Below are 144,179 nucleotides of genomic sequence, written 5' to 3'. Positions count from 1 at the left end.
CCAGCCCTGGACTCAGGAGGACCTGAGTTCAAATGCAGTTTCAGAAACTTTGGCCAAGTCATTTAACCCTGTTTGCTTTCAGATTAAAAAAAATTTTTTTTCAAGAAATTACTTAAATGAAAACATAGATTCAATCATCAGGAATAAATAGATTGGGAAGGTCAGCTAAAGCAGAATCTAAATGGATCTTGATAAACTAGAATTATAAACCAACTTTCATAAAACGAACTTGGGGGGTAAGGGGAAAGGAGGATGGAGAGGATCCTCCATCTGATGGAAGTGGAAACAGAAGGAAATCAGTTGAGAATTATAGTTTTGGAATTATCTAAGGGTATTGAAAAGTGACTTGCCAATGGTTCACAGGTTGTGTGTTTGAAACATGAAACTTGAACCCAAGTTATTCTGACTACAAGGCTGTCTCTTTGTTCAGCATACCATGCAACCTCTCAAAACTTAAGATATATAAATACATACACATATACACATATACATATATGTATACATATGTAAATTGTCACAAATGAGTTAAGAGAATTAACTGTCCAAGTATAGGATGGGTGAATAATAACAAGAAGACTTGCTGTGGGGAAAAAAAAAAAAAACAAACCCTGAGTATTACAAGATCCATTAGTCATTGATGTGATATAACAGTCTTGGTCTTAGTCTGCATTAACAGAAGCATAGTCGCTAGAATTAGGTGGGTCATACTCCCACTGGACTTTGCTCTAGTCAGATCATATCTGGAGCATTATGTTCATTCTGAGTACCAAATTTCAGGAAAGACACTGACAAGCCAGAACTGAACCTGAATCCATGGGTTTCCCAAAGCTCTGAAAGATCCTGTAGTCTATCGGTCCAGCAATAAGCCATCTATGGTCTGGGGACCAGTTTTACTCAAATTAAATGGGCTTATTACCAGGATGGATTCAGCATGATGATTTTTCATTCATAGCAATTATTTTGGATTACATAATTGTTTTGGACCATAAAGGAGTGCCAACTGTGTCTGTGGGCATAATATGCACAATAACAAAATCATGTATTTTTTTTTTTACTTTCAAGAAGAATAGATGAGCTCAAGTGTTTCCAAAGCAATGAAACAAGGAAGATGAGGAAATTCAATACTATATAACTTGGAAAGATAATTGAACTACCTAGGGATATTTAGCACAGAGAAGAAATGACTTACAAGAAATATATCTTTACATATTTCCAGTACCATTATTATTGCAAAAGGATTAGACTTGTTATTGGTTGTGGGGTATGGGCAAGTTTTTTATTTGTTCTGTTTGGGGGCTTTCAGGGGGCTTTCTAGACTGCCCCAGAATAGAGAAGTTGAAGCAGAAGGAAGTTTGTGAAAGCAGATTGATAGTTGATAAAATGGAAAACTTTTTAGCAATTAGAAATGTTCAAAAATGGAATTGGCTATTTCAGTATATGGTGAGTTCCACAATCAGTAGAAACTTCCAAGAGAATGCTGGATTTCTCAGGAATGGTGTAGAGCAGTGTTATCAAACTTAAATAGAAACAAATCCCCACACATCACATACTGACCTATAATACCACAAATTGACATTGCCAGTGCTGTATTGTACTTTTATTTATTTTGTTAAATATTTCCCAATTGCACTTTTTTTTTTTGTAGGTTACAAGTGATCAGCTAGCAGGGATTTTGTCATCTCTATGTAAAACAAATTCTTATTGAGATATAACTTGATCCAGATAATTGAGGTTCCATTCACCTCTGAGATTCTTTAATTTTATAATTCCAAATCAGACAAAAGAAAGTCAAATGATGGATCAAAGAACTTGTTGCTCACAGTGACTGAGAACACATGTAGTATTTTTAAACATGGCAGGCAGAACCAAGTGCCTTCATCCTTGCTATGAATTATTATGGTAGTAGGGTTCAATTTATTTTTGTATCCATTTTAAAAAGTTATAATTGGGCCAAAGATGGTAATGGATAGAAATCTATCATATTTTGCCTCCATTTGTCAAGGAAGGTTATAGTATACTTATTCTCAATCTGACAGGAAAGTCTGTGGAGCATATCTTCAAGAACATGCCTTCTACTCATTTTTTTCTCCTTACCCTTTCTATCTTGCTTCTAGACTTAAATTCATCAATTTTCTCACAAAGTACATTCTTGATAATCTTCTATCATCTCCCATTCTATGGATCAAAGCAGATCCTATTATTGGTCTCTTTCGATCATGAATTCTATTTCACAAAATCTTACTAATATTTTCAAAGTCATATTTACTTCCTAAAATTTGTTCTACTTATTGTACACATATTTATGTTTGTGTATATATGTATAGATATATATGTAAATATGTGTATATGTATATTTATGGATATGTGTGTTTGTAATATGTAGTTGGTATTTAATAGCAACTAACTCTAATTGTCCTATGGAGACTCAGGACTTTTTTTTTTTTTTTTTTGCTGAGGCAATTGGGGTTAAGTGACTTGCCCAGGGTCATACAGCTAGAAACTGTTAAGTATCTGGGGTCACATTTGAACTCAGGTCCTCCTGACTTCAGTGCTGGTCCACTGTACCATCTAGCTGCCCCTAGCAACTAACTCTAGAATAGCAACTGTCTATGGTTCTGATTCCTTTGGGGGTAAGGGAACTGCCAGTTAAGTGCTACAAATTCCATGAGTTCTCAAAATATAGACATGTCTTTATAGTCACTGTTCACAATTAATCACAATTGCAGCTTTGACTTTTTAGAATTCCCCGAGAAGACTATTGATAAAGACCAAGAGAGGAACTCAAAATCTTACTGTTTATTCCTTGGTAACTCATCCAGCCCAAATCAGAGGATTTATTTATAATGGTTCAAGGAAGATATTGCAATTGATTGACTTCTCAACAAAATTGAATTTCCATGGAACTCTGACTTTCTACTTCTTCAAATGACAGGATCTACTCATACTTATATTATAATCATTGTACTCTGAGCCTTTCTGTCTTACCAATACCAAGGGATTTTTCTAAATCTTTATCCTTCCTAATCTTTCCACAATGTTTGATACTGTTAACCATCTTCTTCTGCTGAATACTCTCTCTTGGTTCTATAATATTATTCTCTATAGGTTCTTTATTTTCCTGTATGACTGCTTCTTTCAGCCTCCTTTAGTAAATTTTTATTTGACATTCCATCCCCTTCCTGGGGACATAACCCCAATACTTTGTCTTGGATTCTCTTTCCCTTGGAAACTAAGTGGTAGAATGGATAAAGTGGAGTTAGGAAGATGAGTTCAGAACTGACCTTAAAATATTTACTGAGCAGCTAGATGGTATAATGGATAGAGTATCATGCCTGGAATCCACAAGTCTTATCTCTCTGAATTCAAATCTGGCCTCAAACACTTAAATAACCTCTGTCTAATCTCAGTTTCCTTAACTATAAAATGAGGATAATAATAACATCTACTTCCCAGGGTTGTTATGTGGATCAGATGTAAAAATATCTGTAATATCTGTTGATCAGTGATAACAAAGTTTTCAGAGACATACCAGACCACTCCTCAACTCCACCTCCAGTCATACAATTAGCATATCAGTGACATAAAGCATCTGGTCTCTCTAACTTTTTCCTGTAAATTTATCTTCTTGCTCCTTGTTCTTTGATAACTTCTTTTGGAACTTAGCTTGCTTTAATTGATGTTATAATTATATAAAAAAAAAAAAAGTTTCTGTATTGTGCTTAGCATAATGCCTGGTACACAGTAGGGATTTAACAAATGCTTGTTTCTCCCCCTTAAAGATATCTCCAACTCCCAAGGGTTCAGCTACTCTATGCAAATGACTCTATTCAGTCAATCAACAATCATTGTATTTGTTTATTAAGTACTTACTATGTGCTAGGCACAGTACTTACGTCTAAATTTCTACAAATAAAAGTAATAGCAACCTCAAATTTCATATTAGCACTCAAGGTAAATCCCACAGAAAATAAAAAAAGGTTTTCAAAGAATCATAGGAGGTCACAAAAAGATATCTTTCTTCTTCACGGACTCTATGATCTAGCAATATAGGCCTGCTTATTCCACACAAATGACAATATTTCTCCATTCTAGACTGCCTTCCCACAGAGAAGATTGCCTCTCCTCTGTCCGGATGATTACCTAATTCACAAGTATGGGTGACTCTGGCCCAGCTGGGATATGACGCCAGTTTTTTTGTTTGTTTGTTTGTTTGTTTGTTTGTTTTAGGCAGTATGATTTGTTCTTATATCAAGTTAGAAGGAGTGAGAGAGTAGGTAGGTGATTGGGTTTGGGAAATCATGGCAGACTCTTTCTTAGTTATATTCTAGACTCTAGGAAGACAGCATATTCCATGATTTGATATATTAGGTATATATATATATATATATATATATATATACCTAACAACAATAGCAACAATAATGCATAGATATACATAGATAAAATACTGGGAGGAAGGTGTTTATGTACATATATATATGAGTATATATATGTGTGTGTGTATGCTCCTTGATATCAGGAACTACATTGCTTTTGTCTTTATATTCCCACTATTTAACACAGTATTGGCCTTTAATAAATGTTTGTGGAATGGCTGGTTGGTTGTTTGGCTGATGATAGATTGAGTGAAAGAAGAAAAGGGAGTAACATATGGGAGGGGTGTCCACCTGTTGATATAGGCTTCTATGTTGTCAGTCAGTTGACTGAAGAGCAGGACTGAGGTAAGCATGGTCTTCATGTCATTTAAGCTACCTGATGCTTTTATTACATATAAAAAAGTATTTTTTTGGAAGAAATGGAGAAAGCTTGGAATATAGGAAGGCATAAAATATAGCCATTAACATACATGGATCTATATATATTCCCTACTGGTCTCAATGAGCTCCCAGAAAATTCTATCTTCTTTTTCAAATGCCATTTCCCATACTGAGCAAAGAGATATTATTGGTATACATGATAGAGGGTTGCTCAGACCAATTCAGCATTTGAGATAAGATCCCGAAATAGATAAGGATATCCAAGGACACCAAGGAAAAACTATCAATCCCTGCTCAAGTATATCTTAAAATATCCAAATTCATAAATTATTGAAGAATAGCATAGTTATTGTCCCCAACATAAATTGATATTCACATAGGCCATACCACATAGGGCAGACCATCTTCTATTTGTCACCTTTCCATATCTTGAGCAAATTGTATCACTAGATGACCCTAGAGGTTAAATTTAGTGAATATCAATCGCAATACCAACTGTTCCATGAAGTTAAATAGGGGATACTAGTCTGCAAATGCAATGCATTCAGAATTCTATAGTCATGGCAGAATTCTATAATCTGGATTGCCACCTGTATTGATCTGGCCAACAAATTTGACCTATTGGAGTTAAGGCCCCCAGAATAAGATTGATCACATCATCATATAAGCTATAGTGGAGCAACTTCTCTGCTGCAAGCATAATAAAAATATCACAATAGTCCCCAACTTTAGGAATGAGGGTGGAGGGATGTAAGAAGGAGGTAGGTATTCTACTTCAAGATCCAACTTGGGGTTATGGCTGGATATGAGCTAAATGTCACCTTTTCCAAGTCCTGTGTAAGAGTTGAATTGTGTCCATTACCCAGAATTACTGGGAATAGTGATTTATAATCAGAGTGAGTATTTCATAATATTTTCCCATGCAAACTCCACAGAAATTTACTTTCTAGAGTCACTTCACTGTTCCAGGTCAAAGTAAAGGTTCATCAATAATTTCAATTACTATTAGGGCAGCACAGATTTTTATCAAATGCTCTTGCTGGACTAAAATTGAGTCTACAAATATCATAAAAGAGCCCATGTCAATCACAGAGAGGACATACTATATTCATGGCTCTGACAGTTCATTCTTATATGTCAGAAATAAATAGGCTGTGGTATATGATGTAAAGTATGGTGAGTTTGTGATATCTGGGAATTACTCTTTGCCAAATGTTTGACAATGAAGGCAAATAGATCTGTTCATGGGTGGCTCCTTACCTGGGTATACCTCTCTTCCTGTGTGGTAGAGACATGATGCACTCTTAGACTACATTGACTCCTTCTTCCTCACTGTTCAACAGGCTCTTGGCACACTCCACTATAGTGTTGGCCTGAGCAAAGACAAGAAAACACATACACATTGCTGCAATAGTATAGGAAGGTTGAGAACCAAATCCAACTAGGATCATTCAGGATTAAGTATAGGGCCATTTCATCCAAAACTCAGTCCATTAGGACAAAGGTATTTTAGTTCTAAATCCTGACTTAGGATCCTCTAGCAAATCCAGTGGAAATGCCCATTACCTGACCACCTCAATTCTAAAAAAGAAAGCATTTCCTTGGAGTCCTAAAAATCCCTTTACAGATTTTCAATAGAGGGAATTTTCTATTAAGTAAACAGCAATATGTAGTTAGTTTGTTTAACTTGTGGAAATGTACCAAAAGCCACCTTGACCCAGGCTATGTGGCGTCCCCAAGAGTGGAAGTTCATAAATAACTAGTACTAGGCTAGGAAACCTGGAGGTTCTTTACTCACCTGGTATAACAATCCTGGAGTTCACAATGCTGCTACTGGGTATGGTCTCCTCCAGGTATATAGTGAGTTGCTTTTGTAGTGACTCTGAGGTCTTTGGAGCCCTCTGCTGGGGATAAAGATAATTTATATTTTAGCAAACAGCTTTCCCATTGTCCTTAAGCCGTGGGCTTGGGGAGTAGGGTTTATATACCCATCAGATATTTGTATTCTCCAATCCACTATTCAAGAGAGTAAAGCAACAACTGGCCTAAGGAAAAGCCCTGGATCTGGGGGATGGGGCTGATTCCAAACTGGAAGTATAAATCAGAAACCAGACTAGAGATTTTCAGGAACACAAAAGTCCATATGATGGAGGCTGAACCAGTAAACAAGGGATTTAGGAAAGAGTTAGATGAGTGGAGGCTGGAAAACATATTTGAAATTATATAGAAATAAAGAAGCATGCTACCAGAGGCACAGACCCCTGGTTGCTTTTCTGATGTGTTTTGCCTTTCTGAGACTTTTAAAGATTTTTGCCTTTTAGGGATGTAACATAGCTCCCACATTTCTCCATGGATGATCTATGGATATGCTTGGCATATACTCTGAATCAGTCATATCAATGAAAATGTTGACCCAAAAAACTTTTTTTCCCCTAAGTTACCATCTTTTATTTGACAGATTCATAAAACTGGATTCTTGAAATTTTGAAATATTAATATGGTTTGATCCTAATTTTCTACTGAGCATTCAGTACAGTATAAGCTCTATTAGCAATATATTCTATTACCAGAAATTGATGAGCCAATTTTGCTGGGAGGGTTTTATGTATCTTTTTTCTACTTCTCATGCTATCCAAAAATTGGCTTTTAGGGCTTGGTATAGTGGGGGGAAAGTGCTTGCCTCCATTTTAAGTTTATGGATTTAAATGCTGGTTCGGCCATTTTACTGTATTTGTAGCTTTGGATAAAATACTCTAATCTCTTTTCATCTCAGTTTCCCCATCTGTAAAATAAAGAACCTCTAAGGTTGCATCTAACTCTAAATCTACAATCCTGTTCTTGTACAAACTATCACTAACATGAAATAGAAAATTAAAAGCTGGGACTTCTGGCCAAGATGGTGGAGAAGACACACACATCTACTTAAACTCTGTGTTTTCTCTCAGAATTTATTTCATGAAAAGCCTCAGAATTAGTGCTTGACTGAAAAAAAAAATCCACAATTACCAAGAGAAGACATCCTTGCAATTCGCCAGAAAAGGTCTGTTTTTGCTCGAGAGCAGGGACAGTTTTAGATCAGGCACAAGCTGAGGGCAGGCAGCAGCAGCAAGAACATGGCAGGCAGCTCACAGCTGAGCAGATCAGAGGGGTGTGGGATGTGATCTCAGCCATCTCTATAGGGAGAGCTTTACTACAATATTGGATACTTTGCCCTGGCAGCAAGCCAGTAGACAAGCAGAAAAGCTAAAAACACAGGGGGTGAAGACTATAACCCCAAAAAGCTAGGGTCTCTCGGGACCTGGTCACACCCACCCACAGTGTCTCAGCATGCTCTCAGAGTCTCAGAGCGCAGGCACAGCACAGCCATTGCTGTCCTGCTAGTACTTTGCTGCTCCCTGCAGTCTGTAGAGGAAACTCGATAACACCATCCAACCCAAAAAAAAAAAAAAATTGCATTTATTTTTTGCTAGTTTGTCTTCTTTTATTCTTCTTTGACAAAATGAGCAAAAAATTTAAATGAACCTTAACCATTGATAGCTTCTATATGGATAGAAAACAGACTTTAAATCCTGGGGAGACTAAAAACAGACTGTCTCCAGATGAATCCCCAAAGGGGGTTATGATCTGCTCCTTAACACAAAAGATTCTCATAGAAGAAATTAAAAAGGCTCTCACATGAGAGTTAGAAGAAAAATGGGAAAAGGAAAGGGAAGCTTGGCAAGAGAGTCTGGATAAGTCACCCCACTCATTTAAAGGTAGAGCGGATAAAGAAATCAAATCCTTGAAAAACAGAATTAGTGAACTGGAAAAAGAAAATAGCTCTCTAAAAAATAAAGTTGGCGATATGGGAAAAAATTCCATAGAACAAAACAACTCATTTAAAAACTCAATTGGACAATTAGAAAAAGGTATAAAAAAAGTGAGTGAAGAAAATACTTCATTGAAAATCAGAATCGAACAAAGGGAATTGAATGACTGAAGGAGGCACCAAGAATCAGTCAAGCAAAACCAAAAAAAAAAATGAAACAATGGAAAAAAATATCAAATACCTTCATGGGAAAACAACAGACCTGGAAAATAGATCTAGGAGAAACAATCTGAGAATTATTGGACTCCTTGAAAAATATGATGAAAAAAAAGAGCCTAGACACTATTTTCCAGGAAATTGTCAAAGAGAACTGCCCAGAAGTTATAGAAACAGAGGGTAAAATAGAAATTGAAAAAATTCATTGATCACCTACTGAAAGAGACCCTAAAATCAAAACACCAAGAAATATAGTGGCCAAAGTCCAGAACTATCAGATGAAGGAAAAAATACTGTAAGCTGCTAGAAAAAAATCAATTCAAATATAGAGGAGCCACAATAAGGATTACTCAAGACCTACCAGCGTCCACATTAAAGGATCGAAGGGCCTGGAATATGATATTCCGAAAGGTTAAGGAACTTGGTATGCAACCAAAAATAACTTACCCAACCAAAATGAGCATCTTTTTCCAGGGAAGAAGATGGACATTCAACGAAATAAGCGAATTTCAAGTATTTTTGATGAAATAAACAGAACTTAAAAAATTTGATCTACAAATAAAGAACTCAAGAGAAATCTAAAAAGGTAAAAAGAAATCTTGGGAACTATATTTCTGCTATAAAGATAAATAAAGAGTACATGTATACCTTGTTCTAGAAACTAGAGGTGGAAAGGAAATTGTACCAGGAAAAGGATAAAGTAGGGGTACTACATCTCATGAAGAGGCAAAGGAAACCTATTATATCTGAGAGAAAGAATGGAGGGGATGAACATAGTGTGTATCTTAATGCCATTAGAATTGACTTAAAGAGAAAAATTTTAGGCATATTTGATTTATGGTGAAACTTTTCCCACCTCATTGAAAAGTGGGAAGGGAATGATGACCAGTTCTGATGGATCAGGCCATCCTCAGCAACGAGATCAACCAAATCATTTCTAATGGAGCAGTAATGAACTGAACTAGCTATACCCAGAAAAAGAACTCTGGGAGATGACTAAAACCATTACATTGAATTCCCAATCCCTATATTTATGCACACCTGCATCTTGATTTCTTCACAAGCTAATTGTAACAATTCAGAGTCTGATTCTTTTTGTACAGCAAAATAATGTTTTGGTCAGTATACTTATTATGTATCTAAGTTATATTTAATATATTTAACATCTACTGGTCATCCTGCCATTTAGGGAGGGTGGGGGGTAAGAGGTGAAAAATTGGAACAAGAGGTTTGGCAATTGTTAATGCTGTAAAGTTACCCATGTATATATCCTGTAAATAAAAGGCTATTAAATAAAAAAAAAAAGAAAGAAAAGTGGGAAGGGAAAAGTGAAAAGGGAAGAAATAAGCTAAGTGGAAGGGAATACAGAAATTGTGAGGAAAAGGAGTAAGATAGGGGGAGGAACTTTAAGGTGCAGGGAGGTATACTAAAAAGGGAGAGCTGTGAGAAGCAAGTGGTGCTCACAAGTTTAATACTGGAAAGTGGGGTAAGGAGGAAGGAAGGGAAAAAAGCATAAGCAGGGTTAACAAGATGACAAGTAATACAGAATTGGTAATTTTAACCATAAATGTAAATGGGGTAAATTCCCCCATTAAGAGGAAGCAGTTAGCAGAATGAATTAAAAGCCAGAATCCTACAATATGTTGTTTACAGGAAACACACCTGAAGCAGGGAGATACATACAGAGTAAAAGTAAAAGGTTGGAGCAGAATTTACTATGCTTGAGGTGAAGTCAAAAAAAGCCATCCTGATCTCAGATCAAGTAAAAGCAAAAATTGATCTAATTAAAAGAGATTAGGGAAGGGCATTATATCTTACTAAAGGGTAGCATAGATAATGAAGCAATATCAATATAAAAATATGTACCAAGGGTGGCATTTAAATTTTAAAAGAGAAATTAAGAGAGCTACAAAAGAAATAGACAGCAAACTATAATAGTGGAGATCTCAACCTTGATTTAGAATTAATAAATCAAACCACAAAATAAATAAGAAAGAAGTCAAAGAGGTAAATAGAATATGAAAGTTGAATGATAGATCTCGAGAAATTAAATGGAGACAGAAAGAGTATACTTTCTCAGCAATTTATGGAACCTTTCCAAAATTGACCATATATTAGGACATAAAACCCCAAACTCAAAATGCAAAGGGCAGAAATAGTAAATGATCCTTTTCGACCAATGCATTGAAAATTACATTCAATAAAAAGCCAGGGGAAAATAGACCAAAAAATAATTGGAAACTAAATAATCTCATACTAAAGAATGATTGGATAAAACAGCAAATCATAGACATAATTAATTACTTCACCCAAGAAAACGAAAATAAAGAGATGTCATACCAAAATCTGTGGGATGCAGCCAAAATGGTAATAAGGGGAAATTTCATATCTCTAGAGGCCTACTTTCATAAAATAGAGAAAGAAAAGGTGAATGAATTGGGCTTACAACTAAAAATGCTAGAAAAGGAACAAATTAAAAACCCCCAGTCAAACACTAAACTTGAAATTCTACAAATAAAAGGAGAGATCAATAAAATTGAAAGTTAAAAAAAACTATTGAATTAATTAATAAAAGAGTTGGTTCTATGAATAAATTAACAAAATAGACAAACCCTTAGTAAATCTGATTAACAGAAGGAAAGAGGAAAATCAAATTGTTAGTCTTAAAAATGAAAAGGGAGAACTCCCAAATGAAGAGGAAATTAAAATAATTAGAGTTACTTTTCAACTTTATGCCAATAAATTTGAAACTTAAATGAAATGAAAGAATACCTTCAAAAATATAGGCCCAATTAAAAGAGGAAGAAGTAAATATCCTAAAAGTCCCTTCTTAGAAAAAGAAAAGAACAAGCTATTAACCAACTCCCAAGAAAAAACCCCAGGACCGATGGATTTAATGGAATTCTAAAACATTTAAAGAACAATTAACCCTATGTATATAAACTATTTGAAAAAAGGGATTGAAGGAGTCCTATAAAAATTCCTTTTATGACAAGACATGGTACTGATACCTAAACCAGAAGGCTGAAAACAGGAAAAGAAAATTATAGACCAACTCCTAATGAATTTAATGTTAAAAATCTTAAATAAAATATTAAAAAGATTACAGAAAATCATCCCCAGGATAATACACTATGACCAAGAGGTTTCTACCAGGAACCAGGGATTAATATTGGGAAAATATTACATTATTATATATCAATAATCAACCTAAAAAACCTTTATCAATAGATGAAAAAATTTGATAAAATCCAACATCCATTCCTAATAAAAGCATTTTAAAAGGAATAAAGGATTTTCCTTATAATAGTCAAAGATATATTTAAAAACCATCAGTAACATCATAAAATGGGGAAAACTAGAACCTTTCCCAGTAAGATATGGAGGAAGAAGGTTGCCCATATCACCATTTTATTCAATATTGTATTGAAATTAGCCTTGGCAATAAGATTCAAGAAAGAGATTAAAGGAATTAGAGTAGGCAATGAGGGAAACCAAACCATCACTTTGAGATGATATGATGGTATATTAGAGAACCCTTAGAGATTCTATAAAAAGCTATTAGAAATAATTCATAACTTTAGCAAAGGAGGATACAAAATAACCCATAAATTCTCGATTTTATACATCAAAACAAGAGATACAAAGAGAAATTCATCAAAATAACTGTCAAAGATAAAAAAATTTTAAGAACTATCTACCAAAGGGAAAGTCAGGAATTATATGAAAAATTACAAAAACTTTCCACAAATAAAGTCGATTTTAACTGAAAATTTTAATGTTTGGATAGGCCGAGAAAATATAATAAAGATGAAAATAATCCCTATTTATTTAGTACTATACCAATCAGACTCTCAAGAAAATATTTTAATGATCTAGAAAAAATAACAACAAAATTCATATGGAAGAACAAAAAGTCGAAAATCTCAAGGGAATTAGTGAAAAAAAAATCAAATGAAGGTGTCCTAGCTGTACCTGATCTAAAACTATATTATAAAGCAGCAGTCACCAAAACCATTTGGTATTGGCTAAGAAATAGATTAGTTGATCAGTGGAATAGGTTAGGCTCACAAGACAAAATAGTCAACTATAGCAACCTAGTGTTTGACACACCCAAAGATCCTAACTTTTGGGATAAGAATTCATTATTTGACAAAAACTGCTGCAATAACTGGAAATTAATATGGCAGAAATTAGGCATGGACCCACACGTAACACTGTATACCAAGATAAGATCAAAATGGGTCCATGATTTAGAAATAAAGAACGAGATTATAAATAAATTAGAGGAACATAGGATAGTTTATCTCTCAGTCTTGTGGAGGAGGAAGAAATTTGTGACCAGAGATGAACTAGAGACCATTATTGATCACAAAATAGAAAATTTTGATTACATCAAATTAAAAAGCCTTTGTACAAACAAAACTAATACAAACAAGATTAGAAGGGAAGCAACAAACTGGGAAAACATCTTTATAGTTAAAGGTTCTGATAAAGGCCTCATTTCCAAAATATATGGAGAATTGACTCTAATTTATAAGAACTCAAACCATTCTTCAATTGATAAATGGTCAAAGGATATGAACAGACAATTTTCAGATGATGAAATTGAAACTATTTCTACTCATGAAAGAGTGTTCCAAATCACTATTGATCAGAGAAATGCAAATTAAGACAACTCTGAGATACCACTACACACCTGTCAGATTGGCTAAGATGACAGGAAAAAATGATGAATGTTGGAGGGGATGGGGGAAAACTGACAACTGAAACATTGTCAGAGGAGTTGTAAATGAACCCAACCATTCTGGAGAGCAATCTGGAATTATGCCCAAAAAGTTATCCAACTGTGCATACCCTTTGATCCAGCAGTGCTACTACTAGGCTTATACCCCAAAGAGATACTAAAGAAGGGAAAGGGACCTGTATGTGCCAAAATGCTTGTGGCAGCTCTGTTTGTAGTGTCTAGAAACTGGAAAATGAATGGATGCCAATCAATTGGAGAATGGTTGGGTAAATTGTGGTATATGAATGTTATGGAATATTATTGTTCTGTAAGAAATGACCAGCAGGATGAATACAGAGAGGCTTGGGGAGACTTACATGGACTGATGCTAAGAGAAATGAGAAGAACCAAGAGATCATTATATACTTCAACAATGATACTGTATGAGGATGTATTCTGATGGAAGTGGATTTCTTTGACAAAGAGAAGATCTAACTGAGTTTCAATTGATCAAGGATGGACAGAAGCAGAAAGAACACTGGGAAATGAATGTAAAGTGTTTGCATTTTTGTTTGCCTTCCCGGGTTATTTTTAACCTTCTGAATCCAATTCTTCCTGTGCAACAAGAGAACTGTTTGGTTCTGCACACATATACTGTATCTAGGGTATACTGTGACATATTTAACATGTATAGGACTGCTTGCCATCTGGGGAAGGGGATGGAGAGAAGGAGGGAAAAAAATGGAACAGAAATGAGTGCAAGGAATAATGTTGTAAAAAATTACCCTGGAATGGGTTCTATCAATAAAAAGTTATAAGTATTTTTTTAAAAAATGAAAAGGAAGAACTTGCCACTAATGAAGAGGAATTCAGAGCAATAATTAGGAGTTATTTTGCCCAACTTTATGCCAATAAATTCAATAACTTAAATTAAATGGAAGAATACCTTCAAAAATATAGCTTGCCCAGATTAACAGATGAAGAAGTAAATATCCTAAACAATCCCATTTTAGAAAAAAGAAATAAAACAAACTATTAACCAACTCCCTAAGAAAAAAATCCCCAGGACCAGATGGATTTACATGTGAATTCTACCAAACATTTAAAGAACAATTAACTCTAATGCTATATAAACTAAATGAAAAAATAGGGATTGAAGGAGTCCTATAAAATTCCTTTTATGACACAGACATGGTACTGATACCTAAACCAGGTAGGTTGAAAACAGAGAAAGAAAATTATAGACCAATCTCCCTAATGAATATTAATGCTAAAATCTTAAATAAAATATTAGCAAAAAGATTACCGAAAATCATCCCCAAGATAATACACTATGATCAAGTAGGTTTTATAGTAGGAATGCAAGGCTGGTTCAATATTAGGAAAACTATTAGCATAATTGGCTCTATCAATAACCAAATTAACAAAAACCATATGATCATCTCAATAGATGCAGAAAAAGCATTTGATAAAAATCTAACATCTATTCCTAAAAACACTTGAGAGGATAGGAATAAATGGACTTTTCCTTAAAATAGTCAGGAGCATATATTTAAAACCGTCAGTAAGCATCATATACAATGGGGAAAAACTGGAATCTTTCCCAGTAAGATCAGGAGTGAAACAAGGTTGCCCACTATTATTATTCAATATTGTATTAGAAACTCTAACCCCGGCAATAAGAGTCAAGAAAGAGATTAGAGGAAAATTAAAAGCTGTTCCACCTATGAACATGAATTCTTAGTACTTTAGTTTCTTTTATAAAAACTTTTTTTTTTTTGGTATTAACATGCTGAAGTAAAAAATAAGTTTTCAAATACTGCCACTGGAAAATGGCAATGTAAACTGAGCAATAGAGGTTCAAATAGCCTATTTGCTGGCTTCTTAAAATTTTTCCACTCGTGATACCTTTTGGCCCAAGAAAGATTTGAGCAATTCTAGGTATTTAGGTGTACAAAATAGATATACAAATCAAACAGTTACTAATAACAAATCACAAATTCATGACCCCACCCTTGTTCAGTTATGAGATTTCATATGGGGTCACAACCCACAGTTTAAGAAGCTTTGCTGAGACATACACCAGAGTAATTAATAGAACAGGAAAAAAAAAACTCTTAATATTTAGTTCAATGTGCTTTCCACAAGTCTATGTTCTCTCTAAAAAATCTTAATGTACTTTATGTTTCTCATGCAGCCCACATCTTTCGTATGTACATTGGAATTCTAAATCATGTCAGTCCTCTCACATGTAAAACATCTGATCTTCAGATCTCAGTCCTCCAGCTGCTCCGAACTTTGGCTGGTAACTGTAACAGTACATACAGCAGCTCTTTTTGGTGCAATTCTGAATAATTCTCCTGGAAATCTCTCCATGGACTAAATACTAAGTTTAAAGCTCTAATCCCCAGAGCACAGTTCAGAGCGAATATATTCATCTGTAAAAAGCATGTATTGTAATTATTGCAGGTTTTGTTCTTCCAAGTGCCTTGTTCAACTAGAGCAAACATATTTCAATGGTGCCCTCAGCTAATCCCAGGCTGGGATAATGTGTTTAGTCAGCTGCCAATGAAAGCAAGCATCTCACCTTGGTGAAGTAATTGAACACTAAATTGTTTTAAATGTTCTATGCAAAGTAGGGCATTTTGGACGTGTGGGGCCAGGTATGGTTCTAATAAAGGATGCTTGCTGCTTCCAAGAGGCTTGCTTACAAATTTGATATATGTTCTCATGTTCCACAGCAAGACTTTTCAATCTTAGAAATGACACTAGAACATTCCCTATATCTCAAGTGACAGTGGCATTATAATTTTTTTTTTCAAACAGTGAGTTGAGCCCTCTATAAAGATTCCATGATTATACCAAGATGCCTGCATGAGGAGCAAAGCTGCACAATTTTAAATATCTCTTTGATGATGAAAGCAGCTGTTATCTCTATCAATCAATCAACACACATTTCAAAAGCATCTATTATGCTGAAAGCACTGTGGTAGGCACTGGAAATAGACAAAAAAAATTAAAAATCCCTCCCCTCACAGGGACGACATTCTGTTTGTAAGACAGCATGACCAAATATAAATAATAAAAGTCAATCTCCTCTCTTCCTTACCCCATCCGGGCTACCTTACCAACTCTTTATACCTAATTTTACAAGTTAGGCCCCCATGGATACTATGTTTTTAGAGGTATAATTATCTAGTGTCACTTTTCTAAAACTAAAGCTTATAAGTCACAATTAGCCAGTAGAAACGATTTGTTCATAGGAAAGACATTCACCAAGGTGGCACAGTTAAAAAAAATAACTAAAAAACATTCCCCCTTAAAAATCTGGGGCATAATTTCCCACAAATACACATAACATTTAGGAGGAAAGTTGTAAAGTAGTGAAAAACAAATATAAGGAACATCAGTGACCAAGATAACACAACTGTGATACTACATGGCACTAGTGTTCTTTCTCACTGATGCTTAAAGTTTCCTGATGTAAAAATATGCAAAGGAAAAAGAAAATTATTACAAAGTAATCAAGGCTGGGTTAGGAGAAGCAATAGCAGCTGTGGGGCTCAGAAAAGGCTTCATGTAAAAGGTGAGGCTTAAAATGAGCTTTGAAGAAAACTACTGATTAAAAAAGATGGGAGATAAGAAGGATTACATTCCAGGCATGTCTGAGCAAAGGCATGGAAATGGGGGATGTTGTGTTTGAAGAACAGTGAGAAGTCCAGATTGTCTGGCTCATGGAGTGATGATTGGAAGTAATATATAACAAGACAGGAAGGGTAAGCTAAATAAATAGAGGGAGATACATTCTTTCACCTACTGGTCCTTTTTTCCTGAAAACTTGCCTTCATTTCCAACTATCAATATCCAATACAATGTCAGAAGGAAATGATACATGCAGTTTTAAAAATAAATTTCATTCTAAGGATGTGTTTTGTGTGCTTTAGTGTGAAGAAAAATCACTGCCTTTAAAATACTGATCCAACCCATTAGTTCAGTCCTAAGGCTCCACAAAGAAAGAGAAGAAGAAAAATGCTTTCCTGTTGTATATATCTAGAATGTGAAAAAGAGAGGCACAATCATCAAAAAAAAAGTCATGAAAGGCATAAATCTAAGTATCATATGGTTTCATAGCCCAGTTTAGAAATGGAAACTCTGAACAAAATAGCCAGAAGAGATCAAATAGTCAAATCCCCTCACTTTTTTAATTGGGAAACTGAGGTTCAAAAATGATACTATGACTTGTTCAAGCTTACAGAAGTAGTTCATTTTAATAGTCACAAGTTGTTGAATTGTTCAGAGAAAGTTTTTTTAAAAGTGCCCCAGAAATTCTCCATCCTTCAGCACATCACCCAAAGAAATGAAGTAATGTCAGTTAATATGTGTAGTTTTGATTCTAAGTATAACCTTTTAATTTCTTAGTGAATTGAGTTCTTAGTGAATCAGCATCTCCTATAAATTCTATAAAGGGAGATGTAGTACTCTGCATGCCAATGAATGTTTTCATTTAAAAACTTATGGGAAGCATACAGTGGTAAAATGGAAGGTAGTTAAAATAGTTAGGGCTCCTTGGAGAAAGGAGAACATCTGCATCTTTTCCTATATCAACTGTACAAAAAAAATGAAAGGTTAGAATACTGGAAACATGATTTCTGGATCTACTCAGTTTTGATTTTCTTTATTCTTATCCTTCTTCTTCAAAAAGAAGTAAATTGTCTTTTAATGCATTTATAACATATACAGGTAAAATCAAGAAATAAAGGCATATAGTGCTAAAAGGATTCAAGGATCCTTTTGTTTTAAATCTGAAAGCTACAGGAAAAAGAGATGATATAAGTTTGATAGTGAAGTCTGATGAGTGAATTTTTCAGTAGAATTCCAAGACTAGAGTAATACAAGTTGACAATCTCTTTTTAATCCTACAAAATAATAAATGCCCAAAAAAGAGGAAGAGGAGGAGGAAGAGGAAGGAAGCAGGAGGAGGAAAGAGGAAGGAGAAGAAAGAAAAAGAGGAAGAGAAAGAGAGAAGAGAAGGAAAAGGAGGAGAGAAGATTTGACAAAGAAAACACAAAGATGGCTGATAGAGTGGAAAGGACCAGGATCTGGGTTCAAATTCCAATGTAAACATATGAGAGAAGCAAATTATAGTTGTATGTGAAACCAAAATTCACATGTGTTTAAATTTCTGTGATTCAACATCAGATTCTACTTTCAGATGTGTGTCATATATTACTGAGTGACTTTATAAGCTGTATTCCTGATCATGACAATCCCTAGGATCTTCTGAAGAATGTAATTTTGATGGAAAGCAATGATTTTAAAGTTTGCTTTTGTCATGACTAATAGAATTAATAAAGCTTCACAGGGACTCTATAAACAATTTACTTACACGGTATTTTGGCATAGTTAAAAGGTCTGTGGTTTTTGTTAGTGAGAAAAATGGGAATTCCTTCTGCTACCAGCACATTGGACAAACATCCAAGGAGTTGAGGCATATAGAAATTAATTGATTTACTTATGGTCACACAGTCAGAATCAGAGGAAGTATTTGAACCTAGATCTTTCTGATTATACTCTTAGCATTCTCTTCATCATGAACACTGTCTCTATATTTTGTTATGTTTCTAATAAAAGTTGTAAAAAAAAAAAAAAAAAAAAAAAAGGCACCAACCAGAGGAAATGTCCTCATCTGGAAATTCCTCATATAAATGAAACCACAGGTCCAGTTCCTAACCCTATCCATAATATTTGTTAAACAAACTAAAGTTAGGCAATAACCAATCTCATTCATAATAGATATTTCTCTTGGCTTTGAAGGCAACCAAGCATAAATAAAAAGTTAATACGTATCACTAAGGGAAATACAAGTATTTACCTAAAAAGCTTCTTCAATAGAAAGTTGCACAAACAAATACGTTTGTCTTTATAGTCTCTATGACACAGCTATAAAATAGGTGCAAAGTACAACCTAGATTTAAAAATATTCAATTACTTAATTCTACAGTTACTATTCTTCCATTGTAGTACTCACTACCTGTGCTTCTTTGTGCTCTTCTTGGTTGTACAAATTAATTCAAGAAGGATCTGTGATTTTGTTAACATAAAGAACTCCTGGGGGGGAGGCGGGTAATATCCTTCACTACTAGCCTATAATTTCTATTATCCTTCTTAGGGATTTTAATGATTTGTCCAAATAAATATCAGAGGAAAGATTTGAATTACTGGCTTCTCTGATGAGGACATGCCATGATGAATGGTCTTGTGCCAGTATCTCCCATGCCATACAATCAATTTTAAGTTTCTTAAGAGAGACTTTGAGAATGTTTTTGTATCACTTTTTCTGACCATTCTTGTGAATGCTTGTCCTGTGTGAATTCTCCATAAAAATAGTCCTTTGGACAAATATACATGTCACATTCAAACAATATGGCTAGTACTCTCTACAATAGAGTGGGAATACTTGGCAAGTTAGTGTCTGATACCTTACCCTGCCAAGTGATTGTCAGAATCATCCTAAGATAATTCAAATGGAAGCGATTCAGTTTCTTGGCAAAGTGCTTAGCAAGACTGCCAGATTTCACAGGCAAAAAAATAAGTTCTAAATGTATGTTTAAAAACAAGTTTATAGATTCTAGATCACAGCTAGATGGCAGAGTGGATAGAGCACTGCTCTTGTAATCAAATAAACCTCAGTTTCAATATGGCCTCAGTTGCTTACTATATGACCCTGGGCAAGTCACTTAACTCTGTCTCAGTTTCCTTATATGTAAACTGAGCTGGAGAAGGAAATATCAAACCACTTCAATAACTTTGCTATGAAAACCCCAAATGGAGTCACAAAGTAAAACAACTCAATAACAACAACAAACTCTAGTTAAGAGCTCTTGATTTATGACCCCATGAGCCTATCATTTTGAACTCATCACCTAACTTCTCTTAGCTTAAGCTGATTCATCTCTAAAATGAAGGAATAGAGTTAGATGTTCTCTGAGGTCCCTTCAAACTTGAAATCTACCATGGCTCAATAAATGTTTGCTTCTGACATTTTTTTTTAACATTTCTAAGTATGACCAACTATCTAACTTGGGATTATACTGGCCCCTTCTAAAAATATTCCTTTTTTAATGGGGCAATAAATTGAGTTAGAGACAGAGACATTGTTTTTTTTGTCTGCTTCAGAAGATGTGTCAATTAAGCTGTCTGCCTCTTAGCTGATTATTGTACCTGGGAAGAAAGTGTCCTTACTCTGTTATGGAGTCTTTTGCATGATAATTCATGGTCATTAGTTTAGAAACACAGCATCATCATGAAACTTTTTTTGTTAACAAAGCTCATAAAGGTTTACAAATCACTTTATATGTCATTTCATTTCAGCTTTACAACAATCCTATAAAATAGGTACTGTTACTATCTCCATTCCTCAGATGAAGAAACTAAAACTGAAAAGTTAAAGAGGTTAAAGCTAAGAAAATTTCTGAGGCAGATTTTAAACTCAGGTCTTCTTTACTAGACGCCTAATATTTTATCTACTATGCCACCTAGCTGTATACTATATAATTAGTAATTGCTGTTGTTGGCTAAAGTTAAAATAAAAAAGAAACAAAAGCACAAAACAATTATAACATACTTTCTAAGGATATGCTTAAACAATATATCAAAAAGTAACTTAGGTTATCTTTCTCAGCTCCCAAACTTTTATTTAAACATCAGACACATAGTTTCTCTCAATTTGAAAACATAACAAACAAGATGAAACTATAAATAAATGAACATTTATTTTAAAATTTGAACATGATATAAAGTTTTCCAACAGACAACTCAGCATAGTAGATAAAGGTAAGATCTTGTTGTTAGGAAGAACTGAGTCCATGTCTTCTCTCTGATAGCATACTAGTTGTGTGACAATGGGCAAATCACTTTGTGTCTCAATGTCTCAGGCAACTCTTATTATAAACTTTTAAAAAAAAGTATTGATCTGTGTCAGTGGATAGACTCTCCATAATGGAAGTTTCTGTACCAAAGAAATCACAGCCTGGAATCACACACACACACACACACACACACACACGTCTATATGTATATATGTATGTATGTATACATAGAGAGAGACAGACAGACAGAGACAGAGACAGAAAGACAGAGACAGAGAGACAGAGAGTCCTCCAGATAGGCAATTAGGCAATGTTAAGCATATAGTCTAATTATAGATTCTATTTTCTTTTTGAATTTCTAGTAGCATCAGAGCTACTTTATGCCTATATGATACCTTTAAAATATTTAAAACTTGTGACTATCCCTAAAGATGGTGATATTTAATAAATGACTTGAAAAAAATGCCTACATATGGTGATTTCCAATTTATTGAAATTTTTTTCTATCAAGAAGATGTTATTAGTCCAATTTACCATAAAGCATTCAATTCTAGTTCTCAAATTTTTTGAAAGATATGGTAGGGAATTAGATTAAACCAGTAAACTTCAAAAGACTACTCAGAATTGGTTCTCTAAAGTGTTAGCTGCTTTTCAAACCATTCCTCACCCAGCCAACTAACTTTGAACTTTACACAAGTCATAATAAAATGAATAAAAAGGAAAAAGAAATTAACTGACAAAAGGACTTTGTGTAATTCTATTCAAACATTTATCCATCTAGCAAGTTTAAATGCTTTCAGTGACTTGTAAAAAGCCTTTTGTTAAATTTCCAATTCTTGAGCTCGCAATCATGACTCCATACAAGTCTCAAAATTTTAAACCAATATGCCATCTGTTGATATGACTCTGAAAATAATGTTACATTGTGTAGAATCTGGCATTCATATGCATGAATGCAGGAAAATTAGGGCTTTTGCATTCATATTTAATGTACAATGGAGTTGTTGGGTTTGTTTTGGTTTTGGTTTTGGTATAGATTTTTGAGCATTTTCATAATGTATTTTGTTTAATATGTTACAAAATCCTTACTCCAAGACAATCATATCCAACTAAAAGATGGAATAGAAGTCAGTTGAAAAAAAATCCTTATCTTTATTAGCACATACCCCAAATGCAAACAAAGCAGAGTTCATTTTGCTAGCCTCCAAAGCCAAGGGTCATCATTTTACAGCCAATATTATTCCATTTAAGGGTGATCAGCTCTTTGTAAAAAAAAAAATAAACAAACAAAAAAAAAAAAAAAACAAGAACCATTTCTTCCAATTCTGTGTTCATAACACAATAAAATAGTTATTTACTCGATCAGAACTCCACTACACCCAGATTCCTCAGACATTCATTTCAGTGTAGCAGAAAGCAAAGTTACCCATACCCTAATGAAGGTCCAATCACTCTTTGGAAGTTTTCATGAAGTTAAGCAGTTTGAATGATTAGTTTGCACTCTAAAACCAAGAACAAGATTCAAAATATTTTAACTGTGAGTACAAAATCTAGTATACTGGAGAGAGTTACAAGATTCATGTTCAAACTCTCACCGTGCTCTATAAATAGCATGGAATTATGAAATTGTAGGCAAGATGTTTAACCACTCCGGGCCTTAATTTCCATATTTGTAAAATTAGGAATGACCTTCAAGGTTCCTTTTTACTCTAAATCTTTGATGCCAATTTACAACTCCATGTTTAGAAGAATCCAACTCATAGTCCCTCTGTCAATCAAGCAACAAATATTTATTACACATCTCTGATGAAGTAGACATTGGTTTCACTGATTTTCTTCAAATCCCAGTTAAGACCCCTTCTACAAGAAGGTTTCACAAATCCCCTAATTCTAGTCTCTCTCTTTGTTGATAATTCAAGTTTATTCTGCATATATCTTCATTATATGTAGTTATCTATATATGGTCTCCCCCATTAGACTATTAGCTACTTGAAAGCATAATCTGTCTTTGACCTTTCTCTCTTTATTGCTGGGGATACAAAAATAAATGTGAAATAGTCCCTGCCTTCAAGAAGGTTACAATCTGGTTGAGGCAAACAGCACAGAGATGTCTAAATGTACTACAAACTCCAACACCTCCTCCTTACCTCACATTCTCAAGTTGAGTCCTTGAGGATATGGCTCCTCATAGTCCAAAGACACACAAGTCCATACTCCTAAAACTAAACTCACAAACTCCCATTTTAATATGTTCCCCTTTGATAGTCAACAAATAATTCACAATTAGCTTATAACAAAAGCATTTGCTAAGAAGGCATTATAAGAACATAAATCTGAGACATTCTCCTATAATCACACACAGTATTAGTGGAAAGAGCAAGCACACGCTTAAAACATACTACTAGAGTAGCATATACCTGGAGACAAATGTGGCCAAGACCCTCATACTCCCAATACTGAAAAACCCCAATATCATTTCTCTTCTTGGTGGTATCAGACTGTTTTCCTTGAGTTAGGCAGATATTGAATTTTTTCACTTATAATGTAGTACAGTCTGTTCATGCTCACATTATTTTTTCAATAATATTTGAGTATTATTATTGAGTATATTTTGAGTATTTTGATTATAATATTGAGTATATTTTGAGTATAATATTGAGTATTATTTAATTTTTAGACCCTTTATTATTCCATGACTCAGAACCTTATAATACCACTACAAGAATATGATTTTAAAATATCAGCCTTTATTTCTGGAAGAACTTTAGGATAGTCAACAACAACAAAAAAAAGTTATTATTAAGCACTTTTAAAATTACAGACATTTATAAACTTTGAGAATGAAAAAAAAAAAGTTTCTGCCTTCAAGGTGATCACATTTTAATGAGAAAAATAATGCAAAGCATTTAACCTGTAATATGTTTACAACATAAATTAAAAGTAATCTCAGTGTTTTGAGGTTCTAATAGTGGAAAGGTCTGTTTGGACAATGTAATTTCCTAAAAGCAATCTAAATTTAGCCTCTCTTCTGTTCAATTTTTGGCACAACTCATTGTCAATTTGCAATGTTTGTGCCATATACATGTGCAGACAAACTATGGGTTGCCCATATAGGTAACTATATCATAGTCTGGACATTAAGCATTTCTTATATTAATCTTCCTCATATTGATTATTTAGGTCAGGTTCAAGGCACTTCAATAAGCAGTTAAATACCTACTATGCGTTTTCAAGAACAAAGGAGAAACAACAATTTCTGGGAGTAGAGCTGCCCCACTGGGGACCCAACTGGAACTGGTCAGTTGAGCAAGCCAGTCCTCTCTCTCTCTCTCTTTTTTTCTCTCTCTCTCTCCCCCCACCCCCCACTTTTTTTTTTCAGAACAAAAGACAAACAACAACATGTGCTGTAACCACTGGGGATACAAAGACAAAAATGAAATAGCCTCTTCCTTGAAGTAGCTTACAGTCTTGTTATTGAATCATTTCAGTCATGTCTAACTCTTTGTGACTCCATTTGGGGTTTTCTTGGCAAAGTTATGGGAGTGCCTTGCTATTTCCCTTCTCCAGCTCATTTTATAGATGAGGAAACTGTGGCAAACAGGTTAAGTGACTTGCCTAGCATCACACAGCTAGTGTCTGAGGCTGCATTTGAACTCAATTCTATCTGACTGCCAGCCTAATGCTCAATGCACTGCACCACCTAGCTGCCCTACTAAGAAAAAGAACATACACAGATAAGGATTCTGGAGGAGGGGAGAGAGAGAGAGAGAGAGAGGTTATGGGAGGAAAGGCAGTGAAAACTGAATTCTTTTAAATGGTTATGGATTGTATTTAAATAGAATGTCTAGAGGACCTTATTTTCTAGGGGTAATCTTTCTTCATTTAGGCTCTAGACTTGATCTCTTCCATGAAAGTGGTAGCTACATTTTTAAAGCATAGTCTTATTGGATGTTAACAATAAGAGGATCATCTAAGTTATATTTTGCGACATATTTTAGATAATCCCTTATGATTTTGACATAACATTTGACATAAAATAAAGAAGATACTTCATTGAACACTTACTGGTACAGCAACTTTATTTTTAAAAACAAAATAATAACGAATATGGAAACATTAATAGGGGACTATTTCAGTATCATAGGAATTAACAATCCTAATGCTTATCCCTAAAAATTGTACAATATTTGTAAAAGCTGATTATATTCTAAAGCATTAAGAAACTTTTAAATCAATCTATAAAAGCAGAACTTGTAAGCACTACTTTTAAAGGCTACCACACAATTAGAATAGTAAAGTAGCAAATGAAAGAAAACTAAAAAAGTGATTTGCTTAAAAAAAACTGGATCAAAAATCAAATTATTAAAACCACTTAGAAATATATTCAAGATGGTAACAAGAATAATGTAAGCTATAAAAATTTGAGATATGACTAAAACTATAAATGTATTCCCCTGAATTGTTATATTCACAGAAGAATGTTATAGAAATCTATAGTTAAATCACTATTAATTAGAGAAATGCAAATTAAAACAACTCTGAGATACCACCTCATATCTATCAGATTGGCTAAAATGACAGGAAAAATAACAAGAAATATTGGAGGGGATGTGTGAAAACTGAAACATTAATACATCATTGGTGGAGTTGTGAACTAATCAGCTATTTTGGAGAGCAATTTGGAATTATGCCCAAAGAGCAACTAAACTGTGCATATCCTTTGATTTAGCAGTGTCACTACTGGGTCTGTATCCCAAAGAGATCACAAAAGAGGACAAAGGACCCACATGTGCAAAAATGTTTCTAGTAGTTCTTTTTGTGGTGGTGATGAATGGAAATTGAGTGGATGCTTAAAAATTGGGGAATAACTGACTAAGTTATGGCATATAAATGTAACAGAATACTACCATTCTATAAGAAATGATGAGTAAGCTGATTTCAGAAAAGCCTGGAAAGACTTACATGAACTCATGCTGAGTGAAATAAGCAGAATCAGGAGAATGCTGAACACAACGTTGTATGATGGCCAATTATAATAGACTTAGTTCTTCTTGACAATATATTGATTCAAGACAATTCCAGTAGACTTAAGAGAGAAAATGCTATTTGTATCCAGAAAGAGAATCATGGAGACTAAATACAGATCAATGCCTACTATTTTCACCTTTTTGATTTGTTTGCTTGCTTTTTCCTTCTCATAGTTTTACTCTTTTGCCTGTTTTTCTTTCCCAACATGACTAGTATGGAAATCTGTTCAAAAAATGATTGTACATCTATAAACGATATCAGATTGCTTGCTGTCTTGGGGAGGGGAAGAAACTTGAAACTCAAAATCTTATAAAAATAAATGTTCAAAATGTCTTACATGTAATTGGGGAAAAAATAAAATACTATTTAAAAAGATGAAGAAAATCATAAGAAAAATAATTTTTTAAATTGCAAATCAACAAATTAATGTCAAAAAGTATAAAAGAAATTATACAAAGATCAAATGAATAAGAGTTGAAAGAAAAAAGTAATTGAAAAAACTCCAATGAAAAACTGTTTTAAGAAGAGCAATAAAAATCAGTAAATTATCAGCTAATTTAACAACAACAAAAAAAGACAAAGGAAAAGCAAACTGCTAAAACTTAAAAATAAAAGGGAGAAATCAAAATAATTAGTAAAGAAATAAAGATAATTATTAGAGAATAGTACATATAGCTATAGGTCAACAAAACAGAATGATAATGCCTATAAAATGTTAAATACTCCAAATTGAAAAAATAAGAAATGGCAAATATAAATGTATACATATATATGTGTGTGTGTGTGTATATATATATATATATATATATATGTATGTATGTATATATCAAACAAGTATATTTAATGTCTCTAATGAATTGCCATTTTAAAACAAACACATATCCCCCACACACACACACAGAGCCAGAAGAACCCTGAAGTGAATTTTATCAAACATTTAAAGAACAAATGCTTCCAGAGGTTTATAGTTTCCAAAAATAGGGTAAGATGGCACTCTACTCATTTTTTTCTGTGAGATATATAATTTTCTGATACTAAAAGCAGAGAAGTGAGGTAGGATCATAAGAGGAAGAGAAAATAGACTTCAAATCATTCCTTCTTAAAAAAAAAAAAATTGGAACAAGGCAGCTAGGTGGCACAGTGGATAGAGCACCAGTCCTGAGTTCAAATTTGGCCTCAGACACTTACGTGACCCTGGGCAAGTCACTTAACCCCAATTGCCTCAGCCAAAAAATAAATAAATAAATAAGAAGAAATGGAGAAGTTGGAAATGTGCAATTTGCATATATTTTCAGATGTGCTCTTAGTTTCTTAGTTTTGCTTAGTTGTTTGACTTTGTTATAAGAGAACTCTGATAGAATGAGGATAATCTGTAAATATCACTAATGTAAAAAAATACATTAATACAACTTTTTTTAAAAAGAGAAATAGATTTTGGAGGAAACACAGAAGTAATTCAAGAAATTGAGAGATTAATAGAGGAAGTTATCAGTTCTGTTTCTGATAAATCATATTTGAGACATTGACTGGAGACCCATGAGAAAATGTTTTCCAGGTTAAACTATCCCCAGTTATTTCAGAACCACCTTTCATCATCCTCATTGTCTTCTCTTGGACTTTCTTTTTATCATTTCCACCAAGTGAGATTTAAGATTTTCTCTTGAGATATTCCAGGGAGATGAATCTTGGAAAACCTCCTTCATTTTGTATTGACTAGCGTATATTCTCACATGTATATTTTCTCTGATTTCTGTTTTGTTATCATCTTGGATAAATATTTATTTGTTATAGAACTGATATTTGGTGGGAAGGAAGTCAAGCTTTGGTATATAGAGCAGAATATTCCTTCCTGTTAAAAAATAGAGATCAGAAGCTTAGCTTGAATCTAAAAATAAGTTCCTCCAGGCTAACAATGTTTAAAGGAGCAAATACATATCATTTTAGCTCCATATCTCTTCACTAATATTAATAGCAAAAAGGCTTGCCTCTACTTTCCCTCCTAACCTTACTCAAAGTATCCCTTGGGAAAGAGTTGGGGAAGACTGGAGATATTTATTCTTGCCTTCCTGTGAACTATATCTAGACAGATCCATATGGACACACAGAACCCAGGTGAGCAAAAATAATAGTTCCTCAAAGTCACCATATATCATTGTAAGGGGGAGGAATGCCCAGAAGAAGTCACAAAAATTTACCCATGTTCAATATTTTATTCTACACATTATCTTCCCTTTTCTTTCCCTAAGACTGGTTACATTATGTTTTTATATTTATCTTGTGGTTAACCAAAACCCCCATTTCAAAATGTAATGCTGTCAGGTTAAGTCATTCTATGTTTGAATGATTTTTTTTAAACTAAAATAAACTGTTAAATGTATGTTATTGGTCTCAGTGCAACATTTCTGCTGAGACAATATAATTTTGAATGTTGATTTTCTGATCCAACTATTATCTAAATTTTCTCAGTTTTGTGTAATCTGCAAATCTGATAAGTTTGACGTCATCAAAGTCACTGATGAAAATGTTAAACTGGAAAGTGTCAACTGGAAAAGGAATCAACATTTCTCAACAGTTTGACATATATATTAATCAACATTAAAATATAATTGTTCAATTAAAAAATCATCTTACTATATTGTATCATTCACATTTCTCCACTTAGGCCACATGGATATCATGAGATTATTCTGTAAATATATTACTTGCTCCATCTGTTCTAAAAGCGATTATGTTGAAGAGGAATGCAAGCCACTAAAAAAGAGTTACTGATTGTATAGTGATGAATAATGTAACTATAACCAAAATAGAAAGAAAGAAAGACTGGAAGCATTTATTCTTTGTAAATTAATGTGAAGACCGCATATTTTAAAATCAGCTGGAGTCAGGAATTCAGATTAGGGGAAAATCGTCAATCTTTATTCTCAATGAAGAAAGATCGGAAGTGGAAGAGAATGGGCAATAGCAATGTGTGCAGCTGAGTCAAGAAGCTAGCTAGACCAGCAGCCACATGACCAGCAGCTACAAGCATGGAACCCAGGCCCAATCTTTTCCAGCCTCTCTTCCTGTCTCTGCCTCCACCCACCAAAATCATCATTTCCTATATAGCATATCAGGACTTGCACAGAGAGTGGGTGGGGGTCATTCTTTATCCAGCATGTATATTAATAGAGTATAGTCCAATTACTATTTAGCCTCACATGCTTGGGACCTCAGTGCATCAACTCAAGCCTCAGCCCATTACATCTCCCGCTTTCTTTTGTTTTAGAACACAGGTGGTCATGCCATCCCTGACTTCTCAGGGAGGTCAGAGCCCCCAGGGGAAGTGATCACACCCTCCCTGACTTCTCAGGGAAGGAGGTGAAAGCACCAAAAAGGAGGTGATCACGACCCCCCTGACTTCTCAGGAAGGGAGGTGAAAGCACTAAAAAGGAGATGATCATGCCCTCCTTGATATCTCAGGAAGGGAGATGAAAAGCACCAAAGGGAAGTGGGGGTTGTGGGTTTGGGTGAAGGGTCTTTATACCAAACCTATCAACATGGGGATATTACACAAGCACATAACAATAAGCAGAGGCTATTAGGGCTGACCCTCCCCTCATCAGTCAAGCTCCATGGGTTAACAAATAATTTCATAATAGTGGAATAAAAACAATATAACCCAACATTTTGGAAAAATCACCAGAAGTCCTAGAAAAGGGGATATGTAAACAACAGTCACATATATGCCTTCTTCGCAAAGAAAGCCCAAAACCAATCTATTGTCCATTCCACATTCAGGGAATCCAATATCCCCTAGTTTTAAGTCCTCAAAATCTTTTTTATGTTAAGAATCCAATATTCCGTGATTTAAACCTTAAATCTTACCCTTTCTCAAGAATCAAAATCCCTAGGTTTCAATCCTTGTCTCAGAAAATCCAATGATTCCTGAGGGTTTTTCAATCCTACAACAATCTTATCATGTCTCAGAAATCCAATGATTCCTGAGGATTTTCAAATCCAAAACCCTTTGATGTCCATAGTCAAAAGCATAACCCAAACCTCCAATGGTAGCACAATCAGCAAAGAACCACCCAATATTTCTTGGTCCCCCTTTGTTTAAGGGTTTTGTCTTCTCGATGGAAAAACGGGCCCTTAACCCATCTATTCCTTCTCCACCTGTGAGATAACCCCTCTCCCCAACATTAGCCTATCTGGTCCCTTCCATTCACCACTTTCTGGGTCTCTACATCACCTGGCAATTATCTAAAGATAGTGGAGCTACTTGCACTGGACATGACCTTCCGTGGGTTATAAAACCTTCTGCCGGAGCCAGTCATCTTTTCAAAAATCAAGAAGTTAATAGTATAAAGGTTTAGATTTAGAAGTTCTCTAGGGTTACCTGTGGCTCCCCCTTTCTTTTGTTTTGGAGGACATCTTTATCTTGTTTCTCCTTCCATTTTGCCTGTCCTTGAGGATTGGGTATCAGTTTTAAAAATCTTATACTGTGTAAAAAAGGGTGTCAAAATGTTTTGATATAAGCAGGACCATTGTCTGTTTTATTCTTGTGGCACACCATAATGGCAAATCTTGTTTGAGGAATTCAGTGACCCTGGGCTGTCTTTTACTTGGTATTGCAAAGTGGATCCCAAAAGGTTCTCCAAAAGATGAAAGACAATGACCAAAAGATTTTAATGGGTCCATCCATTTGCCAGATTTCATTGAAATCTCAATATCAACCCGAGGTTTCCACCATGAGGTTCTTCCTGAGGCGTGAGAATGCAAAAAGGGAAGGCAAGCTGTACAGGCTTTTACTATGCTCCTAGCTTTCTCTTGTTATTCCAAATTTAAACATAAAGTTCAGCAGCCTATGATATTTAAATGAGATTCCTGGGTTTTGGGAATAAAGGGTATTGACCAACATAGTTAGAAGGCACTGCCTTTTTGTTGCCATCAAAAAATGGAACCTGGAATTCCCACTATGGAGTAGACATGAAATATAGATCTTACCTGAATGCTTTCTCACTTGCTCTTGAAGTTTCTTAAGAGTGAAAAAAGGGAAATTTTATTTCTTTGGCATTCTTTGTACCCACCTACTGAATAGGCTGAAATAAGTAAGAGCTAGCATGATCCCTACAATTTCTGCTGAGTGGACTGAAAGGGTTCTGACTACCCTCATAGTTAGATCTAATACACAGCCAAAATTATGTTTGGATGCATCCATGAAGATAGTTGGTCCTTTAAGAGGGAACTTTAGAAACTTTTAAGAATTCATCACCAATTATGTAATAGTCTGGTTATCAATGGAGACCCACAATAAAATTTGGAGCCATTAATAAAATTTTACTTGGATGGTCTCCCAAACACAATTAATTTGTATTGGTATAAAAGGTTTTTTGTCAGGTCTTGTCCCAGATAATTGTACTGCTTGCTTGTGGCCTTTAATAAAATTCAACAAGCACTGGAGGGAGTAAGGCTTTTGTTCTGGTTGTGCCGGGAGGTTCACCCCTCTATCACACTGTCTCCTTGATGAAGGGGATGCCGGGTGCCTCTTGTGTGGAAACGATATTTTTAGGGTTTTTGAGTGACTCTTTTCAACCATTGATAAAGCCACAACTTCTCTCAAAGTCTTGAGCTTCTTTTTTAAGCTGGGTGGGAATTTAAGTACTGTCTCCCCTTAAAATGTCATATAACGGTTGTAACTGATAGGTAGTCAAGCCTAACACTGGTCGCATCCATTGAATATCTCCTATCAATTTCTGAAAATCATTCAATGTGTTTATCTTCTCTGTTCTTAAGGACAGTTTTTGAACTGTAAGCACCTTAGCATATACTTCATACCCTAAATATTGAAAAGGAACATGTCTTTGAATTTTTTCTGGTGCTATGTATAATTTGTAATTCCTTAGTGTTTCTATGGTCTTTTGTAGACTTGCTTCTAATATTTGTTCCTCAGGTGCACATCTCAATATATCATCCATTTAATGTAATAGCATAACTTTTGGAAATGCTTTTCTTACTGGAGCAAGAACAGCAGCAACATAACATTTGACACATAGTAGGGCTGTTTTTCATTCCCTGTGGCAAAACTGTCCATTCATATCTTTTATAAGGCTCAGCTAAGTTAACGCTGGGCACTGAAAAGGTAAATCTTTTCATATCCTCCTTATCAGAGGGATAGAATGAAACAATCCTTAATATCTATGACCCAAAGGCCATTCTCTAGGCAAGCTGAGTGGAGATGGAAGTCCAGGCTGAAGAGCTCCATAGTTTCCATCTGTTCATTCACCTTTCTTAAATCTGTTAACATCCTCCATTTCAGATTTCTTTTTACAACAAACACTGAGAATTCAAGGACTTAGAGAAGGTTGTAAGTGTCCTTGGTCAAGCTGCTCCTGTACTATATCTAATAAGGCCTGAATTTTATTGTTACTTAAGGGCCACTGTTCTATCCACACTGGTGTATCAGTTTTCCATTGGATAGGAACAGGTGAAAGTGTTATCAGGTCTTCAACAGCAGCCCTGCTTAAAAAACCGAAGTACTCATTTTTAACCCTAATTGCTGTAAAACGTCTCTTCCCCACAGATTGATGGGGATTTTTTCAACTATAAAAGGAGTAAAAACTCCTGTTTTGCCTTCAAAAGTCCATCTCATAGGGGCAGCGCTAACTTTAGCTGCTATTGATCCTCCTATGCCAGACATGTAGGTATCTGCTTTAATCTTTGGCCAGTGACTGGGCCAATTGGCACCTCTAATGACTATGCGATCTGCACCTGTGTCTATCAATCCTTCTAATGGTAGGCCATTTATATAGATTGTGAGCATAGGTCGGTCAATTGTTACAGCTGCTGTCCAGTATATTGCTGGATTTTGTAATCTGGAATCAGAATCTGGGTGACTATCATCAGGCTGCTTATTAGGATTCTGTATGAGTAAACCTGATGCTACTATTTCTCCTGGGTGATAAGTCACATGTTGTCTGCCTGTACTGGTGACTGGGATATTATCTACACATTCCCCAGTTTCCCACATCAGTGTGTGGATGAACATTGTTTTGTACATATTCTCAGGAGGTAAAATGGTCAAGCCTACTGTGCCTGGAGGCAAGGGATCCATAGGCTGGAGAGGAACAGATTTCACCTCTCCAGGAGGTATCTCAGTTGTCTCAGCTGCATACAACTCTATTCTCCCTAATTGTAATCCTTTTCTCCCATCAGGTTGCTTCCTGGCTGATTGATTGTGTAATTCCTTTCTCCCATCATATGGCTTCCTGGCTGATTGATCATATTGGGGTATTGGACTTCTAGGCACTCTCTTGGTGCACCATTGGCTGCCATCATGCCCCAAGTGTTTTTTGTCTGGGGCCCTGGGACTGGGCCCCTCATCCCGTTTCCCTGAACCTGTCTACATTCTGAGGCCCAATGGAAACCTCTGTTGCATTTTGGACATGGGGTACAGGGTCTTGTTCTCCCACCCTGTTTTCTCACTCTGCCTCTATACCAACATTGAGCTTTCAGATGCCCTACTTTACCACACTGAAAGCATTGACGAGTCTCTCTGGAAGTCCCCTGCCAGAAGGGACCCTGTCTTCCCATGTTGGGATCTTGGGAAGTCTGCATCATAGTCTGGCTATAAAAGGCATTTGTGCCCACTGTGGCATAGCATCTTATGAACTCCTCTAAAGGAGCATCCTTGCGCAGTCCTAGTATAATTCTTCTGCAGACCTCATTAGCATTTTCCTTAGCAAGTTGCCTTATTAAAACATCTGTTGATACATTTTCCCCATTAGTTCTTGTGATAGCACTCTGTAAATGTCCCACAAAGTCAGCAAAGGGTTCATTTGGCCCCTGTGTTATTTTTGTGAAGGCCTCACCTTTGTCATTTTTATTGTGAATCAAAGCCCATGCTTTAATAGCATTAGCAGTAATTTGCTCATATGCTGCTATGTAATAATTAATCTGTACTGTGACGTCTGCATAGGGACCTACACCTGTTAGTAGGTCATAGGTGATCGCAGCATGAAATGCATTTTGACTATTTTGTTGGGCCTGTATCCTACAAAGCTCACTATATTCAGAAAGCCACAAGTAGTTTTGTCCAGGTTCTAGGCATACCCTTGCTATAGATTTCCAGCCATTAGGGGTCAAGATTTCAAAAGTCAAATTCTGCAATAGCATCTTAACATAAGCTGATGTAGCCCCATAAAGAGTGCAAGCCTTTTTCAGGTCTTTGAGGATTTCTATGTTAAAAGGAGCATATCTTCGACTTTCTTGACCTGAGGAATTAAATGTTGTATTACGGGAAAAATATGGGTTTGAAGTTCTGCTACATCTATGCCTTTTTCTTTGGCCTTCATTAAGCCCTGTTGCAATCTAGTCATAGGAGTAGTTGGATGCTGAGGGGGAGGTGCTGGTGCTGTCACTGCCCCCTCCCCCACTGCCCCTCCTCCCTCCATCCCTGAGGGTGGAGTTGATGGAGGAGAGTCAATCACCTGCTCCTGAGGTGGGACTGAAGCTACCTCCTGAGATGGAAAGTCACCACACCCTTGCTCACTTAAGTCTCCATGCCCTGTGGGGATATGGTCATTAATCTCTTCATTGTCTTCCTTTTTAATATCAGGCTTCCCCATTTGGCTACTCCTAGCAGGTTTTCTTTTTCTTCTAGGAATAGGATTTCTTAGTGCTAACTGAATTATTTGTATAAATAGAATGCCTCAATGGAAATTGAATGAGGACCATTTTCACTGTAATATGCGGACATCTCTTGTCCAATCAGGCACCAGTTATCTCAAGAGATCTGCTCCTCCTCTACGAACCAACGGGAGATGCGGTTTAATGTACCCAGAAGTCTAGCTACCTATTCCCAAGTTATAAGTAGCCCTTGTCCTTCTATCAGCTTAAGCATGCTTTCTATAGCACCACTAGTGGGTGGAGTTGAAGGGGTTGAAGGGGTTGGGGGTGGGGATGGAGAGTCTTTAGCTAGCATTTGTCCCATTTCAGCCAAAAAAAGATTACTAGTTTAGTTTTTAAGAAAATAAGTTCCCTGTTTGTCTATTAACAATACTCACCCAAGTTCCTGGTCACCAGAGACTTTTTCAGTGAAGGTAGGGTTCTTGGTTGCCACACTTGGGCGCCAAATGTGAAGACCACGTATTTTAAAATCAGCCGGAGTCAGGAATTCAGGTTAGGGGAAAATTGTCAATCTTTATTCTTAGTGAAGAAAGATTGGAGGTGGAAGAGAATGGGCAATAGCAATGTGTGCAGCTGAATCAAGAAGCTAGCTAGACCAGCAGCCACACGACCAGCAGCTATGAGCATAGAACCCAGGCCCAATCTTTTCCAGCCTCTCTTCCTGTCTCTCTGCCTCCACCCACCAAAATCATCATTTCCTATACAACACATGAGGACTTGCACAGAGAGTGGGCAGGGGCCATTCTTTATCCAAGCATGTATATTAATAGAGTATAGTCCAATTACTATTTAGCCTCACGTGCTTGGGACCTCAGTGCATCAACTCAAGCCTCAGCCCATTACAAATTAATTCTGGCTACCACAGCTTACTCTCTTGAAGAGACAGCCTGATAATATGAAAATAATGCTAGAATTGGAGGAAAAGTATCTGATTGAAATCTTATTTCTGTTACTTGCTAGTTGTATGCAAATCATTTCACATGTCTATGTCTCAATTTCTTCATCTTTAAAATAAGGAAAGATGTATACCATATTATTTCCAAGGATCCTCCCAATGCCAAATCTATGATTCTTTCCTGAGTGATCACAATTTATCAATTGATCAATAAGGATTTATTATATGATTATTATGACAGTTACTATGCTATGTTTTGGGAATACAAACACAAAGAATGGGACATTTCCCACTTTCAGGGAGTTTACATTCTAACAGAAGACTCAACAAGAACATATATAAGTAAATTGGGGGGAGGGGAAGAAAGTGAATAGGAGGAAAGCTTGTCACTTAAGAGATAGGGGAAGGCACTTGAAGTTATAAAAATCAAGAAAGGCGTTATGTGGAAGATGTTGCTTAAGCTTTATCTTGAAGGAAAAGAATAATCCTGTTAAAAAAAAAAAAAGTGTGCATCCCTAACACAGGAAATAATTAGTGGAATGGCATAAAGATTCTCTTGATGAGAAACAGGGAGAAGACCAGTTTGACTGGATCATACAGTAAGGGAAAGGGACTAATACAACATGAAACTGGAAATATATTTCAGAGTTAAGTTGTGCAGTGTTTTAAAAGCTGAAGATGTGTTTATATTTGATCGTAGAGATAATAGGGAACCAACTGAGTATATTGCAAAAGGGAAAGACATGGTTAGATCTATGTTTAAGGAAAATCATCTTGGCAATTGTGTAGAAGATGGACTGCAGTGTTCCATTGATTTAGTTACTACTTCCACAATTTTGGTGGGTATTGATATTGAAGACTAGAGAGAGTGGGGATATTGAGAGGTAATGGAAAAGGATTAGATCAAAACACAAGCAGAAAAGTTACTTCATCATAAGAAAATGGAGAGAAGGAGAAAGTAATGAGGGATGATTTCAAGCATGTAAGATGAGGAAAAGGAAAAAAGAAGATCTTGTCAAATGGCTTCAGGATTTTTTTTTCCAAAGGACATGAGACAAAGTCCTCAGCAGAATTTGAGGGTGGAATAAGAGAGTTGATGAGCGAAAAGAAGGCATAAAATAACTAATGTGGTGAGTGGATTGTGAATCAATTAGGAATGAGTAGTACCTTTCTATGCTTCAATTCCTTTATCTATAAATCAAGAGTTGACTTTCTAGCCAGTTTTTGAGTTTTCAATCTATAATGTTATAACATTTTGATTGCCTTCCTGAAGTGAGTGCCCAATTGAAATTACCTAGTTTAAATTTCTTATTAAATCTTTTGTTGAATTTCTTGCATTTTGAAATGTTATCATAATTAAGGATTATTTTGGTTTTCAATTTGCCACAGCTTATTCTTTTCATTCCTCTTTCTTGACATTACTATAGATGATATTTCTGAGTTGTTTCAAATAATAATAATAATAATAATGTACTTCTTTGCTCCAAAATTGAAATTTATATTTTATTTATCCTTTTTCTGCATTTGTTGAAATGATCAAATTCATTTTAATTTTTAATATAATTATATGAATGGTTTCCTAATAGTGAATGATCATCACATTTGTAGTTTAAGTCCAAATTAGGCATAATGAATAATTTTTCATCTTATTATAGTCTACTTAGCAGTATTTTTGCATCAATGTTCATTAATATAATTATTCTATAGTTCTCTTTCTTTGTCTTATACTTCCTAGGTTGAGTAGCAAGACAAAATTTGTTCTACAGAAAGAATAAGATAGAGTATGATTATACTTTATTTTTAAAATAAATTTATATAGTGTAGGGATTATTTGTCCTATAAATATTTTTGTGGAATTTACATATGAATCTGGCCTTTGTGGATTTTGTTTGCTTGTTTGGTTTTTTTTTAATTTTGTGGCTATTCATAAATGATCTGCTCAATTTCTTGTCCTGAAATTTGTTTATTTACATGATTTTTCTATTTTATCAATATTCACCTAATTTATTTAAATGTTCAAGTTTGCTGACATATAGCTAGGTTTTTACTTTACAAAGAATAGTCAGCATGAGATTCTTCATCTCCTTTCATAAAACCCTTATAAATTTTAAATCATCCTCTTCTTTACTCCTATCAGTGGGGGAAAAAAAGGCATCATTCTCCTTGCCAAGGCCAATCTCTTTATTTATTCTCTACATCCCTTTTTCTCTATGAATTTTACCCATTGAGCATATTCTTTCTGTATCTCCCTTTTCTTTCTCTATCCTAGATTTTCTTCTTTCTCTCTCATGTGTCAGCAGTTACTAATTATTATCAATTTTGCCTATGGACCACAACATCCTTCGCAGATAATCTCTTTTCTTTATTCATATGATGACAATCATTTTTTCACCTGTAGCCTATAATAGCTTCTAATCAATCTACCATCTTACAGGTAGACTTCTAACCTATCAGCTGCCAAAAACAATCTACCAAAGGTATAGCTCTATTGTGCTGTAAGAAATAATAAAAGGGATGGGTTCAGAAAAAAACTTAGGAAGATATATGAGTTTATGAAAAATGAGCAAAAATAGGAGAATATTCCACACAGTAATAGTAATATTACAATAATAATAAACTGTGAAAGCCTTGGCTACTCTGATGAATATGATGATTCATGGTAATTCCTAAAGTTTCATTTTTTAAAAACTCTATCCACCTCCAGAGAGAGAATTGATGAATTATGAGCACAGATTGAAACATATTTTGTTCTCTATTTTTCTTGCTTTGTTTTCATCAATAAGGTTAATGTGAAAATGTTTTGTTTGACTCCATATGCATATTTGTTATTATATTTCTTGCCTTCTCAATGGGATGGGGAGAGGGAAGAGGGAGGGAGAGAATTTGGATCTGAAAATAAAAATTAAAAGTTTAAAAAAAAACTTCTAAGTACTGATCTGGTAAGAAGCAAATAAAAATTTCTGAGTGGTTGTTTGTGAATTCTAAGAGTTTTTAACCTGAGGTCCATAAACTTGGTGATTGTGTTGCTGTTTTTAATTTTAATATCTGTCTTTTTTTTTCTTTCTTTTTATGAGTTAGAGTTAAGTGACTTGCCTAGGGTCATATAACTACTAAGAATAACTTCTTCTCTTTCTTTTTAAAAACTTTTTATTTTCAAAACATAGGCATAGTTTTCAACATTCACCCTTTCAAACCCTTATGTTTCAAATTTTTTTCTCCTTCCCTTTTCCCACCCCTCCCCTAGATGGCAAGTAATCCAATATATGTTAAACATGTGCAATTCTTCTGTACTATGTTCTCTTGGTTCTACTCACTTCACTTAACATCAGTTCATGTAAGTAACTCCAGACCTTTCTAAAATCATCCTACTGATTGTTTCTTATAGAACAATAATATTCCATAACATTCATGTAACATAACTTACTTAAACATTCTTCAACTGATGGGCATCCACTCAGTTTCCAGTTCCTTGCCACTACAAAAAGGACTGCCACATACAATTTTGCGCATGTGTATTCTTTTCCCCATTTTTATGATCTTTTGGGGATACAGACCCAGGAGAGACACTGCTGGATCAAAAGGTATGCACAGTTTGATAACTCTTTGGGCATAGTTCCATATTGCTCTCCAGAATGGTTGGATCAATTCAAAATACCACCAATAATGTATTAGTGTCCTAGTTTGCTCACATCCCCTCCAGCATTCATCATTATCTTTTCCTGTCATCTTAGCCAATCTGACAGGTATGTAGTGGTACTTCAGAGTTGTCTTACTTTTCATTTCTCTGATCAATAGTGATTTAGAGCACCTTTTCATATGACTAGAAATAGTTTTAATTTCTTCATCTGAAAATTATCTGTTCATATCTTTGACCATTTTTCTATTGGAGAATGGCTTGTATTCTTATAAATTTGAATCAATTCTCTATATATTTTAGAAATGAGGCCTTTATCAGAACACTTGAAGGTTAAAAAATTTTTTTTTCCCAGTTTATTGCTTCTCTTCTAATCTTGTCTGTCTTTGGTTTTGTTTATACAAAAACTTTTTAACTTACTGTAATCAAAAGTATCCATTTTGTATCCCATAATGTACTCTAGTTTTTCTTTGGCCACAAATTCCTTCCTTCTCCACAGATCTGAGAGGTAGACTATCCTTTGTTCTTCTAATTTGCTTATAGTATCACTCTTTATGTCTAAATCATGAACCCATTTCAATTTTATCTTGGTATGGGGTGTTAAGTGTGGGTCAAGACCTAGTTTCTATCATACTAATTTCAAATTTTCCCAGCAATTTTTGTCAAATAGTGAGTTCTTATTCCCAAAGCTGGGGTCTTTGGGTTTATCAAACACTAGATTGCTATAGTCATTCACTATTATGTCTTGTGAACTTAACCTGTTCTTCTGATTGATTAATCTAATTCTTAGCCAGTATCAAATGATTTTGATGACTGCTGCTTTATAATACAGATTTAGGTCTGGTACAGTTAGACCAACTTCATTTACATTTTTTCATTAATTCCCTTGAAATTCTTGACCTTTTGTTTTTCCAGATGAATTTTGTTAATTTTCTAGCGCTGTAAAATAATTTCTTGGGAGTTTGATTGGTATTACACTGAATAAGTAGATTAATTTAGGTATAATTGTCATTTTTATTATATTAGCTAGGCCTACCCATGATTACTTGATATTCTTCCAGTTGATTAGATCTGACTTTAATTTGTAATGAAAGTGTTTTGTAATGGTGTTCATATACTTTCTGACTTTGTCTTGGCAGGTACACTCCCAAATGTTTTGTATTATTTATTTATTTTAAATGGAAGTTCTCTTTGTATCTCTTGCTGCAGAATTTTCTTGGTAGCATTCAGAAATGCTGATGATTTTTGTGGATTTATTTTGAATCCTGCAACTGCTAAAGTTGTGAGTTGTTTCTAGTAGTTTTTTAGTTGATGTTCCAGGATTCTCTAAGTATACCATCAAATCATCTACAAAGAGTGATTGTTTGGCTTCCTCATTATCTACTCTAATTCCTTTAATTTCTTTTTTTTTTCTTTTACTACTAAAGCTAAAATTTCTAATACAATATTAAATAGTAATAGTGATAGTGGGCAACCTTGTTTCACCCCTGATCTAATTGGAAATGGTTCTAGTTTATCTCCATTACATATGATGCTTACTTATGGTTTTAAGTAGATACTACTAGTCATTTTAAGGAAAACTTCATTTATTCCTATACTCTCTAGCGTTTTTAATAGGAATGGATGTTGGAATTTGTCAAATGCTTTTTTCTGCATTTATTGAGATAATCATATGATTTCTCTTAGTTTGGCTATTGATATAGTGGATTATGCTAATAATTTTCCTAATATTGAAGCATCACTACATTCCCAGTATAAATCCTACTTGGTCATAGTGTATTATTCTGGAGATGACTTTCTGTAATCTCTTTGTTAATATTTTATTTAAGGTTTTGGTATCAATATTCACTAGGGAAATTGGTCTATAATTTTCTTTCTCTATTTTGACTCTACCTAGCTTAAGTATCAGCATTATATCTGTGTCATAAAAGGAATTTGGTAGGACTCCTATTTTTCCTAATAATTTGCATATATTGGAATTAATTGTTCTTTAAATGTTTGGTAGAATTCATAAGTAAATCCATCTGATGCTGGAGATTTTTTCTTAATGACTTGTTCTATTTCTTTTTCTAAAATGGGACTATTTAAGTAATTTATTCTCTCCTCTGTTAATTTGGGCAATCTATATTTTTGTAAGTATTCATCCATTTCACTTAGATTATCAAATTTATTGGCATAGTAGGGCAAAATAGTTCCTATTTCTCTAATTTCCTCTTCATTGGTGGGAAGTTCACCCTTTTCATTTTTGATACTAACAATTTGATTTTCTTTTTTTTCTAATCAAATTAAGTAAAACTTTATCTATTTTTTTGGTTTTTAAGTTTTGTTTATTAGTTCAGTAGCTTTCTTGTTTTCTGTTTTATTAATCTCCCCTTTCATTTTTAGAATTGAAAATTTGGTATTTAATTGGAATTTTTAATTTGTTCTTTTTTCTAGCTTTTTTATTTGTATGCCCAATTCATGATATCTTTATTTCATTCAAATAAGCATCTAGAGATATAAAATTTCCTCTAAGAACTGCATTGGCTGCATCCCATAAATTTTGGTATGTTGTCTCATTATTATCATTCTCTTAGATCAAAATATAGATTGTGTCTATGATCTGTTGTTTCACCCTCTCATTCATTAAGTTTCAATTAATTTTTGGTCTATTTTTCCCTGGTCATTTATTACATGTAATTTTTATTGCATCATAATCTGAAAAAGATGCATTTACTATTTCTGCCTTTCTGCATTTGATTTTGAGGGTTTTTTTATGTCCTAATACATGGTCAATTTTTGTATAGGTTCCATGTGCCACTAAAAAAAATATTTCTTTCTGTCTCTATTCAGTTTTCTCCAAAGATCTATCATACCTAACTTTTCTAAAATTCTATTTAACTTCTTAACGTCTTTCTTATTTATTTTGTAGTTTGATAAATCTAGTTCTGATAGAACAAGGCTGAGATCCCTCACTAGTATAGTTTTACTGTCTATTTTTTCTTGCAGCTCTCTTAACTTTTCCTCTAGGAATTTGGATGCTATACCACTTGATGCATATATGTTTAGTATTAATATTGTTTTATTATTTATGCTACCCTTTAGCAAGATATAGTTTCCTTCCTTATCTCTTTTAATTAGATCTATTTTTACTTTTGCTTTTTCTGAGAATCAGAATTGCTACCCCAGACTTTTTTTTTTTTTTTTACTTCAGCTGAACTATAGTAGATTCTGCTCCAACCTTTTATTTTTATTCTGTATGTATCACTCTGCTTTAAATGTGTTTCTTATAAACAACATATTGGAGTATTCTGGCTTTTAATCCAGTCTGTTTTATGGGAGAATTCAATTCATTCACATTCCTGTTTCAATATTACATATAAACTCCTCAGCTTACCTTTCAGTCCTTTCACTATCTTACTTGTAGTTATCTTTTCAGAGCCATTTCATATTATCATGAACTTTATATCCTATTCCAATTGATCAGCACTCTTTTCAAAACTCAACACTTAATCTCCTGTACATATTATTGGGTTCCTCCTACATAAACTGCTGACCATTTTCTCTTGCTTGGCCTTGTCACTGGGACTGGGCAACTTTATTAAACTTCTTCTATTAAAATATGGACTAGTCTAGCAGTATGGTGTCTTGGGCTCAGTCAGGGCATAGCCAAGATGGCAGAGTAAAGGCTGAAACCCAGCTAAACTCTCCAAACTCTTTTAAAATAAAAGACCAAACTCTTTTAAAATAAAACTTCCAAATGAATTTTCAGGTGGTAGAGTTAAGAAAAGATCCAAGTGAGACATTTTTGTGGCTCAAAACAACTTGAAAGATTGGCAGGCAGGGGAGATGGGAGTTGACAGAGCATAGTCAATGGCACTAGCAGGGGGCTCTGGATGCTGCCCTGAAATGGAAGCAGCAACAACTTTAGGAACTCTTATTCCAGAGACAATAAAGGAGTTGGACAACTATTCAGAAAGAAATTACAGGGGATTCTTTACTGGCACTGAGTGCAGGACCCAACTGCAGCTCCAGATTGCAGTTCCAGGGTGAAACTTTTAGGGTTGCAGCTTTGGGGAAGCAAGGGATCTGGTTGTAATGTTCTTCTCTAAAATATAATGTTCTCTGGGATCAGGTTTCTCGGGGGGCTTCTGGAGGCAGCCTTCATTTCAGTTCAGAGTAATCACCCCGAATGCAGCCAGGAGTTAAAGTCCAAATCCTTTATTGTCTCCTTCCTTGGGCCCAGTTAGCTTTCTTAAAAGCCTATCTCTCTCCTTGGTTCCAAGAGCTCCTGCTGCTAATGCTTTGCCTCTGCCAGCTTCAGCCTCCAGCCAGCACAAAGGTGGAAGATGGAATGAATCTGTCACCACCTCCAAGAGTGAGCTTGTCTCTTAGTGGGCTTGTCCTTTAATGGGCTCCTCCTTATATATGCTCTCTTAAAGGTGTGAATCTTGTGGAACTCTAATAAGTACTAAGTACAACTAGAGAACTGTTAAGTACCATGCTAAATTAGATAATTATTGTCTCTATTGATTCTAGTGACTTAGCACCTTGTAAGAATCCTAACATCTGGTCATAGGTTCAAGTAGAGAAGAACATTTGTGGCCCCTCACAAGAAAGCAGGGGGCCCGGGTAGGGCCAATAGGAACATTAGCACTTTTCTGCAAGGGACTTTTCCTTTGTAAAAACCAGAGCATAGGTCAGAAGAGCAGTAACCATCTATGTACTTGAATCATACCTCTTTGGAAATACCAAAAACTTATAAACCTTCACTTTGAACTAGTTCTGAAAACAGCAGCACAAAAATCCTGAAGCTTAGGACAGTGTCCCTTCTATCTTGAGAACAAAACTAACTTTAATATAAGTTAAAAGTCATGAAGTAGATTGGAAAAAAATAAACATCAAAAAAGAACCTGACCATAAAAATCTACTATGGTGAAAGAAAATCAAGATATAGACTTAGAAGACATTGATGTCAAAACAGCTAAAAGCCAAGAGTCAAAGGATAAAGTATAGGGAAAATTATCTCACATCAAAGAGGCACATAAGGAAGAGCTTTTTTAGTGGAGGGCAAATACAGGTGGTGCAGGTGATGGACAACAATAGAATCTCACTCTTTTTGGAATTAGTTCAGAGATAAAAATATACGTATTAGGGAAATACATCTTCCCCAACAGGGAAGAAGGTGGAAGCTGAGAAAAGGGAGGGAAGATAAAGAGAGAGTGTGGTCAGAAGCAAGATAGACTTTTTTTTAAAGCTTTTTATTTTTCAAACCATATGTGTGGACAATTCTTCAACATTAGCCCTTGAAAAATATTGTGTTCCAATCCCCCCCTTTCTCCATGTCCTTCTCTAGATGGCAAGTAGTCATATTTATGCAACTGTCATGTTGCACATTCCAATTGTTCCAATTGTTTCAGTGATGAAGAGAGCCATCTATACCCAGAGAGAGGACTGTGGGAACAACATAGCATTCTCACTCTTTTGAACAAGAGATAAAGTGAAGCAAAATAAAATGCATGGAAACAACAAAAAGAGTGTTGCTCTCTTCATCACTGAAACAATTGGAACTGGTTTGAATCATCTCATTGTTGAAGAGAGCCACATCTGTCAAAATTGATCATCATATAATCATTGTTGCTGTGTACAATAATCTCCTGATTCTGCTCACTTCACTTAGCATCAGTTCATGTGAGTCTCTCCAAGCCTTTTTGAAATCATCTTACTTATTGTTTCTTATAGAACAATACTCCATAACATTCATATATCATAATTTATTCAGTCATTCTCCAACTGATGGGCATCCACTCAGTTTCCAGTTTCTTGCCACTACAAAAAGAGCTACCACAAACATTTTTGAATATGTAGGTCCCTTTTCTTTCTTTAAGATTTCTTAATATAGGCCCAGTAGAAACACTGCTGGATCAAAGGGTATGCACAGTTTGATAACTTTTTGAGCATAGTTCCAAATGAAGCAAGACAGACTTTTGAGGAATGACTGAGTGAGAAACACAGACTCAGAGACACACAAAGACATACACACAGAAAGACAGAGAGGCAGAGAGAGACAAAGAGACAGAAAGAGATGGGAGAGAGGAAGAAAGAGAGATAGACAGAGACAAAGAGAGATGAAGAGAGACAGACAGAGAGAAAGCTGGCTCTAAACAATTGGAGAAATATTGTTTGAGGATAAGAATAACAATTCTACATAAGTTAATTTATTTATTAATTATTACCTGTACCAACTGGAAAAAATAGCAAAGTTTATTTGGAAGAGCTATGGGTAAAAAAAAATATATAAAGGGGTGACGGGATGGAAATGAGAAGAAAAACAGCATTTAGCAGTGCTGAATTTCAAACTATATTATGAAAGCAGCAATTATCTGGTACTAAGAAACAGTGGTGGATTAGTGCAATAAATTAGGTACATAATATGCAATAGCAAATGACCATAGTAATCTATTGTTTAATAAACCCAGAGAATTGAAATTTGAAGTAAGAAATCATCATTGACAAAAATTTCTGGAAAAACTGGAAAGATATTTGGCAGAAACTAAGCTTGGATGAACATTTTGCACCATATACAAAGATAAGGTCAAAGACTCAAGACTTAAGACTTAAGAGGTGATTTCACAAGCAAATTGAGAAGCATGGAAAATTGTATCAGAGAAGAATTTATTACCAAACAAGAGATAAAGAGTATCGCAAAATGTTTAATGGATTATTTTGATTATATTTAATTTAAAAGATTTTGCACAAAATTGTGAGGGATGTAGAAGACCCTTACCCAAAAAGGACTACTCAGATCATTTAGTAAAAAAGCAGAGAAGTTGTTTATTGAAAACCTCTGGAGGATGAGCCATCCCATCATGATATCAGAAAGAGAAAGCTCATGGTAGAAGGGCTAAAGAAGTTAAAGATACATAGCTTTTATACAAGAGATTACATCACAAGTAAGAGAGCATTGAGAAGGGGCGGGGGGGAGGCATCTTATTGGTTGTTGCTATTTGGAGAGATTGGAATGGAAGATTTCTGTTTACCTAAAATCTCCTGATTTCTAGGAAACAGAAAATCAGGCCTTCAGGCTTAATCAAGCAGACAGTTGTCCAGCTAATAAACTAAATATCGATAAATGTCAAATATTGATAAATGTCATCAGCTCAGGTTAAGTAAATCTGTTTATAGCTGGCCAAGGCTCAAGTAAATATGAGCCTGCACATATTATACAGGTCATAAAGGAAACACAGAAATAATGAAAATAAAATACAGAAAAAGAATTCATACATTCCTGTAAGTTCTTCACCTTATCTCTATTCCATACAAAACCAATGCAACCAAGATTAGAAGTAAAAGCAGGAAACTGAGGGAGAGGGAAATTTTATAGCAAATTTCTCTGAAAAAGGCCTTATTTATTAAATATATGATGAATTGAATGAAATGTATTAAAATGAATCATCCCCCAGTTGATAAATGATCAAAGGATATGAAGAGTTTTCTAATGAAAAAAAATGAAGATCTGTATAGTGATATAAGATATTCTTAAATTATTATTGACAGAAGAAATGCAAATTAAAACAACTAATACCATCATATTTATCAGATTAGCATTTGACAGAAAAGGAAAATGACAAATATTGAAGGCAATGTGCAAAAATGAAGACAATGTTGCAATGCTGGTGAAATTGTGAACTGGTCCAAACATTCTGGAGAACAATTTGGTATGCCCAAACAGCAATAAAACTGTATATATCGTTTGATCCATTAATATCCTTACTAGGTCTTTATCCCAAAAAGATCCAAGGAAAAGTACCTATAAGTATAAAAATATGTATAACAGCTTTTTTTTATAGTGGCAAAGAGGTGGAAATTGAGGGGATACCCCTCAATAGGAAAATGGCTGAGCAGATTGTGTTATATGATTGTAATGGGATTTTGTTGTTAGTCATTTTTCAGGTGTCTCTGAATCCACTTGGCCCCCTTTGGGACTTTATTGACAAGACAGTAGAGTAGTTTCCATTTATTTCTCTAGCTCATTTTATAGATGAGGAAACCGGGGCAAATTTGGTTAAGGGACTTGCCTAAGGTAACATAGCTAATAGTCTGAGCCCAGATTTGAACTCTTGAAGGACCTGAGATTTGAATTTAATGCAGGTCTGGCACTCTCTACCTTGTCCCACCTACCTGCTCTTGTGATGGAATACTCTTGTGCCATAAGAAATAATGAGCAGAATGATTAAAAAAAAAAAAAAAACTGGAAGGATGTGGTGTTTTTCTTCTTTAATATATAAATGGTTCTCTCAGAGCAGGTTTCTTGGGGAGGTTTTCTGAAGGCAGCCTTAGTTTCAGTTAAAATCAATAATCACCCAAAATGCAGCCAGCTGACAAAATGCAAATGTTTATTTCTAATCTCTTTAACTTTTTCAGTTAGCTTTTCTTAGAGGCCTCTCTCTCTCCTTGGTTCTAAGAGCTCTTGCAGTTGTCCTTTGACTCTGTTTTCTTCAGTCTCCAGCCAGCACAAAGATGGAAGATGGAATGAATCTCCCTTGCTTCCGAGAGAGGGCTTCTCTTTGAACTGACTTGACACTCCCCTCTCAATCTTTTCAGTTGAACTCTCAACTGTGCCTCTGTCCACCTTCTTATATATGATCTCCCAAAGGTTGACTCCTCCCCTCCGAGGAAGGGATTAAGGGGTATGAATTCACAAAGTTACAAAATTAACTTTTGTGAATCTCCCATACTTGTGAACTCCAATGAGTTACTTAAATCTTGATTATATGAGCTCTCTAAAGGTGTGAACACAAGCATTGTATCAATTCCATTGAGTTAATACTAGGGTTCTAACATTTCCCTTGAGTTATCACCTTGTTTCAAGTTGAATTAACACAAGAATTACAACATCTCTCCTCTTCTTTTGATTTAGAACATAGGTGGTCATAATCTCCCTGACTTCTCAAGGAGGTAAGAACCCCAAAAAGAAGGTGATCATGCCTTCCCTGATTGCTGAGTTAACACTAGGATTCCAACAGGAGGACTTATTTGAACTCATGCAAAGTGAAGTGAGCAGAATCAGGAGATCACTGTGTACAGTAACAGCAATATTGTATGATGATAAACTAACTGTTAATGACTTGGCTATTCTTAGCATTACCATGGTCTAAGACAGTTTCAAAAGACTTATGATGAAAAAAAAAAAGACTTACAAGAAAGAACTGGTAAAGTCTAAGTAAAGATTGAATCATTTTTAACTTTATTTTTCTTGTTTTTTTTTTTTTAAAAACATAGCTAATATGAAAATGTGTTTTCCATGATTTCAAGTGTATAATTAATATCACATTTCTTGCCTTCTCAATACATGGGGGAGGTGTGGGAAGGAGGGAAAGTTCAGAACTCAAAAAAAAAATTTAGGCAGATAAAATTAAATATTTTTAAATAGAAAAAAAATTGCTTAAAAGATCATTTTTGTGTAAGAATTCCTTGATAAATGATTCTCACTACTGCATTTAGAATTATAACTCCTCCACTAGTCTTAAAGATAATCTTTCATGCAAGATAGTTTTGTAACTTTCTATTACACTGGTACCAACCTTCCTTTCAAAGTTACTTGCTTTCTTAGTCATAAAGATTAGGCTAATTCAATGCTCTCTTCTCATTAACGGGGAAAAGAATTATAAGGATGGACAGATATGCAATTGCAGCTACACAATTGTCAAGGGATAAGAAATCTTAGGAGCAGATAGGAGCTTCATGTTAGCAATATAGTTATGTTTTTGTGTTTTTGTAGTAATAAGGAAATGTTCTCTATTTTTGTTTTATTTTTAATATTAAAGTCACATAACTATTTTGAATTTATCATTAGTGTAATATGTTGCTTTAAGACTAATTTTTGCCAGATCGCTTTTCCTTTTTCCCATTAGTTCATTCTTAATTTGTTTTCAAATTTATCAAATAGGGCATAGTTTTATTATCATTTTCTCCTAATTTGTTCCTGTGATCCAAGTTCTTCATTTTTAATCAATACCAAAGAGTTTTAATGACTGCTAATTTATACTATAGCTTGAAATCTGGAAGTATTATTATTCTTTCATTTTACATCTCCCCACCATTATTTCCCTTGATATTCTAGATCTTCTGTTCTTCCAATTTATTTTATTATTTTTAATCAAGCTTTATAAAATGTAAAATAAAAATTGTAATATAACATTAAAGCACTTAATTAGCTTTGGTGTTATTGTTATTTTTATTATATGGGCATGGCTGAGCCTTGAGCATTGAATATTCCCTTAGCCATTTAAAGTCATTATAACTTTATGAGATACTTTGTAATTAAATCTATATAAGCAGTTTATTTGTTTTGGCATATATACCCCCAAATATCAAATGTATCTTGAAATTATTTTGAATGGGATTTCTCTTTCCATCATCACATCGTCTGTTTTGTTAATATTACAAAGTATTGGGTCTTTTAAGGTTTATTTTGTAGTCTGAAACTTTGCTGAAGCTAATGTCTCAATTAGTATGTTTTTTTTTTAATTCTCTAAGTAAACCATTGTCAGCAGCAATTAAAATAATTTAAGCTAATTGTTGTCTTTACATCTTTAATTTGATATTTTTTCTTGCTATTATTAACATTTGATGAACTACTTCATATAATCATACAAAAATAGTCGTTCTTGTTTTACTCTTGTAATTATTGGGAAATCTTCTTGGACATCTCCACTGCATATGTTTACTTCTAGTTTTAGTCAGAAAACTTTTTTAATTTTAGAAAGATCTATCCTTGCCTATACAAGGTCTTGCAAAAGTCAGTGTAGTTCTGGGCTTTTTTAGTTTCTTATAAGCAAAAGATCGCAGAGTTTCATTTCTATCTAATCTCATTATTGTATTAATTTTGTAATCCATTCACATTTAAAGCTATGAGAGCTGTTTCTAATTTCTTTTTTTGGAATTGGAATCTTTGGTTTCTCTTCTTCCTTTGCTAATACCTTCTCCTGATTATTTTTTATTAGCCCACTTTAAAGCAAACCTATTCATAACAAGACTCTTCCTTTCTCTCCCCTGTTTCCTAACCTCTCCCCTCTCCCCTGGCCACTTGTCAACAACATTCCTTTGAAGGAAGTAGTCTCCTTGTGCACCAACTTTCAATAATTAAGGTGTTCCATCTCCCATTATTGAATATCTTTATTTCTCCATGGGACTGTTATTTAATGGCACTCTCTCCACAATTAATTCAAGATTTCTCTATTTCCCCTTCTCAACTCCGCCCCTTTAACCACCTTGCCAATCCTTTCTCTAGGTGAGACTTACAGGGCTTATTTTCCTATTATTTACCATGCACTTTTTAGGGAATACAACACATTTAACTCTATCCTGTATTTCCTTTCTAACATTTTGTCTCACAAAATACACCAATTTACCTGGAGGGCAGATTATAGGGTTTAATCATTTCAGATCTGGTTCTCTTCAAGTTCTTTCATCTTTATCATCTTGAGTACTTTTTAAAAAGATTAACTACATAAGTACTTTTTTCCCTTTCTAAACTTTTTTCTTTGAAGAGTCTCCAGAAAGGGATAATTTTATTTCTTTGTTTCCCTTTGTAGTTTTATTATTTTGTGTGTGTTTCTGTGGTTAGGGATACTTGTACACATATCAATAGTCTTTTTTTTTTTTTGTAAGAATACTCCAAGTGCCCATATTATTTTGGTTTGCATCTTAAGCTCCTTTTACTCACAATTACTGGTTGATCGTGTGTTAATTGAATTTCCTTTATTTCATATCTAAACTTTGCTCACACAATATGCTATCAATGAAATTATTAAATTTACTCACTGTTTCTCAGAAATTGAAACACAGGGTTAGTTCTCACTTTTATTTCCCTGTATGCAAACTGTGGGTTGTGGGTTATTTTAATTGGTGATTTATTTTTTTTATTTTCAGACCTTCTAGGCAGCATTTTTGTATTCCTTTTTTTACATTCTATCATGTTTTTTGACTTCTCATGTTCCTCTACGAGTCCTATGATCTTGAAGATGCCTTTACATATACTATCTTTGAGATCCATGTGGTTTGCCTAGAAATTGTATGCTTTTATCATTAGTTTTTGCTTTTTCTTCTTCCACATTATCTCATTTCAATGTATCTGTATTCCCAATATGTTGTTTTCTAGTTTCTTTGGAAAGATTTGCCATTGTAGATTCAAGTTTTTCTATTCACTTCTTATTTTATCTGCTGTATAGAAAATAAATCTTACCATTTATTTTCATCTAAATTTTTCTCTCAAAGTTCAGATTTGTCTCGTAAACCATTTTGAAGAATATTGCTATGGTTTCATGCTTACTTGGGAATCTACAATATTGTTTTGTTAGATATTTGTTCTATTTCCTTTGTATTTTAGAAATTTTCCAATCTTAAATGTTTTGGTAGTTTTTTTTTCCTTTTAAGTATAAGTATCTTTTCTATTGATTTATCCCTTCGGCTCTAAGTTCTTAATAGAATCCCTTTCCTTCAAGGTACTCTATAGACCTACTTACTAGACCTCTTTCCCAGAAATCTCCATTCATCAGTTCTTTAATTGGGTTGCATTCGTTCTGTTTTCCATAGGTTTGGGGATATTCTCAATAAAGTTTCTACCACCTTGGGATTCCTTGATATGAAAGTATTATAGGCTAGGCAAAGCTACCCATCTGAAGCACAAAGTGGTTCTACCCTTTATTTTCCCTTTCTCCATAGGTGGATGGGCAGAATTGAGATCTGCTGCTTATTGCAAAACAATGCTGGGGGTAAAGGTATGGGTGGTATATGCAAGCAAAGACTGTAGCAATTGGAAAAGTGCTGAGTTGGTCTCAGATCCCAAGCTAGTGAATAAGGTTATGTCCCTTGACAGATCAGGATAGTTGGTTATGGACAATTATTTCTCTCCCAGCTTGACTCCTGATTCAGGATTCCTTCAAATTCAGTCTTTTCATCCTGAAGAGTCCTCTATCCCTGAAAGAGATCCCTTTGTTCTGACTAATGAATTCATCTCTGGAATTTCCTTTTGGGTGAATGCCCAAGTTAGTCATTTTTAGTCTTTCAGAACTTTCCTAGGTCCACCCCTGATTCATGTCTGCCTTTAAATTTCTCTTTTAGGTAGTATCTTCCTCTATTTGAATATAATCTTACTGAAGGAAGAAAAAGTCTCAAGTCTTTGATCTAGGATTTATCACAGACCTGGTGTAATGGCAAATACTTCATAAAATATCTATCATCTATTGCCACTGTAGAGACTTCCTTAATCAATGCAATCTTTCCACAATTTATAATCTTAGATAATTTTCTGAATCACTGATTGGCCCAGAGATTTAAGTTCTTAAAAATCAGCTTGTGTCATAGTTAGGACTCAAACTTAGGTCTTCCAGACTCCACTGCTAGCTTCCTGTCTACTGTACTATACTGCTTCTCATAAACTGCATAATTTCTATTCCAAGATGAATAAGGACTCTTAACAAGATAGAGGATTTAAATTTTGTTAAGCTCATTTCATCTCCTTTAACTAGAAGGAAATTCTGCATTTTGCAACACAATTGGCAACTAGGTTTGACATACAACATGCTTTTTAAAGCTCATATTATTCTTTACAAGATGAACTAGTTTTTCTTGTAGCAACATTCTTCTCACTCCAACCCCAAAATCCATAAAGAAAATCTCCCGTTTTACATTACCTGTTTTGCTTTCTGCTATGGGGAAGTGATGCTTTAACTTAACCCTGTCCTCCTATATCTGCTCATCTGCCAAAAACTTATGGAATTTTGTAAAAGAAATGTTGACAACCTCTTTCACACTAGCACATATGGCAACCCCAAATCTTCAACCTTTTCACACAGGAAAGAAGCAATAATTTATCTACTTCTGTACTTAAGCTGCTTACTTCCTTTTATCTGTGTGTTCATGTTAACTCATCAAGCTTTCATGGACTCCTGATTCTACCACATAATGAAAAAATGTGTGTTCACACTAAAATATATTCAGACTTTTTAGGTTTCAAGTATATATCTTACTAGGATAAATTCCACTAAGAGGAAACAGAATTTATTTGACCCTTTATAATTTATCTCTAAACATAGAAAATGATAGTTTAAATAGGTAATTATCTGCAAAACTATCTTATCATTTTTAATACATTGTGGATTATCAATTTATAAATATACTTAAAATTTCCCAGAGAATAAACTTAATAAAAATACTCATCACATTGGTGTGAATCAAGATTTAACTTTTTATTGAACTTCTGCTTTACATATTTGCTGTGTATTCTGTGTGTTTGAGGATAGATTTATTTTTTTTTTTTTTTGGTTTTGGTATTAGCAGAACATGAAATCATTAGTGAGTTGCAGCCACATTTCTTTCCAAAACAAGTTAATTCCATCAAAGTGTGTTAGTTAGTCCATTCTTCCACATATGTATAAGACTTTTGTATTTTTTCTTTTTTACTCCACCCAGAATCTAACTAAGATGGCAAAACTTTTAAAATTAAACCTATTCAAATACAGACAAAGAAAACTGTCTACTGTAAGGCTAACACCTTTTTTTTTTGTTTTTAATATAAATTTGTTCGGATGAACCAGGCACAGAAATAGTTTGTATGCACAATACTGCAAAGCCATTTATCAATCCTCTTCCAAACTAGTCATTTTATACATTCATAATTCAAACATTCATTCTGGAAATTTTCAGCACACAGAGAAACTGATTTCTTTCAATCAGTCTTCAAAAAGATCTAAAAGTTAGCGGGGCTCTAAACTGCAATGTAGAACTGTAATTATTTTAACTTTAACTATACGATATTATTTTTCCTTCTTCCTTTCCACTATATATTCAAAGGCTGAGATCATATTGAAGAAAAAACTACTTCAGTGGAATCTAGAACACTCTCAACTACACAGACGAGTGCTATGATGAAGCATTAGTATCTAAAACCTCAGATTCATTACTTAATGTATATCCCGTTAGGTGTCTATCATCAAACTATCATCAATAGTAGATTGAGAAAACAATAGTTAGGGTCCCTGTTTCAATCATATCAATTTTGTTGTAACAATAAGCATACCAAGAAACATTTGGCAAATTTTTCTAAACTATTAACCACAAATTCTCAAATTACCTCTTTTAATCTGTCACTTTTTATATTTTCATCACTTATCCTTCTCCTTACTTGCATATTTAACTTAAAGTAAATAATTCTACTTAAACTTAATGTGGTTAAATGTTTATCATATCTTTTTTTAAAATTACTAAAAACACAATTCTGAAATCTCCTTTTGATTATACATTATACTTAAAATCACTGCTATGGACAAATGAAATTCTTCTTTTATTCCAGAATGAGCTGTTGATGTTATGAAAATTCTTTCCCTCAGCCTATTTTCTACTATAAAGATTAAGAATATGAAGTAGACATATCTAATCTGTAGTAGATTAGTAACCATGCTTGTTCCACATAGGTATGGCAATAGGTCCCTGAGGTGCCCTTTCAACAACGACAAACTCATCAGGATTGCCATATGCCTCATAGTGGATCAACAAGTCTTGTATTGCACGTTCCTCAACCTAAAGAGGGGAAACAAAGAAAAAATTAAATTCTTAAGTTAAAAAGTGTAGAAATCAAGTAGAAAGAACTACTGCCAACTCTGTAATGATCACTTTTTTAAACAATGGAGTCAGAATAAAGACAAATTTTTAAGGGTATAGGCTTTTTGAAGACAGGCTCTATCTAGTTTCTCTTTTACACATTTCCTTGCATATAATAATCATTTGGTGAATTAAGTTGAAAGTATTTTCATTAGAGAAAAAGAAAAAACTTATTATTATTTAAAGTTTCTAAGTGAGATATATATATATATATATGTATGTATGTATGTGTGTGTATATATATATATATATATATATATATATATATATATATATCAAATGTCCTTCCATGAATATTAATATTAGGGGATACAGTTTTGTTTTTAATGTTTTTAACACTTTAATTTGGCATTCAAATCTGAGGGAATGCTTCTACTTACAAAATAATAATTTCCTGAAGAATTAATGGAAAGCTTTGATTTGTTCTATTACCTGGATCAGAGCCAATGGTTTTTCTCGAATTCTGTTAAGAGCTGCCTCTTGTTGTAGCTCTTCCTCCACAATAGCTGCAAAAGTAACAGGAGCATTCACAGGAGGGGCAGTCAGTGATGAGGACAGCCAAGGACTGCAAGAGAAAAACTGTTGTGAATTTTCATTTATCATATCAAAATATGTTCTTCGGGGACAGGCAACTTCATCCAAGTCTTAGAGTCAGAGATCTAACTGCAAGTCTTCTATTTGACACATACTGGTTGTGTGACCCTGGAGTATTCACTTAATCATGCAGTACATTTAAGCACTCTAAGACTATTAGCTACAAAGAAGGTGTTAGTAAATTTACACTGGAAGAGGGAGCTCCATATCCAGCATTCCCCAATACCAATGAAATTACTGGTCATAATGTTACTACAAACTACTAATAATAATAATAGTAATGATAATAAATGCAATAGCAGCTAACATTTATATCTAAAGTTTTACAGAGCTGGGCCTAAGTCCAGCGCGAATTTAGGGTTCAAATCTGGCTTCAGACACTTATGAGTTGTGTGATCCTGGGCAAGTCACTTAACCCTGTTTACTTCAGTTTCTCATCTGTAAGATAAGTTGAAGAAGGAAATGACAAATTCCTCCAGTATCTTTACCAATAAAATCCCAAATGCAGTCATAAAGACTCAGACACAACTGAAAAACAACTGAAGCAAGGTTGAAAAGCAAACAGGTCCAATCTCTAACCTTATGTAATATACTGCTCTTTATCAGGGTTTTATTAATACTAATACTTTTAAATATTTTCACGAAATAAACAAGCTGGAACATTTTTTTTTTAACTGCTTCAAAAGTGATGAGGTAGGAGACAGAAAAGACTATGGGGCAACATGGATTATAAGGCTATCAGCCAGAAAAGAAAACTAAAGAGAAATCATGAAATGGAGAGTATTAAAACATACTTTGTCCTTTCTATGGTTAGTTAGCATCACAAGTTTGGAGGATCTAAGAAACAGAAACAGTTAACTCAACCTTACTTGGAACTCTCTATTAGAGGCAAATCTGAAGTATGGTCACCTTCAGGTCCTGAGTTATTTCGTGTTGAATATCTACAAAACAAATACCAAAAGCAGGAATATATATATATATATATATCAGAAATTCTATGTCAATGAGAAAGGGAACAAATCACTAAAATAACCTCCAGAAAATCAAACATCTATAGAATCAGAAAATTATATAATACCACCCTCTCATTTTATAAAGAAACTAAGGCCGAAAAAGTCATATGAAATGACATGTCTAACATATATAAATAAAGTTAGTGGTGGCAGAGCTATGACAACTACCAGTGAAATGTGCTTTATATTATACAACTTTGCCTTCTCATTGAAATTTGATTGAGAAAGCCAACAAAAGAAAACATACTTTCTTATTACCTTTATATGTAAAGATATCACTGAAGGTTCTACAAAAAAACAGTTATTAAACTCTTAAAGCACTGAAAGAAATTGATAATCATAATTTTTTTTGCTAGTACTACTTATATGCATAGTAATGTGATACATTTTCTATTTCGTTGTCTCATCATGTCATAAAGATGACACTAAGTTCTTAGCTTCATAGATTAACAGTCCTGAAAGAGACTTTGGAGGTCATTTGGCCCAACTCCTTCATTTTACAGATGAGAAAATTAAAGTGCCAAAAGGTTAGTAGTAAGTAGTAGAGAGTCTTCTGTCTCCCAATGTAATGTTTTTTTAATTGCAGCAAACTGTTTCCAAGATAATAACCAAAGAAATGAAAGCAATAGCAAATCTTCTATTAATGATAATGATGCTAATAAAATTAATGGAGAGTATTTATATAGCACTTTAAGGTTTGCAAAGCTCTTTACATAAATTATTTCATTTCATCCTCAAAATGATCTTGTGAAGTAGGAGTTATCTTCCTTTTGCAGAGGAAACTGAACCAGATAATATTTAAGTTACATACTCAAGGATATAACTACTAAACGTCTGGGACTGGTTTTGAGTCTTCTCAACTTTAAGTCCAGTCCTCCATTCACTCTGGTTTTGTTCATGTTTCCTAAGTTCTCCATATAGTATGGTTCTGATAGTATTCAATTTCCTATATGTTGTTGTTGTTTAGTTGAGTCCAATTCTTTCTGATCCCATTTGAGATTTTCTTGTCAAAGATACTAGGATGATTTGCCGTTGTATAGATTGGGGAAACTGAGGCAAACAGAGTTAAGTGACTTGCCCAGGGTCACATAACTAGTAAGTCTTTTCAAGTCCAGGCCTGGCACCCTATTGACTGTACCACCTAGTTGAACCATTCAAAATAGCATAGTCTAAATTAGGATAGCGCCCCCCCCCCCCCCCATCCTATTTACTTTTTAGGCATGCTCTGGCATGTCCATGTCCCTAGTGAGATACAGTGAATCAAAATTATTCCATTCTCCAGAAATGATCTGACCAATGGAAAGGTAGAAGGGACTGCAACTTCCCTTGCTCTCGATACTATTTCTATTAATGTAGTATATACACACATATGCATGTAGCTAGATCACATTCTGGACCTAGTGAACAGTCAACTAAAACTTGAAGTCATTTTTTGTTTTTAAAATAAAATACTGTTGGGTCACTTTCCCACCATATTGCCAACTATTGCCACTGGCTGATCAGTTAATCTGCCAAAATAGTCTGTCACTCTCTAAGGGATACCAGAATGTTACCAAACCAATTATAATTACCAAAAAAGGCAATACAAACAATTACAAATTAACCAATAGGATGTGTACTACTGTAAAAGCCATTTGGTTAGTTGACACACTTTCAACATTTGGAAGAGATGAACAACAAGGAAATCACAAATAATTTTCCAAGACACAAACCTACCATAAGCTATACACTATTTTTAATCGTCTAAAATTTATTCATAGATATTAAAGATTCTCAATCTACAATTACATAATTTTTTAAATGCACTTTCAACCAAAACTTTAAATTGTTTTATTGTTACTTAACAATAAATATTATTCTTCCACTAAACTGCTATGTTGCCTTACAAAAATGCCCCAGTGTTGTTAAAGGCTAATACAAGTGGAATACAAGCTTTACTTTATAGGAACAAGTCCTATTAAACCAAAAGGAAATCGAAAGGACAAGCCTTGAAGAATTTTTTTTCCAACTATGTAAACTTTGGAAATTGTCCACTCCTGCACACTTTGAAATCAACATTTATTAAATCTTGAATCTTTTAAAAATGTTCAAGTAATTTATTATTACTTTATTATTATTTTATATTTATAAGTATTTATTAATCATTACATTTAGAGAAGCTAATGCTAACAAAAACAGTTTTCACAAACACTGATAATCTCCTTAAAGTTCTAGTCTTTTAAAAATAAAAGTCAAAAAAAGAGTTTAATAGTCAAAATTTTAAAGTACATAACCTGCTTTTTCTTCAAATTGATTCACACTATAATAAAACTTGTGGCCTAGATTTTTAGAAATTAATGATTAACTATACACAAACAAATTATAAGTGGAAGAATCAAATAATTTTTTCCCCTTTTTCCTCACTAAGTGGTTTCCATTGCTAATTAGAAATTCAAAAACCATTTTTCCCAAAAGACTTTAAAAATGAATGTCAAGACAAGGGAGGAAAAAGCCTACTTAAGTTAGCAACTACTTTGAGGCAGACATGCACAACTGTTTTTACTAAAAGTTTAAGCTTGACTCCACGTTATATTTATTAAAAAATTAAGATCTATACCACCATCTACCAAGTAGATTTTAGAATCTTAACATAAATGTCAGATAGAAAAATTTGTGCAAAAGAGAATGCTGAAGATTTTAAAATATTTATCAACTAAAAATTTGTAAGAATAAATGAAAATTGCAGATTCATCTAAAATACATAAGAACACTATGATATTCTTAAAACTTTATTAGTACTGAAAAAATCATGTTTTCTACAACAAGATCAGAAATTCAGGTCATTTGTGGAATTTCCTGATTTTTTTTTCTAAAATGGAAAAAAATGAATTATTATTTGTTATGTTATCTCATTTCCAACTAATTATCCACTATTTCCCTACTTAAACCTTTTATATTTCAGCTTGAATGATTTACTCATTGTCAACCAAATATGCTATAAACATATAAACAGATTTATTTTTTTATGCTTTTGCTTTTTTGATGACCTGGAATACTTTCCAGTCTCTTTTCCATTTCTTGAAGTCCTTCCCTTTCTTTTCAGGTCAAATGAACTAATTACCTATAAACTACTCATCTGGCAGCACTTATCACATGATCTTTGTGCTGTTTTTTTGTACTGCTGTCACATAATGTAAGCTTTCTAATCATTTTTTAATTTATGTTTTTAAGTATTATATTGATATCTAACTTGTTAAATTTGTTTTCCTTCCCTAAATAGACAAAGTGCTTTTAGAGCAGGGATCCTTGATTATACTTTTTGGTACCCTTTAAAAGGTTCTAGCACAATATTCTTCATAGGGCAATTCTTCAAAAAATCAATCAGTTTTCTTTAGACCCATTTATGTCAATATGTTGTATCTCAGTTAAGTCTGACTTTTCATGACCTGATGTGGAGTTTTCTTGGCAAAGATATTTGAGTGATTTATCATTTCCTTCTCCAGCTCATTTTATAGATGAGAAAACTGAGGCAAACTGAATTAAATGACTTGCCAAGGGTCATACAACCAGTGTCAAAGGCCAGATTTGAACTTAGGAAAAAGAGTTTTCCTAACTCTAAGCCTGGCACTCTTATCTATCCTCAACCACCTACCTGCCACTTATGTCACTATATTTGACAAGATAAACAAAACAAAATAATCCAACCTGTATGCTCCTCCTACTATTCCTGCATCTGTGTATACCATGTAATTTATTTAAAACAGCTCAACCACTGAATATCCAATAGATATAGATATAGACATAGATAGATATATCTATATCTATTATATATATAGATATATCTATCTATGTCTATATCTATATATATAATATTGTATTAGGTTTACTACAACAGCACAGAGTGCAAATTTATTTTCTAATATCACAGAATACAAATGTATTTTCTAAAGTTAAAAAAGCTATCAAATAAGTATTCACATAAAAGTAACAATAATTAATAGTCTTAATGCTATAGTATACTCTAGTAACCAATTTTAGAAGTATTTTGTCCCAATACCATTTAAACTAAAATTCTTAGATGTAATGCTATTTATTAAATTAAGAAAACTTCCAATGACAGTACTTAAAATTATGTAATAGTTAAATCAAAGAAAATATAAATAGTAATTTATATACATTAAAATCTGTTCTGAGAAATCCAAGTATTCACTCTATTTTTTAAAAAACATATGAAAACTTATTTCTTATAGCAGCAATACAATTCTAACATTTTTAATGCTTTTTACCATGAATTTTTTGGTGTGTAAACAATACACACAAACAATTTTCCTTGCACTGGATGGGCACAAGACTACTCAGTTTTCAAATGCAATATGACTGATGTAAAAAACTTGTGGTAAAACATGAGTAAGGATGGGAGAGGTGAGGAGATCCAAAAGAAATTAACCCATAATATTTAAAATCTTAAAGAATTAAAGGTTTTTTAATTTTGTTTTGTTTTGTTGACTAAAGGAGAGGGAAACTAGGAGCACTTTTCACAGAGAAGTCATGTATTTACTCATTTGATTGTACCATGACAACTAAATAGCTATTATGTTCATTTATAACCTTAAGAGTTCTCCATTAAAAAAAAAAAAAAATCTAAGTCATATGGAAGAAAGTAATCTGGGAAATTTGTACAAGATTAAATATATTACAGAGGAAGAAAAATTTTGCTTCCCCAGAAATCTTAAAAAAAGTAAAATAGAATTCTGGTGGTATGAGTGGAGATCCTTCTAGATGCAGGGGACATAGTGGACACAACTTCAAATCCCACCTTTGACATCTATCTAATCTTCAAGTCACTTGACTTCTCTGGGCCTCAATTTTCTCATTTATAAAGATCTAGTTGGACTCTAAGGTCAAATGAGCACTAATTCACTAATTATGGCTTAAGATATTTTAGTGAATCTTATCAGCAATCAGGCACTAGGGATACAAAGACAAAAATGAAACTGTCTATCTCACAAAGGCAATGAAGAGACAACATGTACAACGTATACACATAAGTATATACAAATAAATTGTTTTAAAGGAAATCTGGAAGTTCTAAGAAGAAGGATGAAATTCCTTTGAAGCACTGCAGACACCCTGCATGAAAGCCCTTATGTGCATAGTTGATAATTATGTCCATCTCATGCTGTTGAGAAACTTTTTTTAAACAGTGACTTGAACTTATTAAGAAAATGTGGGCATTTATTAGATTCTAGATACATCTAAGGACCTTAGAGTCCAAGTAGATCTTTTTTTTTCCTTAAATAATTGGGGGTAAGTGACTTGCTCAGGATCACACAGCCAGGAAGTGTTAAGTGTCTAAGGCCACATTTGAACTCGGGTCCTCCTGACTTCAGAGCTGGTACTCTATCCACTGCACCACTTAGCTGCCTGCTAAGTAGATCTTAATAAATGAGAAAACTGAGACTCAGAGAAGTCATGTGATTTGATTAAGGTTATATAGATGTCAGAGATGGGAAAAGATATCTGAATGAGAAAAAGCAAGACCAGTTTAACTGAAAAACAAGGTAAGAAAGACGGAGTAATGCACAATAAGGCTGAAAAGGTTATGTTAGACCCACATTTTAAATGTCAAATGGAGGAGTTTACATTTTGTTTGTTAGATAACCAATAAAACCAAGTTTTGTTGTAATCAGGCAGGTGAGCTTTGACTAATCACTTCTCTAAGATTTCATTTTCTCATCTGTAAAATGAATAGGTTGGAAGAGATGTTGCCTAAAGTCCCTTCTTCTAGTTTGAAATATTATAAATATGATTAACAATGGCTTTCTAAAATATCTTTCATTTGTTATAAATGTTACTTACATGTCAGAGCAAAGCTGTGTTCTATTGTATTCTAATATGGAAAAATTTTTCTAACAAGACTATATATATTTGACTATAGGTAAATTATCCTTCTGCATGTGAAACTTCATCCATGAAATATCAGGAAATGAAATTCAACAGTGAGAATGAGGAGAAGAAAGAAAACACTCAAGGACTGACAAAATTTTCTTAAAAATGAACATGAAAATGGCTCCTCTTCCTCCTAAATATGACATTTTCAAAACACAAAGATATGAAAGCTCTTGAAAACATTGCAGAACACAGGCAAATAGAATTCTGGAGTGAAAATTATAAATCATTATTCTATATTACCTTACAGATTTTAAAGCTTGAGAATCTTCAATTCCTTTAAAGCAAACTTTTTTGACATGATTTGTTGGAGTGTGATTTGTAACAGATTTTTTTTCTTCCAGTAAAAGATCCCAGAATGACTTGGATGAAGCAGAATTGAGAGAAGATGTCCTATGATAGAAGGTATATCAACATGTTGAGTTATTTTTTTAAAAACTACTTCAATGAAAACACAGGAGAATATGTTTCAGCAATATATAGAATGTGAAAATTCATAATGGTAATATTGACCTTTCATAATTATGTGCTTTTAAAAAGTGATTCAGTGATTCCAGCCCGCTCCTCCCCCCGCCCCCCCAAGGCAATTAGGGTTAAGTGACTTGACCAGAGTGACACAGTTAGGAAGGGTTAAGTGTCTAAGATCAGATGTGAACTCAGGTCTTTTTAACTTCAGGGCTAGTACTCTATCCACTGCGCCATCTAGCTGTCCCTGATTCAGTGATTTTTGTATTAAATGATGAATTCAAAGGAATCTCATAACTTCTAAAAAGTCAGCTGGCGAGTCATTAAGTATTAAACATCTACTATATTCTAGGTATTGTGCTAAGCACTGAGGTCACAAAGAAATGGAAAAAAAAATTCAGACATCATCTTTAGGGATACAAAAGGATTAGGAGACTTAAATGTAAAGAAACTTTAAAGCAATGGGAAAATCTCCAGCAAGACTGGATTCAAAATTCCAGTACAATTCTGTGTTTGGAAGAAGGGGGGGGAAAGTTTTTATGACTAAAGACAGGAACAAATGGATATAAGCAAAAAGAGCCTAAGACTAAAGTATATGTATTCTGATAAATTAATTTACCACAGTGAAGATATGAAGATGCTTACATATACATACACATATATATATATAATATATATATACACACATGTGAATATATTAATATAAACACACAAACACACATATCCTATATCTCCTTTCATTATTTCCTTTGATTCCCCTAGGTTTTTTTATTTCTCAAAATATATATTTATTAATAAAATTCTATAAAGTACCCATTGGTATATCATTAAAATTGTAAATTGAGTTTGGTAGTATAATGTTCCAAAGTTTTTAAAGTAACAGTATTCCATGGTGAAGATATGATAATGAGCATAATTTGAGAGTTTGGGGGCTGACCCCTACATAGATTACTGACTAAGTGATGTTTACAATGATGACTTTAAGTCATCAAGAGTCAATTTATATTCAGTATGAAGAAATCAGCTATATATGCCTTAGAAAATTTTCATCAGAAACAATTATAATTTAGAAAACTCTACTATTAAAAAACTCTACTATAAAAAAAAAAAGAATTCCACATAGCCAGTTGTATTGTAGCTGCCAGCATTTATCAAATAACAACTAAAAAATCAGCATTTATTTATCTAATGAGTATTTTATTTTGTCAACAAGTTTTTGAAAAATTTTGAATTCACAAACATACAGTATTTAAACAAAAAAAAAAACTTATTCTACCCAAAAAGAAAGTGACCATATATTTATAAGAAAATCTGAAGTGATGGAACAAACTATTTACAACCAATTTATCCTCTCATTCCCCCAGACCTAAATTATGGAAGTTCTGTACTGTTCTACACATATATTGGGCTGATTTTTTTATTACTATCCACCTTCTCTACTCTCCCTATATTTGTTAACACCATCTATCTTATTGTTCTTACTGAAAAAACCCTTGCAACAAAGGATGTCCCTAAAATCATAGTGCAGTTTTCTGTAAGCTTAAAGGGACAATAAGGCTTTAGGGACACTTCATATAGTCAAAAATACAAATGCAAAATTATTCTATTTTACTGATTTCAGTTTTTTTTTTGAACTAGAGTTTTTCTTTAGAAAATAGAATAAAAAGTTAACTAAATAAAGGGCATCAATTTAACATAAATCATCAAAATGTGAAATCCATAGTCTGAAGAAATCAGCCACTATGGATTAAAGGTAAACTCATAAATTACTTGGAGAACTTGACATAAGAAGTTCTCTGTAGTACCAATTCCTCTTTGATTAATTTTATGATTAAGTGAAAGTGAGGCATGAATTTTCACCTAATCACAACATAATCACCAAACCACAGTCCCACCTAAGAGACAATATAAAAGATGCAAAGATAAGAAAAATAACAAAAAGTATAATATCTATGGTTGTCTTGACTGCATTATTTTAATTTAAGTCCACACAATTAATAAATAAAGTCTTTTAAAAATATATGGGATTTTAGGTCTTTGAAGGAAAAATAAACAGTTCCATAACAAGTAGTAGCAAGCAGGTTTTCCTAAATAGAGAGAATAAAACCAAGGAAAATTCACTGTTTAAACAGTGAAAAATTGATTTGTCTGAAAGGCTTAGAACTAAATTTGTCAACTGATACAAAACTGTATTTAGTTCTTTAAGATATTCATAATTTGAAATCTTTCTTTGTAATCTGGGACAGACTGATCAATAGCTCTAAAGCTAAGAATAGATAATAGCTCACAGTTTTCAAAATCTTTAAGGTATATATTACATATATTATCTTACTTGATTCTCAAAACAACTCTGGTAGATAGGCAGTATTATTGGTATTATTTATAGATGAGATATGAAGTATTTTGAAGAGCCTACATAGATGATATTTTTTGAGTAGCATGTAAGGGAGGGAGGAGGATATTTAGTGATTGTTTAAGACTGATAAGACATTGTTTAAGTGAAAGCAAAATGATTAATGAAAAAGAGAATGCTGTACCTGAAATAAAATGGAGGATGATATGCAGTTTATAAAAACTTCTCTATCCCACTTTTAAAATCTTTTTTTTCCTATCAAAAAAAAAAAAAAAGCCAACAAGCCTTACAAAATTATTTCTCACCTGAGATATCGAAAATCTGTCTTGATTTTCTATTAATGAGTTGAAGGGTACAAGAGCAGATAGGACACTAAGTAGGCAACCAGATATCCTAGCTTTGGAGGTAGGGGGAGTTCTTATCCCTCAAAAAAAAAAAAAAAAAAAAAAAAGGAAGAGTAGCCAAAAAGTCAAGTTGGACTTGATCAAAGAGAAGCATGTGTGCCAATTCTGGCAATCTAGGTCTGACCTTAAAAATTATAGGTACATAGAACCATATATTTCCAATTTGTTCCTTTAAATACCATAGTGCTTATTCTTGCTACTGTTTCAACTACCTTTTTCTTTGCTATTAAAAAGAAGGAAGCAACTGCTAACCAGTCTGTGAATCAGAAAATTTTATTTTTGAACATGTAAGTCTTCCTCTGTCTTTCTCTTTCTACTATGAAATATGGGTATTTTAGTTAACAATGTGAAATTATTATTTGTCTTAAAGCCTCTGTATTAAAAACAAACTAAAAACTCCAAAGAAAATGTAGACCATCATTCCAATGAACATGTTGGGGGCAAAAGGATCAATGAAAAGTTCATCTGATATAAATTTTATCTGCCTTCAAAGAACCTAGCTTTATTTTTTTGTTATCCTTAGATCTTTAACAGGCAAAAAACAAACAAACAAAAACAAAAAACTAGAGGTTTCTTTTGGCAGAAAAATCTAAGTATGGTGTAAACTATACTGTGTCTTTAGTTAACCAGAAATAAGTGCCAGTAGTTTCTACCCTTTTGGCAGATATCAATGCCAGTAAAGCTGCTGAATTTCCAAGACAAGTATCTCATTTCCATGAAATACAAAAACTTCATAACTGTGTGCATTAAAGCACTCTACAGCCAAATTTCTTCTAAACAGTATTTTGGGAACTTGTGGCCAATGATCAGAACTCCCCCATTCTTCCAAAATCCAGATTTTAAGTCCAGTTTTTGCAAGGAACTTAATGGGAGTATTTTAGTCATTTTATTTGCAAAATCTAATCATGTTAACCAATTAGACTTAATTGCTGTTTGACAGACCACCTACTTTGAAGAGTACATGAGCTGTGAGACCTCTAACATGACTTTCTTTGGTGTAAGAGAGATGGCCAAATGACCATCTTTTTATTAATATAATAATGAAAAGATTAAATTATCTAGCAATTATGTCTCTTGAATCCTTTTAAACTTCATAGACAAAAACATAGTAGTATATTAAATTTATACATCCTTCTGAATCTGATAAAGCTACTAACATTAAGGTAATTAAATCCCATTGTTGGATGTTAATGCAACTTGCCCCAAACCACTTTTTCAGTTTATTATAAATTATTCCTCTTCAGAAACCCTTTAGTTCAATCTAACGGGGTTTTTTGCTATGCTTCACCCATGACATATCATCTCCCATATATCTGAAACTTTGTAAAGGCTGTCCCCCATTCCATATCTGGAATGCCTCTTCTTCTCCAACTCTTAGAATCTCTCATTTTTTTCAAAGGCTAGCTCAAATAATTGCTTTGGGGGCCTTCTTAATCCCTTCAGTCGGTTATGGTTCCCTTCATCTCTATTACTTTAAAATCTATTTCATTTATGCTTAAAATATATGCATGCTGTCTCTTCCTTTGGAATAAAGGAACTGTTTCTTTTTGTCTTAATTTCCCTTGTGCCAAGCACAATGGTTACTACACAGTAGGTTCTTACTAAGTGTTTACTACTAATCGGAGTCCAGCTCCTATCTTAAAACTAGTAGTTTTTAAATCTCATTCGGCAAAATTTTTAAAAATAAACATAAAATTAGTCCTTTATTTATTTTTTGAAAATATAAAATATAGAGGATGAATTTCAATCTCAGTGAACACATTAACAAATGAAACAACTAAAGTATATAACTTTTAAAAATACTATTTATATAAATGGAATGAGAAAACTATCTTGGAAAAAAGATACATAGACATGCTTATTTTAATGAAAATGTAATGTTCTTTTACATACCAGGCATTTCCTGGTTTTGTGGCTTTTGCAGATATAGAAGGAGTGGTCATGACTGTAGTTTCCACACTATTCATTCCTGGGTTGTTCTCCTTGGCAGCCATGGCAATCATTTTTCTTTGCTTTTGAGAAAGTTTAATCCCATGAGAAGTGGTTTTGCTACAAATTAAATCAAACACCATGAAAAAAATGTTATTTCTGATATCTAAAAGAGACTGGACATGATCACTAGAATTCTAATCTACTCGGGCAATATTTTACTGATACAAAATTAAAATGCTGAAGATAAAAATATTCCATAGGATTAAAAATAACTATATAGGATCTTTATTACTAATGCTTCTATACCTTTAAATATGAAAGTGATTTGCAATTCACAAATCAATGAATCTTTCATATCTCTAAACTAATCAAAATGCCATTTTAAAGGAAAAGTATGTTATATTTATTAGGCTACAGATTAAAACTATTACCTTAACTCTCTTACGACAAATGAAAGCAGCCATCAGTAAATCATCTTATGTATGCAATAAATTAAAATGAACTATAAAATAAAGATCAGGAAAAGGAAAATTAGCTTTTTTGTTTCTTACTAACTTTTCTTCCTTCAAGCAGAACTGTATTTTGATATAAATCATTAAAAATTTCATTTTCTACACTATCAAGCATATTAAAGAAAATGACTTGTTAGTGAACCAAATGACTAAATAAAAAAGGCTAAATATCATAGAATAACTAGATGTAGATTAATATCATGACCACATTTAAAAAAAAAAAACTTTGATTTTCTTTAAGAGACAGCTTTGAAAAGTGAATAAAGTTCTGGGCTTGCAGTCAGGAAAGTCTGGTTTTAAATTCTGCCTGACCCATGCTTGATGAAACCAGAAAAGTCACTTGACCTCCTTGGGCTTCAGCAAACCTTTAAGGATTTATCATTTAAGTCACAGATCTGCCCAAATTAACAAATTTCCATATCCTACATGAATGAAATAAGAGATCGCATACAGTTGAATTACAGTTAAATGAGACATGAAAACTACTAGTCCAATCCTTTTTTTGTGCTTTGGCACAATAGTGATTAATCAATGATATTAAACTTGTCATAATACCCTTTTCTCCTTACAGAATAAAAGATTTTAAAAATTCAAAATACCTCTACTTACAAAATATACATAAACTATAAAAATTTATTTATCACTAAGTAAATCTAAAACACTGCCTTTTCCATGACATTTTTTTCCTTTCTTACATTGTTTCCCAACTGACCTTGAATTTGTCTTTGGTGTAGTTCCACACTTTTGCATATTTTCTTCAATTTCCATGATAGTTCTAAGATCCATGGCTGGAGGGCTGACCGGGCTGAATGATATGAAAAAGGTTACCTTTCAAGACATTCATTTTCACTTACATTCCGGTTTCTAACCTTCACAGAAATTGTCTAAATCATATATAAGATTGGTAATCAGATATATAATTTATGTCTACTTCCTCAATTATGGGAAACCTCAAATAGAATGTTTCAGGATAAAACCTTTCTTTATATATGTATATATAAATAACACAAGAAAAATACTTTTCAAAGTCATTACCATGTTAAATGACATAATTAAAATGTAACTCTTATTTTTTAAATAGCAGTTAAGGAAAGGAAAGATTGCTAAGTTTTCTTGGTCAAATGGCATGCCACACAGGAATCCACATTAAATTTTTATTGGTTAAGATAAAAGAGGACCTTGAAGAACATTTCTTTTCTTTTTCATTTTAAGTTTTAATAAGCAGAAATTATTTATATTAATGCAAAACTGAACTCTTAAAAAAAGAAATTAGAATATTCTCTCAATGGTAGTCAAAATATTAGAGAGGGTTGCTAGATAATAGAAAATTACTTGAATTCTTCAGAATTTGGGACCTAAGAGAAAATCCCATAAATATATATGTGCATATCCCATATAGAGAGAGACAGAGACAGAGACAGATTCTAGCATTGTAACTTAACTATTACATTTTTTTAAATTTGGCTTTTCCTCTTGTTTAAAAAAAAAAAAGCCTAATTGTTGGTATCAACTGATAGTCCTATAAGAACCATACAAAAGCTACATGTTATCAGGAGAGCAGTGTAACATAGGAGAAAGTGTCCTAGACTTAGAATGAGAAGAATTGGGTTCAAATCTGAACAACTGGATCCAAAATTCCAAGTATATCATACAGGAAAAGTCATTTAACTTCTTTGTGCCTATTTCCTCATCTGCAAAATGGGGATGATAATACTTGTAGTACCTAACATACAAAATTAGAAGGAATCTATTTTGTAAACTTTCAAATAGTTCATAAATGTAAGGAGGAATGATTATTATTTGTCTTTAGAAAAACATTTACATTTAATTCCAATAAATATTTATTTCATAGATAAGAAATACTGTTATCTATGACACAGTGAATTTCAAGGCTCGAATCCTTGAAACATAAAGAATTCCTGTCTCAATCTTGCTTGCCTTACTTAGAGACTTGAAGACAAACTATTATGAAGATTTTATTAAATTCTGGCATTAAATTGTTTCTGGAATTAAAATGTTTCTAAATATTTATTGTCTATATAGTGTGCATAATCTATTAATTTCTCAAAACTATAAAAGTATTTTAAGAGTTAATCAACAGCCTAACTTTGTGCTTATACCAAAGCTCCTTTATTCTGTCATTATGTTCTTTTTTCAAATCCACAAATATGGCTGAAATCACAATTATTTTACAAGGACACCACAGAAAAATGTGCAATCAGCTTCTCAAAAGCTTCATTAATTTGGTGAATAAGGACAAGTAGGCTTTAAAAATACTACAAAATCTGATGGAGAAACATTTTTAATCTTTAGACACCAACCTCTTAATTCCAAAATTAAAATGAAATAATCAAAACCCATATACAAATGATGATGCCAAATTCCAATTTATTTAAACAAACCCATTTTAATAAAGTGACAATTTTTATTGATTTTTATAAGATTTCAAAACAAATATTTCTGTATTACCTTTCATTTTTAAAGATTTAAATTTTTTATTAATATTATATTACCTGTGTGTGCTTCAAAGACAATAATATTCCTTTGCTATATAAAGACTCTATAACAAATGTATGATTATTATTATTAGAGCTCCTTAACCTGGAATTAGTGAATTTAATATTTTAAGAACTATATTCTAATATGCTTGGTTCCTTTTGCAAACCTATGTATTTTATGCATTTAAAAACATAATTTTGAGAAGGGGAAAATAGGGCTTACAAAACTATCAAAGGTTTCCAAGACACAAAAAAAGTTCAAAAACAATTTATCTAGACAACTATGAATGAAAATATAAAAGGTACTATTTTTTTGTTTTACGTAACTGTAACAAAACATTACTGTGCTATAAGAAATGACAAGCATGATGAAAACAGAGAATCCCAGAAATACTCAAAAGAACTTAGTAAAAGGAAATAAACAGAGCCAGAGGAAAAATGAAAAGAAAGAACAATTACAACAACAACAAAATCAAAATGCATTTTTAAAATTATAAAGAAAAAGCTTTGTCCCAAAGAAAATATATAAGACGCTCTCTTTGTTCCTTTGTAAAAGTGAGGATCTATAGGTATGAACATTGAATATACTGCTAAATTTTTTAATGTATTGACTAGTTTTGTATATTTTTTCTTTTTCTATTTTTCATTTTTCTTTCAAAAAAAATTTTGCTATAATGGTTTCTCTCTGGGAAGAAAAATTTCTCATGGAAAAAATCAAAATGATGTAAAAATAAAAGATCAACAAAATAATACAAGTTTGTATGTGTATTCATGCAGATCTATTTCTTTATATATACAAACTGTAAGTGGAGATAACACAAAATCTAATAATGCACTTAGTGATTTAAGATACACTATAAAGGCTGTTCCTCTGTGCCCTCTCTAAACTTTCCTTCTTTAGGAAGAACTATGGCTACATTCTAAAGATTGATGATGACAGCTAATCTGGGAAACAGGACAGCCTAGAAAAGGGGAGAATAAAAGAAAAAAAAGAAAAGAAAAGAAAAGGAGGAAAAAAATAAAGAAGAATTTTAAGTACTGCCAACAGGTAAATGGCCAATAGTACCTAAATGTGAATTCAAAGATGAAAAGGACCTATATAAAGTTGTCCTGGAAGACAGACTTTAATAAGTGCATAAAGAAGGCAAAAAACAATTATAAAGTGGAACATTAAGGACTAATAACTGAATGATAGTGAGAGAGAGGTAGTAGGGTACCTGTAAGAATCAGAGGATTGAAAGAAAGGAAAAAGTGTTAAAAATTACATCATTAAGCAAATGTTTAAAACCATAAGTTAATGTACAGGGGCCATTCTATAATTCTTTATCAGGATTTAACCTACATAGGTGAATTCACAGTTTCATTATATATTATAAATAGATTAAGTGAAATACATATATATGAAAGGATGTATACACACCTATATGCATGTGTCTATGTTAGACACACATACACACACACACACACACACACACACACACACCAGTGTGTTTAAAAATGTATTTGGATGTTAAGCTGAACTCACTCACTAGCATTATATAGTGTCAATAAATACCAAAAGATACTTAACTGCTTTCACTCTGTGGCTGGACCTCCATGGTACATAATGAAATCATAATGTGAAAAAGTCTCAGAGATAACCATACAACCATACATTCCAGAGACTTACTGTACATAAGGGAATAAACAATCTTAGAGACTGACAATACTAGAAAAATTCCTATTAACTTGTACCTGCCAATAATTAAACACATATCAAAAGCATCCTACCTGAAAGAACTGGCAACCCAATTAGAAGAGCTTGCACAGTTGATTTGATTACTGGGAATGGACTGTGGAACAGACATTTTAAGTGCTGGTAATTCTTCATATGGTTTTACATATTCACTAGCATGCACAGGATATGCACCATTAACATAGGTTTTAATTTTCATCACCTAAATTTAAAAAAAATTAACAAGTAAAATCTCTTTAAAATGTTCATTATATCTTCTAGAAAATCTAGTTGATTTAACCTGTTTAAGACATTCAACTATATCTCAAATCTAGTTAGCACATTATTTTTCACCATTATTCCATACCAATGGGTATGCTTGCATGTAAAATTCCTTTCAATCTAAGCACTAAATATGAAACTGATTATATGAAGACTATTAAGATAAATTCTGGAAACAAGCATAGAACTAAATATGGATGATTTTAGCATTAAGAAAATATAAACTGCTATGTATAAATTTGCTAATAATATTTACTAATTAAGACCCTAATATTATATAACACTGATACTCCAACACAATTCTATACACCTGCATATCAAATTCGCTATGACTTTGAAGGGATTTTAATTTATATGACAATCTTATGATGCTCTCAACTGTCCTCCCCACCCTGCGGCAATTGGGGTTAAGTGACTTGCCAAGGTTCACAAAATTAGGACATGTCTGAGGCCAAATTTGAACTCAGGTGCTCCTGACTTTAAGACTGGTGCTCTATCCACTGCACCACCTAGTTGCTCCTCAACTTATTATTAAACCCCAGAAGTATTCCTACCTCTGTAGGAATTCAAGCCCATTCCAGAAATTAATCATGGAGACAATTATAATCCAAAGCTACCCTAAGAGCTCAATTTTGTGCCCAAAGTCTCTTTGTGTTGAATTTTGCTTCTATATCCTTATTTTTGTAACAAATGTGCCACTTGGAAAAATGTCCAAATCTGGTTAATTTTTCTTAAAGTAAAATGTTAACTGAGTTATGAATTATTTTTTCTTCCAAAATAGTTTAAAAAATTGCTAGTTACTTAGTACAAAAATTTAAATCAATGTTTTATTTTGAAATATGGAGTTAATTTTATATAGTAGATGACATAGCCTAAAAACAATTAATTGAAAATAATGCAAATGCAGCAATAGTTTAAAAGTTTAAGGAAAATATACATAAAACCATATAAACCATTCTTTCTATCAGTTACAATTTTAGTTAAGAGTTGGTTTTAAAGCTATTAGGATAATAAATAACTAAAAGACAGCTAAGTTCATTTTATAGCAATATAATACAAAACCAAAAAATCTCCAAATCTGTAGACAATTAGAAACAAACCTCAATCTTATCTGGATGAATTCCTGTTGTGAAATCAGGAGACTGCAAGTCTCTAGGACTACCTATTCCAGCATAGCTTCCTTCAGAATCTGATGTCAGTAGTTCTGGAAGAGATTCTGCAGAGTTGGTTTTATCCAATTTTACCAAGCCTGTGGTTTAAAATTTAAAAACACATTTTTAAAAAGATAAAAATGCATAAAATTATGTTACAAATAAAGTATTTATATGGGAATTTCTATCTGACATACAATTAACAATCTTTAACCCAAATTAGTTATAATAAAATTCATACACTTCCCTGAATTTTAGTGATACATGAAATTTAGACTTCAGGACTTGAAATGCCTTGCTCTGGAATCATATAAGAAAAATCAACTTTTTTTCATCAGTTACTATTTCCCTTAGAAACATCTTATTTTATGTAACGTTCTTGCTAGTTCAGAACAAATGTTATGACAATATTCAGGAAAGTTTATCACTGACCACATGACAATGAGTTTTATGGGCAGAATTACTCTCGAATACTGTCTACTAAATCACTGAGGGGTTATGATAGAGTTAGGAGAAAGAATATTAACAATTAAAAAAATCACAGATATTTAAAATATTAAAGAAGCAAAACTTAATACACTCATCACATTGACAGGAAATAATGAAATCTTCTATCTACACTAGCTTAAGACTCACCCATGGCAACCTTAAAAGCATCACTGCTATAATTTGAACCATGTTGCAACATCTCTGCTCCTATATGTCCAAAAAACACATAATAAAAGCATTATAATTTTTAAATCTATTGAATTTTTAAAATTATTTCTTTCAACAATTTTGAAAGTTGCTCTACAGAAAAGGCACTATGTTTTATTAAAAACATTTTATTCCACAATAATGATCAGAATTTAAAAGGAATGTGGTTAAAAAAAAAAAAAAAAAAAAGATTTGGCACTCACCTGTGGAAGGTGAGCTCTGAATAATGTCTGAAAGGTTATAACCCCCAGAGCTGTCTGAACGTTTTCGTGGCTTCTTTTTGGCTTTTGTCTTGGCCTTTTTGAAGAAAGCTTCTCTATAAAAAAAACAAGCATTAAATGTCTTCTAAATTGAGAAATCTAGAGTAGGTATGACCATTATGATTCCACAGTTCTACAAACATAATGTATTTAATTTAGGTAAATGCGAAATATACACAAATTTAGGCCAAAAAAATTTAGGCAAATGAGAAATACACATATGACTCTGGGCTAATTATTTTGTATCATAGTTATCCTATTTGCAAAATGACAAAAATAATAGACATTTAGTATAAACCTGAGAAAATACATACAAAAACATTTAGCAAAACTAAAAACACAACACAGATGCAAGATGTATTCCCTCACTTTTATATGGAAAGTTAAATAATGCTGTTTAGAATAACTGTATCATGAATACAACAAATAATTAATCATTAATCCTATATACTATAGGACTGCTTGCCATCTGGGGGAAGGGGTGAAGGGAGGGAGGGGAAAAGTCAGAACAGAAGTGAGTGCAAGGGATAATGTTGTAAAAAAAATTAACCAGGCATGGGATCTGTCAATAAAAAAGTTTAAAAAAAAAAAAAAAAAGAAAAAAGAAAAGAAACATATATTCTACAAAAAAAGAAATGAAAAGTACAATCAAGGCAACTGCTGGAAGACTATTAACCCTAAAACTGGAATGAAGCAACTGATGTGAACAAATATATATCATAGAAATCTGTACTAGAATACAAAGGGAAAAGTCTAAAAAAATGGACAAAATCAAAAACAACCTCTTCGTAATCCCCAAAATATACCTGAAAAAAACATCAGCAACTATTTTTTTCTCATATCTATTTTCTAGGATTTATGCATTGAAAATACCCTAGAAAATAGGCTTTCATAAATTATTCTCTATGTCAGTTTCTACATCAGACTACATATTTACATTAACACAAAGAAATACAGAAATAGAAAATATTGCTGCTAATTTACTAAATATTGGTTTTTAAAAGTTGATTCTAATTATCAAATATGAAATGAAGCATAAAGTCATATGTATAATTAGTCTTATAGTTAAACAACGAGCTTTTATTTAGCACAAACTATATGCCAGTGCTAAGTCTCAGACATACAAAGATAGACAAAAATGCAAAAACAGCCATACCCTCAGGGTGCTCATATGATAATGGGAGAGACAACCTACAAATAAATAGGTACATGTATGACAGATCTAGAAGACAGATAAATCACCAAAGAAACCAAGTTCTATGGAGGGAAAAAAAAAAAAAGACAAAAATAATAAAACTCACTGGTAATTGTGTTCCATGTTCATTTCTCCTTTTAAAAAAACATCAACATCTTCTGCCTCCAAGTAGCTGATATCTGGACCATCTTGATATGGTGTTATTACCCTTCTATCCATTGCTGGTATCTGTAGCATAACAGAAATATCACAGAACTCTTTTACAAAGATCTTTTACCTTTCTAGAGACTGATCTTTAAGTCTTATCAAATTATACTTATTTATTATATGAACTGAAATTAATAGGAAAATTCTGGAATGACACAAGTAGTCTGTTTTTAATCATAATTTAACTAATCATGTTATAAATTCGGAGACCTAACATTTCAAGATAAAAGAATGAAACTTCAACTTTCCTGATATATTTATTCTCTAGTCTGTGTAAAATAATGTTTTTAGCTAATGCTTAGATTTAGTCAAATCTTAATCTTTTCACTTGATTTTTATAACAAAAGATAATCTCTAAAACTTTTGAAGTCCACTCATTTAAAAATCAGAGTACAATTTATTTTTAGTCCTTTAATATTATACCTTTACCATTTCTTTAGATATAGTCAGCTGAGGATCTAATTGGGGGGGGGGAGGGGTACTGTCAGTGAAAAATCCTTCATTTCTTCATATAAAAATGTCCTAAGTATGGGGATTATTTAGAAAAATAATCCATTTCAAAACTCACTGATGTTTGTTTTAGTTATTGATATTTTTGCTCATCTTCACTACAACATAAACCTTACCATTTTTCTGTAGAATACAGAAAGATCCTTCAAAACATCATCACTTAAAACATCCAGTGTCCTATAAAATAAAATGGACAATTTATCTTAAGATTTATTTAATATGACATCCTTCTGGTCATGCCAAAAAAAAAAAAAAAATCTAAGGAACTTATTCTTATGGAGGCAATGATCCTGAATCAAAAATAAGATAGCTCATACTCCATAGTTGAAAACTACTTTATCTGCTATAATTCATTTGAAAGTTAAGAACTAGAAAGTTATCAAATATGACTTTAATATAATAATATACTTTAATGTCATTTTTAAAATTCCATTCACATCTAGGTGAAACAAAATATGACAATGAAATATTAAAGAAACAGAGGCTAAATATTAAAGAAATAAACAGAACGACATGACTACACAGAAACCAAACAGGAACAAAAATTCTGACTATTCTTTTTTTTTTTTCCTGATGCCATCTTACACAAGTACAGTTACGGTGTCTCTCAGTTTCCACCTCCCAGTTGAAGTTAATTGATCAGTACTCTATAAGTTGGAACTAACACATCTGAGGATCCAGTGCTATTATCATGAACTCATGCAAATTTTCATTTAAAAATTAATAATAAAACATAGAGGGAAACCAGTTTAAAGATAATTATGATAAAGAGAATATATCAATAATTATAACTATATTTTAAAATGCAATGCAGAGAAATGCTATTTAACATGGTAATGACTATAAAATTTAAATGCCTAAACAAGTAAAGCATAAGAATGCATGTGTATATGCGCAAACACACACACACACACACACACACACACACACACACACATATTTGGATTAAAATATCATAGGTAACACAGGTAAAAATTGATGTTGGTTGACGATGGTAAAAGTGTTGGCTCTAGAATAATAAGGGATGGATTCAAGGAATGGCTTTGATACCAAAGGATCATTGACTACAAATTTAGAAAAGTTATTTAATTTTTCTCAATTTTGTATTTATAAAATTAGGATTATAGAAAAAAAAGTCATCTCAAAATTCCATAGTCATTCCTTCCCTACCACCTCCCCCTTAACACACAAATACTGCTAGGGACTTACACCTGATATTAACTTCCATTTACACTGTATATATCTCATATGTATAGTTTTTTGAATTTTGTCTCCTCTACTACATTTTGAAAGACAGAATTTGTGTCTTCCCTTATAATACTCAGCTTTTAACACATTCCCTAGCACATATTAAGCTCTCAATAAATTTTTGTTGATGTTGATTTTCTCAGTGTCCCAATTATCTCATGAAGAATATATGTTGTAAATGATTTTTCTAATCTGTACCAGTAGAAGTGCCCATTCCAGAAATTCCATATGCTAATGAAATCACAGATTTAGACTCAAGAAAAAAAAAAAGCTAACTACAACTTGTACTATAAGCTTAATCAAGTGGTTGTGATGCTCTATATGATAAATCATATGAAAAGGCTTTCTATAGCATCTTAAACATCAATTATTATTATTACTTTTAACGCCCAATTTAATTAAGTCAATTTTTAAAATTTCTCTATTAATATTTTTATCATTATATAAAATATCTATGTGACAAATTACAGAATTCATTTAAACCCACCTTGCTTCAAGTAAAGCTGCCATATTTAGTCCTATAAACTGTAAACAAGACAATTTCAACTGTTCAGCATTATACATTGCTGCAAACTCCAATGTCATAGCAGCATTCTTTAGAGTAACTGCAAAGGAAGATAGTTATTAAAATTAGATAAACTGTCATTTCAGGGAACAAAATGTATTTAATTCAAAGGATTTCAGATGCTGAGCTCTGAACTATTAAGATATAGGTCAAGTTTCCTTTCAAAGACAACAAGTAGTTTTCACCTACTTTGCCACAGATTCAAGAAACATATAAACTAAGATATTTAATTATAAGGGGAAAATGAATAAATAAGAAAACTATAAGATGAGAAAAATAATCAGAATATTAACAAGACATTTCAAGAAAAGTACAGAAAAATTCTGAAAATATTTTTGCTACCAAATATGTCAGGATAATTTTAAGCTTCAATTAGAAAACTTTAATTTTCACATGAATGTTAACAGTAATGTTGCTTAATGTCTGATATGTAGTTTCCTAAAATCTGCCAAAAAATTCCTAAGTAAAAAAAAATTAAAGGAATTTTTAACAAATAGTTTTAAATTATTTAACTTCACAAGATCACATGAAAATTATATTCTTAAACTAATAAACTCTATTCCTACTTACTAATAAGGATGAATATTAAAACAAAAGCACTCCTCTTTCCTCTCCACAATTAGTCAATGAATGGACCATGGTTCTTCAATGGAGAAGGATTATCTTGGAAATTTTTAAATTGGCTACATTCACAATCTAGTTCTAACAATTTTTAATATAGTTCAAACTGAATTATGCTTTTTAAGTGGCAACATCTGTTACCTCAAAGGGAATGCAGACTTAAAAGTATTACTACAAATTTAAAGTATTACCTATTTCTCAGAGTTGACCTAATTCTCCCCATTTCACCCAAAGTAACTTACAATTGTTTTTTCTGTTGTTGTTCTACACACAAACACACACATACACACACACACAAACACTTTTTAGGCAAGAAGAATAATAGTGTCTTACAACTAGAAAACAACATAATTAGCCACATAAAACAGCTTTATATGGAATAGTAAGTCAACAAATGGGAATTATGCTTAAATATTTGTAACTTTTTTTTTTTCAAACTTATTTTAATAAGAAGCAGTTCACAATAGGAAAATATATTGGCTCTGTGATGACTTTTTAGCAAGGTATATACATTATATTAGGATAAAGCTTATTTTTTACATTATTGTATATTTTGTTAATAAACTTAATACACACACACTCACACACACAATATTTGACTGTTATCCTAGAAAAGATTTTTTTTTTGTTACCAGCTGTTTTCCTTAAGGATCTTTCCATAGAATCACTGATTATGATCATACCAATTTATAGAATTTGAAAAAATGTTCCTAGGGTATCTTGACCCAACCTTTTTAAATAATAAGTATGACTAGAACTATCCCAGTAGCCAATTCTATAATGTAATGTAGTATATGTGCAAAATTTATACATCATATGTATACATACACAAAAACACATTTGCACAAACATAAAAATACATAGTGATATTCATTTCATGGGTTTATTTTAAATTTAGAATTGGAAGGGTCCTTAGAAGTAATCTAGTTGAATGCTTTCTTTTACTGGATGAAGTAACTGAAGTCCTGCCACATAGTAAACATTTGATAAAAGCTTATCAATTGTTACTTCCTCAAGTTCATAAAAGAGTCAACAAGCTAAGCAAAATGTAGTAGTTCTTCATATAGGGACAAAATCAACATTTGGTACAATTTTGAACAGACCAATCAATAATTCCCTCAAATCCAGACCACAGCAGGTCTAGGTTTCAATTATGAAAAATCTTTTTGTCAAATATTTGATAAAGTTCTGAAATTCAAGTTATATAGGAAATAAATATAAAGAGGATCAGATGGCATTTTCTCAATAGATAAATGGTTAAAAGATGAATAAAAGTCTCAAAAAATTGGAAACAATTAGATGAAATATTGTTTCAAATCATTAAGAGAACTACAAATTTTAAGTTTCAAAAACTATTAAGATAAAAAACAGAAATAGTTAATGCTGAATTAGCTGTATAATAAAACTTTCCACATACTGTGAACTGTCCTAACCATTTAAAAAAATATATTTTAATGTAAGTAAATCTGAGAGTTTATAAACATAAGTAAATTATATTGAGATTAAAAATTTGCTGGAAGCTAATACATTGTGTGTCTTAAAATATAAACTCCTAGAGGAGAGAGACTATACACACACACACACACACATACACATACACACACACACACTCCATGTGCAATTAACTATTTAAATTTTTTCTCAATTTGAAATTCTGGCTAAATGACTTTAATTATAAATATATATTATGAAAATTTCAACAATATATTCATCTACAGTATATAATGTATAATATAGCACGATAATTTTAAATTTTAAAAAAATTGGAAGAACTCAAATTACCTGTGTGTGTGTGTGTGTGTGTGTGTTTCTGTGTGTGCACATTCATACATGCTCTTCTAAGCTTATGGATTTACTAGAATTTAATAACATGACCATAAAAATAATGAGATTCCCATTTCAACAAGACAATGAAATAATTGTTATTTTCTAAACACATCAGTTAAAACTATGTTAAGTTTCAGAAAATGGCCTAAAAATAAAGCAAAAAATTAAAAATAAAATATTTATACCCTTTAGACATATATCCCAGGGAAAGTGAAGACAGAAAATTCCTATAAATGCTAAAATAGCCATAGCAGCATTTTTTGTGATATCAACTATCAACAGTATGTGGAGGGAGAGAGAGGACACTAATTAAGAAATCCTTTTTAAATTTTTTTTTCATTTTCTAATTTAAAAATCCTTAAATAAATTGTAGCACACTGATATAAACAAAACATTTAATGCCTACTACATAAATGGAAAAAATCAAACTAGACACTGTATCATTATCATAGTCAATCATGTACTTTTCTCCTTTTGTTCAAGATGGAGGACTATGAAGAAACAGTGTTAAATTATGTTCTCAGATATTTATATAGATAGATAGATAGATAGATGCTTTCATTTTATTAATGGGTTTTATTTGTTTTGTTTTAATCTGTTATATAAGAAAAGGTTCGTCAAGTAGGAGATATGGAGATATATTAGACTGATTTAAAAGCAAAAGGAAACAATAAAACAAAAAAGAAATTCATACATGGATTCAGACACAACATTTTTTAAAAAGATGATACAGAAGATACAAAGTTTTAGCTTATCAGCTTTCAAATATGTCAAAAGGCATTGTCTGGAAATATACAAGAGGGTTTTTCTCACATTGGAAAGCATAAAATTGACTTGCTAAAGAAATCAGTTTTGATGCTTGTCAGAGATACTGAAATTAATATAGTCAGCCTATATAAAAAAGTATTAGATTGAAGACTCAGTCATGAAGACTACACAAAAAGGGAATAAAGTTGAAGCAGCCCATTTCAGTTTACTGAAAATTATTGCTGTTTTGTTGCTGTTTATTTTGTATTCTTTTTTCAGTTGTGTTCTACTCTTTGTGATGTCATGGATGTCCGTGTCCTTGGGGTTTTCTTGGCAAAGATACTAGAATGCTTTGCCATTTCCTTCTCCAGTGCCTATCTGCACTCTTTGATAGAGAAATAGGCATCTGCTCTGCTACTTATAATCTGTGTTCCCTAATGAGAGCTGCACTAAGGGATAAAGTGACTCTTCTAGGGTCAAAAGTCAATATAAGTCAAAGAGAGAATTCTAACCCAGGTTTTCTGATTCCAAAAGAAAGCTTTCTTATTCACTACTTCACAATTCTGCAGTGGGGATTATCTCACTAGAAGTTAAAAAATAGCCTAAATCAACTTGAAAACTTATTAATAGTACTAGGGGAAATATACTCACAATACAGGGAAAAATACTCACGTTTTTCTGTTATTGCAACTTCACATATTTCTTTCAATCGAATTATTAGTAGTTGATCAGCCACAACAAGAACATTACAAACAAATTCCACACTTTGAGAGTCTAAATATTAAATTAAAAATATTGATATTATTAAAATAACATTTTCTAAATTTCTAGAAAGGAGACAGCAAATTGAAAAACTAAATATTAAGTCACTAAATACAGAAAATTAATATGTATTATTCTGAGAGGGAAAAAAATTCTAAAAGTTGTTGTGGCATATAAAACAATAATAACATCTGTTTTTAAGTTTTAAAGTAAGGATCATCTTACTCTGGGTTGATTAATGACTGATGAAAGTATACTAAAATATCTTGATATGTAAAAATAATGCCCAAGGAAATCTAATTCTAGCTAATACCCGTAGTCTAGCTACTGAGATACTGAATTAATTTCCCATAGACTCAAGCTAGCTATGCCAAACAATCTCTCATACCAGTAAACATAATAAGGTTTATAGAGGCACAAAGTTGTTCAAAAAATTTTTATTATTATCCCAGGACCATAGGAGACACTCTAGTATACAATTCTTTCAGTGCACTTTTTTGTTTTCTGACTTGGGAAATATACATGTGCCACTCATATATATAGTACTCTTTATGCATTCTTCCATCCACTCAATAGATGATAGTAATTAATACCAAACAATGAATAATATCCAACATCCAAGAATCATCTCTGATATAAATCATATAAATATTTTATAACAAACCTTCTTACTTAAATTCGCTTAAGCTAAAATTAACATTAGTTCATATTTTCTGAGTATATAAGAGGTGGTTTTATTTTGAGGTAGGGACGGTGGGAGGATGAAAAAGAAGGTAGTCTGAGAATATGTAACATAATAAAGTAAGTTAGATTAAGAATAAAAATTTGAAGAGGCTAATATATTCCATTTTAGAATATAAACTACAGGACAAAAACTATACATCGATACTCCATTTGCAATTAATTAATTAAATGCTTTCTAAAAATGAAGTTCTGGCTGAATGACTTTAAATAGAAATATATATTATGAAAATTTTATTTAAATGATATTTATTTTCATTTAAATCCAATAGTATGTGTTTAATGTATCATGTCAATCTTTAGCAACAATTTTAAATTTTAAAGCATATTTGAGGGGCAGCTAGGTGGCGCAGTGGATAGAGTACTAGCCCTAACTTAGGAAGACTTGAGTTCAAATTTGATCTCAGATATTTAACTCTCCTTAGCTGTGTGACCCTGGGCAAGTCACTTAAACCCCATTGCCTCAGCCAAAAAAAAAAAAAGCCATATTTGAAGAATTTAATTTACCTGAAAAAAATAGTAGAGCGTATGAGAATGAGTGTGTGCGTAGTTGTGTGTGTGTGTTCATATACACTTATTTTTATTTTATTTTTGTTTTGTTTTTTACTGAGGCAATTGTGGTTAAGTGACTTGCCCAGGGTCACACAGAAAGGAAGTGTTAAGTGTCTGAGGCCACATTTGAACTCAGGTTCTCAGGGCTGGTACTCTATCACTGCGCCATCTAGTTGCCCTTCATATATATTCCTGTAAGTTTATGGGTTTACTAGACTATAGAGATATGATTGTAAAGTAATGAGACCCTATTTCTAGAAGATACACTAGAAAACTTCCCTGATTATTTCCTAAACACATAAAGTAAAAATTAATCTATAATTATATTCTGTTTTCAGGAAATTACTGCTATAAAATAAAAATTCAATAGTGTTTTTGTGCAGACATCATTAGCTGCTCTCAATCTTTTATCAAAAGCAGAAAAAAATGTTACTTACACCAAGAAAGTTATTCATTAAAACCTAGGCACAAGATTAACTTAATGAAGTTATTGCTTTTAAATGAAATAATCACCAAGTATTAGAATTAGCATTAATATTTCACTTTTTTTATAAGTTAATGTATCTGATTAGCAAGAGGGGAAAATGAAATTCATAAAATTGCACTGCAAAATTAACTTTAGCAATCAGACTAGTAAGTGTATTACAACAAAATTTCAATAACTGCCTAAAATTGTACCACAATTCTGTTTCAGATAAATATTTCTATTCTAATTCAGTTAACAAATATAGCTCAACTACTTCTACTAAGATAATGAGTACTGTATATAATCCTCTCCCTACCCTTCAACAATTCAAGACAACAAACATTTTCTTAAGTGCCTACTATGTGCAAGATACTGAGGGTACAATGACAAAAAAATGAAGGTTATTATCTCTACTAGGAAATTCTTGCAGTGAAGATGTACTGACAGGGAGTTTCCTTAAGGAATTCTAGCCTGTACTAGAACTCAGTATTGTAGAGATGAAATAATATAATATAAATAATAATAGCAACACTACCAGTTATTATTATTGAGCACTTTACAGTTTTCAAAGTTCTTTACATATATTATTGTATTTGATTCCTTTTATTTTCTCTGTTTCATCAATGCAAACCTTATTCGTAGCTCAATTCCTAGGGACTCAATACTTATTCAAATCCTTACCAAAGCCACTTCTAAGAAAACATGTTTTGCTAAGACCATAAACTCAATTTCAAGTTCTCAATATAAATATAACACAAATTGGCTCTATTTAAATATATTTAATATTATACATTCTGAGATGCAAGAAATCTCAGAGGACATCTAGTTTAAAAAAACTCCCATTTTACAAATGAGGAAAATGTGCTCAGAGAAATTTTTCAGTAGTTTTGAGTGGAAGAAAAAGAACCCACATTTAAACAGTATGTGTATAATCCATTTGTGAATTATCATAAGATCATAGCTTTCAATTTGGATAGAAATAAGGTGATCTAGTTCATCTACTTTATTCTGCAGATGAGGAAAGCCCTGCGATGTTAAGTAGCTAGTACCAAGTGGCAAAGCAAGCCAAGAAAGAACTTGCTTGAAAAGGGTCATTTCCACTTAAAATAGATGTCAAACACAATTTTATAGTACTTAGCTTGAACAGAAGCCTTAGAACTAAAGGAATTGAGGAGATGGAGACAACTGTGGGAATTGTGTGAATCATACGGACTCCACTTTGTGACTCAATTTGAGATTTAACTTTGGTTCCCTTTCTACTCAATTAATGATCTAATCCAACTTCTGTCTTGTGAAAATACTTTATTCAAGTATGAGAACTGGAAGAACCTAATCTTGCATATCTGGAAAGCTGAATCACCTCTACCTGGTGTTCAGAAATCTGACCAGAAACCCAATCAGATCCAAAGATTTAACACAAGCAATGCATTATATCTCAAGCAACCCATATGCTTAATCTGAAAATTAGGCCCATATTGATCAATCAGATATTGTTGATTATTACTTGAGGGAAAGTGGAATACTTCTTTTTCTGAATTCAGGGAGTTGCCACCTTATTGTTTTCTATCTCCCAACTTTCATTCAATTAAAAAAAAAATTTTATTTAATATTGTATTGTTTCCTTTTGATTCTTTTTAATATCTGTCTTCACTCTGTATTCAAGGTCCAGTGCCAAAGCTGAGGAAAGCAGCTGGTCCTGAATTGTTGGGCAACCGCTATGCAGTACTGCCAAGAATTATAAGATACAATAATGATTTTAAGGATCTTTTAGTATTGTCTACAACTCAAAAAGAAGCACACAATTATTTCTGAAGCAACAAGTTCTGAATCCTTGCTTCCTCATTTCATCATTGATTCTCTACAACAAAATCACTTAAGACAATCTTCCTCCTTCCCTCTCACAGGGCTAACTAAAATAATCTTGACCTCATACACCCAAGAGACAATTTGATATTCTGTGAACTCTTCAAGAATTCCTTCTGGGATACAGCCTTAAGAATGACTAACATATGAAAATTATTGAAGAGACCCTTAAAAAATATGCACTTGAACTGAATTCTACCAAGGAATCATAATTTCTACAAGTTTGCCTTTTCATATCTTAAGCAAATTTTAAATCTCTAGGAAAAAATGTTTTTTTTTTTTCATTTTGTTACATTTTGCAATCCTCTGAGGCAATAAACATACAATAAGAGTCATATAAAATGGTCACAGTGCATTTCTAAATTCTAGCTCGGTCCTTGGTCCTTGTTCTTATAATGCCAAACTAGATTTTCAACTGCACAGTAGAATTCAAGAAATAAATCAACTATCTCAGAGAAATAGGTTGGGTGAGACCTGAATTATTTTAGGAATTCTCTGATGGAATCACCATGCCTTCACATCATGTAGCTCCACCTCCTCATTCCTTTTTCCCTCTTCTCTCCCTCTTTTAGCTTCCTTTTGTGTTTTGTCTTCCTCTATTAGATTGTAAGTTCTTTGAGAACAAGGACTATATTTTCTTTTTTGATAATGACATTCCCAGTGCCTAGCATAGTGCTTGACAAATAGTCATTCTTAATAAGTGTTTAATGACTATTGAGGTATTAGTTATTATATTTTCTTTAGCTGCTCAGATGTATAAAATTCATATTGTTCTGAAAAATACCAAAATTTTCTGCCAAAATGATCAGTAGTATTCCTGTATCTTCATTGTTAAAACAATTGAAATACTTAACTGAAAGTTTATTTCATTTTAATTCAGCTAGAAATTACATGAATACTAATGTCAGTAAATTGTTAACAATAATGCCAAAATATATAAAATATCACAAAAATCTCTATTTTGTTAATACCTTTTATTGCAGGGGCTTCATCAGTATAAAGGTAATCCAAGATAACTTGTAGTACATCAGAATGTATTGACATTTCCAGAGCAGCACAACTAGAAGCCTAAATAAAGTTTAATTATATATTTTGCATATGTATATGCACACATATACACAATACATATTATGTTGTGACCTGATTTAAAGCATAGATAAATATGACAAACTTTCTCAAACAGAATCAGATTTAACACATAACACTACAGAAATTATTTCTAAACATATCCAAAACTGCCAACGAATAAGAAAAGAGTTCTATAAATCAGCATACATCATAAAAAAAAGGAAATATACTATCCATAAACAAAATGTTATTGACAGAGTTGAGTGTATGCAAATAATAAACATATTTTAATTGTATTTGTTTTTCTACCAATTTTAAGTTTTAAATGTTACTAGTTTTCATATACTTATTTTGTTAGTGAAATTCAACAGTAATTTATATTAAATGAATAAAGACATGCAAAAGTGAAAGAGTAAGTGATATATCTGAGAAACATTTCAAAAGCCAGTGTGTCAAGTACTTTAATTAGGTCACACACAGTCCATATAACTTATATAAAATGTTTAAAACTCGATCCTTAAAAAAGGAAAAAAAAAACAAAAAACATGTTTTCTATGAGATTAACAAGTAAACCAAGCTATGAACTAGTGGATTAGAATACAATATAACATGCTTGCTACAAGGGATTGGATTACTAAAGATGATATGTATATATTGTTAAAACAAGTTTAATTTCACATTTCGTTATTCTGTTCTAGCTATGATTAAAGACTGAATATGAACATGGCATATATTTCTACTTAAAAACATACCTCAATCCATGAGCTACTCAACATGCTGTGAAAATATTCTGAGAGGGAAAAATAAAATAAATTAACTTAATAAGGAAAGTAAGGGTATTCAAGTAATAAACAAATTATGAAATTGTATACATACATACCAAGCCTAGCACAAAGTACACATCTGTGACAGGGGAATTCTTTCCCATCCAGTGATTTCATGGTCACATCATAAAGAAATGAACTATAAAACAAAATACATATTTGAAGCAAATGGCATTTTTTTGCTTGGGAAAAAAAAAATTTGTTCACAATAAAAAGTTTAATCTTTACAAGTTTGAAAAACAGCATTTATTAAGCACTAACACAATGTGCCAGTCAGTTTAGCCATCAAATAGAATATGTGAAAAGTGGGCACAAAAAATATTTGGAGCAGAATACTAACAACTAAAATGGTATCCATCACTTGGGAATAGTTAGACAAATCATGGTATATTAACGTAAGGGAACACTGGTGTTTAGTAAGAAACAATAAAAGAGAGAGTTTCAGAGATATCTGGAGAGATTTGCATTAAATAAAACAATTAAATGGCATAAATAAGCAGAACATCTGCAATAATTATAATTATCTCTTGAGGTAATTGGTGGTTCCTTCAATGCTATCTTACCCTCTGGTTCTAGGATATCAAGGCAGTTTTCATTGACAATTTTTTGAAAGATGATGCCCAGGTCCTCCTTTAGATAAGTTTTCAGGTAGTACAATGATTGCAATATTTGTCTCTCTGGAATCTATTTTCCAGATCAGTTTTCCAATGAGTATTTTACATTTTCTTTTCTTTTTCTTCCCAATCTTTTTAAATTTGATTGATTCTTGATGCCTCATAGAGTCATTAGCTTCCACTTGCCCAATTCTTAATTTGGTGGGCAAGAGAAGTTTTTTCCCCCTCAATTCTTACTTTTAAGGAGTTGTTTCCTTAAGCTACCTTTTGTACTCCTATTTCCATTTGACTAGTTGTATTTTTGGGAGAATTATTTTCCTTAGGATTTTTGTATCTCTTCTTCTATTTGGGTAATTCTACTTTTTAAGCAGTCGGATTTTGTTTGTTTGTTTGTTTTCCCTGAGCTATTGGAAGTTTTCGTTATTATTCATATTGCTTATAATTCTCATATAACACTATCATTTCTTTTCCCATTTTTCTTCTACTTCTCCCATACCACTTTCCATTTTTCTTTGGAGTTTTGCCTAGAAATTTCCGCACTGTTGTTTTTTCCTAAGTTTGTGTCCTGATCTTCCCTAACACCATAATAATGTCCTGTGGTCAAATTATTCTGGAGGGTTTTTTTTTTTTTTTTTTTTTTTTTTGTCTTTTTTGGCACTTTTCCTTACTTTTAAGCTTAAGCTCTGCTCCCAGGGTGAAAAGAGCACTGTCTCAGACTTTTTGTGTCAGAGACTGTTGGCCCTCGCAATTTACTTGGTGCTGCACTGGTGTTACCCTGAGGCCCAGAAGACAGCCTTATGTCTGGGGCTGCACTAAGAATTGAGGTGAGGATGACTGATGCTGCTGGAAGCCATAAGGGGCTGGCAGTTTACCCAGAGCTGAGCCAAGATCTTAATCCTTATATCTGGCATATTTTGAGGCCAGCTGGGTATTTCTGCATTTCCCCGGGGCTACAATGGAACACTGGAATAGATGAATAGTCTGTGGCTATCCTGAAGCAAGCAGAGGTCTGAACACCGGAGGTTGAGGTCTGAACACCGGAGGTTGTCTTATTTGTCCAAGACTGTACTGAAGTGTGTGGTGGTTCTTAGAGCTAGAACCAGTCTGTTCCCTGGGGTATGCTGAGGTATGTGAAAGAGTTCTGTTGTTGGCTTTTGCCTGGTATTGGCTCCATTACATTGGGCCTCAGGACCTTCCATTGGCTTGCTAAGGTAGGGCTTGCTGCTGGTTTGTTGGGATGCTTTCTGAGTAAGACAAACCTTTTCTGCTGATTTTCTAAGTTTCTTGGGCTAACAGATTATTTCACCCTGTCTTTTTGATGGTTCTGATGCTCCACAATGTTTTGGGGTACTATCTTATGGTTGTCTGGAGGTGAATAGGAGAGGGTTACAACTTACTACTTACTCCAAAGTGAAGTTTTTCTAATGTCTTAGTCTTAGTATATAGTTTTCTGTATTGTACTATTTGCTACACACTCCCTTATATCTCCAAGAAAGGTAAGTGGTAACAGGTAGAAGGATGGAACAGGCAAGGTGCCCTAAAGTGGTCTAAGTCCATTTCCTACTTGAAATAACAAAATCAAGCAGAGGAGGAAGGGAAAAAAACCCTCAATTTTCTAACTTACCATTGTTTCTGATTTAGTTTTGGTTTGTTTCCAGTTTCTGCTGTAACAACACTGATTTTTTCATTTTCAAATCTGACTCCATTCAGTCTACAAAATAAACAAAAATGCCCACTTGTATAGTAGTATAGTATATAGTATATAGTATAAACATTCCATCCTACCACCTAAAAAATTTCTAGGTAAAATCTATTTCCAAACATTAGAAAAAAGATAAAATCTAAATTGTGTCAAAAAAAAGTTTAAGAAGTATTTTGCTTTAGGGGTTTGCATAATACAACCTAGCTTTTTAGTCTCTGCTTGAAACTTAGGAACACAGGATCCTAGAAAAATATTTAGTTTTTAAAGCCTACAAGAGTCTAAGGAGAAAATAAAAATCATTAAGAAAAAAAAATTTCCCATCGATTCCAAATTTGTAGACTTTTTGCTCAACAGATTTCTATCTAAATTCAACACTATTGCAAAATTTAGTTAAGTAATATATGTTCAGTAAAATGAAATATATCACTGTAAGAGTAGATTCCACTCACAAAGAACAACAGAGCTATGGTAGTAAATAAGGGCTAAATGGTTTTGGGGTTTTGTTTTTTTGCTGAGGCAATTGGGGTTAAATGACTTGTCCAAGGTCACACAGCCAGTAAGTGTTAAGTGGTCTAAGGGCAGATTTGAACTCAGGTGCTCCTGACTTCAGGGCTGATGTTCTATCCACTGTACCATCTAACTGCCATAGGGCTAAATATTTAATAAAAAAACACTTAGCACTGATTCTCTTTCAATAAATAATTCTGAACTTCTAATCACTATTGGTGATTAACAATTACAATTTCAAAATGTTTCCAATCATAAGAATGACATAAAATAGCAACAAATTAGGAATCAGGAAACTAAGGTCCTGGACCTAGTATTCCCATTAGCAAGTTGCAGAGCTTGGTTAAGCTAAATCTCTCAGGAATTTTAAGTTCATCTATAACAAGGTTGGCCTGGATGACCTGTTGGCTCGAGGTTGCAGATACCAGCATCAAATTCAGGCTCTAGGTTAAATGTTAACTTGTCTCTGTTATTCTCTCATACTCTGAGACCCTTAAGTTTATCAAACAGCACACAACAAATTATCTCAAGCTGGTGACTCTTTTATAATCTTCAATGTCATCCATCAGTGCTCAAAGGATAGTGTCAGAAGTGATGTCAAGACTAGCAAAGTCTCAGTCTTTCAGCAGCAGCAACTAAAGTCCCTGCAAATTCTCTCTTGGTTTGATTTAGGTTAAAACAAGTTTTAGTTTTAAGAATTTCATTTGCTATACAGTATTTATAGAATTGTAGATTTCATGTGTTATGAAAAGTGAATACTATCTGAAATCAATTTTTTTAATTAAGACAAAAAGTCACAGAATTTTACAGATTTATTAGCAATAAAAATGCTTTGCATGCTAGTAATTTTGTTTTGTCTGTTAGATTTCATGAGTTATTTCATAGTTATTGTGTTAGGAAAAGTACATATTATCAGAATTAATATTTTGTTATAAAAGTTTTGTGTAGAAAAGTATTTTCAGCAAAGCTAAAGATTAGTTTTTTGGTGGCTACAGGAAATTAGCGACCTTTTTTCCCCTAGGTTCAATATCTCAATTTTCATTTTTTTACTTATACCAGTTTCTAGGAATATTATCCTTGAAGAAGTAGAGGACTAACTATATTTATAAGGCATATATGATAACTAAAAAAACCAGATCATTACAATAAGCATTTCATTTATACTCAAAAAAACCGAATTTATTAAGATGTTAATTATAAAAAACTCAATTTCAGAAACAACCTCAAAACGCAACCAAGTTTCATGATCATAAAAAGGTCCAAGAAAAATCAAACTCCCTCATCCACCTGCTCCTCCTTTAATGATGCATGACTATCACAAATCTATTTATAAAATATCAAAGAAATAAGACCTGGAAAGATAGAGAAAAAGCATATAAATACTCTTGTCATGGGATTTTTTTTAAACACCTATAATAACTAGAAAATTAAGTATGTTCTCTCAAAAGAAAAACAAAATAGAAGAATAGGAGCAAGGAAAAAAGGAGAAGTTGGGAAGAAAATGAGAGAGAATTAGGAATATCAAAATGTTACCATACCTACTACTCAAACTGTTGACATCAAATTTCTTTGCAATATTTTGCAACATCTTTACAGGATTCACATCTTCAACCACACTTTTACCCTTTTTAGAAGGCTTCATTTTATTTTTTTGTTTTTCATTGACTGTGTGGGTTTGATTACTTCGGTAAACTTCCAGTGCTGATTTCTGATTAATATCTTCATGGAAACTCATTTTATCAAAATTGGAAATTAGAGTATCTTGATATTCATCTGATTTTTCCTTAATTACCATTCTTGGTTTATAGCCATGAGTTAAAAAGTCACAAGTGTCTGTGTAAATATATTGTAGAAGGTAAGCAAATAAATCAGGGTGAACCTTCTCTATAACAAAAAGATCACACCCTACAGCATCTTCATCTTTGCGGTAAACATCTGGACAATCAACAGAAATACCATCAGAAGTGAATAACTTCCTGAAAAATTCTGATCGCATAGCCAAAATATATTTGTGCACAGGAAAAGTTTTATTGCCAACTTGAAATGTCACATCATGGGTATTGTCCATCTCATCTGTTTCTTCCAACAGCGTGCCAAAATCTTCCGCAAAAGATGATGAGGACACAGTTGGAATTTCATAAAGGCTAATAACAAAAAAGAGCAATCATTTTAAGAGTATCATCAACAAAATTCCAGCACTTTTCATAGTGGAAAATTTGTTAATTGTATTAAATCCAGGAACTTCCAACTCATCATTTCCTAGAACACTATGATCCAGTTTTGACCACTATACTGTTCACTTTTTTTTTTCTGTATTTTAAAATGTTCTATATTGGGGAAGGGGGATTGTCCTCAATATTTTTCTTTCAAATTGTGAAGGCACAATTATGAAGTTCTTTGAAAGCCGTATTGACCATTACAACAGGATAATTCTAAAAATAATTTTTTGAAACACTCTAAATCACTATTGATTAGAAAAATGAAAATTAAGACAACTCTTGAGATACCACTTCACACCTCTGAGATTGGCTAAGATGACAGGAAAATATGTTAATGTTGGAGGGAATGTGGGAAAACTGGGATACTGATACACTGTTGATGGAGTTGTGAATTGATCCAATCATTCTGGAGGGCAACATGGAACTATGCCCAAAGAGCTATCAAACTGTGCATACCCTTTTAACCAGAAGTATCTCTATTAGTTGTGTATTCCAAAGAGATCATAAAAAAGGGAAAAGTACCCACACATGCAAAAATGTTTGTAGCAGCCCTTTTTGTAGTGGCAAGGAACTGGAAACTGAGTGGATGCCCAACAGTTGGAGAATGGCTGAATAAGTTATGGTATATGAAGGTAATGGAATATTATTGTTCCATAAGAAATAATGAGCAGGTTGATTTCAGAAAAGTCTGGAAAGACCTATGAGAACTGATGCTAAGGGAAGTGAGTAGAACCAGGAGAACATTGTTCATAGTAACAAGATTATGTGATGATCAACTGTGATTGACATGGCTTTTCTCAGCAATTCGGTGATTCAAGGCAATTCCAGTAGATGGGATGGAAAATGCCATCCACATCCAGAGAGAGAACTGTGGAAACTAAATATGGAACAAATTTTTGGTTGTTGCTTGCTTGCTTTTTTTTTTCTCATTTTTTCCCCTTTTGATCTGATTTTTCTTGTACATGATAAATATAAAAATATGGTTAGAAAAATTGTACATGTTTAGCCTTTATTGGATTACTTGCTATCTAGGAGAGGGGAGTAGGGGGGAGAAAAATTTGAAACACAAGGTTTTGCAAGGGTGAATGTTGAAAACTTTCTGCATGTATTTTGAAAAATAAAAAGCTATTATCATTTTTTGAAATAAATAAAATAAAAATCAGGGAAAAAATAAATTATTGAAAGAATGTCTGACATGTTCCCCCCCAGGGAAAAGCAAAATAAAAATAAAATTACAGTTTTTATCCAGTGTCTTCATTGGTCTAGGGTTCTCCCAATAGAAAATTCACTCTACCAATACAGAGTAACAACTGTTCTGCAGTTTATAATCTCACTTGGGCAGTTTATAATTTCACTTGGTCATTGAGAGATTAAATGAGTTGAACTAGCAAAAACCAGTATGTTAGACATTCCTGGTACAAGATTGGTTTTCTATTCCTATGGTCAAGTTGCCATAAGAAACTATTTAAAAATATATTCATAAAACAGTAATAAAGCATAAGACAAAATAATACACTTGTCACATAACACATTCTCTCAGATTTTTAAATATTTTTATAAAGGTACCAAAAAAAAAACAAAACAAAAAAAAAAAAAAAACAAATCCTTCCTTCAAAAGCATTCCTAGGATATGGAGGATTAAGATTTTCCTAATCCAAACTACTAGAAGCATTAATCAATAACTCAGGAAAGCAGCACACACATGAATACATACACACACACACACATAAATATATATATATATATATATATACCCACATACACATATTTATTGCAGACATATTCACACATATATATGTATAGAAACACAAAATCATTTTGCCACCATAATGCCACAGAATTGCTCGATCAAAATCCCAACCTAATTTATCCTTCACTCTAAGTAGAATGACACCATTTTCTGACCTCTTTTCCCATTCAAGATTTCCTCTGATGTTCATTTTAACTTTACATTTTCTATATAAAAATGATGAGAGTGCATGGGATACAGAATGACAGTGTGAAACACTTGCCTAGGAATAACTAACTGCCTTTGCAATTTTAAGCACTGAAATCTATCTGGAAAGTTAAAGTGCCAAAAATATTTTGCAAACTTTACAAGATAGTTATGCTCAGATTTTTGAATCCAAACATGCTATGATTTTATAAAAAGAACAATGGATATGAGAAGCCAGAACATTTCTTCAGGGTGATGTGACATTGACCAAATGACATCCTCCCTGAATCTGCTTCCTCATTTCTACAATGAGGATATTAACTAACTTTCTACTTCATAGTGTTGTCCCAAGGGAATCATAGAACTTCAAGCTGAAAGGAAATTTCAAGGGCACTCATGGCAGACCTTTCCATTTTATAGATAGTGGATGCCAGGAATGTTAAGTAACTTATCAAGGTCATGGTGCTAGTAAGGAGCAGATTGAGGATTCAAACTCATCCTCCAACTCCAATGAGAGAGGGCATAAAGTACCTAGTAACCAAAGAATGCTAAAGAATTATAAGTTTAAAGTACCAGAGGCATATACTCACATAAAGTCTACCACAGTATTTTTAAAATACCGTTTTTGTAGATTGCAAATTTATCCCAGAATTGTTATCTGCTGTTTAATAACCAGCAAAGTCCTTCCATGAGTGTTCTTTCTTTATTTTTATGGCCAATTAAATTCTGTTTTCTCTATAACCTCTATAGTACAAAGTTATTTCAGGAAACTCAACTTGAATGAGAAAATCATGTATAAAGAGGGAAAATACCATTCTTCTTTCCATAAAGAAAATAAAAGAGAAATAAAACTTTAAATATCCCCTCTACCTTGTCTTAGGGTCTGATTGCAAAACTGCAAAGTTACTTCCACTTGGATCCGTGCTGATACTGACAGCTCTGTGGACAAAAGTAAGTTTCGTAAGCCGAATTCTCTCATACACACTACTTGTGTCATAGACACAAGATCCATCTGATGAAGAATTATGGAGGTTTGATATAACTTCTGTTAAAAACAAAAACAACAAATTTAAATATCCACTGATTAATGATTCAATAAAAATAATAAGCAGAATAGAAAAAACATTAAAAGAAAAAAAAGCAGAGCTATCTGGTAACCACATCTGTACAATACATATAAAGCATCTTGCAGACTTTCATTTTTATCTACCTAATATCTAACATGATCACAAGTACATAGAAGATGTCAAAGAAAGGTGTGGTGAAGTGAACTAAACATGACACTGCAATGATCTATGACTTCATTCCTGTGGGACTCCAATCAAACAAAAAGCATTTATTAAGCACCTCCTAGTGCAAGATCTTGTGAGGTTACAAAGGCAAACTAAATAGTCCTGGACCTCATATGGAGTTTACATTCTTTGGGTACATTAAGGTGTATATATATGTATGTAAATACAAAGCAGACAATAGTTGATCCAATTTAGGGAAATAGCTCTGGTAACTGAAGGAATCTGGAAATGCTTCATGACAAATACAGTGCTTTTAAGTGAGGTTTGGAGGAAACTAGAAATCCTAAGTAATCAGAAAATATTCTTCCAGGTATGAGGAGTAGCCAATGCAAAGGCTTAAAAAAAAAGAGAATTGAATTCTATGCAGAGAGATAGTTAAAAAGCCACTCTCACTGGAATGCTGACTGTGTGAAAGAAAACAATGTCAGCTTATGACAGAGTTTTTATCTGTTCAGAAAAAAATAAATCATGGCAATTTCCTGAGGAAGTGATATGTCAAGCTTTTATTTTAGAAAAAAATTACTTTGTCATCCATGGAGTGAAAAAAGACCTGAGGCAAGAAAATCATTTTGGAGACTGTTCTACTAGACAAAAGGTGATAAAGACCTGAACTACAGTGGAAGTTATATATAGATAAAAGAGGACAGAGATTGTTATGGAGTTAGAAATAACAAAATTTGGTAACTGATTGGATATGTAGGGCAAACCACCAATGTGGTCAACCAAGAAAGAGATCAGATTCTCTCCAAGCCTTAGTGTATTCCGTTGATTAGTTGCTATGATGCAAAACATTACTACGTAGCATGGTAGCCAACCTTTGTCAGATATGCTCTTGATGCTTAGATAGGTATTAGATACAGACACAGTCCATTGTAAGATACATATTGATATATTTCAAGTCTAACAGAATGTGTTAGACTTTGTATATCACTAGTATATTTTTACATTTTATTTTAAAGTTAAAAAAATATATACACATTTAGTTCAACCTCAGAACATCTCCATTCCAGAGAGTTAAATGAAAATGATATATTTTTCCTCTGCTTTTTTTTTTATATTAAATTTTATGTTTTCCCTAACCAGTAAGTTACTACTGTCTATATCTCTTTCACTCCTTCCCCCACTGGAAAAAAAAAAAAAAAAAAAGAAAACCCCTGAAACCAATACACATAGTAAAGAAAAGCATTTTCATATATTGGCCATGTCTTAAAATACATGTCTCATTCTGTTATATAGTCCATCACCAATCAGAAGGTGGGCAGAATTCTAAATTAATGGTCCTCTGGAATCATGGTTGATAGTTGCACTGATCAGTTCTTAAGTCTTTCAAAATTGTTCAGTTTGAAGTGAAATATAAGCCATTGTCCACCCTTCTCCTTCCTTGACTATGTATTCCTACTTGTGCTCCCAGCCTGTGTGAAATAATGTCTCTCCTTACCCCGTTTCTCCCCTTTTCTTCTCTAGTACATGATTTCCCATTGCCTTGTCTTTTCTCTAAGACCATCAAAACACAAACATCATTCTCAGGCCCTCCATTTTATTTAACTTCCTCCTAATACCCCTGCTTATATCACTGTTCTTAAAAAATGTTTATATTCTCCCCACTCTCTAGAATGCAAACACTTCTTTCTTATAGTCTTTTTTTTTCTAACCAATCTCTTGTATTTACCTTTTTCATGTTTTTCTTTATTCCTGTATTTGTAGCTCAAAATTTCTATTCAGATCCAGTTTTTTCATCAGGAATGCTTGATGATCCTCTATTTCATTAAAAATCCACTTTTCCCCCTGTAGAATTATCTGAGTTTTGCTGGGTAAACTATCTTTGGGAATATTGTATTCCATGCTCTCCACTTGTTTAAAATAGAAGCTGCTAAATCTTCTATAGCTTTTATGTAATTGTAATTCTTCAGTACTTGAATTCTTTCATTCTGGCTGCTTGCAATATTTTTTTTTTCCTTTGACTTGAAAGCTTTAATTTAGAGCTATAACATTCCTGAGAATCTTCATTTTGGGGTTTCTTTCAGAAAGTGACCAATGGATTTTTTTTTTTCTATTTTCACTTTGTCTTTGGTTCTCAGAATTCTGGACAGTTTTCTTTCATGATTTCTTGAACTATGATAACCAGGTTTTTGTTTTTGTTTTTTTAATCATAACTTTAAGTTGATCCAATAATTCTTAAATTCTCTCTCTTAGATGTATTCCAGATCAATTGTTTTTTGATACATTTTCTTCCATTTTTTTCAACTTTTTTGCTTTATTATTTCTTGTAGTTCTGTGGAATAATCTTCAAAAAGACAATTACTTGGATTTGGTCTCGTATCTCTAGTGCTAAGCTGTCAATTCCAAGTGTTGCTCAATAGTTCCCCTTTCTTTTCCAATTCTTTCTTCTACCTCTCATTTCATTTAAAATAAGATTTTTAATTCATTTTCCAATTCCTACATGTTTCTTCAAAGAATTCTAATTGATTTTTTGATAAAGCTGAGTTTTGCTTCAAGGATTTGCTTGTAGGTGTTCTGGAGTTCTCTTTTGAGTTTGTGTCCTGACTAACCCTGGCCTCACAATAATTGTTAATCTTTTTTATTGTTATTGTTTAATCACTTTTTCAAGCAATCTGCTTTGAGCAATCTAGTATTGCAGGCTGGAATGAAAGCATCTAGAAGATCCTCCTTTACTGCCAACAAAGACTGGGTCCACAATATTTACTGGTTGATACTTGAGGTTCTGAGACCATGTTCTAGACCCCAGTTGCTATCTTGGACAAGGAGTTGAGTATAAAATCGGAAGAAAAGCTCTACAATGTCCAACTATATCAAGACTCTTGAATAATGAGTCCATTATGCCAGGGATCTTATTCCATAGTTCTTACTTGTTTGCATGTATATAAGTCAAATTTATGGTCTTGAGTTATGAAGATGATGCTTTGCAGCTTTTTCTTTGATTTTCCACTTATTGGTGTTCTCAGATCATTTCTGGAGTAGCTGTGGAAGAGCTTCACTGTCCTACTTTCTCTTACTTCACCATCTTGGCTGTAACCACTAGTATAATCTTTAGAGAAACCAGAGTCACTTCCATGCCATATTAAAATATCAAATCAAGATTTTAGTAGAAGAATACAAAATAATAATAATGGGAATATATATATGTGTGTGTGTGAGTATGTGACACACACACACACACACACACACACACTCACACACATGGTATTTTGGTGAGTGAACTATGCCTTATCATAAACTGCAGAATGCTACAGATAATTCCAAATAACTTATCAAAATATAATTCATGTTTAGTTTTGAATCCTAAGCAATGACCCATTTACCTTCATCTATTTTATTTTCTTTTAAAGATTACCAGAGAAAATGTGGTGACTATAAAAATTTCTTAACCTTCTCTAATGCTACCACTTAGGACTTTTCCTCACCACCTCTCTCTCACTGTGCCCATTTGTCCCTGTTTCCAACTCTAAAACTACTTTTTCCATCTTGAATCAAATCAAGATCAGTGAGATTTGAGGAGGCAGGTTTGGTTGTAGCCAACAGCTAACACAATAACAGCATTTCCTTTAATCTCTACTGTTGTTCCCCTCAACCCCAGTAGTAGCTCCAGCTACATTCCATTTCATCTTCTGATCTCCCACTTAAGAGAATCCATGAGATAAATTAAATGTCCTAAATAGTCTTCTACTAACTCAGAAATTAGCCTTCCTAAAGTCTTTTGTGTACAGCTATCCACAATTTAATCCTTATTTGTGACTGTTCTGTTTAGAGCTTTGTTAATTCCCACAATTATGATCTGAATAAAGTCATGTGAAAATATTAAAAGTGCAGTATGTGATATTTCTTAAAGCAGTCCAGGGAAAATGAAATAATTTCCAAGATTTATAGTTAATTGATGAGGAAATGTGACAGAATAACAAATATTTCTTCTCATGGGAAGGCCTAACCATACTACCCTTTTCCATACAAATTGACAGCCTAGTTCATTCCTTACCTACCACCTCTCTCTCCCCAATCACATGGATGACAGATTTTTTTTTTTTCTGTTGGAACCCTTTCTCCAAATTTCAGAAGCAATAGTAACTTGCTGCTAACAGAGTCCCTGCTATCGCTGCTAGACAAAGCTACAGTAAGAATAAATCCTTTATTCCACTGGAAAAGAAGGAAGGTGTATTATCTGACATGCTCAATGCATTTTCCCCAAAAACATTACAGACAAAGTAGTTGGCTACTATATTTTAGGTCACTATCTGTTAATGAAGTTTTGGGCAAGCCAACATGAGAATATAAATTTTCATTGCTTCCAAGGGAAAATAAAATCCAAATACCAATTTAAAAACCATAATTCATTTTCTCATTTTCTTAAATATGAAATGTATGTTGCATGACTTTTACTAGAGTGTTGATAAACTGAAATTTACATTTTGAAAATAATCTTAAAAGTAGTGTGTATCTCCTAACATACACGTATTAACTGATAAGACAAAAAATGTAAAGCTAACACATGTCACCCTATAAAACTTTTAATATGTAATCAAATAAAAACATTCTACAGAAAATTGATAAAGTTGATAATTTACAAATAGTAACTGCAAATTGACCAAATTATAAAGAAATTTACATTTTCAATTATATTCACTAGATTTTCCTCCCAAAAAAATAAGCAAACAAAACCCATCTTTTTCCATAATAAACTTAGCATTAATAAAAATGTTACATACAATAGTTTAAGTTTTTTAAAAAAACCTATTCTTCAAACATGAACTGATCTTAAAGTGCACCATGAGAATGGAAAGCACTCTGGAACAGAATTGTGATATATAGAATTTAATAATGTTCAAATAATACTCTTCTTTTGACTTTTCTTCTAAGCAGAGAACAATACAGCAAAAAATTACAACTTCCTGAGCTGCTATTCATTACAACAAGCAAATTGCTTGAAAACATTAAGATCCACTGGATATCACAAAGTAAGAAAATGAACAATTTTGCTAAAAAGGTAAGGGAAGAAAGTAAGATCACTTGTAAAACAAGACATATTTTTATGTAAAACAGACTCTACAAATACACTGACCTTTTTTTTCAGTATTCTTTTTTCCTTCTTCAAGCCATTTCCCTGTAAATCCTTCACCATCTTGGGTAACAAAAAGTATTTCATTCCTATTTAAAGCAATATCTGACATGAAGACCTGGCGGCCATAAGCCCATCGACACTGTTTCATATAGCTGCTAACTGATTTCCAGCAAAACACCTAGAATAAAAACAAAATTCAATTGGAAAAAAAATACATCTGATCAATCAAAATCTAAATTTTATGGGAATTAAAGAAAACTTCTTTAAAAATTTTAACTTCCAGAATACTCAAATTTTCATTTTATCATAGAAGAATACAAAAAAGCAAAGAAGTAAAGGGGAAAAAAAGGAAAAATGAAAGGGGAGAGGGACTGAAGGATGGGAAAAAGTCTTCTGAGAGTCATCTCATAATCATCCATCTCAACTTGGGGATCCACAAGTGAGATGGCAAGAAGACTTTTTATAATAAAGGCAGGCTGACAAGTCAGACCATAGCCAACCAGCAAAAGTAAGGAAGTGTGCTTTCAGACTAGGACAAAGCCTTTTTTTTTAATATGACACCTCTGGGTAGAGATCATAATGTTCTATTCCAGACAATTATCAGGGCATTAGCAATGCCCAAAATTCTCCTTACCTCAGCAAGCAAATGATTTTGAGCCAGAGTACAAAATAGGGAAAGAAGGCAAGATTCTTTTTCTATTTTATCCCGCCTACTAGCCATCATTAGGAATACTTATTAACAGCAAAACCTGGAAAGGTTTCTATCTATGCCTACATTATCAATATTGGAAGGGCTGAGGGAAAACAGGAACAATAAGGTACTATCAGTGGAGCACTGAAGTGGTTCAACAACTCTGGAAAACAACTTGGAAATATGGAATAGAAGTGGGTGAAAAAAGAAGAATGGAAGAATTAAACCTGATCTATTGTTTCCACTCCTGGCCATATGCCACAAGGAGGTCAAAAACAGAAATAAAAGTCCCAAATATCACCAAATATTCATTATAGCATTTTATAGTAGAAAAATTATTGAAACCAAAGTAGGTATCCATTAACTGAGCAACTAGCTGGTACAGTGACTAGAATGCCAGGCTTGAAGTTATAAAGACTCATCTTTCCAAGTTCAAATTTGGCCTCAGACACCCACTAGTTGTGTGACCATGGACAAGTCATTTAACCCTTTTTGCCTCAGTTTCCTCATCTGTAAAATGAACTGGAGAGAAAAAAGGCAAACCACGTCAGCATCTTTGCCCAAAAAAACCCCTAACGGTAGTCACAAAGAGTCAGACATGACTGAAATAACTGAACAACTTATTAATAACTAAGGAATAACTGAACAATGGTACATGAATACATTAGAATATCATTGTTATATGAAACAATGAATATAAGAAATTCAAACAACATAGCAAGACAATAAATTGATTTAAGAGAAGCAGAAATAAGTGGACAATGGATACAATGACTATAATAAGCTAATTAATAAACTTTGTATACCTGCTATGTTCAAGCCCTTCTAGATATGGGAGATAATACGAATACAAAAAAAAGAAATAATCTCTGTCCTGAAGGAGCTGACATTTACAATACAACAATGTACCTATATAAATATATTCAAGATAATCTATACGTGGAGAAAAGTACTGGGAGCTGGGTGGAGTGGTCAGAAAATTATTCAGATGGCTCTTGACCCGAGTTTTGAAGGAAACTAAGGATTCTGAAAATATGAAATATATTACAGGGTTAGAGGTCAGGCTGGGTAAAAGCACAAGAACATTATGAAAGGGCAGTCAAACTTCCCAATCTTGGTCCCAGAGAATAAACAATGAAACACATTCATTTCCCTGCTCTTAGTACAGTGGTGAGTGAAACAACAGTAGTAGGATGTTGCATGCACAATCTGGCACATTTTATCAGTTGTTTTTGCTTAATTGTTTTCTTCAGAAAAGGAAGAATTTTATGGGGATATATAGGATAGACTGACGATGCCTATGACATAACACAACTCAAATCAGAAACATCACTTAAAAAGCAAATGAAAAAGGGGAGAGGAAAATAGGACTAATTTTTTGTCTTTTTTTAATATGACAAATGAAATAAGAATCTTCCTCTAATAATACTACATTTATTCTGAAATTGCCTTTATACTTTCTTTTAAATCCCACCCTTCAGATAACAATATTTTATCATAGTAAGAAAACAAGTTAGCTGGCATAGTACAAAGCAACCAAAACATTGCATTTTTTTTCTCTTTTATAAGGCTAATATTTAATATAAAAGTATGTGTAATTCAGGATTCTTAAAACTGAATTCATAAACTTGATTTATTAAAAATATTTTGGTAATTATTTCAATGTAATTGATTTTCTTTGTAATCCTGTTTATTTTATCTGTTTAAAAATAGTATTCTTGAGAAGGGGTTCAAGGGGTTCACTAGACTGTTAAATGGGACTGTGTCACAAAACAAAGTTAAGAACTCTTGTTATAATTAGGCAAAATCTTTTTATAAATATCCATGAGTCATAGTAAACCACATGCCAAAGGAAGAGATATAAAGTTTAAAAAAGTAAGTATGTATAGAGATAATAGGAACTGTACTCTCTATCCCAATCACTTTCTAAAACACAATCTTGTAGAGATCTCAAGAGTAACAATCAATTCATTTGTGCCAGTGTAAGAGAGAGAGGGGAAAATGATTAAATCTATATATAAAAAAAAAAAAAACACTTATACAAGGAGTACTAATTGGAGAAAATCCTCCCCTAAAAATATGAAAAATACAAGTTAAAGAAATAGGGTACACTGGACATAAAAAAGGATTAGAGTGCCACCTACTGTCCAAAGTAGATATCTTAAATCAGCTTTAAAAATTGCAATTGAAATAGCATCTACAATTAAACCTGTTCTTTCAAATATGCCATCATTTATGATTAACTTAAATGCATAAAATAAAGCTAATATTTCAAATACTTTTGCTTTTCTCAAAACATTATTACAATTTCTAGGTTAAGAGGGAATTTTAGACCAAATTATTAGGAAATAATCTTTGAAATACAATCAGTGACACATTAATGTATACATGACATCACCCTTGGCTAAAGCTCCAGATACCTCAAGGAACTGTATATCAAATTCTGAAAATGAATGGTAGAAAAGAAAGGTTTTATTGCCTAATATTATTCCCATACCAAAAGCCATTATAAAAAAAACTAACATAACCTTAATAAATAAAAGAGCCAATTTAAAAAAAAAAAAAACAGTTTTTATACAAAATATCTAAGTGGACCAATGGGACCCAAGTTTAAAAATTATATCAGATATTTAATAGCTGTGTGAATTGGACAAATCATTTAATTTCTGTTCTCCTGCCTTCTCCTCTATAAAAATAGGGATACTAAGAATACCTACCTCCCAGAGCTATTGTGAGGATTAAGTAAGATAATAATAGCATACAACACAGTGTCTGGCACAAAATAAGTGTTATCTAAATGTTAGTACATCTGAGTTATGAAAATCTACAAAGGTCAAACATTCTTCTGAGCTAAAATGAGAAACTTGGAGCTCTACTAAAGAAACAAAATACACACCCTTTTTCCTGTACATTACAACAAGGAAGAAACAAAAGTTAGTTTATTTGCTGATAGGTCAGGTATTTATTCAGACATCCTCTCTAGATCTTTTGGTAATTTAAGCTTTTCTCTTAACTGATAATACAAGTTACTTAACGTTTATGGATTGACATTGTTTGTATTCTTATTGTACCATGTAATAAGAAAACCTTTGAAACTCAGGTCCTGGGATCCAATAGATGGCATTTTATTGTTGGTTTACCTTAGAGACCTGTCTACACCTAGAATGAAATACTGTAAAAAGAACAATGACAGGAATCAGTGTAAAGAACATGAGCAATTTTAAGTTATGTTCTATAACTTAATTTATATTCCATAGTGTATTATATATTATATATTATTATATAATTAATCAGATGATCAATAAACATTTGCTAATTATTTCATTCTTTTCAAGTTATACTCTAAATGAATATAGTCCAAATATAATTCCAAAGCCAAGTGTAAAAAACTAGTTTAAATGCTATTTTAGCCTATTTTTCTTCCTTCTTCTTATTGCTGGAAATAACTTAAAATATCCATCTGAAAGTATTTTGTACTTCAGGAAACTATTTTGAACATCTTAAAATATTTGAACATAAAACTAAAAAGAAAAAAAAAAGTTGAGTATATGCCAGTAGGTGGAGCTATAAGGTTAGCCTTCAACTTCTAAAACTCCAGACTGAAAATAGATAACAATTCCAAAACATTCTTTAGTTCCATTACTGGAGTAAGTACTGGGGAAAGAAAAAAAAAAAAAAAAAAAAAAAAAAAAGGCTGTATGAAATTACAAAACAAATCATTCTCCAGTAACTAGTTTTCTTAGTATCATTTGTGTCAGATATATACATGTATATATAGTTGGGAAGGGGGGTCTGAGGAAGGGAAGAGGGGGAGCAAGGAAGGGAAAGGAGGGAGGGGAGAGAGTGAGAGAATGTGTGTGTGTGTCTGTCTGTCTGTCTGTGTATCTGTGAGTATACCTCTTATATATTTATCAATGTCATTCCCTATAATAATTTATGAACATTTTAGCCCAGAGCAGAAAAGTCAATATTCTAGATATTTAAAAAGAAAATATTCGAGATATTTTTCCTTCTTTCTTTGTACCAATTCTAAGAGACTAATTTGAATTCTACACACAACTGGAAGCATGGTATAATGAAGAGAGATAATTTTAAGATCCTTCTTCTGACATATAACAGATGATGCTAGACATGTCATTTAACCATTGCTCTAGGTCAAAGAGATTAAACACACCTCAAGTGTGCCTGAGATAAAAATCTAACTGGGAAGTATTTAACAAAATAAAACACACACTGCATTACATTTTAAAACTAAGCCAATAAATATACGTATATACATCTCTATTTGAGATTGGCACCACTGCTCTACATAACTTTAAAATGTAAGTCTAAGAGATCTGGCAGAGAAGATACCAATCCAAATTCATAGTTTCTTCACTTGGAGGTTCTTTTAGTCAAAAAATTCACAGGTCTAGTCCTATATCTATTTTCTATTGAAATGTTTATACCTTTATATGCATGTATGTGTTTGTGTGCACATACTGCTCTGGTAGACCTCAACAACCTGGTCAGCACTGAGTAAAAATCTATCAAAGGCCTACATGCCTTTCATCAGAAGACCAGGTTTAGAAAGGCTCACCAAAAAGTTAGCCACCAAGTGATGAATTTGTTAGGCTAATGCACCTCATGAAGTCCTTCTATCAAGTTATAACTAACATTAGTGGAAGAAATACCCAAGTGTATGAATTCAAGAAAGCTGTGAAGTACTGAAATAACTATTTATTAAATCTAAAATAAAAAGAAGAAAAAAAAGTCATCACACCATAAACATAGTGCTAGAAAGGTAGAGTTCACCTAGTCCAATTCCCTCATTTCTGGATAAGGAAAAAGAGTCCCAGAAAGGCTGATGGGATTCATTCAAATTTATACTGGCAGAAAATAACAACAAAGTTTCAAACCCAGGTGCTTTACTGCAATAAATTGCCTTCAAATTTTTATGGTTTGTTGGTAGTGGCATTAGTGGTGGTCTTTTTCCAGAGCTACAAATTTATAACTTTTGCATTAAAAAAAAAGTATGTTAAATGCTATTTCACATTTATGAAATTCATTCTGACTAATATAGGGCTTCAATATGGTTTTCAAGGAATCACATTCAAAATGTCTACAATTATTTCCATTCTATAAGACAACAAAGAGGCTATTTTAAATTAGGATTTAATAGAAGATTACTATCTGAGTAATATAATAGTATTAGTAAGTGTTATCTAGATGTAATCATAGGTCCCTTCAAATATCCCCTAATTATGCAATATTAAATTCCAAAATAGTTTAGAAAAACAAAATAAAAAAAAATAAATACACATATACACACATCCCTAGATATCTTTATTTATCCTTATATATGTTTAGTTATAAAAGAAACCATAGATACTTACTCTCCCAGCTTGATCCAGTGCAAGAATGCAAATTTTTTGACCCCCATTTTCTTTCAGATGCTGAGGATCAACTTTGTATTCCATATGTCCCCCAGTCACAAGAACCTTTTTCAAGTTGAGCTGCCTAAGTGGAGACAAAATAACAAGTTAGCATTCCCCAAAAAAGAAAATGCTTAATTTCAAAGAACTGTCTAGCTCCACTGAGCTAAAATGACAAAAAACTGTGAATTTTGTCTTAGTTGAATACCAGCCTCTTCCTTCTCCTTTCCCTGTGCTTCTATCCACCTTACCTGGATCTTCAACAAGTAGCAAATATTTTCTTATTCTCTTTCCCTAATCCTCTACTAAAAACTTAATTCTCCAAAAATTATTTACATTTCAACAAAGAAAAAGGCAAATTAAAAATCTATGAAGTACTTTATGTTCTAATATCATTCCACAAATAAGGAGATATTTTTGAATAGCTAGAACCATTCTGGTGTCTTTTATATCACATGCACTTCTTTGTAAGATTAGTTTTGAAAATATCTCTATATTTCTATGCTTTTCCAGTTACATAGTACTTAATGAATTGAGCAATTTTGAACATAGCTTTTAGGTTAAAAAGACATAAAATCATCATCTAATATACTAAACTAGCTTGCTTTGCATAAATTGTTTTGTTAATTAATTTTAACTTCATAACAAGATGATCTTCTATATTAAAGATCTAGATATAATCTGTATTTAAGAAGCAAGGAAAAATAAGGATATCCCTATAAGTAAGTAGTCAATTACACAGTATGATTTGAAGGATAAAGGACAGATTCTTTATCCCAAAGTATCTCTCCATCTGTTACAGTGCCTGAAATCCAACAATTAATGACCCATTTCTTGCAGCCTCAAAAACATTCTTATACAAATATCCTATAGAGGTTATACAAATATCCTATAGAGGTATTTGACCAAATCTCTATGATAACACAAAGCAAGTTATTGGCTTATAAAGTCTTAGAAGAAGGTGGCAAAAACCATCTTTTACTTACTTCACAATTTCATTGCCATTTTTGAACATATGATATCACATATACACACACACATTAAAGAGCATAGAATAATGGATATAGGGGTAGAATGAGAGTCTAGAACCCCCAGAAATCCTATCTTCAACATATATTAGGTATATAATAATAGAAAAATCACCTACCTTATCAGAAACTCAGGCAACTCTCTCAGCTTCATAAGTAATGAAAAAGTTGCCAACCTTCACCAGAAGGTATCTATACAAAGTGCCTTATCATGGTGAAATCAAAGGCCCAGAACAAAACAAAACCAAAAAATCTTCCTTAGTCTATTATATACTTTATAACCATAAAGAATTCAGGAAATATAACTAAGTAATAAGCCTACATATCCCAAGACAGTAAAATTGGTAAGGAAGACACGAAGGGTAAATATCAGAAATCTACCTTTAGAGTTTATGGTAGGCATATGGAGGAAAAGTAGAATAATTTCTGACACAAGTATTGCAACTTTGCCACATTCTCCCCTCCATTAGATCTACATTTTCTTTGAAGGGAGGAAGAAAAAAAAACAGAATGGTATAAAGGAATTTCTGAGCTTCAGAATATCAAAAGTACTAAGGAGCTGTATGTTTAGGAACTCAAAGTTTGATAGTTATGTGCTTGCTCTTCATGTGAGATGTTTTCTGGTTGTGCTTATTCTTATGAAGTTTTGAGGCTGGCACCTAGTGTGAGCTTCTTTGAGCTCCAAAGAACTCATTCACCACATCAGTCACCTAGGGAAGGGATCCTACAATAGCCTTGCTCCAAAGGGCACTCAAATCTATCACAGAGGTAAAATTTCAGTAGGGAAAAAATGGAGAGATACAGGCTAGACAACAGTACAATTATATGTATTCTGAACTCAATGACACAAGAGCAATGCTGAATGAGTTGATATTCATTTGGAACATATACAGTGTGGTGACCCAGGGCTCACTACTTAGTTTACCTTAGGCTATTTAATATTTTTACAATGATTTCTTTTAACAATAACATATATATCAAAAATATGCTGAGACATAGCTAATACATAAAATAATAGGATTTAAATTTTGTTAAATGGGATAAAATACTGAGTCAAATCTAGTGAAGTAGAATTTAAAAGGAACAAATGTGAAGTTTTACACTTAGGTTCGAAAAACTCAACTTTACAAGTAAAATCTGGAAGAATTAAGACAATAATTCATGAAAAAGATTGTGGAAGAGGGATATTAACAGCCTATAAACCTAATATAAAGCAATAACATGATATGGCAGCCAAAAAGATTTAATAAAATCTTAGAACATATTAAGAGAGACATTACTTCTAGGAAAAGAAGATAAGAATTTCTCTGTACTCTGCCTTGGTCAAACCACATCTGAAGTATTGTATTTACATTGTGCACCAATGTAGGAAGATAAAGGTAAGTTAGAGAGTGTCCAAAGAAGAATTATTAACATAAAAGGATTTAAGCTCACCCTGCATGAGAATCTGATAAAACAACTGGGTAAAGATGAAAGAACATGGACATGACTTAAGGAAGACAAGACACTTGCCAAGTATTTAAAGGACTTGTAACATAGAAATGGGATGAAACTTGTTCTGCTTTCACTCAGAAGTTAGAAACAGAGCAAAGGTTTGGAAGTTGCATACTTTTGTTGTGCACCAAGTGTCTTTCATATGTGCCACATTGCATCTTCGTGAGCTCATCAGTTATGAGTTCAGCCTCATCAGGAAACTGGAACACAAGCTATTTACTAACCCTAATATCTAAGCAGAACTGTCCCTTCATTCCAAAGTCTAACGTACCTATAGTACCAGCAAAAGATGCTCACCTCACTACCAAGCATCAATTCCATTTTTAGCAACAGGACTTTTTTAGGAGATTGGGTGTAGGGCTAGAGAAGCATAGTAATCCATTGATTCTTTTCTCCCGTTCCCCACTTTCTATTAAAAACAAATTCCCAACTCCTGCATTTCTCATCTCAATGATTCAAGAGTTGAAATCTGCTGAGGTGAAATTTTTTCTTAGTCATAACTTTTGCCAGTACTCTCATCTCTGTGTATCAGATATAGAGCGCTACTCTCCACATTCCTCTCTACCATCCCATTCCATTGGGTCCTCCTGAAATCCTACTCTACTGTTGATAAACTTTTCTTTATTCTATGCTTGGCATTTTCTCGTGCTAACAAAAATCAGGGAGATAGGGTATGCCTGTAAATCACTGTACTAGGATCTAATTACACAAAGACAAAAATCAAACAGCTCCTATCCTCAACGTACTCTCATACTCCATGTTCTTTCTCTCCTAACCCCTCTCACTGAGTCACAACATCTTCATTCCCACTCCAGGTTGTACCTCTGCAAGGGGCACTCAGCCACATTTGTGATTCACTCCACCTATCCGAATAGGTACCATTCCAGGTACATTGTTCATTCCCACTTGCTTCTCCAGCAATAGAAACATTATTAGTTTCCAAAGCTCCAAACAAATCTAAGTAATCTGGCACTTAATGTGAGCTTCTTCAAGCAGTTATCTAAGAACATTCATTATATTGGTCACCTGTATAAAGGACCTGAGACTCAGCAAGCAATAGCCTTACTCCAAAGAGCACTCAAATCTATCACAAAATCTGCAAATAATCTAAGTTAATGAAAGACAGAAACATACTATTTAGGCATGAATTTTGGGGGTGAAACATAGTAATCATATACATTAATTATGTTGGATCATAATATAAAACTAGAAGAGACCTTAAGAGTCCATCTAGCACAATGCTCCCATTTTACAGATGAGGAAACTAAAACCCAAGAAGGTTAAATAACTTGCCCAAAGTCACACAGTAAATAAGTATCTGATTTAGATTGTGAATACAGATCCTCTGACTTGAAAACTGCTGTTCTTGTTTGCTGCTGACAAGCCAACAAACAGCATTGTTCTACCATAAAAAATTAAGAATAACAAGGAAACTCCTAAGACAACAATGTAACATTGCAAAAGCTTCAACCAAAAATGAGAGTATCCAAAGCAAAGAGTGTCCCACTGATGACTTTTACCTTCTTATTTTTAAAACTCCCATTGTTCAATCAAACCCCTAAAAATGACAAAGACCAGCAGTTGGACATCTCACCTTTCCACTATTCATCACCTAAGACAAACAAAACTCAGAAATAATCACAGGCCACATACAAGAAGTAGCCATGACTGGGTTAGCAGGTTCTAAACAGCTAGAAACAAGTTAAAGAATTAAAGAAACAAAAGTTAAAGAGTGAGGATAGAGCAGGCTTAGTAACAGAGAAGAAAAGCATTTAAAAAAAATATATATATATATGCCACTTGAAGGAAAAAGTGTTTGGAGTCAAGAGACAAATTAAGACTAGAATTTGATGCTGAGGGGGGAAGGGGAAGGAATCAGAGTTAAAGAGTGAGGATAGAGCAGGCATATATATATATATGCCACTTGGGAAACAAGGCTTAAATATGGCACTCTAGAAAATGAGACGTTATTAATAACCATATACTGCTTTGATAGGTGGAAATAGGTGGCAATGGGGTCACATGTTTGAGGCAAATATTGCCAAAATACAAGTAACTGATAACCTGGCTTCAGATAAACCACCTAACTATTCTGAAAGAAGTTTCCTACCTTTAAAAAGAGGAGATTGAGTTAAAATGATCTCTACTATTCTTAAATTCTACATATCTATGAATATCATTAATACTATACATAAATGGAAAAAAATTATTTATCACCTATACCCAAAGAAGCAATCTGCACATGCATCATATATATGTATTTGTAGGTCTATGTTTTAATACAAATTCCTAAAGCCACAGAGACAAATTAAATCAAAAACTATTCTTTAACAGGTAAATACATACTTTGAAGCCATCTTCTTGCACTGATAATCTGCAAGTAAATAAATATCTCCTTTCTTTGTAACACACACTGTGGCACCATCACTTGCAGCAACCAAGGATATAACAACATCTTTATGATGCAGAGCTGAGACTTGTCGGGGAGCCGTTACACACTTTTCTCCATTGGGATCTAGCAAATATCCTAGAAAGGATTGAACAAATTAGGTATATTATAAAATATTATTTTTGAAGATTTTAAAATTATTTAAATTTCATGTCTTATTAATAAAGGTCTCTCACCTAGTTGTCCACCATTTAGTCCCATAGTGTAAACAGCTTCTTTAGTCCATAGCACTGTATGGAACCTGCCTGCAGCCACTCCAATAATTGTTCTTCCTTTCAGATTTTTTGCCTGAATCTATACATAAAAATAAATGATATCTGTGGCAAGTATATGTTCATTGTTATCCAGCATTTAAGGGTGGATAAAATGATTCAAATATGGAGTTCTATGGTTAATTCATTTAAAAAGTGGTTGAACGGAAAATTAAGGCTCACTTAACCAATCTGTAACAAGAAAAAAATGACATCCTTATCTCAAAATTTGATTCCCTTTAATAAGTCTAAAATTTAACATTTATCAGTTTACTTAAGCAATCAGCATGAAAAAAAAAATAATGCACTTATCTAGAAACTTGCCTCCCTATAATAAGTCCGAACTTTAACATTTATCTCATTTTAGTCATCTGCAAACTCATGAATTTTTATTTTATTCAACATATCCACAACAATAAAGATTGTATAATTATATAGTATCTACCACAAAATGGTCAACTGTCCTGTCTCCTGAGTTTCTTTTACTAGTGGAGCAGCAAAATAATAAATGCTTAACAAAACACCAGACTCTAATTTGGAAGTTTGTAGGTCTAGAAAGCATTTGATCACTAATAGATTCTATTTACTGATCTATTTGCTACGAATAATAATGCCAATGACATCTATCTAGTACTTTGAAAGTCAAAAGTACTTTACATTTATAATCTCACTTGAATCTTTATAATCCATAATACAGTATATATTTATTAAGCACCTATTATGTTCCAGATATTATATGAAGTGCTGGATATCAAATAAGGAAAAAAAAAAACAGTCTCTGCTCTAAAGGGAATTCTCTCTCTCACGTAAGTGCATGCTCATGGCCATGTGCAGCATACCTCACAAAATCATCTTACAGATGAAAAAACTGAAACTCAGCAAAATTAAGTGATTTGCCCATGGTTTTTAACCCACATCTTCCTGACTTTGAATAGAGCAGTGTAGTAAGACAGCCACTGTCTTGATTTAAAAAAATAAAAACAAAGTGACATGTAGCACTAATGTTGAAATAAAAAAACAAGAAAAGACCAACACATAAATTTGATATGTAATATATGATTATAAATGTTTATATGTCTAAATGATATAATGTAAAGAAAATAATTTACTATCCTATTATCTTTGATTATTTAGTAAGTGTGGTTGAAAATTAAAGAGAATTTTTTACCTGTCTCGGAACACTGCATCTAGCTGGTGGAGGACTAATACCCAATTGATGAAAAGTATTTAGACCGAAAGTATATACACTTCCTTCCTCAGTTAAAACAATAGTATGATCCTTAGCAGCTGCCACTTGGGAGCAGTTATGACCAATTAGTCCTTCAACCAGCCTAGGGACCTAAAATACAAAGGATTATTAAATTTATTATCACACATTTATTCTAAGGCAAAAACGAAATAACTCTAGGTGCTACAGAGCCAAAGAAAATCCATGAATTGGTTATTTCTCCACAAAGTAAATGCTCCCTTTCCTCAAGGAAGATGTCAGTTTATAAAAGAAAGGGAACAAGTTTCTTTAGAACAAACTGCCAGCTACTTAAATGAAATAATAGAACCAATATTTACTACTCATTTAGTTTGAATCTAGTATTTTCTGTTTTAGTTATTTTACAACTGTTTTAGTTATTTAACAACAAAGGGAGATCTCTGCCCAAAGTGTTCAGTGTTGTATGAAAATAATAGTACATCACATAACTCTATTTATGTGTCTTTTCAAGCACAGTCACCAGTCAGAGTTCAAAAAATACTGACATAACTATTCACCCTGAACAAACAATCCCACAAAAACCTTGACTGAAGAAAATATAAGTAGAGGTACTATAAACCCTGTATTTTGGAAATTAAAATTTCCAATTAATCAACCTTATAAAACTGAACAAATTATGTATTAAAATTGCTTAAACAATGTAAATTTTGGATAGTTTCTTTTTATGTCAGCTTTCCTTCCACTTCATCACATCTTTTATAATGGCAAATATGCCAAATGAAAAGCTTTTTCAGATGACTTTTAAAGAGAAAAGTTTTTTTAAAAAAGAAATAAAAATAGATTTTAAATGAATCCAATAACTTAGCCTCACTGACATGAAATTAGGTATCAAAAGAAAATTAGAGTTTTATAAGAAAACCATGCCCTAAATTCTTAAACCACAACCTTTTAACAAAGAAATTTAATACTGTAAAATAAAACCATATTTAACTGGAATATTTAGGGATTCGTATAATCTTTTAACTGTGAATTAAACCAAAACTTATTTTTATTTCAAATTCTTGCTGATCATTTGATGAGTAATAAGTACATGAATGATAATATACATAATTTTCTTTGATGAAAAAGGATTTGAATGCATAATCTTAAACTGTAGTTAATTTGTTTTAGTATATTTCTCATATTATTTATATATGCTATGGCATTTTTTTAAACAGGACGACCCAAGTGAAAAATATATTGAAAATTAAAATTCCAGTTAATCAAAGCGTTATATAAGTGAGTAAATTATGAGTTAAAATTGCTTTTCAAAATACCAGGCACGTTTGTTCATCTCCATGGCCTAAGCGTCCTCCTTGACCATGACCACAGGTGTAAACTTGCCCTTTCTGAGACAGAAAAACTGAATGAAAGGTACAAAGTACCACCTAGGAGGGAAAAAAAGAATTTTATTAAAAATCACACACACACACACACAAAATATACTTCCTAGTTATAATTACATTCAAATTAAAAAATATTAAAGAAAAGATAAGGAACTAGATACTAGCTTACAAAAGAGACCAAGTGAAGGGAACTTAAAATCCTCAATCAGTTTTATTAAGCAGTGATTTACTATATGCTAAGCACTGGACATACCAAAAAAAAAAAGTAGATAATACCTCCCCCCAAGGAACTTAATATATGGGAAACTTCTATAAGGGAAAACAATTCACATACATATAAATACATACAGAAGCTGAGGGAATTCATGAAAAGCTTCCAGTACGAAGTGACACAAGCTAAGCTTTGAAAGGAGCTAAGGGATTCTAAATAAGGCAGCAGCAAGCAAGGAGCACATTCCAGACTTTGGGAACCATCTATTCAAAGGCACAGTGCTTAACATATATTACGTGCTTATTAACAAATGATTTTTCATTCCTTCATGCATATATGAGATAAGCTACAGTTAAGAGGTGTAATATATAATCAGTTTTGAAAAGCAGACAGAAAACAGACAGTGAAAAGCTTAAAAGAAGTCTATTAAAAAGAATTACTGCCTACTGGCAATAAAAGGACATTGGTATTTTTCAACAGAGGAATAACACTATCAGGTTATTCTTTAGAAATATGATATTGGCAGCTATAACCAATAAGCTATGATTCTAGTGAGGGAAAAGACTTGAGCCACAGGGAGGCCAATTGAGCCACAAGGAGGCCAATAAGGAAGTAATTACAGTAGTTTAAGTGAATATAATATCTACATTAAGATGGTGGCCATGCAAAAGGAAGGAAAGGGACATATTTAAGAAATGGTACTGATAAATGATTAGATGTGGTAGGTGAGAAAGAATCAGTCATTGAAGGGCATGAAGATGAACTATATTATCTGACTACTCTGGAACCAAGCATTTCCTAAGATTAAAACAGTACTGAAAAACTAAACAATGAAGAACTATGTGAGCTGTCTATAATTCTCACATCAAAAGTTGACACCCATAAGTGATCTGTTCTCTTACCAAAATAAACTAGGCTAGTCTTTAAATAAAATACTTAGACTCTATATAACAAACATTTGTGTATTTATCATTTTGTAAAAAACAAATGATGACATGAATAGACAAAGAGAAAGATACAGTCTAACAAAAGTTCTAGATATATGTCTTCAGGAGGAAAAGAATAATAATCCCTATGCAATTTGAAATACTATATATGCAAAAAATTAACAATAGAAATACCTTTCTTTTGTTCTTTGTATTGCTGCTGCTTTAAGTTTTGAAAAGGGTAATTTTATTTTTTATTTCTCCCCGACCCACTTCATTCTGTCTGTGATTTTCTATGAAAGTTGAAAAATTCCATTGTTTTCTGGCTAACCAAGAATTCCAATTCACTCCAACAATTCCATTCTCAAAATATTTTCAAAAGATCCATTCATCTCCAGTTATTATTCCATATTTCTCCTCCCTTTAGTGACTAAATTCCTTAAGAGAATGATTTACTATCTGTCTCTAATTTCTTTCCTCTCACTTTCTTTTTAACTCTCTATAATCTGGTTTTTTTGACTTTATTATTATTCAAACCAGAACTGCTCTCTCTAAAGTTATCAATATCTCTTAGTTGCAAAATCTTATAGCCTTTTTCTCAATTATCCTTCTGGATATCTCTGTAGACTTTGTCAAATTATTATGTCTTCTTGATATTCTCTTCTCTCTAGGATTCCATGATACTACTCTAATGAGTTCTTTTCCTCCCTGATTGTTCCTTCTCATTTTTCTTTGCTAACTCTTTATCCAAATCATACCTCCTAAAAGGGGTGTTTCCCGGGTTCCTAAGCTGACCTCTTCTCCCTCTATACAACATCATTTGGTGATCTTATCACCTTATATGTATTCAATTGTCATCTCTATGCTGATGATTCTCAAGTTTACTTAGCTAGCCCTAATTTCTTTCTAAACCTCCAGATTCCCATTTCCAATTGCCCATTAGACATCATCTCAAACTGAATGTCTCACAGACAATTTAAACTCGAAACTGAACTCATTTCTTTTCCCCTGAAATTCTCCCCTCTCCTACACATACCCTTAACAAGGGTACTGCCATCAACCATAACCCAGGTTCAGAACTAAGTGTATTCTGGATTCCCATTCTTTCTCATTGCCCATATTCAATCTGGAATTTTTTTTTTTTTTAAACAAGTCACTAATATACCTTCTCTCCCCTGACACAGCCCCCTGGTACAGGTCTAAGCTTATCACCTCATATCTGCACTACTGTACTACCTTTTAATTGGTCTCCCTGACTCACGATTCTCCCCATTCCAGTTCATCTTCCAGTTAGCTATTGAAAGCAGTCTTTCTAAAGTACAAATCTAACCATGTTATCTTCCCTTTCCCTTTGTCCCTCAATAAACTTCAGTGGCTCCCTATTATTTCTAGGATCAAATATAAAATAATCTGCTTAACATTCAATCCTTCATAACCTAGCACTCTCCTTACCTTCTCAGTTTTCTTTCTTCTTATTTACCTCCAAATACTCTATAAGCCAGTGACAGGGGCCTCCTTGCTATTTCTCAAACACCACATTCTATTTTCCAACTGAGAATTTTCCCTGTCTTCCATGCCTTGAACTCTATTCTTTCTCATCTCCACCTCTTGCTTTTCTTCAAGGACCAAATTCAATAGCTTCAAAGCCTCAATAATTAGTTTAAATAAAATTAAATATAATCAAGTTCGTGCTAGAAAAGAATATATTATTATAGGACTAATCTTGTCATGAAAACATATTTCTTAGCTGTTAAACATTAATTTAAATAAAATCCTAAATTATCAGACAGACAGCTATTGTTATTTAGGATTCTAAAAGTATTAAATGTTATACTATAAATACCTGCTTGATATAAATTCCAGTTCTGGAGAAGAGATCTACCAGTTCAGGATGATGCTTACTGTTCTGGCTTCCATGACCCAAAGTAAAATTTATGTTATTTCCCCAAGTATACACATCTGTAGGATCTAAGATGAAAATAAATATTCATTTTATTTTTTTTTAAATAAAAGATCACTTTTGTTAACATTGATAATTATAAGCATATTTAACTTTACTAAATTAAATATGTATAACAAAACTAACAATTGAGAATACAATCATATTTATAACAAAGCTTTCAAATTACTTGAATTTTGAGACTAATTTTGAGATAATCCCTGATACTTTTCCAAACAGAAAAACTTAAATCAGTCAATGTGGAATTCAATACTGGTTACTAAGGGAAATCCTCACTTTCAAATGGGTTGGCTGGTTGGTTGGTTTTTGGTAAATGATATAAAACATTAGGATTAATATTACATTTAGGTTTTTGATACAAATTTTTAGTTTCAATTTGAGGGGTTAACCAAATCTTATGATAGAATTATGTCTATTTTTTTATATCAGTTTCAATTGTAGGGATTAAAGTTTGCATCATAGATGGTATGATAATAGTACCCATAATAAAGAAAATATTTTAGCTACTGAAGTAACTATAGGTCAGTGCTCAAGGCAGTGGGTAAAATGGGGAAAGTAGTATCCTTGTTTTCATTCATTTTGGGGCAGCTTTCATTTAATTCCTTCTCTATTTATCAAATGAAAAGCACTTTCCTTTGCTCCTCAATCATTCTCAAAGCAAGAAAAAAAAATTAGACTGGTATTATGTCAAATTAGTAGGTGGAGCCATGTACATTCTTTCTCTACCTTCTTCCCTTTATGCTAAACTATTTATTGAGTATACATTCAATTGTCACTTTTCCCCCAAAGACTAGATCTCAGTTTCTTAATCCTCCCCATTCCCCTCTCTCTTCCTTCCCCCTCCTTCCTTCTCGCCCCACCCCTCCTCCTGGGTCTAAATTTATGTCTAAAAGGTAGCAAATGCAGAATGGAACAATTTAAATACACATTTTCTTGAACATATTGCTAGGATCCCCCAATAATATATTTGTATGGATCTCAATTTCCTCATCTAAAAAATGAGAGAGTCAACTAAATAAGCTTTCAGGTCTCTTCCAGCTCTAAATCTATAAAACTATGAAAAATGTGTTCATAAAAATATCTTACCAGTATTCTTGAATACTACATGGGCTGGTCTGTCCTTCATTACAAGATCCAAAGCTGATAAACCTTCTCTATCCTGGATATACAAACTAACACCATGCTAAAGGGAGCAAAAATCTTATATCAGAAGTTTGCCTATAATTCAGTATTTTATTCCTTACATAATAAAGAACACAGAAAAGCAATCTTGTTCATAAAGCACAGATTAAAATAAAGTGATTCTTTACTTTATAGATTTAAATAACATTCACAACATCTAAGAAAAATTAAAATAAACACTATAAGTTCTATTAAATTGAATACTAATTTTATTCAGTATCTACTATGTGCAAGAGACTGGCTCACACAACAAAAAAATCTTGGTAGCCCATGATCTCAATGATTAAGATTCAATTAAAGTTATTCCAAATTTAATACATTTTTGACAAACAAACAAAAAAAAACCCTAAATTCAAGAAATTTTTTATAAGATATAGCAGTTCAAAATATATCTATAAAACTGGGCATAATATGCAACAATCTTATCTGGATCATAGTCAAAAAACCAAGAAGTAAGCAAAAAAGGATTCTGACCAGTCAGAACAGATGTGATAAAGTTCATTCCCTAAAATATTTGCACTTTACTACTCAAGGAAAAGTCCATCAAGCCCTTACATCTGGAGGCTTCAAGAAGCTTCAGGGACTTGATGCTAAAACATCAAGGAGCTCTGGTTTCCTCAGTGAGTACTGTCACCACAAATGCACTTTTTAAAAATTAGAAGATTCTTTAAGAGTTGATGAGTCTGTAACTTAATAATTACCAACAATCAACCTGGGGCAGAGTTAACTCATGAATTGGCTAAGCTATTCCTTTACAATAGACATCTACTATATCACTAGGTCTGACTGGATTTTTTTTTTTTTTTAAGTATGATAGGAGCTGCCAGAATTTCTTTTCAGAAAGTCCAATCTTCAAGACACTGAAGTAACCACCATAATACAATGAGGCAGAAAAGTAAGATTTTAGTGAAGGTAATTAGTAGCTAGTTATTCTTAATATACAGATCTAAAAAGGATAAAAGGTTGCCTAATTTTTTAAATTACCAAAAATAAGAATTAATAAATCAGGATATTGTGGGGGAAAACTATTCTAGGAAAGCAAGCAGAAAATGAGAAACTACAGGAGATATTGAAGATATAAAACAGATAATAAAAAAATCAAACACAAGAATTCAGAAAGTATAGCAAGCTAGTTTAGGTACAAAAAAGCTCTTTGTATCCCAATAAGATCCAGAGTCTAACTGTAATACAAGACAGTAAAATAATCAGTGTTAACGATAGCAACCCTCAGTCTTCAATGTGAAGAGCAGTTATGCACAATACTTCCACTACAAAAATAAAAAATAAGATGGACACATTTTTATTTATGCTCCTTCAGACCTAACAATTATACTGAAAAATGTACATGTATGAGGCTAGTTCCAATGATCTTGTGATAAAGAGAACCATTTGCACCCAGAGAGAGACTGTGGGAACTGAGGGTAGATCACAACATAGTATTTTCACTTTTTTGTTGTTGCTGGCTTGTTCAATTTTGCTATGAGAAAGAGAGAGAGAAAAAGAGTGAGTGTGTGTGTGTGTGTGTGTGTGTGTGTGTGTGTGTGTGTGTGTATAGCAAGCAATGGATATACAAACTCAAAAAAAAAAAAGGGGGGGGGGGGGAATTTTGTTGAATAAAGGAAAAATCCAAACAACAACTCTAAGACAGTGATATTAAATTCAAATATAAATAAATTCCTGAGAGCCACATATTGACCTAGAAAACCACAAATTATAACATTATCCATATTGCATTATATTTGTATTATTTGATTATTCATTGAGGGGGGAGGGGAAAGAACCAAGGCAAATGGGGTTAAGTGACTTGCCCAGGGTCAGCTAGTAAATCATGTGTCAGCTAGGAAGTCATGTGTCAGTGACTTACATTTGAACTCAGATCCTCCTGATTCCAAAGCTAGTGTTCTATACACTGAGCCACCTAGCTGCCCTGCCCATCCCCCATTACATTTTGATCTGGGAAAAGCTTCACTGTAACTTTATGAGCCCAAGTCTTGAGTTTAACACCTTACTGTAAAAAAAAAAAATTTCAAGAATGCCATGGAAATAGGATTGGGGAAGGCTTTCAGAGAGGGCTTCATGAATAATGGTCATATTATTTCCTTTAAGAAAAAGAATTTCTATAGTAAGGATAATAGGGTTGTGCATTCCCGGCATGGGTAGTAGTTTATATATATTAGTAGCAAAGTTGGCAAAATAACTGAGGAATACCTAAGAGTCTATTTTAGCTGAAAACAAAAGACTTCATAAAAGAATTAATATAAAATAAGATTAAGGGGCAGCTAGGCAGCACAATGGATAGAGCACCAGTCCTGAAGTCAGGAGGACCTGAGTTCCAATCTGGTCTCAGACACTTAACACTTCCCAGCTGTGTGGCCCTAGGCAAGTCACTTAACCCCAATCGACTCAGCAAATAAATAAATAAGATTAAAAAAGAGAAGAGCCTCAAATGTCCCATAAATAAGTTTGTACTTCTTACAACAGGGGCAATATAACAGGGAGTCTGTACTTCTGGTAAGAGGAAATCACTGCAGGTTTTTGACATGGATCTGGGAGAACAAGCAACAAGCACAGATAAGCCTACTAAGAGATTACAACAGATGAGACGTGATAAAGTTTAAATCAGTGTCATGCCAATTTAAGCAGAGAAGAGGATGACCAAACATACTGTGGAGGAAAAAATGACAAAACTTGGCAACATAAACCTGAAAAGTAAGAGAAGTTATCTTGGAAGAACTGAAGGAAAAGGACTGAAGCAATCAGGATTGGAAAAAGAATAGAAAGAGTATAATAAAAATTTTAGATATAAGGTGAGTTTCTTTAAAAAGAAAGAATTTTGACAACAAAATATAACAGATGGGTAGATTCAAGGAAAAGTCAAAAATGACTCAGATTTTTGAGGCTAAATGGCAAGGGTAGTGACAAACAGAATTAGGAAAGGTGGGAAGAGGGGCAGTTTTAAGAGACTGTGGAGAGTGTAGGAGTAAAGATGAGTTTTCTTTTAGATATGTTCAGTGATGAGACAGCCAAGTGGAAATATCTTACAGATCATCTAATGTTCAGTCATCTTTTTCTATAATATTTCTTCAAATAATCATACAAAAAATCTCTTAAGTTGTAAATTTCAATAAAATAATTTCAAGGTTAAAAAGAATTTAAGTTATTATTGTGTATCATACATATGTGTATGTGTGTATATATACATATTTTATATATTTATAAACAAACACATACAATAATCATATGGGCAAGTCTCTCATTTAAAAGCCTTTGTTCTGAAAGTTGGTTTGTAAAAAAAACAGTACAGGAAGATGATAATTTTTCAATAAAGAACATTTTCTATTTTTGTTTTTTTTAACTTTAATAATGGAATCATTATCATTAATTGCCTAGAAACTTTAGCTTTTTTAAGAAGAGGAATGGAAAATTTTTTATTATGTTGACAAAGATATTGTGATGGCGATTCATATTCCTCCAGGACCAACTTTTGGCTGAAACTGTCACGTGAAGAAAGATCTGCTAAAACCAGAGTAAGAAATTTCTCTGTATTTTTATCTCTTTGCACAAAATAAGCATTCCCTGAAAATCAACTTGGAACTGATAGTGTAAGAATTTCTCAACACCTAATTATGGTTAAATATTTCTTATTTTAAAACCGGTCAAGCCTAAACTTAAGCCCATTCTAGTATTCCTTAAACCAATTAAAATATATTTTTTTTAATTTGAGAGACAACTTTCACTGATATCATAGCTATGTTTTCAAGCCATATTAGTAGTACTATAGTCTCTAACCATTTAATTTTTATATGGAAAATTTACCCCCAAATATTTCAATTACTATCAACTATCTACCCGTCAACTCACATAAGTGAATTCATATATTCATTCCTTACCCCCTACTTCTCTACCAGAAAACTCTCCAAATAGGAAAAAATCCAGCAGTAGGCATATAACTCAACATGGAAGCAAAATAATTAACCTTAGTTTTTTTTCCCTTCTTGGAAGAGAATTCTCCTTTTCATGGTTTGGAGAGTCTAAACCACCAAATCAAGAAACAATTTCATTATTTATAAAATTTCATGATTATAAGAATGCTAATACTTACTCATAAAGTTGTTAAACTTTTTCTTTTTCTTTTTTTAACTTTGGGATACTATAAAAATGTGAATTTTCAAGATCTATGAATTCTTGCTACCAACTTAAGTGTTCATTGTTAAATGGCAGAATTTTATTTCTGAACATTTCCACTGCTTAATTGTTAAATACAATAACATTGGTTTAAAAACTTAAGAGTTATCCTAGTTTCAATTATCTTTTAGAAATATTTATCAACAATTGATATTATTATAAAAATATGATCTAATTAATATATATATGCAATATTTTATAATTGTTCTTGTTTATGTAATCAATGACTTATAAATAAAACCACTTAAAATATTAATATTTTAATGGAAATGCGATTATCAAGATATGTAAATGCACAAGCATTTTTAAAAATAATTCTAATATAAATTAGAGCACTAACCTTCAAAAGTGACCAAACACAATCAATATGTCCATAAAAAATACTTCTATGCAACGCCGTCCATCCCGACTCCTTGTCTTTCACCAACAGATCCACTCCTTTTGTTTCTGCAAGCCAATCCAACACTCCTTTCTTTCCACATGATGAAACAAGGTGAAGAACATTCCTTCCAAAGGCATCCTTGATAGTTGCAGCATTGTAACAGTAAGTAGAGAGAAAGGCCTTAATCTGGCCTTCATTTCCCCTTGTTACTACAGAAAGGATATCTAAAGCATGCTTCAGGGATCGACATTTTAAAGTACAGTCAGGCATTGAAGAACTCATCCTACTCTTTTTCACACTGTTTAAAACTAGCTTTATTTTGTGCGTGTATGTGTTTTTTTTTTTAATTGAAAAATGAGAGCCAAAGCACCAATATGCTTTTTAGGCTGCACTATGTTGGGGATAGATGGTATTCCTAGAATTCAAATTCATTTCCCCAGAACAATAATACAAAACTATGAATCTTTGTGCAATTTATTTTGGCACTTAAAAAAAAATTTAAGTACAAATATCTATAAAGTTTATATCAAATGCATATTATCAAAATAAAAACTCTCCACTGTTCATAAATTATTCCAGGAGTCAAGCACCAAGAAAGAGTGGGGAGGGGAAATCCCCCTCCACACTGCCTAAAATCCTTTCAAATATCCATAATTGCGAGGGAGACCTGTAAGAGAATAGGAAAATGCTATTACATTTATTATACTATCAATAAAAGAAGTATTGTTAAGCATAATAAAATTATCAGCCTCAAGGTTAATAGTTTCAAAGAAAAGTATAGTATTATTTTCTTTAATGTACTTCCAGGAAACAGATATCACAGTATTTGTGAAATTATTTCCTATACTCATTAAAAAAAATAACTAAAATATTCTCGATCTAATTTTCATTTCCCCCAAACAGTTAAAAATGAGAAAATCACTTAAGAATTTCTCCATTTCAAACACTAAAATATACACACGGAAAACAGTGAACCAGGCAGTATGCTAGACATCATAATTTCTACAATCAAATAAGCATGTATGTCCTTAGGCAAGTCACTTTGTCCTTTTGGGAGTTTCAGTTTCCTAATCTTCAAATAATAGAACTAGACAATGATTCATAAGATTTATTAGGGTTCCTCTCTTCCTTTACAACTCAGATAAAATCTTTTCTATGAAGTTTTTGCTGATTTCCCCTAATACTTGTGATAATTATATATTATTATAATATTTGACATATCAAAATGTCCTTCCTTCCACAGTATCTTGTATTTATGTATCTACATTTATTAACTTTATGTATATATTATACAGACACACATAGATAGATGTCTGCTATATCTTTACACTTACACATATCACCACATACATACACACACACGCTTTTTCCATTAGAAAACAATTCATCATAAGTAGAAATCATGTCATTTTTTTATGAAACATGTGGTTTTATTTTTTCCCCAATCTTTCAAGATTTTTACTTAAAATTTTGAATTCTAAATTCTATCCCTTTTCCTTTCCTCCCCTCTTTCCATCCAAGATGATAAGCAATCAAATATAGGTCATACATGTGCAATTCCGTAAAACATTACCACATTAGTCATTTTGTATAAGACAACTCAAAAGAAAAAAAAAATGAAAAAAAAGTGAAAAATATTGTGCTTCAGTCTGTATTCAATCCATATCAGTTCCTTTTTTAAAGGTGGATAATATACATCATCATTAGTCTTGGATCACTACATTGCTGAAAATGGCTGTCATTCACAATTCATCTAACAATACTGCTGTTAACGGTGTACAATGTTCTCCTGGCTCTGCTTACATCACTTTGCATCAATTCATGTAAGTCTTTCCAAGTTTTTCTGAGCCCACATTCTGTTTATCATTTCTTAGAGCATATTCATATAGCACAACTTGTTCAGCCATTCTCCAATTCACAGACATCCCTTCAATTTACAATTTGAAACCATCACAAAAAGCGCTGCTATATATTTTTGTTCAAATTAGTCCTTTTATCTTTTTTGGGTGGGAGGGCGCAGGAGCAGAGGTAAGGGTGGGAGATGTCTTTGGGATACAGATCCAACAATGGAATTTATGGATTAAAGGGTATTAAGTTTTATGGTCCTTTGGGCAGAGTTCCAAATTGATCTCCAGAAAGTTGGATCAGTTCACAATTCCACAACAGTGCATTCATATCCCAGGTTTCCCACATCCCCTCCAACATTTAACATTTTCCCTATTTTGTCATATCAGTCACTCTGATAGGTATGAAGTGGTAGCTCAGTTGTTTTAATTTGCATTTCTCTGATCACTAGTGATTTAGAGCATTTGATTTTATATGATAGCTTTATTTGTATGAAAACCTCTGTTCATATTCTTTGACCATTTATCAAGTAGGGAATGACTTGCATTTGCTCTCTTAATTTGTTTATGGTATCATCCTTAATAGGTAAAATTAATGTGTATTTTGACTTTATCTTGGTTTAGGGTGTCAGATGTTGGTATAACCCTAGTTTCTGCCATGTTGAAGTACAAGTGAATTGTACTGAAGCTGTACAAAGTCACCAGTCTTGCTTTCTCCTCCAGAACTTTTAGAGTCCAGTGGCAAGATATTGATCAGAACAACTGGGGATAGCTCTTGGCAGGGTAGTTGATTCTTGGCTGTAATCCTAATTCCTCCTGCCTCCCAGTTTATCAATATTCGAAGGCCTTAGGGTTCTATAATGTGGAAGCTACCAATTCCTGCCAAACTCTGATTGTAGGATGTTTGAATTGAGTCTTTTTGACTGCTTGCAGTACTTTTCCCTTGATCTATGAGTTCTGAAATTTGGCTATGATGTTCCCAGGAGTTTTCATTTGGGGATCCCTTTCAGACAGCTATTAGCAGATACTTTTAATTTCTATTCTGTCTTATGCTTCTAATATAAAAATGTCTTTCAAGAAATTACCAAAACTAAATCTTGTCCAGGTTTTTTGGCATTTTTTTTTTTTTGGTCACAACGTTTAGTTCAATAATTCTTATATTATCTCTTCTTGTCAATTCTTTTTCCAATGAGAAATTTCACATTTTCTTTCATTCTTTGTTTTGTTTTTACTTTTTTTTATTTTGTTCTCTTATCTTAATGTGTCATTGTTTTTAGTTTCCACTTATCAATTCTAATTTTTAAGAAAATGTTTTCTTCAGTAGTTCTTATACTCCTTTTCAATTTGGCCTATTTTTTAGGGGAGTTATTTTCCTCAGGAAATTTTTGTATATTTTTTCCCATGCTTTAGCTCTTTGTTCATGGTTCTCTTGCATTACTCTCATTTCTTTTCTCAATTCTTCTATTTCTCTAATTTGCTTTTTAAAATCTTTTTAAAGCCCTTCTAGGAATTCTTTTTTGGGCCTGAGCCCAAATTTTATTTTTTTTCTTTGAGGTTTCACGTGTAATCTTTCATATGCTGTTGTCCTCTTCTAAATTTATGTCTTTACCCTCCCTATCAGCACAGTAACTTTCTATATTCAAGTTGTTTTTTGTTTGTTTTGTTTTTGCTCATTTTTCTGCCTTTTTTTTTTTTAAACTTGTATTTTTATGTGAGAATTGAGCTCTGATTCTGTACTATCCAAAGCTTTTTGTGCTCAGGGTTTTACTGCTGGCTTTCATTGAGGTTTCAGGATCTAGTTGCTTACTTTCTCTGGAAAGGTGGCTTTCTTTTTTGCTTGTACTAGAATGGGAGTCTCCCTGTTGGCATCTCCTGGGTGTAGGCCTTAGCTGCCAGTCTGCTCAAAGGGTACGGCCTTGTGGCTGGGTTGTTATAATTACAATCTTTCTGGTAGCTGACCCTGGAGGAGGGATCTTGTTGCTGGTTAGGCCCAGGGGGTGGAGCCCTGCTACCCAGTTACTATGAAAACAGGGTCTCTTTGCTGGCTAGCTGAGGAGCAATTTTGATACTATGCAGCCAGAGGTGTGAAGCCCTGTTGCTGGGTTTCTATGTAAATACAGGATCTCTCTGTTGGTGGGTCTCAGAGAGGGGCTTTATTAGTGGTCAGCAATGGTGTCAAGGCTTAGTTGATGGCTTGTACTAGAGGTGGGGTCACTTGAGTGGGACAGACTGCTCCCTTACCTATGGAGTTTTTGGTTTACAGGAGGGTGAGGTGTCACTGGTGGATTGCCCTTAGCTTGAAGCCTTGCTGCAGGCTCCCTATTCCAAGGTCGTAGAAACAATGGTGGTGCAGCAGCAGCAGCTACTATTACTCTTTGAACCTCACATCCTAGTGAGACAGACTTCCCACCTTCCCCCTTTTTAATTGAAAACCACACACACACACTCCGCTCATGCTAGTAATTTGCTTCCCTTCTGAATAAATTCTGTGACAGTTTTCCAGTTGTTTGGAGGGGAATTTGGGAGGTTTCAGAGGGGTTCCTTTCCTCACTCATTTTAGCAATGGAAGTCCCATTTCATTCTTTGAATTTGGCAAACCATAGATGCTTGATAAATACTTGTTAATTGATATAAATTAGAAAGTCTCTGACTCCATAACTATAATTCCTGAAATTAGTATTTCTAATACTATAGGTATAACACATAAGTAAAGGTTCAGCTCAACTTTATTGTCTGGATACTGACATGTTTTTCCTACTGAAATCAACCTTTAAAGTTAGAATAAGTTAAAAAAAAAAAAAAAAAAGTTGCTGCAGTGTCTTACTCTTTTAACACTAGCACTTTTTTTTTAAGTAACTAGAAAATAAACATGGTATATTTCATTTTAGCTAAATTGTAAAATTTTCTAAGTCATTTTTTTGGTAATTTAAATGTTAAAAAAAAAAATCTAACAAAATTGCTAACAAATCACTGCATTATTATATTATTATATTAAAAACCAACAGGGCACATTTTCTTATTACATTAATACATCTCAACATAAAACATTCATAAGGTAATAAAAAATTAAATTGAAATACCATATAAGAGGATCAGAGAGACATTAATACTTTTATATTAGCTCCAAACTATTGTATTGGTTCCAAATTAAAGTTTAGAATTATGTTTCCATGTCAATATTTTTAAAAATTGATTTTCTCAGTCCAAAATTCCTTCTGATCTTGGACAATTGATGCCATTGACTATAACTATAATCTTCTAGAAAGACATTCTTTTCTGTTTTTTTCTGACTACTCTGCTGGTTAATCAATTCCAAAAACTAGGTATTCCTCCTCAAGATACTATCATAGGCTCTCTGCTCTTCTTTCTCCACACACACTGCTCAGTAAGTCTTAGCTTCCATAGATTTAACTATCATATCTGAAATCTATATATCCAGTTCTGGTATTTCTCCTGAGCTTTGGTCCTACATTACCAAGTTCCTATTATACATTTCAAACCATATCCAAGAGTCACCTTAAATTCAACTTGTCCAACAGTGAACTCATAATTTTTCTCCTGCAACTCTCCTCTCTTCTAAACAATCCTTATTTTCTGTTATTATCACCATTAGCATTATCCTTCACTCCTTACCCTACTACATATATCAATCAATAAGCAGTGACTAAACATCCACTTTATGCCAGTCACTGCATTTGAAATCAGCTGCCAAATCCTCCCAATATTCTCCTGTTCAATCTCTGCTCTCCAGGTATCCACCTATTACCTTACTATTCAGGCCTTTATTATCTCTGATTTACATTATTGAAATAGCCTCTAATTTGCTATCCCTCCCTTGTAGTGTTCTTTTTTTCTATAATATGATCGTTCTCTGTGCGCAGGTTTCTTGGAGAGGTTCTAGAGGTAGCCTTAGTTTCAGTTCAGATCAATAATCACCTCAAATGCAGCCACATGTTAAAAGTTTAAATCCTTTATTGTCTCCTTCAAAATAGCCCGGTTAGTTTTCTTAGAGGCCTATCTCTCTGCTTGGTTCCAAGAACTCTTATTGCTTGTCCTTTGTCGCTTCCAGCTTCAACTCTCTCAACTAAGACTCCTGGCTTCTCAATCTCTTCAAATGACTCCTGACTGAGCTCAGCAACTTTTATGCTCTTTTAGAGGTGTAAACTCAAAGGTTGACTCCTCCTCTGAGAGAGTGGGATTATAGGAGGTGTAAACTTGTGAATCTCATACTGAATCCTGAAATCTCCCAAACTTGTGAACTAATGTGTGAACTCTCAAAGGTGTAAACATAAGCATTGTTTCTATCAATACTATTGAGTTAACACTTTGTAAGGATTCTAGGCCATCCTATATATTGCTGCCAAAATATTTTCCCTAAAAAACCTGATTTAATCATGTGACTACCCTATTCAGATCAACTCCAGTGGCATCCAATTGCCTCTAGGATCATATCTAAACTTTAGTTTTTAAAACCTTACACAACTTAGCTTTGATTCACTTTTCCAGCCTCAATAAGCATTTCTTGTACTCCCAAACTCTGCAACTGAATCAAGACAGTTCAAATCCAGCTTCATACATTTAATAGCTGTATGACCCTGGACAAGTTACCTAACTTCTATCTTAGTTTCAACTGGAAAAAGAGGATAACAGTACCTAAATCCCATGAGTGTTGTGAGAATCAAGTGAAATAATTCAATTTTTTAATAAATGGTTGTTCCTTTCCCTCCCTCCTCTCTTCTTCACACATGCCACTATCTCTCATCTCCCTATTTTAGCACTTGCTGTCCAACATACTTGGAATATAGTCCCTTTCTTTTCTCAAAGATGCAGCTTAATGCTATATATTATATATAAACCATCTTTTTACATGATATCTTTTCTGATTCTTTCAACTACTAGTACTTTCACTTCCAAACTACCTTGTATTTAACTACTTTGTATATAGTATTTTATATTCACTTCATATTTTTATATGTACCCGTAATCTCCCTCTGCTTGCTGGCAGAGATTAACTCATTTGTTGTACTTTATAACTAAAGTGCCTAACACAGAGTCTGCTACATAAAAGACACTACTGAATTATTGAAAACTCATATTAATTTACAACTTTAGGCAAAAGCTAATTTTTAAAACTTGAATCTTAAATTTGTGGCTTTGTCCATTTTTAAAATAATAATATATAATGAGAGCCAGAACTAAAGAACTCTATTACTTGCTACTTTTGTCACCTTAGGAAAATAATTTCTCTGGACCTTGACTAGATTATCTCTAGGATCTCTTATAGTTCTAAATTCTATTATCCTATGATCATATATTTTTTTAATCTAAACTTAATAGCCTTCACTCTCTGCACTATTACTATTACTAATTATTATTGGGTCAGAATAACTCATTCTGAGTTCTATGGTTAAGAAGCTCTTATATCTGGAGTAACTTACCAGGGATGATTTTAGGCCAGGTATATTTTACAAATAAAATACAGACCTCTAAGTAAAATTTCAAAACAAACAAATTTTGCAAACATCCACCTTTCCAAAGCAAATAAAAAAGTAAAATACTAATTTAATTTTATCTGGGTTGGGGGAAAAAAACAGTAATTTGTTTTACTATATTTAAAAAAAAAAAAAACCTTTCTCTAAAATATTTTACTACAGACTTGTAAACTGATAAAAATGTTTGGCAATAATGCCCAAATATGGTCTAATCATTAAAAACCTGATTAATTAAATTAAATGACTCCAAAGTAATAAAAATCCTTGATTTTTTTCAAGCTAAGATCCTCTAGCTTGGGTTGGGAATATCTGACCTACAAGCCCTATAATGCCTATGAACATAGTAACAGACTTTAAGTCATGACTGAAGCTTACTATCAATGTGACCTTGGGCCAATCACTTATACCCTCTGGCCCAGCTTCTCCATCCATAAAATGAGTTATATTCAGACTATAACAGAAAATCTCTAAATTCAATTCCCAAGTATTGTTTATATAAAGAGGGACAAAGGTAAATGTAAGAAATACAAACTATATATAAAACAACTATAAAGTAAGTTCAGAGAGGGAAAACACTAAAAGAAGATTGGGGGATAAGAAGTAGTTGTTTCAAGGACTCAGGAAGGGGGGAGCAGTTGAGCAACAACTTCAAGAGGATACTAGGGCTTCCAAAAGGCAGAAATGAGAAGAGCTAGAGGGGCTTGTACAAAGGGATGGAGAATACTAAGTTGGTTAGTTTGATAAAAATAAAGAAGGCATGACAGGGAATGATATAAAATTACTTAGCCTGGAGTTCTCCAAATTTTTTGTATCATAGACCCCTTTGGCACTCTGGTAAAGCCAATGAACCACTTCCAAAAATAATTTTTTTAATACATTAAAATATTTTAGATTAGAATGGAAAAAACAGTGAAAATATATAATTTATTTCCATCCAAATTCACAGACATCCTGAAATCTATCCATGGAACCTTTAGGAGTCAACAGATCACAGGTTAAGAACTGATGACCCAGAAGAATAGGATGAAACCATATCTAAAGTGTTTTAAATGCTGAAATGGATTTTAATTTTTTTCCTAGAACTGGAAAGTACTCAAGTTCTTAAGTAGAGGAGTATCCTGGATAGATCTGGGCTCTAAGAATGTCAATAACCCTCTCTTGGCTCTCTTCTCACCTATCTGATTTCTCCTTTTCAGTCTCCTTTAACTGGCTTATCATCCACATAACTTCCAACTTCATGTTATTCCAAGGTTGTCCTTTTCTTTTCCTACATGAGTGTTTCCCAATTTCCTGGTGAGATAATGAAGCATATGGACCACTTACTAGAATAATGTTTTTAAATGCATAAAATAAACTACATCAGATTACAAAACCAAATATTCTCAAATATAGCTAAGAAAATATTTTTTTAAAATTTATGTATTCTAGATTAAAAATTCTTGTTCTACAATGACTCTGAATGCCTGCTCATTTCCCATGAGTTTAGTTATCTCTACAAAGTTGAGTCACAGATTTCACAGATACACAGATAAAGTCCTATTTCCCTAAGTTTCATTCCCACATTGCAAATAGCTTTTTGGACATCTGGAATTGGATGTCCTATCTAAAACTCAGCAAGTCCAAACTGAACTCATCCTTCTCCATTAACGACTCCCCTTCCAAATTTCCCTATTTGTGTCAAAGGCATCACCAGTCTTTCATCTATCTCAAGGTCGATAATTTACTCACTGTATCCTCATTCCTTCACCCTATATGCCCAATCAGTTGCCAAATCTTTACATCTCTATTTTGGTAACATTTCTTACAAACATCTTTTTAGGCAGTCACCATATTAGTTAAAGCTTTCATCACTTCTGGGCTGAATTATTGCAATAGTCTCCCAATTGATCTCTGTATTTTAAGTTGGCAGACTCCAATCCATTCTCCTCACAGTTTCCTATAAACACAGATGTGATTCTTTTTACTCAAACTCTACTGTCTCTCTACTGACTCTCAGATAAAATATAAATTTCTCTGTTTTACCTTTTGAACCCTGTACAATCTGGTCCTTTCTACTTTTCTGATCTTTTTACACAATCCATGATCTAGCAATATTGACCTATTTGCTACTCTTTACTTGCACTACCCCCAATTTCATGTCCTTTTCCTGGCCCTGGTCCTCCATGCAATCTCTCAATATATCTGATTCATCAAATACCTCTTATTTCAACATGCAGCTCAAACATTGCCATCTACATGAAGCCTTTCTTCAAGAGCCAGAAGCTTCCCTCTTGAGCCACCTTTTATTATTTTGTTTTGTATTTATGCTTTTTAAATTCCAAGTCTCTATATTTGTGATTATTTGATTCCCCTATTAAAAATATAAGTTCCTCAAGAACAAGGATGGTTTTATTATTTCTATTTGTATCTGACCATTTCTAATATCCTCTCTGGCTCGTAACAGGCAGTTAAAAATACTTGTTGATTAAAAGGAAATATGGGGATAAATGTGAGAGACATTCTAGAGGTAGTGGACACAGACTCAAAGAACAGCAAAACTGAAGGGGATCTAGTGCCCCCAAAAGAGACATAAGTTCTCGATCATGAACAAATTATTTTCAGATTATTCCTTAATAGGGTTTTCAACTTTGCCTGTAAGTTCTTTTATCTTTAAAGAAAAGAAACAAAACAAAACATTTTTTTTTAGCCTACAACTTCTATGTAGCTATTATCCTATTTGTCTCCTTCCATCTATGACTAAGTATCTGAATTGGTCCACATTTATCTGAATGATCCCTAGTATAGATTCTACCTATATAGTCACTGAAACTACATTCTAGTAGTACAGATGTCAAGTTGCCTTGGCCAGCAAAGTTCCTGAGTGGTTCTGGAAGAAGATCTTGGTCTGATCCCATATAATTAGGAAACATTCAACTATATGAATAAAAATACAACATGGCCAACAGTAATTTATGGTTTTCTAAATCAATAGATCTTCAGGGACCCCTATTTGAATTTGACAACACTATTCTAAAAAGTTTAACAAGTAACCTCTTATTTGCTAAATAAGAACTTTTTTTTAGTTTTCCTTCTCTGCAATTTCTCTGAAGCAACTGCCACTGTTGACTACCCTACCCTGGTTAGTGTAATTTAATAAAAGTAAAGGATTGTAAAACTGTTGATCCCTGCATAATACTCTTTTCCTTATGATGTCCTGGTTCTTCCATTTTTGATCCATCCTTTTCTCTATTTGATAGTTCTTCTTCTTCCATAACCCAAATCTGTAGCTTTCAAGGCTGGCTCACTGGCCAGTCTCTACACTCTTTCCTATGCTCATAAGGCAAATAAGTCTTTGTCTTTAGCCATGTTCTCGATTTTAAACTACAATCTCATTTCTTAAACTGCCTGGACATTTCCCCTTGTTAGTCTCATTTAGTAAACCTTTAAATGTCTAAGTGTAGCCTTCTCAATAGGATCATTTCTTAACCCCTACACCAGTCAGTACTTTAGAACTAATTTTTTTTATCAAGTATCAAGATCAATTAATTATTTCTTCCCAATGTTTTTCAAATTGTATCTGTTTTTATCTTTCTATTCCCACAGAAAGCACCCTTCATTGCCTAAATCGATACCATTTTAAGAGACTCTTGCTTCCTTTCTCCAGTGTCTTCCCAATACAATTTATTAAGCATATCAAGGCCAGATTAAACTACCCGATTTCCTTAAAACATTGATTGGTTCTATCATTCCTCTCCTTTAAAACTAAAAATGAAAGCCCAGACTCCTTACTATGATCTCTAAGGCACTATATAATATGTTCTCAACTTGCTTTTCCAATCAAGTATCCTATCAGATACATAAGAGAAGCTGCCAATTTACTAACAGTCCCTGAAATGTTTTCCATTGTTTGACTTCCAAGTCTTTATTTATCCCATGTTACCTGCCTGTAGTGCTTTCCTCACTACTCTCTACCTAGATAATTTGCATCCATATTCCAAAGTCTAACTCAAGTATCATCTCCTTTATAAATTTTTCCCACAGTAATTTCTCCCTCTTCTGAAATTTCATCTTAGTACTATATACACACGCACATACACACACACATGCACATATATGTATTATATAAATACATAATACTTATATATTGCCTTATAGCCTAAGTAAATTTAATCAAGGTAGACTAAGATGCAGACTCCAAGCAATTAAGAGCGAAATGTTTAACTGTTAACAAATTTAAGTCAGACTAGCAAACTCAACAAAGCCAGCTAGAGAAGGAAGAGATTCTTTTTATTAACAAAGAAGGAGTCTTGGTAGAGGATTAAGAAGGGGGGATCACAATTGATAAGTTGTAAGTTTGGGCAAGAATATTACAAGCGACTATACAGAGAAGATGGGCTGACATTTAGGTGAGGCTAATCTCTCCCTAACAAAGAATGCTAATTGTTTCATGGAACCAATCTTTACATTGTAGTCTTTGCTAGAGATACACAAGTAAAAGACTAAGGTTCTCTTTGGAAGAGATTAAAAAACTCCAGAAACAACAGAGACAGGAAAAGATTTATTTATCTTTCAAAGATGGTAATTTTGTGGGGCTAAAAAGATATTTATGAACTATCCCAGGGATACCAGCATGAAAGATAACTTTTCTATCAAACTTTAAATGAATTCTTGAACTAACTCAAAAACAGAAATGTGGTTTGAGTAATCATACAAAATGGGGCAGTAATACAGAATAGGATCAATTACAAAATGATACAGAATTAATGTCTTCAATTGTATTAGCATCTCTTTATGTGCTTGTCTTTTTTCTCCAATCAGACTCTAAATTCCCTAGGGTCTTTTTGCTTGTCCTTCATTCTGTAAGAAAACATGGAGAGCAGGGAGGGAATGCCATGACACACAAATTAATTGAATTTAAGTGAGAGAGGTATGTGCAAGGTCCCCTGCCTCACTTTCTCCTCCAGAAACACCTGGGTCCAGTGGCTAGGTATAGATCAGAATGACTGAACATGGCCCTGGATGAAAAGGGAAGGCTTGGCTCCTTTTGGCTGAGGTCACACCCATTCAGTGATTAAGGGTGGGCAGCAATTGAAGCAAAGAACTTTCCCCTAATCCAAAAAAACATAAATGAATAAATGAATCTGGGAGAAGACCCTCAGGTCTTCCCAAAAAGTCTGCCCAAAGCAGAAAAGATGGCTGTTTACACTCAATCTGAGTTAATCAGGACCCAAAACATGACTAAATGGGGCTTGGCCTAAGACCTACTAGTGGCCAATTATAATCAGATTGGTTTTGGTTTAAGGCCTGGTCCTTAAGAAAGAAATCTAGCCAGTAAAGCCCAAGATATCTTGGAAGGATTCATATGGTTTTCCCCCTAACAATCTCAAAGACCATATACATATCATATACTAAATAATTGCCAAATGATTACCAAAATGTTTCACAAATCCAAACTGTTACATAGATTTGTATTAGAGGCAACATGGAGAAAAGCTTTGGATTTAGAATCAGAGGATGTATACTTTTGACTTACTACCACTACCTTCAGTGACCTCAAACAAGTCATTTAACCTTTTAGGGCCTCAATTTTTTCATCTGTAAATGAAGAGGATTACATAAATTATGTATTCTAGTCCCTTCAAACTCTAAATCTATGATCCTCATCTATAAAATTAGTTAATTTAGATAATTCCTAAGGAGCTTTTCAGTTTTAAAATTCTATGATTCTTACAAGAAATACTTAAATGACTAGCCAGAATCAAAAACAATCTTTTTTATAACACTAAAAATGTTTTTCACAAAAGGTTATAAGACATCCTTTATTATAATTTTTCTAAAAGCTGTTATTTTTCTCTCTTTACTATTTTATCAAAAGCTTCACTGAATCATAAACAGCAAATGTATTCCAAACCTCTATTAGTACAATGTTGTTATTGCTCAGTTACATTCTACTTTTGTAAACACATTTGTGGGTTTTCTTGGCAAAAATACGAGAGGGGTTTGCCATTTCCTTCTCCACTTCATTTTACAGATGAATAAACTGGGGCAAACAAGGTTAAATGAGTTGCCTAGGGTCACTAAGCTAGTGTTCAGGACTGGGTTCAAACTCACATCTTCCTGACAGATCTGCTGTGCTATATACACAGTGCCACATAGCTGCCCTAAAATTTGGATAACTTTTTTTTACTTTTAAGGGAAACTTTATTGGATATGGCAAATATTTTCTCCCATATAAAAAGAAATAAAATTTGACATTTATTCAAATTATTCTCAAAACCGAATACTGAATTATTTTCTAACCCCGCCTGCTCTGTACATAAAACTTCTTACACTTTTCAAAATGTTTATTTCAACAACCATATGAAACGGGACAAATACACAAGAGCAGTAATTTCAACCAACACTTCTTCCAAACTCTTTGCCGATTGTGCTGATTCTCTGCTCTTTTATGGAATGTGGCGCAAAATTCAAAGTAGATTTTAGTTTCGAAAAAGCTGACAATGAATTTTTTTAATTTACTTTAAAATGAGAATAAAATAAAATTTTTTTTAACATTTGGGGATTCAACAACAACAACAACAACAAAGTACTTGGGTATTTGGATCTGCACTCCACAGTTAAGGCAGAAATATAATAAAACAGGATAGGGGAACATATTCCAAGGTAGTAAGTAGTGCTTTGTGGTCTGGTGTGAATGCACATATTTCTTTTCTGCCGCCACGCAAAAATTTTTGTGAAAACATTAATTTATGGATTTTTAAAATGAGACCTAAATCGTTCTTCAACCTCTGCTAGAGGGTGTGAGAGGCGGGGAAAGGAAAAAAGGTTTGTCCTGCTGCCAAAACTTAAAATTAGATTGGTTTGAAAATAAGTTCCCGTTTCCGCATTTCATCTACTCAACTTAAGCACAAGGAGACTTTTCTCCAATCGTGGTTACTTACAAAAACCTCGGTTTGGCTCTCTGGGGCCACAGGAGCCCCAGAACGAGCGAGGGCTAAGGGATAGGGGGTGGAAGAGGGCTGGGTGGCCCAAACCCGAAGGTCAGGGACTCAAGGCGCGACACCCAGGAAGGCAGGTGGTGCCACCACCAATTAACCAACTGACCATTCATCTGCAGAGGGCCTAACCCAAGCCGCCCCTCGCCCGGTCTTCAAATCAACACCTTCGGGCGGGGCCTAACACTGTCAGAAATACACACTCACACACACACACAGCTCGGCCTGGCGGGGCAACACGGACCCCCCCCTCCGGGGCTCGGGCTCGCCTCCCCGCCCCCTGACCGCCCCTCACCAGTCGCTAGATAAAACAGCGCCGGCGGTCTCCACGGGGTCTGCACTCGGCGGACTGGGCACTCATCCTCAGTGACAGCAGCAGGGGAACCCGAGAAGCGCCAGCAGAGCTAGTTCCCAATGCCCTGTTCGGAGGCTCCGCCGGTGGCCAACTGCGATGACCCTCCGAGAGCAGCCAAAGCTAAGCAAGCGCCAGACCGGAGGAGAGAGGGAGTCGGTGTAAAGGGGGTGGGTCCCACCCCGGAACAAAACGGGCGCCGATTGGCTGAAGCTCACAGATGCCTCTTGGGGATTGGCTAAGCTACGGCCGAGCTTCCCCGGGCCGCGGCCCTTTCCTTTACCCCGCTCTTCCTCCACGTCCACCTCTAGTCCCTCCCCCAGAGGATTCCCAGCGGCCCTTGATTGATTCTGATCCTGACCCCGGTCCCACCGGTGGGAAGGACTTAAAGGGACTATGTATGAGCAAATCGGAGCGGAAGGGGGCCTTTGAGAGACCGGGATCAGGCCACGAGCCCGGGGAGATGGTCCCTCACCAAGCTGCCGCTTCTCTGACCCAGCCCCCCCCTTCTCCGGCCAGCTCCGCTCTACCCCTAGTGGAGCGGCAGGTGTGATGTCCGGAAACTGAATCCCGCCTGGAACGGGAGGGGCAGGCGCCCACGTGGCGAGGGATTAGCTTCTCCCTCCCTCCCGGGGCTGTCGCGCCACCTTTCCCCTGCTGCCAGATTGCGCGCGGGCCAGCCGGGGGCCGGGGGCCGGGGGCCTCATCTTCCGGTTCTGTCAGCGTGCCCATCCCGGGGCACTGGAATGCCTCCCGGCCAAGCCGCGCGTCTTTTCTTGGTCTGGCCTGTCAGGAGAAGTGACCGCCTCTTCGGAGGCGGGTTTGGGGCGCCGACCTTCCAAGCCCAGCCAATTGCCACGTTAGAGCTGAGATCCGGGGCTGGAAGGGACATCGGAGGCCGTACGGTCTGACGCCTCTTTTTAAGGATGAAGAAACTAACTGTGGGAGATTGCTAGATAATTTGGTGGTGGTGGTGGTGGTGGTGGTGGTGGTGGTGGTGGTGGTGGTGGTGGTGGTGGTGGTGGTGGTGGTGGTGGTGGTGGTGGTGGTGGTGGTGGTGGTGGTGGTGGTTGTTGTTGTTGTTGTTTGTTGTTGTTGTTGTTGTTGTTGTTGTTGTTGTTGTTGTAAGTAGCTTTTTATTATTCCAAATACTTGCAAAGATAGTTTCAACATTCACCTTTTCAAAACCTTATGTTCCATATTTTCCCCCCTGTCTCTAAGCAGTCCAATGTAGGTTGGCAATTCTTCTAAAGATAATTCCATAAGAATCTGTGGATTTGAACCAAAGTCCTCCAATTTCAGCATCCAAAGATGTCATTCAAGATGTTTCTGTTTTACTACCATCTAATGTTGAGGATTTAAGAAGGGAGGGAAAATGACAAGAAATAATTAGTTTCCACATCTAGAGATAATGGCTTCCACTTGCCTTTCTGGGCTTAAATTGCCTTACCTATAAAATATAAGGTTTTGTTCACTTTTTTCTAAGCCCTTTACAATCTGACTTCTAACTTTATCAACTCATTCAGTAGAAACTGCTTTCTCCAAATTTACCAAGGATCTCTTACTTGCCAAGTCTATTAATGGCCTTTTTTCAGTTCTCATCCTTTTTGATCTCTAGTACACTATTGATCACCTTCTGAGTACCTTTTCCTCTGGTTTTTGTTTCTGGTAGGGGTTTTTTGTTGTTGTTTTTTGTTGGGGTTTTTTTTTTTTTAAACAATAACATTGCTCTCTCTCCTAGTTCAACTCCTACTATAAATATTCCCCTGGAATGTCCTGGCTCTCCTTATCTCTCTTGGTGATCTCATTAACTCCCATGAGTTACATCATCATATCTATATAAATGATTTTGAAATCTGTATATTGAGCCCTAGTTTTTCTTCTGAGCACTGGTCCTAAATTACAAACTGCCTTTTGGACATCTCAAACTCAAGTCCAAAACAGAAATCATTATCTTTCCCCCAAAATTCTCACCTCTTTTAAACTTTCCTATTACTATCAAAGGAACCAGGATCACAAAGTTGAAGTCATCTTCAACCCTTCAACTCACAGTCACCTCACATATCCAATCTGCAGTCAAGGTTTGTCATTTCTACCTTAATATTTCTCATATATGACTATTCACACAGCTATCTATCATCACTTCTAGCATGAATTTTTGCATTAGCCTACACAAAGAAGAGAATTCCAGATAGAAGACATAATATATAAGCACAATGCCTTGTGGTGTCTTTCTAATGCCGCATGGTATCTTCCCGTACTTCACTGGCCTCAACCCCACTTCTCCTCTTTACAATTAACTAATTCTTTTAGGGTGCTAAATCCCTTTCAGAATTTAGCCTGCCATTTAAGGGCATTCTCAATCACATGGGGTGCTTTCCACTAGGTAACTGTGAGTTCTACTGAGGAACTTCTTTCATATATACTCTTCTATTCTATTTCATATTTATCATTCCTGGTATCTATTGTATTCCTTCATTTTGTCTGAAACCTCTTTCCTAAATAAATTAACTTTTTACTAAAGAAAATGGTCATTGTGAATTCTTCACATGACTGAATGCCTACCATCATCTGGTGTCTACATCACCCACATCATTCATATCATTTTGGTGCTTGAACCAAATCAGTCTTACTGCTAGTAATCATCTCTGATGAAGAAACTCTCCTTGCCATCAGATGGCTAGACTATCAGACCACTCAAATCCATGTGGTTATCTCCAAACTTCCACATGTCCATATGGAGATTGCTGCTCAGTTATCTACTTAGAAAAGAAAACTCAAAATGGATAAGAAGAAGACTAAGTCCTAATGCAAGCTTGTCAGTAGGTACCACTATTTCTAGCTGCTATGCTTTAACTTTATCCCAGGATATGAAAGGATCAGGTCATTCCCTCTCCTTGACTGAAAATCTCAGTTACATGATTCCACTTGGAGTGTTGAAGGAAGAAGGACAAGTCAGAAGGTGACTTTTTTTTTTTTACCTGAACCAGTACTTTGTCTCTCTATTACTATCAGGAAGTATAAGAGGACTATTCAGAGCTTTCTGCATCATATCAAAGTCAAACAATAAACATTTATTAAACAGCTATTTTGTGCCAGACATTGTGCTGAATACTCAGGATAGAAATACAAATAAAAAGAAAGACAGTCCCTATCCTCAAGAAGCTATCATTCTAACCGGAAGACAACACACAACAAGAAGCTGAAAATATGGGGAGTGCAAAAGATACCTCATAGAGGATCATAATTAAGATCAAAGAAGTCCACAAATAGTGTTTTGAAACTCATAGATCTGCCCTCAGATCAGGAGGCAGAGGGTACTGATAAAATGTGAATACCAAAGTTGTTTTGATTTTTCAATATGTTGAAATTTCTCAATGATGAGTTTATTGGACCATGATGATGTCATGGAGAAATTCAAAGCAGTTAACCTGGTGGGAAATGAGGAGAGGACTGCCTTTAGCCCTCTCCTTAAATGGAAGTTTTGATGTTCATGGCTCTACCTTCAGAAAGTGACCAACTTTTTCAGCACTGAGATATCAAAGGTTCAAAAACAGCCAGGAAATTCATCTTCTCCCCAGTCCCAAAGCAGGGACAATCAGAATCAGGAAGTACAACCCTGAGCATGCTCCATGGGATGGCACTGCTTATGTCATTATCATCATCATCAATAACATTTATTTAGATCTTTAAGATTTCCAAAGTGATTTACAAAAATAATTCTCATTTGATAGCAAATTAAATATACAATGCCTTGGAGGAAGTGACTGACAACTGGGGAAATCAGGGAATAGAATGAGCTCAGCCTTGAAGGAAACTAGGGATTTAAGAACAGAAAAAAGCATTGTACTTACTGGAATAGATTGTTCAGAGATAAAGAAGTAAAATTAGAATACTATAATACAATTAAGTATTATATAAATAAGTAAAATATAGAATACTATAAAATGTAGAATACTATTGTACTATAATGTAGAATACTATAATACTCTGGACTAACTCCCTGGAGGGCCTCAGGATCAGCCAGAGTCAGGATAAATCAAAGTCCTTGGTCTTTAGGGGGAGAAATGAAGGAGGCAGGCAAGCTGCTGTGAGGTTTGCCAAAGATGTATCCTGGATTCTGGAGTCCAGAGTCTCCAGCCTCTCTCCTCCTTGTCCTGCCACCAAGTGACTCTAACTTCTCTCCCCCAGCCTTCCAGTCTTTGCCTACAATTATCTCACTACCAAAACATTCAGCAAGCACCAATGGTGAGGAGAGCCATCACATTATCATCTCATCTAAATATGTATATAGAGCCATTATCTCATATCAAATAGGTAATTAGCCTTAAGTGCTCTCTTATCTGATTCAAGCACACCTTTTTCAGAGTTTCAGCCCTCTGTATACAGGGAATTGCAAGTAACTATAGGGTGAGCTTGTTCAGCCTAGAATGATAGACTGGAGTTGAATTGTAAAAAAAATTTCCAAGCCCTCTAGATTTCCCCACAAACAAAACAAAATTGTGCCTCAGAGTGAACATGGTCCTGTGAAAAACATAAGATTTGGGACAGAACAGGAGTCCTCTTAAGACAACTAGAAAAGAACAGAACCAAGGCCCCAGGGTTGAGGATTAACCAGTGTGAAGTATTAACATTTCCAGGCAAGCTTTGCTGAAACCCCAAGCAGGGTGCTCCATGCTAGCTGGGTTCAGAGACAGCTACAGCCTCAACCACAGGAACTTTCACCTCCTGAATAGAATAAGGATGCATAACAGGGGAGCCAAATAAAACATAGAGGTTACAGAGAAGAAAAGGTATAATTTTACTCATCTGGAAGACATTGTTGACTTTTAAGAGAATAATTCTAGTAGAGTGATAGGAGTGGAGACAATATTGCAGTGAATTGAAGAGTAAACAGGTAGAGAATATACATTTTTTAAACATTTAGCCATGGGTGGTCTCTGAGATCTAAATGAAGTTGTAAGGAGGTTAAGTAATAGCAAGGCAAGTTAACAGGTAAAAAATGAAGTAGAGTTAACAGGGATAGGAAATAAAAGATATACATAAACATAATAATAATGATCAGGAATAGAATTTATTAGAGAAAAAAAGTAGAGGTAGTAAACATTGATCTTAGACAAAGTCAAACTTAAAAAAGATTCAATCAAGAGAGAAATTTATATGTCAGCTATA

The 144,179-nt window shown here is 33.5% G+C and overlaps 1 protein-coding gene across 3 annotated transcripts; it reads right to left on the bottom strand.

Annotated features, from left to right (window-relative positions):
* Positions 1-53,809: 53,809 nt before the first annotated feature.
* On the bottom strand, positions 53,810-139,158 carry IBTK (inhibitor of Bruton tyrosine kinase). 3 transcript variants are annotated; one of them, XM_031964592.1, is made up of 30 exons: positions 138,951-139,157; positions 124,304-125,012; positions 119,683-119,779; positions 118,480-118,604; positions 115,431-115,541; positions 114,076-114,246; positions 112,833-112,950; positions 112,554-112,734; positions 107,647-107,770; positions 101,581-101,758; positions 96,088-96,262; positions 92,601-93,206; positions 90,478-90,564; positions 88,296-88,378; positions 88,168-88,205; positions 87,319-87,415; positions 82,636-82,737; positions 78,691-78,808; positions 77,072-77,132; positions 76,345-76,466; positions 74,987-75,099; positions 74,724-74,783; positions 74,037-74,185; positions 72,711-72,877; positions 69,155-69,247; positions 67,892-68,047; positions 63,020-63,169; positions 56,705-56,776; positions 55,674-55,806; positions 53,810-55,160 (listed from the first exon to the last, which is right to left on the bottom strand). In XM_031964592.1, the coding sequence occupies exons 2-30, from the start codon at positions 124,625-124,627 to the stop codon at positions 55,029-55,031; spliced, it is 4,143 nt and encodes a 1,380-aa protein (XP_031820452.1). In that variant the 5' UTR covers positions 124,628-125,012; positions 138,951-139,157; the 3' UTR covers positions 53,810-55,028. The 3 variants fall into 3 exon arrangements, with proteins under 3 accessions (XP_031820452.1, XP_031820453.1, XP_031820454.1); XM_031964593.1 differs by lacking the exon at positions 74,724-74,783 and having other exon boundaries at positions 138,951-139,158; XM_031964594.1 differs by lacking the exon at positions 56,705-56,776.
* Positions 139,159-144,179: the final 5,021 nt, after the last annotated feature.

This window comes from Sarcophilus harrisii, chromosome 4 (genome assembly GCF_902635505.1).
Source record: "Sarcophilus harrisii chromosome 4, mSarHar1.11, whole genome shotgun sequence".
In the NCBI taxonomy this organism is placed as follows: Eukaryota; Metazoa; Chordata; class Mammalia; order Dasyuromorphia; family Dasyuridae; genus Sarcophilus; species Sarcophilus harrisii.
Note: the sequence above shows the minus strand (reverse complement) of the source record. Positions and strands in the feature narration are given on the sequence as shown.

Bases quoted from the DNA above. Each gene is read 5' to 3' on its own strand.
- IBTK (XM_031964592.1), bottom strand. From the start codon at position 124,627: ATGAGTTCTTCAATGCCTGACTGTACTTTAAAATGTCGATCCCTGAAG. The intron at 118,605-119,682 runs GTAAGATATTTT...TTTTCATCTTAG, and splicing joins TGTAGTATTCAAGAATACTG to ATCCTACAGATGTGTATACT. The intron at 88,206-88,295 runs GTATGTATGTAT...TTTCCCTCTCAG, and splicing joins TGTACTTTGTGCTAGGCTTG to AATATTTTCACAGCATGTTG.